Source organism: Cetorhinus maximus, chromosome 32, assembly GCF_964194155.1.
Source record: "Cetorhinus maximus chromosome 32, sCetMax3.hap1.1, whole genome shotgun sequence".
In the NCBI taxonomy this organism is placed as follows: domain Eukaryota; kingdom Metazoa; phylum Chordata; class Chondrichthyes; order Lamniformes; family Cetorhinidae; genus Cetorhinus; species Cetorhinus maximus.
In genome coordinates this window covers 13,096,484-13,240,662 of record NC_135910.1, presented here as the reverse complement: position 1 = coordinate 13,240,662, position 144,179 = coordinate 13,096,484, and the positions used below count along the sequence as shown (strand labels likewise).

Sequence of the window (144,179 nt, the reverse complement as noted above, 5' to 3'; positions counted from 1 at the left end):
CTCTAGATTTGGCAGTACCACCTTTTTGTTTTTAATGGGGACTGTGCCCGCAGAATCTCGCTTTTGAATGCCTCCCACTGATTTGACCCCGTTTTTCCTTCTAATGGCTGTGTCCAGTCCACTCTCACCAGCTCACCTCTGACAGTAAAATTGGTCTTCCCCCAGTTTAGAACTTTCACTCCTGTTCTACCTTTGTCCTTTTCCGTAATGATGCTAAATCTAACTGTAATATGGTCGCTGTCTCCAAAAAGGTCCCCACTGCTACTTCATCCACATGCCCAGATTCATTTCCTAGGACTAAATCTAGAATTGCAGCCCCCTCTCATTGGGGTTGTGATGTGCTGGATGCCTGCTCTGTGCCACCCACAATTCCACCATCTCTCTCTAAAAACTCTGTCCAACCCTCTCCCTAGCACCCTCAAAAAAATCTCAAGATCCACCTCTTTGACTGCTAGCTCGGTCACCTCCCACCCTTAACACCACCCTCATTTCTAACTTGGAGATCACCACCACCACTCTTCTGCTCTTTGGGGCACAGACAGACAATGCAAAGCAGTCAAAATCCAGCCCTGACTGAACTAGGAATGATTGGGTTAATAAGTCTTGCTGGCGGCACCAGCAAGACAGGTGAGTTCGTGCTGGTACTCGCAGAGAGAGAGAGAGACCTGGGACATCAGCCAAGTCTCACTACAAGCATTTGCTTTTCCATAGCTAACATGATATAAGCTCAGCTGGTGACACGCCCTCCAGGGTCAGAAGGTCGTGGGCTCAATTCCCACTCCGGAGACCCGAGCGCATAATCAAGGCGGACATGTCCGGTGCCGTACTGAGGGAGTACTGCACTCAGAGGCCTTAAATGGAGACCCTATCTGCCCTTTCAGGTACGCATAATTAATCCTCCATTTCCAAGACGGACAGGGAGTTCTCGTAGGTGTCCTGGCCGATATTTATCCCTGAGCCACTAACATCACTTAAAAGAAAACAGATTAGTCTGCAGACAGACTGTGAACGCATTTCCTTTCCACGAATACAAATCGCTTTCACGCCAGGGGAAATTAAACTGACAGACAAGCATTAGTAAGGACCGCAAGCGGGGGCTGAATAGGCAGTCGCGAAACCACAGATTTAGTCCAAGTGGGAAACCACCGTTATTGGCAGGGAAACTAAACCGGAAGCCAGAAAAATGGGGGTGGCTTTACACCAAGACCCATGCGTGGCTGCACTCGACAGGGCTCAACACAATTGCCTACCCTCCTCTCCTGTACTTACACGAGTGTCGCTAACACGGACGCCAGGTTCCCAAATACACCCGGGTCAACCTAATGGTGCCCTCACCTAAGTGAGGTGGCTCAGAGGCGCTCTCGCCTCAGTCGCGTGGTTGTGGGTCTGAGTCCTACCCCAGAGACTTGAACGTCTAATCCAGGCTGATACTCCATGTGCAATTACTGCCGGAGTACTGCACTGGCGGAGGTGCCATTTTTCAGGTGAGACATTCAACTGAGACCTCGTCCGCCTTCACAGTAGGGTTGCCAACTGTGTTTAAAATGTATTCCTGGAGATTTCATCACATGACTTGCCCCCACACTCCAGCCATGAGCTGGCCAACACGTCCATCCTTGTGACGTACGGCCTTCCTACACCAATTAGAAAGCAAAAAGACTCATTACCCAATTGGATGGTGCTTGACTGTCAGCCAAACGCCCTTCCCACCACCCCCCACCCAATTTTCAATGTTTATATATCCGATAAAGAGAAATGTTCAAAGAAAATGACCAAAAAACAATCATTTTAATGTCCCAGTGATTTTTCCTCCAGAATTGTACACAGCACTTTCCTGGAGTTTGATCTTCAATTCCTGAAGACTCCACACCAATCCTGGAGGATTGGCAACCCTATCTCACAGGCGGATGTAGAAGATCCCATGGCCATTACAGGAGCAGGGAAGTTCTCGGTGTGCTGGCCACCATCAGGAAAAGCAGGTTTAGTACATTCTCATTTATGGGTGCTTGCCATGCACAAAATGGCTGCCACATTTCCTACAACAGTGACTACACTTCAGAAAGTGCTTCACTTTGAGAGGTCCTGAACTTCTACATCCAACGGAGGGGACAGGCATGACCTATGACCCAGGCAGGACCAAGCCTGGCACCTCTGACAGTGCAGCACCCTCTCAGTGGGGAGTGTGAGCTAGAATCTGTGCCCAAGTCTCTGGAGGGACTTGAGCCCACAACATTCTGACACAGAGCGAGTGCACCACTACCCATGGAGCTAGCACGCAAATCAGTCAGATTCCTTGATCTCGAACACAATCCAATGTTGCACAGCATAGGTGGATGTGTAGTCAAAAAGAAAGAACTCTCAACTGCCCTGTTAACCCAAAATCCACAAGATCTGTGCAAGAAAAGACTTGAGTGAGGAACGGATGATAGAATCATAGAATAGTCACAACACAGGCCCATCGCTTCTGCGCCAGCTCTCTGTAAGAGCAATTCAACAAGTGCTCTCTACCAAATTTTCCTCACAACCTTCTCTTAGGAGAACAGCCCCAGCTTCTCCAAACTGTCCAGGTTATCTGAAGCTCCTCATCCCTAGAACCATTCTCGTGAGCCTTTTCTATATTGTTTCTAAAGCCTTCATATCCTTCCTGAAACGTGGTGCCCAGAACTGGATGAAATACTTCAGCTGAGGCCAAATCAGTGTTTAACATAATGGATGGTGCCCATGGGCCCATATCAGGCAAGGCAGAATGCAAAATCTGGAGCATTGGGTACCCCACACCCAGTATTTCTTCCCCGAGTACAACTGGTGTACAAGCAGTCTCTACCCACACAAGGACATGGCTGATTCAGTTCGTGAAACTGTCCATCCCCCTCATTCTGACCTCACACTAGGTTCCTGCTGCAAGTAGCCGCGCACACACACACCTTCCTCCTCACAAAAGGTTGAGGGGCAGGGACATGGTCTGGAATTGCCATGGTCCCAGTGTTGCATAAGAACTAGGAGCAGGAGTGGGCAATTCAGCCCCTCGAGCCTGCCCAGCCATTCATTACGATTGTGGCTGATCTCATTTCGGCCTCAACTCCAATTTCCCGCCCTCTCCCCATAACCTTTCAACCCCTTACTAATTAAAAATCTGTCTATCTCCTCCTCAAATTTATTCAGCGTCCCGGCATCCACTGCACTCTGAGGTAGTGAGTTCCACAGATTCACGACCCTTTGAGAAAAGTAATTCCTCCTCATCTCTGATTTAAATCTACCACCCCTTAGCCTAAAACTATGCCCTCTCGTTCTAGAATGCCCCACAAGGGGAAACATCCGCTCCACGTCTACTTTGTCTTTGTTACACATCAAGTGAGCAAAGCCAAAGACAAGGCAGGAGAGCAAGGTAGAAATAAGGGAAATGATGATGCTCAGAGCACAGCAGGAAGGGACAGTCTACAAAGCTAAGAGTGCATCAGCAGATAAGGCTAGAGGTTACAAAAATAGTAAAAAGACAGAACTAAAGGCTCACTATCTGAATGCATGTAGTAGTTATAACAAAACAGATGAATTGACAGCACAAATGGAAATAACTATGTATGAATAGTTGTTTGGTAGCACAGAAGTTGAGTATCTCTGAAAAAAAGACACGTCTTTTTTCCAGACAAGACCAAAAGCTTCAACCTGTGTTTTTTTTTCATCAATACTCATATGTCACAGACAAAAGGACAAAGGGGTATTGATGGTGATGATATTATCTAAAGGATGTGCTAATGGGGGCATTAAGGGAAGCAAGCTAGTGGCAGGTGGCCCTAGTGCGGGTGGGGTTGGGGGAAGGGATCGAAATGAGCTAAAAGGTGGAGATGAAACAATAGATCAAAATAAATTTAAAAATAGGAGGGAAAAGGGGGGATCGGAAAGGGGGTGGGGATGGAGGAGAGAGTTCATGATCTGAAATTGTTGAACTCAATATTAAGTCCGGAAAACTGCAAAGTGCCTAGTCGGAAGATGAGGTGCTGTTCCTCCAGTTTACGTTGAGCTTCGCTGGAGAACCTCATAGTGAAGGTGCTCCTAGGTAGTCGTGATCATAACATGATTGAATTTCATGTTCAGATCCACTTCTCTCTCCCTCAACTAAGACTGGTGTTTTAAACTTTAATAAGGGCAATTATGAGGGCATGAAGACAGAGCTGGCTAAAGTGAACTGGGAAATTAGTTTAAGGGATAGGTCAGTAGAGGTGCAGGGACAGTCGTTCAAGAAGATATTTAGAATATTCAGAAAGGATACATTCCAGTGAGAAACAAAGACTCTAAGGGAAGGGCAAACCATCCGTGGCTAACTAAGGAAGGTGAAGATGGTATCAAATTGAAAGTAACCAATCCACTATCCATGCTAGTATGCTACCCCCTACACAATGAGCTCTTATTTTGCGTAGTAATTTTTGACTGGCAACTTGTCTAATTTATTGGAGTTCTTTGAGGAAGTAAAAAGCAACATGGATAAAGGGGAACTTGTATATATGCTGTACTTAGATTTCTACAAGGCATTTGACAAGATGGCACAAAGATTACTATGTAAAATAAGAGCCCATGGCGTAGGGGGCAACATATTAACATGGATAGAGGATTGGTTAGCTAACAGGAAACTGAGAGTAGGCATAAATAGGTTATTTTCAGGTTGTAAAGATGTGATGAGTGGAGTGCCACATGGATCAGTGATGGGATCTCAACTATTTACAATTTATGTCAATGACTTGGGTGAAGGGACCGAATGCACAGCTGCTAAATTTGCTGATGTCATTAAGATAGGGTAGGAAAGTAAGTTGCCAAGAGGAGGTAGCGAGACCACCAAGGGATAAAGACAGGTTAAGTGAGTGGGCAAAAATTTGGCAGATGGAGTATAATGTGAACTGGTCCACTTTGGCAGGAAGAATAGAAAAGCAGAATATTGTTTAAATGGAGAGAGATTGCAGAACTCTGAGGTACAGAGGGGTGTCCTGGTACATGAATCACAAAAAGTTCGTATACAGATACAGCAAGTGATTAGGAAGGCATTGGAATGTTGCTGTTTATTGCAAGGGGATTGGAATATAAAAGTAGGGATGTTTTGCTACAGTTATTAGTTGGTAAGACCACATCTGGAGTACTGTGTACAGATTTTGTTTCCGTATTTAAGAGAAGATGCAAATGCGTCAGAAGCAGTTCAGAGAAGGTTCACTCGGCTGATAAACCCGCCCCCCGCCACCATCCCATCCAAGGTATCTTACAAGGAAAGGTTGGACAGGCTGGGCCTGTATCCATATGGAGTTTAGAAGAATGAGAGGTGATCTTATTGAAACATACAAGATCCTGAGGGGACTGGACCAGATGGATGCCGAAACGATGTTTCTCCTTTTGGGAGACACCAGAACTAAGGGGCACAGTTTAAAAAAAAAGGGGTCTCCCATTGAAGGCGGAGATAAGAAGAATGTTTTTCTCTCAGGGGTTCCTGAATCTTTGGAATTCTCTTCCCCGGAGAGCATTGGAGGCAGCGCCTTTGGATATTTTTAAGGCAGAGGTAGATAGATTCTTTACCAACAAGGGAGTCAAAGGCTATCAGGGGTAGGCAGGAATGTGGAGTTGAGGCCACAATCAGATCAGCCATGACCTCATTTGAATGGCGGAGCAGGCTCAAGGGGCCGAATGGCTTTCTCCTGCTCCTAATTCATATGTTCATATGAAGCATGTGCGACTCTCAACAAGAAACAGTGCTGAAAAGCCAGAACCAGAGGCGGCAGGTTCAATTCCCGGTCAGTACTGTTAAAAGCTCTCAATGGTGAGCAATGCTGCGTATGGATTAAGTGTTGGACAGGTCAGCAAGGATTTTTCCCCCTTCATTGTTATTCAGAGAATTCAGTGACCTCCCCGCTTGTAGGAAAGTGCCATGTGTCAATGTGGGTGAAGTAAGATAGATTTGCATTTATGTAGCACCTTTTGCAAGCTCAGGATGTCCCAGGATGCTTTATCGTCAATGACAGACTTTCTTAAGTGTAGTGGCTGCTACATTGTTGGAAACAGGACTGCTAATTGCGCACAGCAAGCTCCCACAATCAGCAAGGAGATAGTGACCAGATCCACTGTTGGCGATGTTGGTTGTGGGATAATTATTTGCCAGGACACAAGGGAGAATGCTCCCCCATTCTTCTTCAACGGAAATATAGTGCCAAAGGGTCTTTTATGTCCACCTGAGGTGGCAAATGGAGTCTCAAATTTGTGTGTCACCTGAAAGACGGCACCACTGACCGTGCAGTACGCCCAGAGTACTGCACTGCAAGCGTCAGCCTGGATTATGTGCTCAAGTCCTGAGTGTGCTCCCTACTGAGCCATGGCTGGCACTCCCCTCATGCCTCTCCCCAGGCCAGAGTCAAATGAGTAGCAAACCAAGAGCAGCTGCAGAAGAGCAGATGAACTGGAGGCCAAGGAGGAGCTGTGGTGAGATGGTCCGTGTCTCATGCAAGGTACGTAGTCTCCCTTTGACGAGTCCTCAACGCTGGTGGTCTGTGAATGTTTGCTATTTCAGCATTCGAACAGTTTGATTAACTTTTTTGGAAATTGAATGAAACAGAAAATTTGCAGCAAAGGGAACGACAGCAAGATATTGCTCAGTTATCATCGAGAACCAAAACGCTCCAAGGGGCTTTTAAAGGGCATCCTAAAGGGGCGAGAGCAAGGAGCATTTAGGGAGGGAATTCCAGCACTTAGGGGCAAAAGGCAGCTGAAGGAATCAATGCTAGGCTGAAGTTAGCGGGTAATGTACTCCCAGGTGAAAGAAAAGCACAGTTAGATGCAGAGTAACAGAGGGAGCTTCTCTCTTGGCTGTTCCAGCAAGACCTGTTTCACAGACTCAAGCTCCCTCAATCGTAGTCGAGTCCCCTTCCACTCAGGGTCAGAGTTATTATAGCACAGAAAAGGAGGCCATTCAGCTCATCGAGTCAGTGTGAAGCTTTGCTTAAATCCTTCCCCAATTCCCATTCTGGTTGCCTTTCAAGCAAATGCAGTTGATTTGGTAATGAGGGGGGAGCAGTGACCTAGAAATCAGGGAGAACTCTCCAGATACAATCCTGCGCTGTTTCTACAATGCTGCTCATGGTGAGCTTCATACCAAGGGTCCCAGAAAAGCAGAACCTGCCAGATTTATATTCCCTGGGAGACCATAAGAACTTGAAGCAGGAGTAGGCTGTTCAGCCCCTAGAGCCTGCTCTGCCATTCAATGAGATTATGGCTGATCTGATCTTGGCCTCAACTCCACTTTCCTGCCCTGCCCCCCATAACCATTGACTGCCTTGTAGATCAAAAAAAATCTGTCTAACGGCCTTGAATATATTCCATGACCCAGCCTCCACTGCTTGCTGCGTTACAGAATTCCAAAGGTTAATAACCCTCAAAGGAATTCCTCTTCATCAGTCTTAAAATGGGTGACCCTCTGGGTGACCTGGTTCCAGAAATAATAACAGAAAATGCCAGAAAAACTCAGCAGGTCTGACAGCATCTGTGGAGAGAGAAAGAGTTGACATCGAGTCCAACATGACTCTTCTTCAGAATTGTGCCCCCTGGTTCTAGATTCCCCCACAAGGGCACACATCCCCTCAGCAGCCACCTTGTCAAGACCACTCAGAATCCTGTACGCTTCCCTAAGATCACCTCTCATTCTTCTAAAATCCAATGAGTATAGGCCCCACCTCCTCAACCTTTCCTCATAAGACAGCCCCTTCGTCCCAGAAACCAACCTAGTGAATCTTCTCTGAACTGCCTCCCCCAATTTAGTGAAACCAGTGGGATTATAGTGAGGTCACAGTCAACAGTCCACAAGCCACACATTCCTGGAACCAATGCAGTGAATGATCATTACCAACATAAATTAACACTTCAATACCCAGCTGTCGGCTGCGCATGAGTGGGTAGTGCTCTAGTCTCTGAATCAGGTGGTTGTGGGTTCAAATTCCATTTAAGACTGGAGCACATAATTTAGGCTGACGCTCCCAGTGCAGTACTGAGGGGGGCGGGGGCTACACTGTCAGAGGTGTCATCTTTCAGGTGAAACATCAAATTGAGGCCCCATCTGCCCGCTCAGGTGACTGTAAAAGATCCCATAGCCCCCATCAAACTAAGAATAGTGGTGTCCTCCTCAGCATCGCACCTAACATTTATCCCTCAACCAACGTCGCTTGATAAACCGATCATCAGATATCACAATGGTTAATGAGCTCTTTCTGTGCTTTCAGAGTCCTAATGAAAGGTCATCTCAAACTGAAACGTTAACTCTGTTTTTCTCCACGGGTGCTGCCTGACCTGCTGAACATTCCCAGCAATTTTGGTTTTTACTTCAGATTTCCATCATCCGCTTTTGTATTAGTGTTTAATTCACAACCACTTCTCTTCCAGGAATGACTACCTTGAAGAAATTCTGCCCTTTTCTCAGACAGGATTTCCGTTTGTCTCTTCTACCTTTGTTCACCTTTTTACCTTATTGGGTTTGATCAGGTATCTGAATAAAAACTTGCTTCCACAGCCACATTTCACACCTTCAAGGGCAATTAGGGATGGGCAATAAATGCTAGCCAGCGAAGCCCACATCCCTTGAATGAAAAAAAACGATTCGTTCCTCAGCAACTATCTCCAGCTTTGACTTATTCCGTACGAATTCCAACTTAAATTTCACTCTTTAATGTTATGATTGCAGATATCTTCAAGACATCCAGAACTGCTCAAACTGCTGTTCTTGCTGCATCCTAGGATACAATGCCATGTGCTGCCAAATCCACACTCTCCATCTCTCTCTTAAGCACCCTATCTCAAAGTAGTCCTAGTCCACAGCTTCATTCCATCCTTCGTCTCATTTGGCATTTTAACACAATTCTTTTCATCTTCCTTTCAGGTGGGAAGGATCACAAGCTTCGCCAACTCATGGGTACCAACAGGTCTCCGGATCACTCCGCCTCTTCCCTCCGACACCCTCTCTTCCTCGAGTTTCATCCCTTGCCCGGTATTCACATAATCTTCTGACCTTCCCCTCTCTGTCTCTGAACCACTCTGACCTCACCAAAAGCCTCAGCTGTGTCCCCTTACATTCCCTGTTGTTCTATGCCGGGAGGTTCAGATAGGATACATGGGAGGTCTCGTGGTGCAGTGGGTAGCATCCCTGCCTCTGAGCCAGAAGATCCAGGTTCAAGTCCCACTCCAGGACTGGATGGCCAAGGAAGGTGCGTTCATAATGCAGCCAAACAGTTTGAGTGTCAACCTGCAAATCCTCCAAAGACACACCAATGGCAGGCAGTAAGAGCAGGAGAGATTCCTGGTCAGCCATGTGATGGAATGAATGTTGGAGCCTCTACCAATCACTATCCATAGCTCCAGACCATAACACGTGTTAAAAGTGCATGTTGCCGCAGCAACTCAAACTCCGAGTGAACTGTGCCATACCTCAACAGGGTATGGAAAACAAAAACTTCCTGTAGGCAAGACCAGAACAAAAGGCCTTAAATACAAGACAGCCACTAGCGGACTTGTGAGCACATAGAACGCTACCACATGTCAGAAATAGATAGCACTGAAGCACTATGTTCAAACCCCTCCGGGGCCTCACCCACCCCGAGCTCTCACACATCCTCCAACCCAGCGACCCTCAGACCTCGGAGATCCTCCGATCCTAGCCTCTTGCACATCCCCGATTTCCGTTACCCCACATTGGCGACCGTGCCTTCAGCTGCCAAGGCTCCAAGCTCTGGAATCCCCTCTTTAGAACTCACCGCTCGCACCTCAAAGCTTTGCCCAAACATTTGGTTGCCTACCCTAATGTTTTCTTATGCGGCGAGGGTGTCAGATTTTGTCTGATCACACTCTCTCGAAGCAGCGCGGTCCATTTTACTCTGTTAAAGGCGCCATATGAATGCAATCTGATGTTGTTAAGGGGAGCCTTGATGCATAGGAAAGGGGGAAGGGAATAAGGGGATATTGTGACAGGGTGGGGGGAAAAAGGCAACTATAATTGGAGAGTCGCATGTGGAGCATAACCACAGTAAATCAGCTGGACTGAGCGGGCTGCTTCTATGGTCTGGATTCAGTGAAATTGTGAGTAATAGTTGATGGTCTCTCCAGGCGGCTTGCACTGCTTTCCCTACACATCCGTTCACTGCTTAAACCTCTGGGAGCCATCTGTTCAACATTCAAGCTGCTCAAAAGGTCAGAAAGGGATTCAGAGGTCAGTCGTCCCCATGGGGGCCTTCAGCCGCCCCACACACAGTTACTGGGAGAGCTGCCCTATTCCCATTAAGGTCAGACAATGCCCCCTTTGCCCAAGCAAAGCTCGATGCATCTGTGGGAGAGATTACTCGGACCTTCTGGTAGGGAGGGGGGGTGGCGGGAGGGTGGAGAGAGTTAAAAAATTTAAACGTCTCTCCCAAATGCTAAACGCAATAAAAAAGAAACATATACAAAATGTCTCTATAGCTGAACTGTCCAATGGTTCACTAAGTCCCAATGAGTAGAAAATGACCCCAGGGTTGTGCCAAGGTGAGCTTAAAACCGGCCAAATTTTAGGAGTTCCAATATTTGATGTCATCCAGTACATTTGGGCAAAGGAAAGAGTGCAGGGGTTGGGTGGGGGGGTGGGGGTGGGCACAAATAAGTGAATCAGCAGGGTCCCTGGTCCATTGATCACTGCCCAACACAAGCGGGAAAGTTCAGGTCGTTTTCATTGTCGTAGCTAAAATCTAGTGAAAAAAAATTTAAAACACTGGCCATAATCATGCCACAACAATGAAGCAAACATTTTCTGCTGGAGGTAAGCAGCGGGTGGGGAAGGGAAAAACAATGGCAGGACTAACCTGGGTTGCGATGCCACCCTTCCACGGTCGAATAGCAATTCCCACCAAGCACCATCGAGACTGACACACTGAACGACGGCCACTTGGGAAAGGTCAGAAAGGTTCCCATTGAAACCACATCCAAGCCAGGAGTGCAGCCAAGGATAAAACAAACAAAAAAAAAAACACCCCCCAAGGGCCAAATGTAAAAAAACGAGACAAAATTACACTCGAGTAACAGTCTGACGTAGGAGGGACTGCAGGCAGTGTGAATATAAAAGGCTCTTTTACCTTTCACTGCACTGCCTCAAGACACACACTAATAAAACCCTACTGAGCTCCACAATAGAAGTGCACATTACATTAATATACTCTGTCGTTCATATTTCCCAGGGGTCTCCATTCTGCTACCATATAAGCATAGTACACTATTCAGATGTCAACCACTACGCATCCCATATCCTATTGCTTCCTCCTTCTCCCATCCACACTTAAGTAGCCAGTCACAAGCCTCAACTGCAAGGAACTCCTATTCAACTACAAAGGGCGTCACAACGAGCCTGATCAAGTCTCTCACTTTCTCCCAGCACTCTCAAAAACCCGTTCCCTTCCAGCAACAAATCATTTGTCAGGCATTCAGAAGCAGGCAACGCAGGGCGAATCCGATGACAGAGGCCATCGTGGCACCCCAACTGACAGCTCTGGCCGATGTCGGTTAACTCCGCACAGGCCAGCACCCGAGCCTAGAGTCTTCCTGGCTCGATGGGACAGCGTTAACAGCACCTTGTTCACTTGGCATTTTCCACATCGTTGGAAAACTGTGCTCACCAGGAGCAGACTGCAGAGTTTGAATGAAAGAAAATCTCAAACCATGATAAAACATTTGTATTTGGAACAGAAGTCCACTCCCTTCCGTTGTTATATACAGACCCCCTCAGTCATTCCTTATAAAAACTCGCTTTTGTTTACAGTGAAAATTCCCAGTTTACTTTCCTGAGTTAACAGTCTCCAGCCTGGAATGCAGAATAGTGTAAACACAGCCTCCATAAACAATTCCACAACTTCCCCCTCACAGGAATGCAACAGTGAAAGTTAAAACCAAGACATGATACACTTTCTCAGCATTGGCCACTGGTCAGAGTTCAACCAAAACACTCCGATCGGTGTCAAATGAGCAACTTACATTTATATAGCACCTTTACAACAATGAAACAGGCCAAGGCACTTCACTGGGTTATAGAACACAATACTACAATGGCGGCAACGACGATGACAACATCAGGTCAGACGACCAAAAGTTTATAGTCAAAGAAGTGGGTTTTAAGGAGCATTTTAAAAGGAGAGTGAGTTTGGAGGGGCGGGGAGGTGGTAGGGAGGGTTTTCCAGAACTTGGGGCCGAGGCAACTAAACCATGGCCGCCAACGGTGGGGCAATTAAAATCAGGGACGCACAAGAGGCCAGAATTAGAGGAGGGCAGATATCTTGGGGAGTTGCAGAGCTGGAGGAGATTACAGAGATGGGAGGGGGCGAGGTCATGGAGAGATTTGAAAAAGCAAGTAAACACAAGAATTTTAAAATCAAGACATTGCTCAACTCAATGGTACTGAGCCTTACACTCTTGCTAGGCCATTAACAGGGGTAGTTGAAAGTAAACCACACTGATGCGGATCTGGAAATACACTGGGGTTAGACCAGAAAGGACAGCAGGTTTTATTTCCAAAAGGACAACGATGAACCAGTTAAGTTTTGTTTTTTTACAACAGTCCAATAGCTTCATGATCACGCTTATTTTTGATGTTAGATTTATTTAATTAACCGAATGCACCTGCAGTGGGATTTGAACCCACTTCACTGAGTTAGTTGTCCAGTAACATGGCCACTATGCTACCGCAACCTATGTGGTTAACATGTATAATGTGGGAGCCATTCAACTTCTCTAGTGCCAAGAGGAAGAAAGGCTGAACCTGCATTGAGCCACAAGCTTGCACAGTGCAGGTACACGCCTAGGATTTCACAAGTAGCTCCCTTCCTGATTCCCACTCTGTGTGTACAGAGTCTCGAAATGTCCCCACTAAAGAGGGGTACACAGGAGCACCAGGGTCTCAGGTTCAAATTCTGATCGGCACCAAGCTAGCCAACCTTGGGAGGCAGTTGCCACGATCAGTCACAAATCCCGGTCCACAGAGTGGAAACAGAAATCAGCTCAGGGGGCACTGTCTGCTGACCACTACCTGGAGACCCTGCCCTGACTGCATTGTGCGAGGACAGGATGGGGTACAGCCGCAATGCCTGTTGTAGTCGAATAGCCCAGGCTCGCACCCAGTAACAGCCATCCAGATTAGATACCAGCTGAACATCTGAATCCTGCAATTTACCAAGAAACCAATGCCTTCAGGAGAGGACCAAACAAGCTAGGAAAATAGACCATCTAACTGGAGCAGCGAGTGTAACCAACAATGTTTGCCGGGGAGGGGGTTGGTGGGAAGGGGGGGAGAAAATGCATTTTGCTTTCAATCCCATGGGTTAAATATTAAGCAAAGTGCTTTAGCTTCAGTGATGAAGTAATAAGTACCTCCTGTACATGAAGATAATGTGCACTCATAAAATTTACTGCCCATGAACTTAAAGGGACTATACGCCAAATTTGTCATGCAGTAGTGCCCTTTAAAGGAAAAAAGAGCCTCAACAGTTGTCAAGGCAAGATTCAAAGTTACATTTTCAACAAAGGGAGACTTTGACAATCGCCTACAGTTGAAGGTGCTTTTCGACCATTGTAATTGTCAGCTAGTTTGTCAAGCCAAAGTTGTAGGTTCAAGCCCCCCACCCCCCCACCCCGTCTCCAGGCCTGGAGTGGGAAAATCTGAGCTGCACTCCAATCTGAGTACCGAGGGGGTGCTGCACTATCAGAGGTGCCATCTTTCTGAAGGAACGCTGCACAGTCTTCAATATGGAGATGCTAAACCTGCAGTCACAGGCGAACACCAAAAGATCCCACAGCATTAATTCTGAAGAGCAGGGTGGATCTCCCCAGTGTCCTGGCCAATAACTATCCCTCAATTAACATCGCTAAAAACAAACTGACTGCATTTGCTGACAATGCCGTGCACGCTGACGACAGGCCTGGGTTAACGGCTACCCTATTTATAAAGGGACAACGTGCAGCAGGGCGCGTGCACAGATGGGTACTGGCGGCCATCTTGTGTGACCAGATTGCATTGGCAGGAGACACAGCGAAACAAATTACCTGGTCACTATCGCATCATTATGGGAGCTTGCTGTGCATAAATTGGCCGCCACATTTCCTACGCTTCAGGTTTTGACTGGAAAGGACCCTTGGACACCCGAGGCGGTGAAAGCTGCTTTATAAAAATTGCAAGTCTTTCTTCCACACTAGGTATTTATCCAATTATTTTTCTAAAGTTCCGGCTGAATCTGCTTCCCCCGCCCTTTTAGACGGTGCATTCCAGATCACAACTCACGTGTGTAAAATAAATACGACATCTCCCCACCTCTGGTTCTTTTGCCAATAAGCTTAAATCCGTATCATCTGGTTAACCACCCACCTGCCACTAGAAACTGTTTCACCTTATCTACTCTTATCAATTGGGCTGTGCCTCCCTTCTAAATGTTGTCCTGCTCAGGTTGTTTCTGAAACAGAGAGAGGTGCTCAAACATGAAGCTGCAAAAACAGGAAGGGGAATTTAAAAAGCACAATAAATTCAGAACATTTACTCCGAAATGGATACAAGGGCAAGTTCTGGGTCATGTTATTCCACTATTATACACCAAAGGACAAACAAAAAGGTATGTGCCAGAAAAACACACGTGGTGACCATGGTAACGGCCTTTCATTGTACAACTACCTCCCGGCACTCATCTCACCCATAGCTTCGCAGCCAAGGGTTGCCAAACCTCCAGGTTTGGCCTGGAGTCTCCAGGAATTGAAGATTAACCTCAAGGACAATGCCAGGGAGAAAAATCATAGCAGCATTGCAAAGAAATTTGCCCTCATTTTCTTGGAAGGCTTCTGTTTATAAAAACACTGAAGATGGGGAGAGGAAAGGCCAATTAGCAAGTCAAGAATTGACCAATTGGGCAAGGAAGGGTGTTGTTTGCTTACTGATTGATTGGGCAACTGTGAGGTTGGGGGGTGAACAATGGCAGGACCATGGTGGGGGGGAGAAAATCTTTAAAAAAAAAACGTGTGTCGGAGCGGCACCTAATTGAACAAATAGGATTGAAGGGGGGGCAGGATGGATGGAGGTAAAGGTTATGGGGTGAACCTCTAGGAATGTGCTCAATGAGGTTTGGCAACTGCCTGTCAATGCGGTGCATCAGACCACAGCCTCTCAGCAGCACACGGTGTCTCAATAATTACGTCAACTTTAAGCTTTAACTTTATTGCTGCATCACAGGTACATTATTTCCACAGCATTCTTTTCAGGGTAAAAACAGAATTACCTGGAAAAACTCAGCAGGTCTAAAGACCTAAGACCTGCTGAGTTTTTCCAGGTAATTCTGTTTTTGTTTTGGATTTCCAGCATCCGCAGTAGCTTTTAGCTTTTTGTTTTTATTCCTTTCAGGGTCCCTCTCTGACGTTTTGACAAAAAGAGTTGATGGTTGCAGAACTATCTTGCCTGCGCAAACACAGGTTTGAAACACCAATGGTCTAGATCACCGTCCACCCAACCGTTAATTTTCTTTGTATCTGTCTGTGCGAAAGAACATTCCATTTATGTAGCACCTTTAAAAACCTTGGGGGCATTCTAATGCATTTTGCAGCCAATGAAACACTTTTGAAGTGTAGTCACTTGTTATGGCACAGCTGATGGTAAATGCTGAGTTGTTCAAATCCCAAAGGGAAACTTGAAACAACTGCCTTAACTTGTTTTGCAATTTGTATAAATTTCGAGATGTCTACAAATTACTATTACAATACTTCTAAATCCCCTACTTAATCTTACTCCCAGTTACACTTTCATTAAGGCAACAGTAAGACACAGATTTTAAAAGATTCAGGCAAGGGGACACACAATGCCCTGAACCAGTTGAATTCAAAGGGAGTTTTCCTCACTTCAACTCTTTGAAAACAGCAGCTTGAGGCATAGATGCTGAAGGCTTTTCACACTATGTTAGATCTTAAAAAAATTGCCAACCCTTACACACAGCCTTCACTCCTTTATACATATTTTCCCCTTTGAATGCAAATTCCCATTGTTCCACTATGTCTTTGGACTTTACCCGTGTGATAATAAAAATCTCTCATAGTACTAAATTTTACCAGTGATCTTTGCGAAAAATAAACACTGTTTCTAAACTTCACCTGGCTAGGAGTAATATTTCACTAACTCTTTTGAAAACAATCTAATCTGATTTAAAAATGCAAATGTCCTTTTATGCCTTACATTCTAAACTCCCCCCATGTTTACATTAAAGCCTTCAGACCAGCTGCCTTTAATCCAATTAAGTCTCTTTCACACACACACATATATAGACACAAATACCATTATTTACAACAAATTCCAATAACATTGAGAATCATTATAACCTCCTGACATCACTGTTGTAATGTAGAAATCGCAGCAGCCAGTTTGTGCACAGCAAGCTCCCACCAAACAGCAATGAGATAATGTCCAGATAGCTTAATTTTTTTTTAAAAAGTGCTGTTGGTGGAGGGATAAATGTTGGTAGGATTCTGGGGAGAACTTCCCTGCCCCACTTCAAATTGCTTGGTGGGATCTTTTACATCCACCCAAGAGGGAAGACCGGGTCTTCGTTTAAACATCTCATCAGGGACACAGCACCTCTGACAGTGCAGCATTCCTTCAGTACTGCCCCTGGGACTGTCGGCTAAGACTTTGAAAAGCAGCCAAGTTCCTCTTCCCTGTGCCTCCACCCACTGTGTCCTGACTAACATTTTCCCCTAAAAGCAGTTTTAACTGGTTACTTATCTCGTTGCAATTTGAGAGACAAATAGAAATCTTCTTGCTGCCAAGTGTCATCGCGATTGGGATCGGCCAACTCGACACCGACCCAGGATCTCTACTGGCCCTAATGATTCAGTCTCACACCATAAATACCAAAGCTCTCATAATCAACAAGAAATTGCATGTGGTAGCTAAACTACTCAGCCAAGATGTAGGATTTCTCTCCTTATTTGGGCAACATGGATGCCTAAACTTAAACAGCTGTTTCTCCTTCACCCAAACACACGCCGTAACTCCAACATTGATGAAGTGCTCTCCTAGCAACAGGAGACAACAGAGATAAAAGCAAAAAAAAAACCTGCGGATGCTGGAAACCCAAAACAAAAACAGAAACAGAAATACCTGGGAAAACAGAAACAGAAATACCTGGGAAAACAGAAACAGAAATACCTGGGAAAACTCAGCAGGTCTGGCAGCATCGGCGGAGAGGAACACAGTTCTGTTGAAGAGTCATACGGACTCGAAACGTCAACTGTGCTCTTCTCCGCCGATGCTGCCAGACCTGCTGAGTTTTTCCAGGTATTTCTCTTTCTGTTTTTCTCCAGGTATTTCTCTTTCTGTTTTTCCAGGTATTTCTCTTTCTGTTTTTCCAGGTATTTCTCTTTCTGTTTTTCCAGGTATTTCTCTTTCTGTTTTTCCAGGTATTTCTCTTTCTGTTTTTCCAGGTATTTCTCTTTCTGTTTTTCCAGGTATTTCTCTTTCTGTTTTTCCAGGTATTTCTCTTTCTGTTTTTCCAGGTATTTCTCTTTCTGTTTTTCCAGGTATTTCTCTTTCTGTTTTTCCAGGTATTTCTCTTTCTGTTTTTGTTTTAAACTTAACAACACGTCAGTAAAACACAATGGTGGGTTTTGAAACTGTCATTGTGAAAAGCCCACCTTAACCAATAATGGGGTTATCATTTCTTGGATTTACAGGCCAGGCATGCATCTGGAAAGGATATTTTGAATGGTTTTTCGCCGGGAACGGTTTCCATCAAAAAAGGACAGAACTGTGGATTCAATCCCAAAACCATCGGTAAAGAAAAAAAGGAATCTCATGTAACAAAACAAACTCAGAACAGTCTCAGCTGTTGTCCTTGTCGGTAGCGCTCTCTGTTGAGTCAGAAGATCCTGGGTTCAAGCCCAACTCCCAGGACACAAGCACAAAAACCGAGGCCGACACTCCAGTGCAGTACTGAGGGAGTGCGGCAGTGGTCAGAGATATTGGTCCTTCAGATCAAACCGCAGCCCCGTCCGGCCCAAGGTGAAAGAATTCCTCAACCAACATCACACACACACAAAAGGTTGGATAATATTTTCTACATGCAAATTGGCTGATGCATTTCCTACATTGTAACAATGACTACACTTGGAAAGTGCTTCGTTGGTTGGATATCCTCATGATGCAGAAAGGACACAAGTGCAAGTCTCTCTTTCCTTCAGTTCAGTCCCTGTGAATCAAATGGTCCAAGCTATAAACACCTGGGTGGTGACTAGCTGCAGGTGACACCACTTTAGCCACATGCACTAATTTTAATCTGGAACAGCTTACGTACACTCTCACAGTACAGGTAAAAGTACTTCATACATGTATATTTACTTTGCAAACATCTACCGCCAATCACTATTCAAAACAGTAAAAGTACTCACTAATGATCACTCACACACTGCTTTTTGTTTTACCATTTTACCAAACAACGCCCAAGGAGGTTAAAGTGCACATGCATCCACTGTGCAAATACCAATCATAGAAACTTACAGAGAAGGTCATTCGATCCTTCGTGTCTATGCTAGCTCTAGGAAAGAGAATATTGGAGAATCTTTACAGATCCCAGACTGTGTTTTTTTATTCAATTGCTAATCAGGAATGCATTGAGCCACCAGGAATGTAATTAACTACATCTGGACTTCCCCATTAACCACATGCCTAGAGGGTACCATCTTGGCCAAGTGGTGAAGCATTGCTGCTTCTAGATCCAGGATTAGCAGAGGCAACTGGTGGTGGTGATATAGTTCAGCAAGAGTTGCTGTGGCAACATGTATTTTTATATGCATGTTGCAGTCTGGAGCTATGGTTAGCGATGGTAGAATGTTCTTTCCATCATATGGCTGACCAGGCATCTTACCACCTGCCATTGGTATGCATTGGAAGGATTTCAACCTGTTTGGCTGCGTTAAGAATACACCTTCCTTGGCCATCAGGTCTTGGGGTGGAACTCGAACCTGGAACTTCTAGCTCAGAGGCAGGAACAGGATCCACTGCACCACAAGACTTCTCAACAGAGGCAGCAGGAACAACTTCAGCTTAAACACCTCAAATAGAATCTCTTTCCTGGAATCCAGTGTCACTGCAAGCATCAATTCTGTTTTCACACCTTATTGCTCGTTTGTGGCCACAGAATTTTTTAATGGGCACTATCAGTCAAACTCCAGCCTTGATATTACTCAATGACTGAGCATCCACCACCCTCAGGGATAGAAAATTTCAAAGATTTCTTTGAATGAAGAAACTTATCATCTCAGTCCTAAATGGTCGACACCTTTTTCTGAGTGTGTGGTCTCCTAGTTCTTGGCTCTCCAGAGAGGAGAAAACACACCTCTCAGCATCAGAATTACTCAAGAATTGCAGCCACTGTTGTGAAGGAAAATGCAGTAGCCAGTTTCCGCACAGCAAGATCCCAGACCGACAATGAGTTGATCCTGCCTCGGCGGTGTTGGCTGTTGGGGGTGACACTGGCGGGACTTCCCTTTGTCGGAATCTTCCGTGTCCACCTCAACAGGCCAACGGTCAGTTTAATGTCCTGACCATCACTGCTAATATGTCAACCTAGATTATGAACTCAAGTTTATTGGTTAGGCTTGAACCAAAGCCTTGACTCAGGGGATGAGAGTACAAGCTAATAGTGATACAGTGCTAATTAACAAGGTCTTTCAACTTTCCGTTGCATGCTGAGCATCCCCTTCACGACTTTTGCTGGCAAGCTAACAATGGCAAGAGAAAGACATCAAACCCCATCTTAAATCATGTGAACATACAGATTAGGAGCAGGAGGAGGCCACCCTTGCGGGGGGGGGAGACAGTGGCATAGTGGTAATGTCACTGGACTAATAGTCCAGAGACCCAGGCGAATGCTCTGGGGATGTGGGTTCAAATCCCACCATGGGTGGAATTTGAATTCAGTTAATAAAACTGGAGTTGAAAGCTAACCTCAGAAATGGTGACCACGAAACCATCATTGATTATTATAAAAGCCTATCTAGTTCACTAATGTCCTTTTAGGGAAGGAAATCTGCTGGTCTGGCCTACATGTGACTCTAGACCCACAGCAATGTGGTTGACTCCCAGCTGCCCCTCTGACATGGCCGAGCAAACCACTCAGTTCAAGGGCAATTACAGATGGGCAACAAACGCTGGCCTTGTCAGTGATGTCCGCATCCCATGAAAGAATAAAGAAAAGATGATACTTTATTTTTATTTTAATGATTTCTTTTTTTTAAAAATTCGTTCATGGGGTGTGGGCATCGCTGGCTAGGCCAGCCTTTATCACCCACCCCTAATTGCCCTTGTTCAGAGGGCATTTAAGAGTCAACCACATTTTTGTGGGTCTGGAGTCACATGTCGGGCAGACTGGGTAAGGACGGCAGATTTCCTTCCCCAAGGGACATTAGTGAAGCAGATGGGTTTTTACGACAATTGAAGATAGTTTCATGGTCACCATTACTGAGGCTGGCTTTCGGTTCCAGTTTTATTAATTGAATTTAAATTCCACCAGGAATGATCGTGGTATATGGCCTGTTGAAACTGCGCGGACCATTGCTATGTAGCCACGGAACCACCTGGCCTAGAGAGAATGTTGGTTCACTGGAGCGTTATCAAACAAATCTGACAATGAGCTCTATAAGAAGGGACAGGCAGGGAGGCAGGCAGGGAAGCTTATCTGGTAACAGGTACCAAATTATGATGAATACAAATACAAATGAAACCAGTAATCATAACTCATAAGTTAAAGACAATTAGAAATTAAAAATCTGGAATTAAAATCATGATGACGTGACTCCAGACCCACAGCAATGTGGTCGACTCTTAATTGCCCTCTGAAATGACCTAGCAAGGTCAGTTCAAGGGCAATTAGGGATGGGCAACAAACGCTGGCCTTGCCAGTGATGCCCACATCCCATGAATGAATTAAAAAAAAACATTACTGGGTTTTCGTTTCTGTCTTTATTCATTTTAATGCAGGCAGCTGCCTGGGACATCGCTGTCAGTACCGTCAGACTCCAACACTGCATGTGAGCATTTGCAGGAAGTGCTTCCGAGTGTTGTGGCTTAAACGTAGCCATTCTGTTTTAGTGATGTTGGTTGATGCATGATTAGCCACCACAACGCCAAGCAGCACTTCCTTGCTCATCTACGAGATAGTATTGTGGAAGTTTTTTTTTTCTAAAAACGCCGTCTGAGGGGGAAGACAGGGCCTCACTTTGACCTCTCATCTGACAGTGAGCGCCCCTGACAGCGTAGCACTCCTTCAATTATCCACGAGTAGCGCCAGCCTAGATTGTGCGCCCAAGTCTTTGGAGTGGGACTTGAACCCAAACCAACTCTGACTCAGAGGTGAGAGTGCTACCCACTGAGTCATGGCTGACATCAAGCAGAAGCTGAGAGCCAGAGGTTGGAAAGTGACTGTGATTACTACAGCATATTGCAACTAATACATTAAATAAGGCAAACGATCGGACAGCTACAGTTACAGACAGATTAGTCACAGAATTAAGCTTTTTCTTCCCATTTTAACTCAATGACACAGACACAACCCAAGTTGGAAATGGAAAAACATTAGTAAACTAATAAATCCAACATTGACCCAATGGGTAGACCAGACATTGAGGTGGACATATGATTCAGTTGGGTTCACTCACAGAATCAATATGATGCGTCCAAGCAGTTTCTTTTTGCCTGGGATTAAAACCATTCAACTGGTCACCTGGGATCTTTTACACCTATCCAAAAGGGCAGACAAGGTCTTAGTTTAATATCTCCGGCAATACAACACTAAAGCGTCAGCCGAGATTGTGTACTAAAGTCGTTGGACAGAACTTGATGCCACAACCTTCCGACTCAGATGACAGTGCTTCTGACTGAGCCATAGCTGTGACCAGGCAGGTTAGATTTGTGCTCAGTTAGTTTCATCCTTCTGTGGGAAAGTCTGGCAGATAATTCCTACGTTGCAAGAGTAACAACACTTTGGAGCACTCTGCAGCCAATTAAATATTTTTAAGAGGTCCTGAAAGGCACTCCATATGTGCAAATCTTTCTTTGCGAGGGTTATACACTGTATGTAACTCAAGAGAAGACGCCCACATTTCCAGAACACCATAGCGAGGTGTGGAAATTTCTCCAGGACTTGATGATCCTCCCCTCAAACCCCCCACCCCACCCCAGGAAAAGTGCCCAGTAATCATAATTTATTTGATGGTGCATTTGGGGTGGAGGAAAAAAATCAGCTTAAATTTCAATTCAAGATGAATCTCCTGCACTCCAGCTGACTTAGACCAGCTGGCCGGTGGCAGACAGGAACTTTGGATCTCGCCCATCTCATCTTTCTGCTCCTTGCCCTTTCTCTCCCTTCCGCCGAATTTAAACCACACGTGTGGAAAATGGAACAGAATGGTTAACAGCTGAGACAGAGACAGAGTGTGTGAAAGCAGGGTGCCACAGTTACCTGCAGCACCAAGATCCAAGATGCAGCTTTAATGATCGTACTTTACACTTGATAAATAAAGCCTCCACCACCCTCCCCAACTGGCAAGGCACAGAGCTTAAACAGACCAAGAGTCCCAGATCAGATCTCTGACAGGTTCAGAGTTCATTCACCTCGAGACAGGGAGCCACTGAAGCACCATGAAGAGCCTTGGCGTCCTTGAGCTGGGTCCCTGATCATATTCCAGTGATAACACTGACAGAAACCATATACGTTGAGGTCAGATGAGAACCGGGTGCAGGCTTGCCTGTGATGGGCCTTGTGTGTCAGCTGGGCTTCAGTGTCTCAACGACAGAAGTTCATGGGTTCAAGTCCCACTCGAGAGGCCTTAAGCCTAATCTAAACAAAGGCTCCCAGTGCAATACCAAACGACGCTGCACAGTCAGAGATGTCGGCTTTCAGGTGAGATGCTAAACAGAGGCCGTCTCAGATGGACACAAAACATCCTGTGTGACTATTCTGTAAGAACAAGCTCTCCCCAACGTCCTGGCTAACGTTTACTCCTTAACCAACATCAACAAAAACAGACGACCTGGCCTTCAAAAGTATTTGTTTGGCTGTAAAGTAAAGCCCTCTGGGGAGGCCCAAGGTTGTGAAAGGCACTATAAAATTGCAAGTCTTTCTTCTTATTGGAGGCCTCAGCTTCCAGAGGAGACATTAAACAGCAGCTAGGTCCACAACACCAAAAAAGAGAGCAAAAATTCTCTCAGTGTCCTGGCCAACATTCTTCCCTCAACCAACGGGCACCACAAAAAAATCACACATTAACTGGTCATCTGCCTTGCAGCTGTTTCCGGGATCTTGCTGTGTGCCAACCAGCAGTCCCCCCCCTTCCCTGCCCGGTGCCCCAAAATAACTCCTTGGCTGGGAAGCCCCGAGGAAGGATGGCCAGGTGCCATCTAAACGTAATAATTGAATAACTTGCCAACATTCGCTGTCCAGACTCAAATAATAGGAAAAAGGTTTGCGGGGAGGAGAGAGAGTCAGAAACTGCAGCATTGTAAGGGTCTGCACCTTAAAGGGAAAAGTAGCAACAAAAAAAAAGGGGGGTGGATTTTGAAAAAAAATTAAATTGATTTAGGCTAAAAGCAGCTTTTTAAAAGTAGAATCATACAACAGAAAGCGGCCGTTCGACCCATCATGTCTGTGCCAGCTCTTTCAAAGAGCTATCCAATTAGTCACAGACTTCTCCACCCCCTTTCCTGCATGTTCCCCAATGTTTTTTTCCCCCCCTTCAGGCATTTATCCAATTCCCCTTTGAACATGACTCTCCAATCTGCTTCAGGCAGAGCATTGTACCTCGCTGCGTAAAAATAAACCCATTTCCTTTCTGCTTCTTTTGTTAATTATATATATATATATATTTTTCAAAACAAAGTTATCTTGGAGCCAGGGTGCATTCTAAATCTGCAGCTCCAGACAAGGCTGTGTCCGGTGCCCACATAAGATGGGCGTGAACGATAAATATCGCCTCATGCAACCCACGTTTCAAGGACTTCGGTTGAATGCAAGAGATTCATCATCAACCTCCAGTCCACCCCCACCCTACAACTCAGGATTCACCTCGACACCAGCAGAGCGAGAGAGCAGCCATTCAACTGGAAACTCTTCTCAAAACCCACTCTCAAAACGTAGCATGCCATTCTGAGAAGGGGCGGGTGGTGGAAGGGAAACTTAATAATGAACTTCTAAGGCAGGGATCGGGAGGAAAGACGCTTCCCCACCCGAGTTACATTGCTTAAAGAAAAAAAGTTAGAGCAAACTTTTCATCTCCAATCCTTGACTCTGTTACGTTCAGAGATGTTAATTCCACTGGGCTTGTGGAGTTCAATCAAATACCATCACAGCACATCGGAGGTAGGGGAATGACCTGCTTTATAAATGTTTGGAACTATTGTGTGGGGAAAACCACACACACACACACTCACAAACATCAACAGAGAGACATTGCCTTTCCAGAACACAAACGAGACAGGAAATGATTGAAAATTGCCAACAGACTAAATCAGATCCTTGCTTAAACACTGCGGGCAAGGGAGAGGTGAAACGGCTTTCAGACAAACCCTCTTCGAAAGCCACAGCAAGATCCCAAGTCACCAACATACAAATCTAAACCAGGTTGTCAGTAAGTGACGCGCAACTAAACTTTGTAACACGAAGAAAACTTTTTTTTTTGTCAGTTTCCAAGTGAAATCAACGCGCCCGCCCCTTTTCCAAAGCTGTTATCCTTTAAGGTGTATTCAATACAGTGAGTTTATTTTTTCCAAGTTATGCATCTGGAATTTATGGCTGGTTTCATACCTTCTGGTCCACGATGGAGCAGGCAAGTTCCTTGACTCTCGCTAAGGAGTTGTCCCCAAAGGTTGGAAGCAGCACAGATTCCCTGGTCAGCCCTATCTGGATGATGAACGAGGTCCCCACGAAGCCTGGGGGGTAGGGGCTATTGCCCCCTTGTCCCAGGCAAGAAGCAGGGCTGGTGGGACAGGCAAGAGGTACAGAACTCATCACCCGCAGCCCCTCCAGTGCAAGGTAGCCCAGAGACTGTCAGCAGAGGGGGAGTCACAAAGGCACGGGACAAAATCGCCTTAAAATCTCCAGCCACGGCCCCAAACTACACCAAAACAAACTTTCCTTTGCAAACAATCTCCCCCACTGCACACTCTGAGCAAATTCACTCTGTTTTGATAGTTTAAAGTAACAAAATGGCGTCAAATACAAAAACAGGAAACACCCCGTCAATCACCCTACCCTTTCTGACTCCTTCAATAACTTATTAGTTTATTATGCAAAGAGAGGTGGGGCTCTGGTTTGACAGACAGGGCTGCAGCCAATAGGAAACTCTATTCCTGTCCTAATGTTGAGCGGGCCCCACAGTCTGTAGCAACCAATGAGGGCTGGCACTTGGTTCTCACTCAGTTGGGACTTTGTGTCTTGTAGATTTATTGCCCTGACTTCTTCCTAATCTGGTTAAAAGCACTGACTCCTTTCCCCGTCCTGATATTATTGCAACCGGTTTATATTATGGCAAACCCTTTTCAGGGTGTTGATCCTCTGAGCAGATGAGCTAAACAGACCAGTTTTTTTTTTATCATCAGTTTGGGCAGAAACTCTGGGCGTCACCCTCATTGTTTTTCTGCTTATCCAAAACAATAGTCCCTTGCGGGTAAATGGGAAGCCTAAAGGTGTCTGATTGTACTTTTCATTAATAAATAAAAAAAAGTAATAGAGGCGGTGCACATGGTCATGCCATACCAGCATTAATGCGAGCATTAAGTCCCTTCCCTAGCCAACTTGCCCAGCATCGAGGCGCTAATCACTCAAATCCAGCTCCACTGGGCTCTGAGGAAAAGTCATACGGACTCGAAACGTTAACTCTGTTTCTCTCTCCACAGATGCTGCTGAGATTTTCCAGCATTTTCTGTTTTTATTCCACTGGGCAGGACATGTCGTTCATATGCCTGACAAGAAACTCCCGAACTGTATAATTTGGCAAATTTGTTTTTTCCAATAATTTATATAGATTTTTCTTTTCCCACCTATTTCCATTATTTTTAAATGTATTTCCATCCATTGTTTTATCTCTACCTTTTAGCCTATTTCGATTCCTTCACCCCACCCCACCCCCACTAGGGCTATCTGTACCTTGCTTGTCCTGCTTTCTACCCTTAATTAGCACATTCCTTTAGATAATATCACCACCTTCAACACCTCTTTGTCCTTTTGTCTGTGACATCTTTTGGCTATCTTCACCTATCATTGGCCCTCTATCCAGCTCTCTTGTCCCAACCCCCCACCCCTTAAACCAGCTTATATTTCACCCCTTTTCTATTTTTCCTTAGTTCTGTTGAAGAGTCATGCGGACTCGAAACGTTAACTGTATCTCTGACCACAGATGCTGCCAGACCTGCTGAGTTTTTCCAGGTATTTTTGTTTTTGTATCATTTGGAACTCAATCATGGTGGGAGGCTCCCAGGAGGACAGCAGGAAAAGCTCTAGGGATGTCCTCAAAGCATCCTGAAAGAGCTCAAACATCCCTGCCGACTCATGGGGGAACCCTGGCTTGTGACCAGCCAAAATGGAGAAGGCTCATTCGGGAAGGCACTGGACGCATCGAGAGATTTTGTTGGAAATGTGCCGGAAGTGAAGTTGAGGTGTCGGAGGGAGAGCACAAACTTCCAAAAACAACCCATCGACCCAACCCTTAAAGCAGCACCTTCCCCGCATGTGGGCAGAGTCTGCAGATCGCACTTTGGACTTATCAGTCATCTCAGAACCCATCGAACCGGAGCTGTAGAAAGTCATCCTCAATCCTGAGGAACTGCCTAAGAAGAAGAAGTATAAAGTATTTTTTAAAACTTACATTTATATAGCACCTTTCATAGCCTCAGGATGCCCTAAAGGACTTCATAGCCAATCAAATGCTTTTGAAGCGTAGTTACTGTTTTAATGTAGGGAACGAGGCAGACAATTTGTGCACAGCATGATCCCACAAGCAGCAATGTGGTAAGGATCAGATAATCTGTTTCAATACTAGTTGAGGGAGATAGAATTGGCCAGGTGACCGGGGAGAACTCCCCTGCTCTTTTTCAAAGTAATGCCACGGGATCTTTAATGTCCACCCGAAAAGGCAAAGGGGGGCCTTGGTTTCACATCTTATCCTGAAGCTGGCACCGGCGTTCCCTCAGTACTGCACCGGAATTTCAGCCTAGATTTCGTCCCCAAGTCCCTGGAGTGGGGCTTGAACAAACAACCTCCTGGCTCAAAGGTGCAAGCCACGTTTGAGAACGCATTGAGACTACTGCATGCGGGTTTGATCCCCTATTTCAAAAAGGACTTTGAGTTATTAAAGACAATATACAGAAGAGCTATATGCATGCTGTCAGAATGTAAAAGGATGATGTATGAGGATAGATTGAAAGAAGACTAAGCGGGGATAAGACAGAGGCATTTAAAATTACGAAATGTTTGTAGAAATTGAATCCAGATAAACTTCATACAACATGAACATACAAATTAGGAGCAAATGTTAGGACATTTGGCCCCTCGAGCCTGTTCCGGCATTCACTAAGGTCATGGCTGATCTGATTGTGGCCTCAACTCCCTATTCCGCCTATCCCTGTTAACCTTTGACTCCCTTGTTAATGCGAACCTACAAATTGGGAGCAGGAGTAGGCCATTCGGCCCCTCAGGCCTGTTACTGCTGTACAGAGAATTTAAGCAAACAGGGCATACTGTATTTACAAATCAAGGACAAAGAAGGAAAATAAAGTGGTGGAAGCAGATTGAGTCGTAACAGTCAAAAGAGAATTGGATAAATACTTGAAAGGAAAAAGGGTTTACAGGGAAAGAGTAGGGGACTAATTGGGCAGCTCCACTGAAGAGCTGGTGCAAGCATGATGGGCTGAATGGCCTCCTGTGCTGCATCATTCTAAGATTCTGTGAAATGCAGGAGGAGTTTTTTTTTTCTCTTCCAAAGGAATGCTAAATGTGCAGCACAATTAGTGGAACAAGAAATCTTAGTGGGTGTCAAAAAGAAACCAGAAAGGGTCTTGACAACAAATGGGGTTCAGCGTGGTTAGAAATGCATCAGGGGAATACTGTGGACAGGTGGTCTCGACAGGACCAGTGTCTGCTCCTGCCTGGCACATAGGCTGGGCAAGTTGCTAGAAGGCATGGAGGGCAGAGGTTTACGCATCTACAGGAACTACACATGCGTTGGTCAGCACTGCACCTTTCAATTTCCAATTTTACTTTCTCTCCCAAGGCCCTGGAAAATATGTTATTTCCAGGTTACAGGTCCATTTTTACTATCAACAGGCATTTATAAAGCAAGCTTTCTGCAGCTTGATGCATGGAGAAGATGCACTCAAAGGTGGTACGTTCCATGGTATTTGTATTAATAGAACAAATTAAATGAGAACAAGTTGGGCTAATGTCCATCTTGAAACCTTTCATTAACATTCCACACCCTGCTATCTCCAGGAACAGGCATAAATAGAGCTAATTAAGTAAATAGCCTATAGAAGTTTTAAAAAATATTTATTCATGGGAGGTGGGCGTCGCTGGCTTGGCCAGCATTTATTGCCCATCCCTAATTGCCCTTGTTCAGAAGGCATTTAAGAGTCAGCCAGACTGCTGTGGGTCTGGAGTCACATGTAGGCCAGGCCAGGTAAGGGCAGCAGATTTCCTTCCCTATACAACATTAGTGAGCCAGATGGGTTTTTATGACAATCGGCAATGGTTTCGTGGTCATCATCAGACTTTTAATTCCAGATTTTTATTGAATTCAAATTTCACCATCTGCCGTTGTCCCCAGAGAATTAGCCTGGGTCTTCTGGAATACCAGCCCAGTGACAATGCCACTGTGCCACCACCTCCCTCATTCAGGAAATCCTGGCAAAGCAATGAGCTGGAGGCATGGCAGAACTTATGGCAGGATTTAAACTAAGTATTTATTCAGCAAACAGATTCTATTATTACATATACGTTGCATCAAACAGCCTACAGAGTCTATTTAATAGGAACAGCTATGAACAACAGCAAACAGAACGCATCACTGAACTACAGCAACATCTCCTAATTAAACTGAGGGATTTCTTCAGAAAAACACAGTCAGTGGGGAATAATAGCATTTTACAAGTTATGTGAATAAGGCCAATCTCTATCACTTATAGCAATGTGGTCTCCAGAAGTAATGAATGGGGGGGGAAATAATCGAATCATGTCTATTCTGGCTGGGAATAATGGTGTCAATATATGCAACCTCTTTTTTTGCCATATGCCAGTCTGAATCTTGTTTGTAAAATTTTTGCTTTCGGACAGAGCTGTTCATTATTCTGCCATTAACACTCACTCTGGACAAATGTGTTGTTTCTTAGCTACAGCCACTCTCTTTGCCTTTTGTTCCATGATATTGTTGTCCAGCCCTCTACCCTATCCCAGACCTTCCCTTTAGTTCTTCCTCCTCCTCCCCCATTTCAAAGGCATGAAGCCCATCACTTTTCTACCTTCCTTCAGCTCTGAAGAAGAGTCATATTCGACTTGAAACGTTACCTCTGTTTCTCTCTCCACAGATGCTGCCAGACCAGCTGAGTATTTCCAGCACTTTCTGTTTTTATTACAGATTTCCAAAATCCACGGTATTTTGCTTTTACGTCAAGGATAACTTCCCTGCTCATCTTCAAAATAGCAGCTGTGGGATATTGTACATCCATTGGTGAGGGTAGACAGGGCCTCAGTTTCACACCTCACCTGAAAGATGGCACCTCTGACAATGCAGAACTCCCTCAGCCTTGATTTTATGCTTAAGGCTCTGGAATGTTACTTGAACCTACAACCTTCTGACTCAGACAAAAGTGCTACCGCTGAGCCATGGTTAACACCTGTTGGAAGGGTTGTCATTTTTTAAGTTCATTCATGGGTAGTGAGCATCACTGGCTCTGCTTATCCTCCAGTTGTCCTTGAGAAGTTGGTGGTGAGCCATCATCTTAAACCAGTCCAGTGTAGGTACACTCGCAGTGCTGTTAGGAAGAGAGTTCAAGTTTTGATCCAGCGACACAGAAAGAACGATGATAAAGTTCCAAGTCAGGATGGGTGAGTGGCTTGAAGGGGACCTTGCAGGTGGTGGTGTTCCCATGTATCTGCTGCCTTTGTCCCTCCAGGTGGTAGAGGTCGCGGGTTTGGAAGGTGCTGTCGAAGGAGCCTTGGTAAGTTGCTGCAGTGCATCTTGTAGATGGTACACACTGCTGCCAATGTGCGTCGGAGGTGGAAGGAGTGAATGTTTAAGGTGATGGATGGGCTGCTTTGTCCTGGATGGTGTCCAGCTTCTTGAGTGTTGTTGGAGCTGCGCTTGTCCAGGCAAGTGGAAAATATTCCATCACACTCCTGACTTGTGTTTATAGATGGTGGACAGGCTTTGGGGAGTCTGTAGGTGAGTTACCTTCTGCAGAATTTCCCAGTGTCTGACCTGCTCTTGTAGCCGTGGTATTTATATGGCTGGTCCAGTTACGTTTTTTATGAATGAAATATTAAATTGGGACTCCATCTGCCCTTTAAGGTGGATGTAAACGATCAAATGGCACTACTCAAAGAAAAGGGGGAATTCTCTCTGGTCCTGGTCAATATTTATCTCTCAACCATCAAAAAAAAATGCAGTAATTGTTCCATTGCTCTTTTTTGGAGCTTACTGTGTTCAAATTGTCTATTGCCTTTGTTACATTACAATCAATTACAGCCAATGCAGGACAGCGAGCAAGGGGATAATGTGTGAATGGGACTTGATGCGAGTTAGGACACAGGCAGCAGAGTTGTGAATGACCTCAAGTTTGCACAGGGTAGAACCAGACAGACCAGTCAAGATTGCAATGAAATAATCAAGTCTCGGTGTGACAAAGGCAAACATAAATAAATAAAGGTAAGAGTTCTCCAATATTTTTATAATCAATAAACAATAGGCTTCAAAGAAAACGGGAAAATAAAATTCCATTTTTTGTTAAATGCCCCTATGAATTTGTTCACTGGATTTTGCTCGCAATAGTATAATCTTTAATCACTGGAAACTCCAGGCCAATCCTGAAGTGTTGGTAACCACAAACAGAGTTACGTTTTATCAGCATCTGTGACAAGTATTAAAAGGGATGACTCGATTTTTCTGTCTGAGGGATGTTCCTCATTTCTGGATCAGTCGGACAAACTGTACAAGGAGTTTTTGACAGCAGGAAAGTCCCAAAAGAGTGACGTGACTTCCTCAAGTTGTATCCCTAAGCTTTTCGAGAAAAGGCAATGGGATGGACGGGGGCCTCATTGCTCACACTATCAGTGTTGCAATAATCATGCAATCACTTGGACAGAGAGCTGCATTAAAGTTAAAAATAAAATCACACAACTTCCTTTTTGGGTGCATATTGCGAGGAGGAAACTCTCCGCTAAAACACCTCTCCAATTCTGATTACTCAGATAACCTCTCTGTTATGGCACAGCCGATGGTAAATGCTGAGCTGCTCAAATCCCGAAGGGAAACTTGAAACGACTACCACAACTGTTTTGCAGTTTGTATATTTATTTTGAGATGCATGCCTTGAATTCAGTAAAAAGAAGGCCACTGAGGCTTAGAGGTTTTTTACAAAACTAAATTAAACATTTATTAATAAAATAAGTAATTTTAAGTACATACATCAGTCTACAAATTACTACTATGATAACTGCTAGCTCCCCTGATTAATCTAACTCCCAGTTACACCTCCGTTAAGGCAACAGTAAAACGTACATTTTAAAAGACCCAGGCAAAGTAATTTGATATCCTGAACAGTCGAATTCAAAGTGAGGTTTCTTAACTTCAGTTCTTTGTAGACAGCAGCTTGAGGCTTAGACCCTGGAGGCTTTTCACACTTGTGTTAGATCTTAAAATGCCAGCCCTTATACACAGCCTTCTCTCTTTTATACATATTTTTCTCTTTGAATTCAAATTCCCATTGTTTCACTATGTCTTTGGACTTTACCTCTCTAATAATAAAAATCTATCATAACGCCAATTTTACCAGTAATCTTTGGGAAAAATAAACACGCATGTTTCTTAACTTCTTCAAAATAGTGCCAAGTCTGAGGCACCAGTGACATGTTTATGTCTGCTTGAGAAGGCAGACAGCGCCTCGGTTTAAACACTTCATCTGAAATGTGGCACCTCTGACAGTGCAGCACCCCCTTCAGTCGCTGAAGCGTCAGCCTAGATTTTTGTTTTCAAGTTTCTGGGAGTGGGTCTCAAAACCCCAACCTTCTAACTGAGAGGTAAGAGTGCGACCCAGCTGAGGTATGGCTAACATTGGAAAGATCAGAGGCTGGGGTTGGGGGTGGGGGTGAGGGTGCAGGGGAGCAGAGGTCAGAGGTTGGAAGGGGAAATCATGGGTTGAAGCAACGGAAAGTCTTTATTGAATGTGGGGTTTGGAGAAGCAATCCTCCTCCTCTGGCCTTCACATTCAGGTATGTAAATGTGAATATTTTGCAGGCAGCCCCAAGGTTCTGTTTGACTGAGTGCAGCTGGTGCTGATGATTTTTGCCTCAAGGGAAAACAAGCAGAAGGCTGAACAAGGTGTTACGCCTCTTATCTGCAAGTGCAAAGGGAAATAAATACAAATTTATATAACGCCAATCATAAACTCAGGGCATCCCAATGTGTTTTACAGCCAATGAAGTACTTTTGAGGTGCAGTCAAATGTGACGTGGAACAGTCGCACCCAACTTGTGCACAGCAATGTCCCACAAACAGCAAAGTGTTGATGACTAGACCATAAAGTTTTTTTTCAGTAATGTTAGTTGAACAATAAATGTTGGCTAGGATACATAGGAAGTTAACAAGATCAGGAACCACAACATCAAGGGGTCACTGAAGATTGTGGGAGCATCAAAGAAAGAAGCTGAGAAGAGATTGAAATAGTGTGGTCATCTGATGTGGGGTAAGAGAGGGCACGAGAGATGCAGTGGTTTCTGTCGAGGTTCATCCCGAGCAGTTCTGTGACACAGGACTCTGTGCTCTACGGGCTGTTCCCAGGGACACACACCGAGACAAACATCAACTGCAGCTGGAGGATCATCAACTCGGTGAAAGACGCTCTTTGGTCTGCCCAAAACTTGTTGGTCTTCTAGCGCAAAGAGTTGTCCCCGACCGAGTGTTGCAGACTGGCACATTCCAAAGTCCAGGACTACGTGCTGAGGGACGCACTAAAGCTTGGGGCAGCCGCCGCAAAGGCGGAATGGGGAAAGGTCGCTGTCTAAGACCTTTCTGCCACAGAGCACCGAGGGACTGGGAACTGTTGAGAGCCCCTCGGGCTGTACAGCCCAAAATGAATGTCTGAAAATGATTGTAATATTCATTGTTTGTACTGATGCACCTTGTGATACATGTTGTAAAAGTTGAACCTGATTGTACCTTTGTAACGGTGATTTTGAAATGGTTTGGAATGTGGTTGAAGATATTTTATGAATAAAGTATACTTTTGCAAAAAATAAAGAGAGGGCACGTGGTGAGGGGAGTGATGGAGAAGGGACTGCCATGAAGAAGGAGAAGAGGTTAAGACCAGATGGAAAGATGCTGTGGCGAGGGACTTAAACGCAATGGGATTAGAGGAGGAATGTGTGACTGACAGGAGGAGATTTTGAAGGGTGATTAGTTAACATTGTGGTGTCGGCAAGTAAAATGGGAAAAGCTGAAAGAAGAATAAGAAGAATATATGTAGGAAAACTCTTGTGCCTTCTTCAAAATAGAGAAATAATAACTTGGCAAGGGGAGGGGGATCGGGACGTAGCAACAGAGAAGAGAGGCAAGATGCACAGAAAACTAGGACAGACAAACAACAACAGGAAAAATAATAGTGTAGGAAAAGTAGGAATTAGATGGTGGTTTTAAGCAAAGCCAACTAGCATGGTGTTGGAATGCATGTGAGTTAACACAAGCTGTGTTCCAGATAAGGTTGATGACTTACAGGCACAGCATGGAGTTGCGATATAGTGACTGTAATGGAGAAATGGCTTAAAAGCCGGCAGGAATGGAAACTAATTGTTGCTGCCTACAATGTATACAGGAGGAAAAGGGCAGAAACATAACAGGAAAAGGGGTAGCAGTATTAATTGAGGTTAGTATTACAGTTCTACACAGGGACAGTTTTGATCTCTTTATTTAAGAAAGGATATAATAGCAGTTCATAGAAGGTTCATATGACTGATTCCTGGGATGAAGGGGTTATCTTATGAGGAAAGGTTGGACTGGCTGGGCCTGTATCCACTGGAGTTTAGAAGAGATCTTATTGAATCACATAAAATCCTGAGGGGACTTGACAGGGTGGATGCCTAGAGAATGTTTCCCCTTATGAGAGAGACTAGAACTAGAGGATGAGCATAGAATCAAGGGGTCTCTCATTTAAGATGGAGTTGAGGAGAATTTTTTTTCTCAGTGGGTTGTTAGTCTATGGAATTCTCTTCCCCAAAGAGCAGTGGAGGCAGGGTCATTGAATATTTTTAAGGCTGAGTGAGATAGACTCTTGATTAACAAGGGAGTCAACAGGGGGTAGACAGGAAAGTAGAGTTGAGGCCACAATCAGATCAGCCATGATCTTATCAAATGGCAGAGCAGGCCTGTGTCCAGACGGGGTTTTGGGGATTGTCTATTCCCACAAAGTATGCTGCTCAAGTCTGTAGCTTCTCAAAACCATTATTCTTTATTTCCAGCAAGTATTTACGCATTTGGACCTCTATCTGAGATTGGAATTTCTCCTCCTTCCAGATTTCTCTTACTTCTTTGTCATGTGATCTAACATTATTATACATCAGCATTATGCGTGCATCAGATGTTAACCCTCTACATCTCCCCCCAAGTCTTTATCCCTATCATATTTACATCCTCCTACACCTCCCCTCAAAGTCTCAGATTTCACAGGGTTATTCTCTGAGGTGCCCTGACCAATCGCCCTGATCTCATTCTGATCTCCTTTTCAGGTCCAGGATATTCCATACTCTCCCGTCTATTGGTGTGAGTGTTCTTCTCCTGGGTGGCTATAAAGGTTTGTAATAAGTCTTTCTTCTTCTTCATCAGGGTCTGAGTAGTAAGCCCAAGTTTCTATTGGCTTTCTCTTGTCAAGAAGATATAATAATTCTCATAATGTTATTGGAATTGATTGTAAAATAGAGTAATAGTGGAATGTGTCTATACATGTGTGTGTATGTGTGTGTGTGTGTGTGCGTGTGATTGTGTGTAAGACTTAATTGAATTAGTCTGGGTGCTTTGATCTAAGAGAGGTTAGGTTTGAAATGTTAATTAGATAAACATGGGGAAGTTGAGAAACATAGGTGTCAAAGGAACATTTGCACTTTGAAATAAACCGGACTAGATTGTTTTCAAAGGAGGGGTGAAATGTGTCGCCTAGCCAGGTGAAGTTTAGAAACAGTGTGTTTATTTTTCCCAAAGATTACTGGTAAAACATGCTATGAGAAAGATTTATTATCAGAAAGATAAAGTCCAAAGACATAGTGAAACAATAATGGGCATTTGCATTCAAAGAGGAAGATGTGTGCGGGGAAGCTTCAAAAAGTAGCGTCAGCACAAAGGTGAGAGCTGATAGGTGAGTAGTGGGTAAGTGTTTTTCTCCAGTTTTTTTTCTCCAGTTTAAAATAGATTAAGCTAAAGAAAGGTAAGGCTTCTAGATTTTATTTAAAGTACATAAATAATTTAAAGCTTTTTACTGTATTTAACTTAAAGTAAGGTTCTTTTTTCAACTAGAGGCATGGCAGGGCAGCTCAGTCCCGTGTTATGTACCGCCTGCAACATGTGGGAAGTCCTAGACGCTCCTTGCGCTCTGACCGACCACGTGTGCAGGAAGTGCCACCAGCTGCAGCTACATGAGCTCCAAGTTTCGGAGCTTGAGCTGGAGGCACTGAGGTGCATCCGCGAGGCTGAGAGTTTTCGTGGATAGCATGTTTTTAGATGTAGTCACCCCACAGCTTACTGAAGTGCAGACAGAGAGGGAATGGGTGACCATCAGTCAAAAGAAAGGTGTCAGGCAGGCAGTCAGGAAATCCCCAGGGTGCATCTCGCTCGAGAACCATTTTTCTGTGCCGGTCCTTCTGGGGAGTGCAGCCATGCTCACGGCACTGTGAGTGGCTCAGCTGTACAGGATGGGAGGAAAAAGAGGGGAAGAGCAATAGTGGTAGGAGACTCGATAGTAAGGGGAACAGAGAAGCGTTTCTGCGGCTGTAGACGTGACTCCAGGATGGTATGTTACCTCCCTGGTGCCAGGGTCAAGGATGTCACTGAATGGCTGCAGGACATTCTAAAGGAGGAGGGCAAACAGACAGAGATCGTGGCAAAATTTTGGTACCAACGACATAGGTAGAAAGAGGGATGAGGCCCTGCAAGCAGAATTTAGGGAGCTAGGAAACAGATTAAAAAACAAGACCCCAAAGGTAGTAATCTCTGGATTACTTCCGGTGCCACGTAATAGTGAGTATAGAAATAGGAGGTTAGCCCAGATGAATGCGTGGCTGGAGAGATGGTGCAGGAGGGAGGGCTTTAGATCTCTGGGACATTGGGACCATTTCTGGGGGCGGTGGGACCTATACAAGGCGGACGGGTTGCACCTGAACCGGAATGGGACCAACATCCTTGTGGGGAGGTTTGCTAGTGCTGTTGGGGAGGGTTTAAACTAACTTGGCAGGGGGTGGAATCCTGAGAGGAGGATCAGCAGGGGGAGACGCACAGCCAAAATTAGAAGAGAGAGCAAGTAGGTCTGGAAGGCATAGAAATTATAGGCCAGTTAAGGCACAAGGGAGCTTGGCAAGGTTGAATGGTATTTATTTTAATGCAAGAAGTCTGACGAATAAGGCAGATGAGTTGAGGGCACAAATTAACACATGGAAGTATGATGTCATTGCTGTCACGGAGACATGGTTGAGAGAGGGGCAGGATTGGCAGCTCAATATTTCAAGATATAGGGTCTTCAGGGGAGACAGGGAAGGAGGTAAAAGAGGAGGGGGTATCGCAATATTGACCAAGGAATCAATTACAGCAGTAAGGAGGGATGACATCTTCGAAGGCTCCTTAAATGAAGTCACATGGGTAGAACTTAAAAACAAAAAAGGAGCAATCACATTGCTGGGAGTGTACTATAGGCCCCCAAACAGTCAGAGAGAAATAGAAGAGCAGATATGTAGGCAAATTTCAGAGAAGTGTAAAAATAATAGGGTAGTAATAGTGGGGAATTTCAACTTATCCAACATTAAATGGGTTTGTCATAGTGTGATAGGTTTAGAGGGAGCGGAATTCTTAAAATGCATCCAGGAAAGCTTTTTAAGCCAGTACGTAGAAAGTCCTACAAGAGATGGGGCAGTCCTGGATTTAATTTTAAGGAATGAAGCCAGGCAAGTGATAGAGGTATCAGTGGGGGAGCATTTTGCAGATAGTGATCATAGCTCCATTAGATTCAAGGTTGTTATGGAAAAGGACAAGGATGGGCCAGAAATCAGAGTTCTAAATTGGGGGAAGGCCGATTTTAAGAAGATCAGATATGATTTGGCCAGAGTGGACTGGGAGCAGATACTTTTAGGTAAAACTGCGTCAGAGCAGTGGGACTCATTCAAGAAGGAAATAGGGAGAGTACAGGACCAACATATTCCAGTAAAGACAAAGGGCTGGACCAACAAATCCAGGGAACCCTGGATGTTGAGAGATATACAGGATTGGATAAAGAGAGAAAGGGAGGTTTATGGCAGATACCGAGGGCTCAAAACAGCAGAAGCCCGAGAGGAATATAGAATGTGTAGGGGGGAACTTAAAAAGGAAATTAGGAGAGCAAAAAGGGGACATGAAAATACATTGGCAGGTAAAATAAAGGAAAATCCAAAGTTATTTTACAAGTACATTAAGAGTAAGAGGATAACTAGGGAAAGAGTAGGGTCCATTAAGGACCATAGTGGTAATTTGTGTGTGAAGCCAGAAGACGTAGGGAGGGTTCTAAATGAATACTTTGTGTCGGTGTTCACAAGTGAGAGGGATGACGTGGGTATGGAAATTAGGCAGAAGGATTGTGATATAATTAAAGAAATTAGCATAGAAAGGGAGGAAGTTCTAAGTGGTCTGGCAGGCTTGAAAGTAGATAAATCTCCAGGCCTGGATGAAATGTATCCCAGGCTGTTGAGTGAGGCAAGGGAGGAGGTAGCAGGAGTGCTGGCAATAATTTTCAATACCTCTCTGACCACAGGAGAGGTGCCAGGGGACTGGAGGACAGCCAATTATTCAAGAAGGGAGGAAGGGATAAACCAAGGAACTACAGGCCAGTCAGTCTAACCTCAGTGGTGGAGAAACTATTGGAAGCAATTCTGAGGGACAGAATTAATCTACACTTGGAGAGGCAGGGATTAATCAAGGACAGTCAGCATGGTTTTGTTAAGGGGAGGTCATGTATCACCAATTTGATTGAATTTTTCGAAGAGGTGACCAGGTGTGTAGATGAGGGCAATGCATTTGACGCAGTCTACTTGGACTTCAGCAAGGCTTTTGATAAGGTCCCGCATGGGAGACTGATAACGAAGGTAAGAGCCCATGGGATCCAAGGCAATTTGGCAAATTGGATCCAGAATTGGCTGAGTGGCAGGAAGCAGAGGGTGATGGTAGAGGAGTGTTTTTTGTGACTGGATGCCTGCTCCAGTGGGGTTCCACAGGGATCAGTGTTGGGTCCCTTGCTGTTTGTGGTATTTATAAATGATTTAGACTTGAATGTAGGAGGGTTGATCAGTAAGTTCGCAGATGACACGAAAATTGGTGGGTTGGTAAATAGTGAGGAGGATAGCCTTAGATTCCAGGAGGATATAGACGGGCTGGTCAGATGGGCTGATCAGTGGCAAATGGAATTTAATCCGGATAAGTGTGAGGTGATGCACTTGGATAGGACAAACAAGGCATGGGAATACACGATGAATGGTAGAACCCTGGGAAGTACCGAGGATCAGAGTATGTCCACCAGTCCCTTAAGGTAGCGGGACAGGTAGATGAGGCGGTTAAGAAGGCATATGGGATACTTGCCTTTATTAGCCGAGGCTTAGAATATAAGAGCAGGGAGGTTATGCTGGAACTGTATAAAACGCTGGTTAGGCCACAGCTAGAGTACTGCGTGCAGTTCTGGAATCCGCATTATCGGAAGTATGTGATTGCACTAGAGAGAGTGCAGAGGAGATTTACCGGGATGTTGCCTGGGCTGGAGAGTTTTAGTTATGAGGAGAGATTGGATAGACTGGGGTTATTTTCCCCGGAGCAGAGGAGATTGAGAGGGGACATGATTGAGGCGTATAAAATTATGAGGGGCATAGATAGGGTAGACAGGGAGGAACTTTTCCCCTTGATGGAGGGATCAATAACCAGGGGGCATAGATTTAAGGTAAGGGACAGGAGGTTTGGAGGGGATGTGAGGAAGAATTTTTTCACCCAGAGGGTGGTGGGAATCTGGAACTCACTGCCTGAAAGGGTGGTAGAAGCAGATACCCTCATAACATTTAAGAAGTATTTGGATGTGCACTTGCGATGCCATGGTATAAAAGGCTATGGGCCTAGTGCTGGGAAGTGGGATAGTTCAGTACTTGTTTGACAGGCACAGACTCGATGGGCTGAAGGGCCTTTTTCTGTGCTGTAGACCTCTATGACTCTATGGGAAAAATTTCCCTCCATTAGGGGGGAAGTGCAGGTGCATGCGCGGGCAGGCATGCTTCCGATCGGCACCCCCTAAGCGCTCCCTGTGTGGGCGGGAGGGGATTCCCTCAGCCAGGAGAGTGCCCTTTCACGCATACGCACTAAAGAGTTCACAGATCTCCCTGAGGCTAAGCGTTGCCTCAGGGAGATTGGCTCGGAATTAAAATTTTTAATAGAAATGATGAAGAGGTTTCCCTGACATGTCCCCTCATGTCACACTGTCACATGAGTTGGGACATGTCCTTTACTTTTATTGAAAGATTTGATAAAAATTTAAATACCCTCATGAAATCTCATCCCGCTTTTTCCGAAGCCCACCAGGGCTCCCAGCCTGCCCGCCAACCTTAAGGTTGGACGGGCAGGTCCATTAATTTCCTTAATTAGTTTTTCAATGGCCTCAATAGGCTGTTGACAGGTCGGCGGGCGCACAGCTGACACAACTGCGCCCCCGCTGACCTGAAAATGGAAATTACGCGGGGTGACATCGGGAGTTCCATCCAACGTCATCCCACGTTATTTTACGCATCGGCGAGCGGGCCCCGCCCCTGCGCGCTGACCGGAAGATCCTGCCCTATGACTCTATGACAGAATGATTGCTGTGCTCTCGCACAACACTTTGCTATTCCTAGATGACCTTGAAGTCTTTGAAGACTATCAAGCCAAAGTGTTCTTGGTGTGACTAGCCTCTCATTGAAGACTAGGAAGACGTCAATGATAGCGAGCTGCTTGCACTGTTCAAAGTACTGCGTTAGTATCAGATCAGTGGCGATATAGCCTGGCCATCCTTCCAGACAATATTCCTGGACTTGGAGACATTCTTCAACTCATTGCCGGGCTTCCTTTATTTCCTGTAACTTTTTTGCAGTAGCTGGTAAGTACTGAGTGATTAAGGATGTGTTATGATCCCAGCTGATGTTACCACCGGACAAGCCTGATCCTAGGGTGGAACCCAGCTTGATAGATCTTAACTTTTCATTTTTGTTTAGGTACGTGGAGTGTGGCTGCTGAACGGAGTCACCGGAGTCAGCTAATGAACTTATAACAAAATAATATAACATTTATTTAACAAGAAAAGATTAACTATATTACAATATTCCTTCACCAACAATTATCTTTACAGATAAATACAGATTTGTAAAGGTAACACAAGTTGCAAAAGCTATCTTATAGTCTAGTGTTCACAGTAAGTACACAATCCATGTAAACCAATAGGTGACCTGTGGTCAGACACACCACACTCTGACACCAAGGGCAGGAATTTCCGCTTGGTGTGCAGGCACATGCCCGACCCGCCTGAGTGTGAAATAGCACGCAAGGTGAGCGTGCCGACGTCATCACGCACTCAAGCGATATTTTGGTGGACGAGCGCGCGCGAGAGTTGGTAGCGCGCCCACCGACAATTAAGGGGCCTATTAAGGCCATTAATCAAATAATTAACATGTATTTTTCGCTGCCTGTCCGACATTATGGTTGGTGGGCAGGCAAATCGACCAGGCAGCCTTTGTATTTTTTAGCAAACCTCATTCACGGGCGGGATGAGGTTTCCATTATCAAATAAAAGAAAGAAAAAGTTTTGGGCAGAATTTTTATTGCGTTTCTGTTCATGTGAATGAGTCCCATGTGGGGACATTTTTTTCAGATTTTCAAAGTCTTTATTTTTTGTTTTAAGTCTGTCAACTCCCTGAGGCAGCTCTGTGCCTTCAGGGAGCTTTCAATGCGCGCTCCCCCGTTCACGCGCAGGCTTTTGCGCTCGCCCTCCTCCCACCCCCACACCAGCAGCCATTAATTGGGCAGCCAGTGTGAAATCGTGGTCGGGGGCTGATCGCGGGTGGTGGGTCATTTCCTGGCCGCTCCTGGGCCCGCCTGCTGCACCTACCTGATGACCCGAAAAGATGCCACCCCAAACAGATACTATGGATCTCTCATCAACTCTCCCCCAGACGCTTATTACACTGTGAGCCAACCAGTCTCACTGAACTCCGTCTTTCACACACAGGTTTCCAATCTTCCACTTTCCAAGGACTTTGCTTGAGAATCTTCTCCCAAACTGATGCTTACTCTCAGATGCCTTCTGCAAGGGTTCACCTCCAGGGTTTCGAACTCTCCTTCCAATGTTCCTCTTCCCTGGGTCGCCACATACATTCATGCTTTCTTCCACGCACTCCCTCTCACCGACTCAGCCGTCAACAGTACACCACTGCTTCACATGCCCATAGCAAAGAGTTACAGGCCTTCAGCTGTCTCTTTGGACCTTCTGACATCTCACAAGCCGTTCTCACTTTAAATCTGCTTCCTGCAGCTTTCTCCCTTTAAGCTTGAAGTTTTCCTCTGCTCCTCACTCTTAACTTCACTTAACAGGACCTTTTCCAGGGTCCTGTCCTTCCTTTGACTAGAAGGTCTGCTTGGGATCTTTCCTGTTCCACTCCCCTGGATTTGGGGACCTTTCTTCATTAGCTTGGGCCTTGCTATCTGTCCCTTTGCTCCAGTCTCTCTCTGACAGCTACTTTCAACCAAATGAACTCAAACTGCTTTCTCTTTAATATATGTCTGTGGGTGGGTCTTCCTCTCTTGACCCCTGTTGCTAGGCAACAGCAGTTTTTTCTACTCTAGTGTTTGCTTTAACTTCTCTTCCAGCCATAAAACTCATTAGAAATACAGGTATACAAACAGAGCTTTAGACCTCCTGTCTCCCTCAAAAATAAAATTAGATCCCAGGTTTCACATTTTAAGGTGAAACTAAAACTCAATTTGACCTTTTCTTGACGCACAAATTCAGAAATACAAATCAAACTTAAACATTAAAGCTAAAACTCATTCCTAACACCCACAAATAGCAAATATAACTTACCTAAACTGTCTCTATTTCCTAACAGATGTATATGCTTCAACCTCCTCAGTGTGGTGTAAATCTTCTTGTTTGGTTCCTTCTGATGGTATTCATGACAGTATGTCTGCCATTGCTTGATACTTCCCTTGCACATACTCTGTAATGGAGTCATATCTCATCAACCTTAATCTGAGCTGTTGGATTCTGGGTGGCATCTTAGCAATTTCTTTCAGAAGGGTGACTTATGGCTTATGGCCTGTTGCAATTTGAAACCAATCCCATAACATAGTCGGAAAAATTTTTGCACGCCCATGTTGCTGCCAGTGCTTTTTCCATTACGGTATGTCGTTGTTCTATTTCTGTCAGTGGCCTAGAGGCAGAGTAGACTGGTCTAAGCTTGCCATCTCTCAGCACTTGAAATAAAACTGCCCCCAGACCTGTAAATGATGAATCTGCTGCTACTATGGTCAATATTTCTGGGTCATAATATGCCAAGATTTCAGAAGAGATTAAAAGTTGTTTAATCCTTTGGAAAGCATTTTGCCAGTCCACACTCCAGCATCACTGTTGACCCTGTCTTAACAGCTGCCTCAAAGGCTTGTTGACATCTGCTAAATTTAGTAGGAATTTCCCTACTTGGTTGACCATCCCAGGGAATCTTTGAAGCTCAAGTCATGTTCCTGGGTTAGGGAAATTCTCTGATTACCTTTGTACTTTGTGGATCAACTGTGATTCCAGCGGCTTGTACTTTGTGACTCAGAAGCTTGATCATAGATTTGGCAAACTCACATTTTTCATTCAATGTTTCCTGAGTTGCGTTTGCCTCGTATTTCTGTACAGCGTTTCACTAATGTTAAATCCTCTCTTGACTGTGAAAAATCTGATAATGCTTCATCTAGGACCCCGACTACGATTCTGTCGCGAATCAGCTAAGATTTCGTACTCGCAATTCCCTGCCAGCCTACAGAAATTGTTGATGATCGAATCCATGCTTTTGCCTGGTCTTTGCTTTCTTTTGTTAACTTTAGCCCTCTTTATTATTAAATTCTGATGGACACTGAAATAAGAATTGAAAGCTTGCAGAACTTCTTCCTAAGAAGTTGAAGTCTCATCAACCCCTTGCCTTGCTATTACGTCGTCAGTGATAGATCCTACTGCATAAATTAATGTACTGACCTGGGTCTTTTTGATCTTTTTAATGTAATTCTGAAGCAGTTCTGGACCTTGTGAACCTTGTTCTCCAGTTGCCTCAGTTCTGGGCCTGTTGCGAGCCTTCTGCACTCTGAAATGGTTCTGGGAGTTGTAGTGTGTATTCTATGCTTCTGTTGAGCCCTGGAGTTGTTCCTGCTTCTGTGCTGCTGCTTGCTGCTTTGGGCCTGTGCTTGCTGCTGTATAGTCTCCGGGCCTGGGTCTCAGCTTGTGTCTGCTGCTCCCGTGATGTTCCGATGCCTTGGTGAGTGTTAATTTTCTTTTCCTTTTGTCCTTCCTTTGAGGATCTCTTTTTCTTGCCAGACTCGTATCTTCTTTTTAAGATCTTCTGGGTCTTTTACATACAGCCACCAAGTTTCATTGTGTAGTTGGTGTCCAAATAGGGGTTTTGGGGATTGAATATTCTCCAAAAATATTCTGCTCAAATCTGTAGTTTCTCAAAACTATTACTCTTTATTTAGAGCAAGTATTTATGCATTTGGACCTCTACATGAAGTTGGAGCTCCTCCTCCTTCTAGATCGCTCTTACTTCTTAGTCATGTGATCTGACATCATTGCATCAGCATCATGTATGCTTCTGATGTTAGCCCTTTACTCTACAGTTCAAGGGGTCAAATGGCCTACTCCTCCTTATTCGTATGATATACCAGAGGGTTCAAAGACTGAATCTGCTTGGTTAGAGTTAAGCAACGGAAAAGGAGCTGTTAAATTTGCCAGAGCCCCATATAGTGAGGAGGAGGTAAAGGAAAAAATCAGCCAGAAAATGTGAGAGGAATGTTAAAATAACAGAGCAATAACAGTAGGAGGCCTCAATTACCCTAATATAGACAGGGAATAAAGAGTGAAGGGCAAGGGGTTTGAAGAATTCCTAAAATATGTATTGGAGAACTTCCTTAATCAGTATGATTCTAGCCCAACAAGCAAGGAAGCAGTGCTGTATCTAGTTCTGGGAAATGAAGTAAGGCATGTGGAATGCATTGCAGTGGAAAAAGATCTGGTAATAATAACACATTGGCTCCCAGTCAAGCAACACCTCGATTTGAAAATTCTCAGCCTTGTTTTCAAATCCCTTCATGGCTTTGTCCCTCCCTATCTATGTAATCTTCTCCAACCCATTAACCCTCCGAGATCTCTGTGCTCCTCTAGTTCTGGCCTCTTGGGCATCCCCAATTTTAATTGCTCCACCATTGGGGGCTGTACCTTCAGCTGCCTGGGTACTAATTTCTGGAATTCTCTTCCTAAACCTCTCCGCCTTTAAGACACTCCTTAAAACCTTTGATTGACCAGGTATTTGGTCACCCATCTCAACATCTCCTTAAGTGTTTCAGTGTCAATTTTTTTCTGATTACACTGCTGTAAAGTGCCTTGGGGAGGTTTTACTACTGATGATTCTCTGGCTGGAAAGAACACATATGCAGTGGGGTCCCCCAGGGGTTGGTATTAGGCGTATTGCTTTTCTTGTTATACAGAAATTACCTCGGGGAGATGGTGGCTTGGTGGTAATTTAGTGATCCAGCAGTCCAGACTAATGCTCTGGGGACACTGGTTCAAATCCCATCATGGCAGCTAGTGGAATCTAAGTTCAATTAATAAATATAGAATATAAAGCTAGTCTCAGTGATGGTGGCTATGATAAATACCATTAATTGTTGTAAAAAACCCATCTGGCTCATTAATGTCCTTTAGGGAAAGAAATCTGCTGTCTTTACCCGGTCTGGCCTGTGTGTGACTCTGGACACACAGCAATGTGGTTGACTCTTAATTGCCCTCTGAAATAGCCTAGCAAGCCACTCAGCTCAAGGACAATTCGGGATGGGCAACAAATACTGGCCTTACCAGTGATGTCCACATCCCGTGAAAGAATAAAGGAAAAAACACGGGTCTAGGGAGTACAATTTTGAGGTTTGGCAACATAGTAAATAATGAACAACAGGATAGCCGCAGACTTCAGGAAGACATAAATCGTCAGTGAAATAGGCAGGCATATGGCTAGTGCAATTCAATATGAGGGAAGTGATGCACTTGGGGAGGAACAACATGGAGAGACAATATAATTCTAAATGGTACTATTTTGGGGGGCTGCAAAAGCAGAGAGAACAAGTAGGTACATATTCCCAAATCCTTGACTGACAAGGTAGTTGAGAAAGCATATGGGATACTTGGCTTGTAAATAGAGACATTAAATATAAAAGCAAGGAAGTCATGCTAAACCTTTACAAATCACTGGTTAAACCTCAGCCTGGAGTATTGTGTGCAATTCTGGGCACCACACTTTAGGAAGGATGTCAAGGTTCCTTGGGAAAGGGTACAGAGCAGGTTTAACCAGGATTATATCTGGTGTGAGGGGCTTCAGTTATGTAGAGAGATCGGAGAAGCTGGGATTGTTCTCCTTAAAGCAGAGAAGGTTAAAGGTAGACCACAAAATTATGAGAGGATAGCATAAATAGGAAGAAACTGTTTTCACTGGTAAGTGGGTCAGAGATTTAAAATAATTTGCAAAAGGACTAGGTGGAAAATGAGGGGGATCAATTTCACATGCAGAATTGTTATAATCTGGAATGCACTACCTAAAAGGGTGGTGGAATCAAATTCTGCAGGAGCTTTCAAAGGTAATTTGTTATTTAGTTGAAGAGAACTAATTGCAGAATTGTGAGGAGAAAGCTGGAGCGTGGGATTAAATTGGACAGCTCTTTTAAAGTGCTGGTACTGGCATAAGGTGCTTTATGGACTGTAAGGTTCTATGATTCTAGTGCCAGAGATCTTTAATGCCCACCTGAGATGGTAAATGGAGTATCTGTTTAACTTCTCAGCCAAAAGACAGCATCCCTGACTGTGCAGCACTCCCCTAATATTTGCAGTCGGTGTGTCAGATGCTGCAAGTATCTGCAGTTGGACTAAGAACCCACAACCTTCTCACCTCAGCGGCGAGAGCGCTACCCGACTGAGCCACAGTCGACACGTCGATGATCAAAACAAAATCAACTGGTTGGGACATCTGTGGACTCGATAAGATGCTTTACAAATGCAAAATCCTTCTTTAATTCATATACAGAAATTTAACAAGGAGCGACTGAGCACAAGATCCAACGTTTGATAGGTAAATCGTACTTTCTCTTGAGGTTTGGGTGCACTTGACAGTGGTCAGATAAGACAGACTGTGTAGGCGATTCATTACTGGCATTTCCTCTCTGCCGTGAACGCCTCCTGAAATAACAATTTCCTTGCCAGAGTAACATATTGTTATGTGGACTGTCCAGGAGGACATACGCCACACAGAAAATGAGTAGATAACAAGAGAATTTTTTTTTAAACGTTGTGCTGGGGAAGGGAGGTGTGCTGGAGGAAAACTCCCTGCTCTCCACTGAATAATGCCATAGGATCTTCCACCTCCACCTCGGCAGGCAAATGGGATTTAACACGTCAGTTTGACAATTCATCCGTTTTCAACATGCAGGTGCTTGGGCACACAGGGCCGGATGTCCCACAAAGTAGCGGGATGTGGAGTGCAGGATTGCTTTTCTTCCCTCCTCTGCAATCGCATGACGCAGCTCGATGGACAAGTTGTTACCATTTTGAACGACTGGTAGCAAGCCCCTCCCAGTCATTGAGGTCAATGCTGCTGAGCTTTGATGGGAGCTTCAGAGTGTCTTGAAGTGTTTTCTTTGCCTTCCCATGGAAAGTTGGCACTTTTAGAGTTAAATGCAATTGCAAGTGAAGCTCTGGTTACAACTAGATTGATAAGAACCAGGTGAATGTGGTTGCATCCAGCTGGACAAGAGTGGAAAGGCATTGGAGGACGTTGATATGGTCAACTGTGTCAAAGGCTGAAGACAGGTCGAGAAGGACGAGGAGGGAGAGTTTACCTTTGTCACAGTCAGATATTTGTCACTTTGATAAGGGCTGTTTTAGTACCACGGCAGAGGGGGAAAGCCAAATGGAGCGATTCCAACAGAGTCATGGGAAAGTTGGTCCCAGATTTGGGAGGTGACAGCACATTCAAGGGCTTTGGAGAGGAACAGGATGCGACAAAGAGGTCCATGAGCTCCTTGCACTTGTCGGAGATGTGGGTGGCGGAGTCGGGTTTAAGAAAGTGGTTTGTAGTGGAGGAGATAAGCTAGGTGTTACTTTGCATTCCTGGATGATCCTGGAATAAGCTATTCAGCTACTCGAGCCTTTCCTGAGATTCAATATTAAGTCCATTTACCTGCCTTGGTCCCATAGCCCGTAATACCCATACCTAAGGAAAATCAGTCGATTTCGGTTTTCAAATTTTCAACTGACTCTGCTTTTGCAGAGAGAGTTCCAGATTTCCACTACCCTTTTTGTGAAGAAATGCTTCCTGACATCACCTCTGAAAGGCCTGCCTCTAATTTTAAGGATATGCCCCTTTGTTCTGGACTTCACCAGAGGGAACAGTTTCCTCTTTTCTGCCCTACCCTTCTCCATCACCTCCTGCCAGCATTCCTTTTTCAATCCCGCTGTGTTTAAGTCTCTCGCCCCACATCTTTCCATCTTTTCTCCTTCTTTCTGGCAGTCCCATCTATAAAGCTATCTTATCTCAGCAAGGAAGTCAGCAGGATCAATGGAACTCAACTTAATGTCTCTTTGGGAAGAGAGGGTGGGAAGAAAACCAACATTGGTTGCCACTCCTGAGCACTCTCACCAGTAGCAATTACTGGAAGTGTGTGTAGATAGATATTGAATATGGACAGGATCGAGCATGATGCTAAGCAACAATGTCCTGCCAATACTCACAATGAAGGCTCACACACAAAATCCAGCCCTTTGTTTGAGAGCTGCCTGAGTCCATCTGTAGTAAGGACCAGCAACAGCTATTGAGAGAGCAGGAGAAGCCAGAGGAATAGATTGAGATGAAAAATTATTCACAGTGTAGGATTGGAATCCCCTCCAACTGGGAAATTTATGGAATATAATTTCAAGCCCACAGACATGGCTTGACCTCATGATTGGAACTATAAATTGCAAAAGTTGAGCTGCAGTCAGCAGTACAGGGCTAGGCAGCAAGGGGTTAATTCGGACATTTAGTAAAAAAGCAGTGACTCATCAAAAGGGTTTGGACATTGTGACATGACTCACTGAGGATAGTGTGCTGTAATATCAAACCCCAACTGCACTGCAACAAATGTGAATAACTGTTTATTCAACAAACTGTCATTATCCAGTGGCAAAAGAAAGAAATATGAATTGCTAACTTCTAACACTATAACTTAAACTCTACCTCCTTTTTGAATCCCTACACACACACACACACACACAACATGGATTTTAAGGATAGGGCAAAAAAATTCAAAAGCACCAATTCCGGAGCACAGGGTTCGATGGGTTGATTTTGATCTGCGTCTTCCAAATTCCTTTCAGTTCTTGTTGATGACATGAGGTGGTCTTCCAGCACTTTCAGTATTTAGTTCACTGGTTGAGAACTTGCTTTTCAATGTCTGTAACAGTGGTTTTCCCCTTTTCCTTTTTACAGGGGTTTCCTCAGAGAGAGAACAGGTTATAGAGATATGAGGAAAAGAGATTTTAGATGTTTTTTTCCTTTGCAGACCAGGAACTTTCTGCTGCCCTGCTTTTCACACAAAATCTTGGTCAACTGGTCAGGAGCCAACTTAAAATGCTGTTGTCAGGCAGCTCCCATGGTCCAGGACTCCTTTCCGGCACCATCCTGTTTTCACGGCACACTCTGTTCCAGGACTGCGACATTGTATATATCTCTCATCCTGTTCCAGTGGATGTGTCTTTCAACCTGCAGCCATTGTAATTGTAATCCACAGTCCAACTGAAAATAAAAAGATATGTTCTTTACAACTGACTGACTGCTATCAGGGAACAATAGTACTAGGGGAATGCCATTACCTGCCATTGACTAATTCAATCAAGAAGTCTGATTACCCAGTACAATGGCACAAAGGACATATCATCAATACAACACACTCAAGGAATTGTGCAACTAAGGACTGCACCACAGACAACAGTACTGGAAATAGGGTCATTCAGGCTCTCATTAACTTTGGAGCCAGGGTGATGTTACTGAGTCACATCAAACAGCAGGAGAAATGCTCATACAATGAGAATGGATAACATTCGTCTGGATACACCTTCTGTGGGAAAACCCCGTATTGTCTCAACCAGCAGGAGCTGATGACATTTGTCTGGACTTTGCATGGAATCAGCTAAATGGACATTGGAACAACAGGAAATAAGTTTTCACACACCTGAGTTAAGTTATTATAAGAGAAGAGCATGTCTGAGGTTTTGGGGCTGCAGTCAGAAGGAGGGTCAGGGCTAATCACCATGACTCAGGCCTACATTCTACACCGGACAAACTAGCCACATTGGAGATTATAAGTGTTTCAGCTATATCGTGGTGATATTAGCCTGAAGGTGAAGGTTTTGGACTGCAGTTGGAAGGAAGGTCGAGTTTGGTCACCTTGACTCAGGCCTACAGTTGACACTGGACAGACTAGCTGCGTTGGGATTGCAAGTTTCAGCCAAATCACAGTGAGATTGGTCTGAGGGTTTTATCTTCATGTTTGAGGACAAGGCGTGTTTTTTTTTTGCCTGTGTTTTTGTAAGTTTAAATCGAATCCTGGGGATTTTGTAGGGAGTTAGCATTTTTGTAAGTTTAAGCCCAAGTTGTGGTGACTTGGTGTCAGGTACTGGGAATAGGTTGTTTTGAATTTTGGGGTTTCGTACTGTGGGATTGTGGGTGACTCAATAAGAGCGATTGTGAATTATCAGCAGAAACTTGTCTCGCTGGCACTCTGTTCAAGTGTGAATCTGGTGTCACAAACTTGAGTGTGGGGAGGGTCTCTGAGGGAAAAGGGGAACCCCTACAGAACCCAGCGCTTTAAGGTACAGTCAGAGATGGAGTAACAAGTCTTTGACCAGAATTTGACATCCCCGCAGGTTGGCGCGTGCCCAACCCAAACAGATGTGAAATAGCGCGAGGTGACGCCAGGCAAGTGTCCCGACGTCAACGCACACTCGCATGGTATTTCGTTCGGTGGGCATGTGCAACAACTGGAAACGCGCCCGCCGACAATTAAGTGGGCAATTAAGCCCATTAATGATGCAATTAACAGTGATTTTACGTGGCCCGTCCACATTTACAGTTGGCGGACGGACCATTCATACTTTAGCTCAAACCATGATCCAGCGTGGGATGAAATATCCATGGGGGGGGGAATAAGATAAAAAGAGATATCTGGGTACTGGTTTTCTATGAAGTTATGCTTTCAGATACTAGATTGTGCTGTATGGATACATTCTGCCGCATTTTTGTCATTTCCTTCATGCGGTGGGGGTCCGCAGCTCCCTGGGGCAGCTGTCTGCCTTCAGGGAGCACTCTCGAAGTGCTCACCCAGCACCCTCAGTTACGCTGGAGCCCGTCCCCCCACCACCCAGGCAGTGCTGAGCGTTTCAGCACACGTTTCACGCTGGCTGGCTGTTAATTGGCCGGCCAGCGTGAAATCGCAGTCAGGGGCCAATTGCAGCTGGTGGCCCATTTTTTTCCCGTCCACTCCCGGGTCCTGCTGATCCCGCGTGTCCAACAACCGAGAAACTCGGGGCTTGGATTTTACAGAAGCATTTCTTTCCATGTCCCATCACTTCAGTAAAATGTAATAAGGCTGTCTCCTCCACATTTCACAAAAAACAAGGTTACTGGTTGAAATTATACCCTCAGTTCTTTCATACCTCAAACAAAGTTCCCCTTTCTCTGTCTCTCTCAAGCTGGTTAAGTTACATTCCAGTTAAATGTCAACCAGACTCTATCAGCAGATAGATATTCTAATTTATAGACAACAGTATAGTTACTAAGAAGATAATATTTTCTGACATTGCATAAAGAAAGGGCTGTATTTATATAACGCCTTTCACAACCTCAGGTGTCTCATGATACTTCAAAAGGAAAGACTTACATATATATAGCGCTTTTCACGACTACCAGATGTTTCAAAGCGCTACAGCCAATGATGCACATTTTGAAGTGTAGTGAATGCTGTAAAGTTGGAAACATGGCACCTAATTTACACAAAGCAAGCTCCCAAAACATCAATGGCCAGTTAATCTTCTCTTATGTTTTGACACTGACAGAGCAAAACAGAGCCAAACAGAGCAAAACATAGCCTAACAGAGCCAAGCAGAGCTAAACAGAGCAAAACAGAGCCAAACAGAGTCAAACAGAGCCAAACAGAGCCAAACAGAGCAAAACAGAGCCAAACAGAGCCAAGCAGAGCCAAACAGAGCCAAGCAGAGCCAAACAGAGCCAAACAGAGCGACATTGGTTGAAAAAAAGACTAGAATTTATAGTGCTTTTCACAACCACTGGATGTTTCAAAGTGCTTTACAGTCAATTAAGTACTTTTTTTTGAAGTGTAGTCACTATTGCAATGTACACAGCTGGCTGGCCAATTAACATTGCACACAGCAAGCTACCACAGACAATGCACTCATGATCAGGTCACCTGTTTTTTCTGACATCAGTTGAGGATTAATTATTGGCCAGGACACTGGGAAGAACTCCTCTGCTCTTTTCTTTGAAATAGCGTCCTGGGATCTTTTACATCCACCTGACAGGGCAGATGGGGGGTCTCAGTTTAACGCCACGTCCGAAAGACGGCACCTCCGACAGTGCAGCACTCCCTCATTACCGGGCTGGAGCATCAGCCTTGATTTTTGGAGTGGGACTTGAACCTAGAACCTTAAGACATAGAGGCAAGAGTGCCGCTCACTGAGCCACAGCTGACAAAACCAAAGTAACATTTGAAACATTACAACCCATGCATCAACAAGATGTTATCGGACAGATGAGAGGTCATTTTGATTTTTAGAAACTCAGCAGCTATGTTACGGGAAGAAAAGTGGAACACAACTGTGCAGTGGGGGGGGAGGGGGAAAGCATCACAATATGGCCTTGGCCTCTCCTATATGTTTAAAGAGTGGAATATACAGTAGAAAGAGTGGAGTAAAGCACCATACGGCTGCTATTCGTAGCATGTCATTCCCATAGAAAGCTATCATGCAAGCTTTATGTAGAGCGTCTATTGACACCATTGTCAGCCAGTGGATTGGAGGCGGGGCAGTACTTATGGCAGGATTCACAGCAACCAGTCCATCTCAAAGCAAACAACAGTCTATGGATGGAATTTTATGCCCCGGTTATGGCAGTGGCGGGGCCATAAAATGTGGCGAGCCATTCAAAGGTCCATTGACTTTGGTGGGACCGGAAAATCCCACTGAAGGGAGTGGCCGTAAAATTCCGTCTCCCATGTACCCTGTAAAGAGAGTCTATCTAAAAAGAGCCTCTTTGAACTACAGCAAACAGAATTCATGACTGAAATAGTAACTTCTCCCATTAAAGGACTATTCCATCCAGCAAAATACAGTGATTGGAGGGTAGAAAGGGGTGTAGGGAATCATGCCCAGATCACTAACCAGACACCCATACTGGCAAATGGGCACAATGTTGTTGTAGATGGCCCCAAAGGCTCACGCAGGCCAAGATTCACTGGGTGGAATTTACATGTGAAGAATTGACCAGTCATTTGCAGGAGAATGGTGGACTGGCATGACTGATGGGAGAATTGTCCATTGTTCGGTGAGGGGCCAGAAGCTGATTGTGCCGATGGATGTTGTACCCCAATAAAGTGTCAAAACGTTCAGGGATGGGAGGAAACAGAAAAACAAAGGCTACACTGGCCATCTAATATTACATTTAAACTCATCGTCAGATCTCACCACCCCCCAGCCTTGCCCACTCAGTATTTGCAACCTCTTTGAGCCTTATAACCCCCCACTCTTTCATACCCACTATCCAGTCCTCTGACTCTGTTATTTTGTGCATCTGCTCCCTTTACACACCATTGGCAGCTTTCAGCTGCTTTCTTCCACTCTCAAACTCCTTCCTCGAGCCCCTTTGACTTTCCATTTCTCTGTCCTCTTTAAAAGCCTTCTCACAAACCCATATTTTCTACTAGGCATTTGGCCACCCACCTAATTGTTTCCACCTTGGCTTGGCAACTGCTCCCCTGTCTAGCTCATCTGTGAAGTGTTATTAAAGTAATATTAAAGACACTATTATGGACCCTTCATTATCACACTCTAATTTACAGAGCCTCTGATATAGTACATAGAGTTTACAACTCCCTCATGGAAGGAATAGTAAACTGCACCCCTTTCTGCCATGTTCCACTCTTTACACATCCTTTATGAATTTGTAACACTCCCACTATGACATGCTTTTTCAATACCTTCCAAGAAGCAGGAAAGACCAAACAGGTAAGAGATACAAAGGAACAGTGTTGACGAGTGAGCTCAGAGGTGACAGGAGAACAGCACATGGTGTGGGATTGAATCACCGGATACTAGATCTGAAAAATAAGATGTTCTTGGCCAGGAACACAAAACATCAGTGTGCTCTATCTTGCAATATCATTGGCTGATTTGTCACAGCTATAACTCCTCATAACTCTTAGTTGCGGGAAGGATGTCACTGAGAGTTATTTTAACTTTTGGTGTAAAACAGGCAATGCTGGATCAGCCACCCATTCTACACCCCACTTGAATTTCCTTACCATGACGTCAATGAATCACAACTTCAAAGAAAGTTTTGAAGATATATATCTTACAATGCAGTGCTTTAGAACAGGGCATTGAACCTGCAAATGTGCCCTCAAAACCCAGGTAGCTTGGTCCTGTTTGAGTTTACATTTTTTAACTCATTTGTTTGTCCTGTCGCATGGTTTCCTGGATTAGTTTTGATGAGGCTGGCACCTCAAGGCATTGGATAAAATAACCACCGACACTGTCTCTTTAAAATCCTTTAAATTTGTTTGCAGGCTAGGTGGTCTGATGTTAGCGTCCTCTCCCAAGCCAACATTCCCAGCATTGAGGCACTAATCACCCAAAACCAGCTTTGTTGGGTGGGTCACATTGCTCGCATGAAGCCTGACACCAGGCTTCTGAAACAACTGCTCTACTCCAAACTTCATCGCGGCAAGAGACTCCCAGGAGGACAGAGGAAAACTTTAGGGATGTTCTTAAAGCATCCCTGAAGGGGTCCAACATCCCCATCGATTCATGGGAATTCCTGGCCCTGTTGTATTGAGATTACATGGTAATGGCTGGATGGTGAGTAGGGAATGTATAGTCATTACGCTTTTCCTACCTGTCACCTGCATTTGTAATGTTGTGGGCCTCAAGATTTGGAAACGGCTTATTCTCTGCACTGTTGCCTCTTTGGTGGATCAATCCTAAATCAGAGCACAAAGTTTTTTAATTTCAACAACTTGTGATGTAAACTAATCAATAGGAACATGAATCCAAACTTTAGATGTTAATTGTAATTAAGGTTAAGTGTGGGGTACACTCATTGGCTACTTAGAAGGAGACACTTATTGACACTGGTTGTTAGGTTGTAAAGTTGGGAGCTATATCTTTGTAATGTCTTACTTTGTGAATAAATCTAAAATGGAGTAAAGATTGAATTCTGGTCTCCTCCTTTACCAACTGACTGTCAGTGAGGGTTAACATTAGGTTTGGCTGCATTCCTCCAAGGTACGCACTTATATTGAACAGAGCGAGCACCTCACAGGAACAAAGGAGCAGGAGTAGGACATTTGGCCCATCGAGCCCGCTCCACCATTCAATTAGATCATGGCTGATCATCTACCTCAACGTCACTTTCCCACGCTATCCCCTGATGTCATTAGTATCCAGAAATACATATATCCAATCTACGTCTATCCTGCCACGCTTAGAATTTTGTAAGTTTCAGATGAACATACGAATTAGGAGCAGGAGCAGGTCATTCGGCCCCTTGAGCCTGCTCCGCCATTCAATAAGATCATGGCTGATCTGAATGTGGTCTTAACTGCACATTCCACCTACCTCCCTCATCAGTCAAGAATCTATCTACCTCTGCCTTAAAAATATACATTGACCTTGCCTCCACTGCTCTCTGGGAAAAAGCATTCCAAAGATTCACGACTCTCTGAGAGAAAAAATTTCTTCTCATCTCTGTCTTAAATGGGAGACCCCTTATTTTTAAGCTGTGTCCCCTGGTTCTAGTTTCTCCCACAAGGGGAAACATCCTTTCAGCACCCACCCTGTCAAGTCCCCTCGGGATCTTATATGTTTCAATGAGATCACTTCTCATTCTTCGAAACTCTAGAGAATACAGGCCCAGTTTCCTCAATCGCTCCTCATAAGACAATCCCGCCATCCCAGGAATTAGTCTGTTGAACATCCATGGCATTTCCTCTATAGCAAGAATGTGCTTCCTTGGATAAGGAGACCAAAACAATACACAATGCTCCAGGTGCAGTCTCAACAAGGCTCTGTACAATTGCAGCAAGTCATTTTTAGTCCTGTACTATGATGAAGGCCAACATACCATTTGCCTTCCTAATTGCTTGCTGCACCTGCAAACTAACTTTTAGTGACTCATGAACAAGGGCATCTAGCCTCTTTAGACATCAATATTTCTCAACCTCTCACCATTTAAGAAATACTCTGCCTATATTCTGCAATTCATTTCACCTGTGGGTTGCATTCCCACCTGAGCCAGAAGGTGTTGGACGTGAACCTTGCTTCAGATAGTGGAGGACAAAGCGCTGGTTCTGAATCCTGGGATGATATCCTGCAGGTTACTTGTGTCCGGTGGGGGGGTATGAATGGCACATAGGTTGTGGGAGCCCATAAAACTCTCCTACCATATAGGACTAGCCTCAATATTGGCTGGTATAAACATCGCTACGGGCATTGAAGGAGTTTTCACCATTGTGGCCCATCAGACTGCAGATCCTTCCACTGCTTCAAGAGAGTGAAGATAGAAAACCAACAACCTATCTTGAAGAGAAAAAGCTTGGAACTGGGATTCACAAAGAACATTCATGTGTCAGATGACGAGCATTTTCTCACAGGGGACCATTTGGGCTGTAAAAGATTGGCATGTTTAATTGATCACTATTTCGATTTAGCCACGCGTGCTTTAAATTTTCTCCCGTTGATGCTGGTTGTTTCATATCAGCAGACTGTGGTAATTTCTGCAGGTTTGTTTTATAATTCAACGCCCACAATTTCAATGAAGATTGTGAAAGGACACATCTTCCTAAGCAACATAACCGAAAGCACTCAGTGCTCAGTGCCTTGGTATCACATGTTAAGAGAGATAAGATGCAAATTCATTTAACTTATGAGGAGGAGGACAGTTGCTGGCAAAGCAGGAAACGCAACTTATGCTACAGTGCTTCCCCCAGGTATACTAAATGAGCTGGTACTTGTTTCAGGTTCAGGTCCCTAGGCTGCGCCAAGTTAGCTGATCGCAGCTGCAGCAGCAGTCAAGGGGCTACAATTGACACTGATGTTCCAGGGTGAGGAAGGAGGGGGCAGACTGGGTGGGGGAAGAAACCAGCCAGTGCATCTGATCACCATCTGGAGACCCCCTGCTGAAAGCAAGTTGCAAGCGTGTGTGAATGAACGTTGGGTGAGAGCAGGATAGAGGCCAGCTGCAGCACTAACAGCCATTTTAGAAAAGTTTGCCGACACTCAGCCTATGCTTAGATATGAAGAATGGTGCAGTTGGATGATCGATGCCCTTCAAAAATCATTGCTTTTAAGAGGAGAAAGCAAGAGGGAGAGTGATAAAGACAGGAAGAGACACAGAGAGAGAGAAAAAAAATGCCCAAGGGAGATGTACGCTTTTAGTTCATATGAGGGAGTTCAATCGGATAGACTTAGAGACGTTTTCACTTCTGGCGAGTCCAATTTCTCCCCAATTTCTGACAAAAACTGAAACATTCTCTTTTTCTCTCCACAGATGCTACCCAGCCTGTTGAGTTTTCCAGCATTATCTGTTTTTATTTCAGATCTCCAGCATCTGCAATATTTATTTTTGCTCTGGGAACAAATGGAGTTGAAGTAAAAATAGCCATGATCTAACCAAATGGTGGGAAAAGCTCAAGGGGATGAATAAGCTACTCCTGTTCCCATGACTGTGTCTCTGTAGTGTAAAAATGCCATTAGAGGATCTCAGTGTGAACCCACTCTCAGGGTTTAACTTTAACTCACTCAGAAAAACTATTCACTAGCACAGAGTTAAATTGGGCTCACATGTTTGTGTCTGCTTCAGTAGCCCAGGATAAAAATTGAAAATTGGTCATTAGAATTAGTAAAAGATGCCTTTCTGTAGATGTTAGGAGTTCAGAGTTGCAGAGAGAAGGCAGATGTGTTGATCTGTTTGAAAATGCAAGGCAGACCAGTGACCCTACTCAATAGGACCAATAGGCTGCCTTCCCTATATTCTAAGCAGTTCGGAAGAGCTACAGGAAATAGAGAGGCGGGGAGAGGGGTGCGGGGTGGGTGCAATGGATATTAAATTGAAATTTTCAAAGTTTGAAATGGAAAGATTTTTATTACGTAAAGGTATCCAGGATTCAAGGCAGATAAAAGGATTTGCGGCACAGAACAGCCATGATCTAATTGAATAATTAAACAGGCTTGATGGGGTTGAATGACTTACTCATGCTTCCTATTACGTTGTTTGAGCGGGCGCATGACCGACCCAACAGCGCATGAAATTGCACGAGAGGATGTCAGGCGCGCGTTCCAGTGTCATCGTGCAATCGCACGATATTTCACTCAGCGGGTGCGCAAAGCAGTCGGAAGCGTGCGCGTCAACAATTAAGCAGGCAATTAATCCCATCAATGAGTCAATTGAAAGTGATTTGACGTGGCCCGTCCACTTTTACAGTTGGCGGTTGGGACAATCGGCCAGGCGGCCTTAATGCTTTTGCTACAACCTCAATCCAGGGCAGGATGAAACGTCCGGGGTGAAATATAATAAAGAAAGGTGTCTGGGGACTGAGGTTCTTTGAATTCTGCTGTCGGGTGCTTGAATGTGCTGCACAGACACAGTTTGCTGCATTTTTTTGCTTCTCATTTAATCTGTCCAGGTCTGCAGCTCCCTGAGGTAGCTCCACAGCAGTTGTCTGCCTTCAGGGGGCCCGCTAGAAGCACCTTCCCACACTCTCACTTTCCTCAGCCCCCAGCCTCTTCCTGTCCCCAACCCTCCCCCCACCAACAGCCCTCCACCGCCCACCACACCTCCACAACGCTGAACCTTTCTCAGCGCACCTTTCATACTAGCTGCCCATTAAATGGCCAACCAGCGTAAAATCGCATTCAGGGACTGATCGTTGCCGGAAGTGCATTTTGCGTTCGCTTCCGGGCCCGTCGATTGCGTGTGCCTGATGAGCACAAGATTAAGGCCAATGTCTTAAACACAGGGATCAGAATTTAAGACTTAAGGTGTTTGGGGGGTGGGTGGCGGTGGAGTTGCGGGGGGCGGTGAAGAAGAAAGCAATTTAAGTTAACAAGGTTGGTAATGACGGTCAGGTGGTGACAGATGTGTGATTAAAAAATGGGCAGCAGAGTTTTGGATAATACTTTGAAGATAACAAGATGCCCTGGAAAACATTGGAATAGTTGAGTCCGGAGAGATAGAAATTTCATACAGATGTGACTTATTGTCCCACAGTGCAATATTAGGATTTACTTCTTAAGAATTATGTTGAATATGCTTTCTTTAGACGGTATGAAGTTCAATGCTTTCTCACACAAGTGGCACCTACTCCTCCACTGGAGCCAAGTGACTTTCATCCCAAACTGGCTAGGATTCAGAACCAGTTCCCAGAGACGAATAACCAGTGTTCCAACACGAGGCACCACCCAGTTACTCATAATGAGTTCCAGTCCAGTTAAGGACAATAACCAAGGTTTATTATCAAATTGAATCAACAGCGTGTGTTTCTGCAATGCTTTGCTGAGTAAGTTCATGACAGTGAAGCAACCATTCCCAAAAGACCAGTATGGTCACTTTCAAATCCAAGCCACAGTCACAACGCTCCATAGAAAAACCAGAACAACAGAAAGGCACAGCAGGTCTGTCAGCATCCATTCCGAGTTAGATGCTTTGTCAATCGTGAGCTGATCCACGGACCCGTGCAGTGTCACTTCATAAGAAATTCTGTATTTTAAATTTTCATATGTAATTTTGCCTGGCCTCATCCCCTGGTATCAGCCAGTAATTCTCTATGGCAAGGTATGGTCTCTGATGCTTGAAAGGTGAATATAGGTCATCTAGTTTGAAGTTCCCATTGGTTAACCACTGTTGATCAAATTGTAGATTCTCAACAGGCACTTTGGTATCAAGAACAGGCAGTTCATGCTCTATCTGATAGTAGGGTTGTGTGATAATGGCAAATGTTAATCATCTTTAATTGCTACATCCTTAATGATTTAAAACCCAACTTACAATAAACTTGATCAGCAGTTTAGCTTGAATTACACTCAACCACCATGGTATTTTTCTGCCTGGTTCAGAAATTCCAAGGGCATACAGCTATATCGCGTGCTATTTCAAGTGCATATCTCAATGGAATAAGGGTTCAGTGAGTGGCATACTAGCTCAGATATTTTACACATAAGGTCAAGGTTTGGTTCCAAGCCACTACAGAAGTGGCCACATAGGTGGCTCACTAGATAATGCTCTTGCCTCTGGTTGTGGGTTCAAGTCCCACTCCAGAGACCTGAGCACAAAATCTCGGCTGACTCTGCCAGCGAAGTACAGAGGGAGTGCTGCACTATTGGAAATGCTGCCTTGTGGATGAAATGTTAAACGAAGGCTCTGTATGCTGTAGTTTAAAATCATGCCATGGGAACTTATACAAGAAGAGCTAGAGAATTATTCCCAGTACCCTCGTCAGCATTCATCCCTCAACTGACACCACTAAAATTGATTAACTGGTCATTAACACATTTCTATCTGGGAGAGCCTGCTGCATGCAAATTGGCTGTCGCGTTTCCTACAGCGATTATATTTCAAAAACAAAGTATTTAATGATCTGTAAAAGTGCTTGGGATGTTGTGAAAGTGTGAATGCAAGTCTTTCTTTGTATTAGGGAGCTGAGCCCAATTTGGAAGCTGTAAGTTGATGTAATCAGAAGTGTGCAAAGACAGCTCAGCTAAAACTTGTCCACAAAACTTGTGTCCCTGATTGCTTAGTGAACAGCAGAGCAGGAAAGTCCAAGGTTGAATGGTAAAAAATTGCACTGTTAGCCAAGCTCAGTCAAGGTAGCATTTGGAGGTGCAGAAATTGGGCTTTACATACCTGAATTAAGGTCTAAGTGAGGTGAAGTGGGGAAATCAACCAGGATTACAACTCTTTTCCCAAAGTGTAGAACAATTTGGGAGGTGCAACCATGGAGAATTGATAAATTGCTACAGGGGTGAGAACTAACCCAACAGATTGAAGTCAAAAATTTTTGAGGGAATTCCAAAGTTTCGGGCCAAGGCAGCTGAAGACATGGATGTGATGGGAGGAAAAAACGTTTTCACTCACAGGGCGGTTGGAGTCTGGAACAAACTTCCTGAAAGGGTGGCGGAGGCAGGTTCGATCGAGATATTCAAAAGGGAGTTGGAGTGCTATCTGAAAAGAGAGAATGTGCAAGGTTACGGGGATAAGGCAGGGGAGTGGGACTAGGTGGAATGCTCCTCTGGAGAGCCAGTGCAGACTCGATAGGCCGAATGGCCTCCTTCTGCACTGTAAAGATACCGTGACACTGTGGACACCATTAATGGAATGATAGAAATCAGGGATGCACAGGATACCATGACTGAAAGAGTGCAGAAACGTTAAAGAACGATAGAGCTGGAGGAGAGATTTGGGGTGGATTTCCCTCATACATAGGACAACAGACTGAGAGGCGGGTGGGACGGTAAAATGGCATTGAGAAGCCCAACACATTTCTGTCACCGTTGAAGTTTCCAGGAGGCGGCCAGGCTACTGGGAGGAGACCACGGTTAATCGATGGAACGCAGACAATGGAGCCTTTTAAGGAGCCAATTAACGGGTATTTTCCAGAGGTTTTCAGAATTTTCAAAGGGTTTATGTGAGGAACGGAACTTCAAAGTCCTGCCAGCTACAAGGAGGCAGGTGCTCAGCGGCAGATCAGCGTTGTCTGCAGTTGGAAGCCATTGCAGTGCAGGGAGGGCAAGAGTGAATAAAGCGGGTGAGTGACAAGCTGGGGGCCGGTCAAACTTGGCCCCCCGAGTTGGAGGCATATAAAGGTTGGCGGGTGTCTCCGAGGTGTATCTTATGTATGCAGAGTAAGGGGACTGAGAGAACTTAAGAGGTGAGCGGGTTACAACGGGTCTCATGTTCTTTCGAAGCTGCCATTAAGCTACTGCCAGCCTTGTCTGGCCTCAGTCTCCTCTCCCCGTGCTGCCTTACAACAGAACGCTGTCTCCCCTTCAAATATGCTCCTCGGGTGCCGGAACCTCCGCCCCACCTCCCTTCCCCGTTCCTGGTTGTTGGATGGCTCCCACACCTGCCGGTTGTTAATTGGACCGTCCGGATAAAATTCCTTTTCACCTTCCACCGCATGGCCACACCACTTGCTTTGCGTCCTGACGTCAGGACTTCCTCACTGGTGACAAAATTCCACTTATGAACTCAAGAACAAGTATTTTTTTTCCAAACAAATTGTGGCCCTACCAGGAGCCAATGGAGGTCCGCAAGCACAAGGGTGAGGGGGTCAACGGGACTTGGAGCGGAGTTAGGATATGGGCAGCACAGTTTAGGAGTAGCTCGAGTTTAAGGAGGCCAGCCAGGGGAGCATTGGGATAGCCCTAGGATGAGAACATTAAGCTGGTCAGATGGTCTCAACACACACACAAGGCATTACAAAGCTGTACTGTATTGAGCCAGCACCTGCAGGAAAGAAGAAACATGAGCAATAAAAGTACTTCTGTCAAGCATGAGTCTTTTCTACTCTACAACAGAACACAGCACCCTCTCCTGGCCAGAGATTTTTCTAGTAAAGTTTACAACACAGAGGTCGTGTCCAAATTACTATGAGATACTGCTGATGCCCGAGCCTCAGTTGTGCTTATACGTTTAAAAAAATTCTTTCATGCGATTAGGCACCGCTGGCTAGGCCAATGTTCGTTGCCCATCCCTAACTGCCCTCGAGAAGGTGGTGGTGAGCCGCCTTCTTGAGCCGCTGCAGGTACACCCAGAGTGCTGCTGGGAAGGGACTTCCTGGATTTTGGTCCCATGGCAGTGAAATAATGGCCGTATAGTTCCAAGTCAGGATGGTGTGCGGCTTGGAGGGGTGGTGTTCCCATGCATCTGCTGCCCTTGTCCGCAGTCTTACTCGCTAGTTTGTCCCGTTTGAATTTAATTAGCCGGAAGTTTGGAAAGAGTGATTCATAGCACTGTCTCGTGGGTGCATAAATCTCAAGTCCAAAATTAAGGGCTATAAGTATCAGGGTCACCAATTAAATCCAATAGGAAATTCAGGAGAAACTTCTTTGCCCAGAGAGAGGCATGAATGTGGAACTTGATACCACATGGAGTGGTTATGTTTAAGCTAAATAGTCTCCTGTGCTGTAAATTCTATGTAATTTAATTCTATATTCAAGTCACGTGAATATATAGAGAGGACGCAGATGGACCCAGTGCTGACGCTTGGGACATCAGTTACTATATGTGGTTTGAGAAATATGGAATTTTATGCAAGCATTCAGTTAAACTTCATACTTATTCCTTGGGGTGCATCAGTACACAGTACTGTTAAGTGTCAACACAAAAATGCTGGAACACGCCTGTGCTAGGAACAGGAGTACTCTCAGTGGGCCATTTAACCAGTCAAGCCTGTTTTGCCATTTAATGAGATAATGGCTGATCGTCAACCTAACTCCACATTCCTGCTTCCACCCCATATCCCTTAATACTCTTATATAACAAAAATATTTCAGTCTCAGATTTTAAAAGCGAACATTTGAGTCAGCGTCAATTGCCGTTTGTGGAAGAGAGTTCCAAACTCCTACCAACCTTTGTGAGTAGGAACGTTTCCTAATTTCACTCCTGAAAGATCTGGCTCTAGTTATTAGGCAATGGCCCTAGTCCTAGACTGTCCGAGCAGCTAGTTCCATGTGACCTCGTGGAGTAAATAGTAATAAATAGAAGTGAATCTAGGTTTTGTCTGTACTGTTTAACATATGATTGACCAAGCGACGAATGTGTTACATGAGGTCATAGCCACAAAATGTAAATATCAAGTTGCACCTGTAATCTTGTGGAGTAGAGAAATGTTATCAGTTTCATAACAGAAAGAGAGCCTTAAGATTTAATGCAGTGTATTCAGGCTCTTTTAATTCACAGGCTTCTCAGAATTACTAAGGAGTCTCAAGGACCACATATGAGAGTGCACAACAATGTAATTGGTTATGTTACTCACTAGCTACTCAAGAGGTTATAAGCTCAATTCCCACTGTGGCAAGTTGAGGGATCAAATTTAATAAACCTGCATTTTATGAGCTGACATCAGAATCACCTTCATCAAATCAACTGATTCACTAACGTCATTTAGGTCAGGAAACTTGACTCCCACGTGCAGCCTGATTACCATCTGACTCCAGTTTCACATTACCTGGTTGACTCAGTATAAATTACATTTTTATTTCGTAAATTGTAAATTATAAATCCTAAAATGTAGAAGAATGAGAGGTAATCTAAATGAAACGTAAAATTCTTAAGGAGCTTGACAGGGTACACACTGGCAGGATGTTTCCCTGGCAGGTGAGTCTAGAACTCCAGGGCCACTCAGCTCCTGACATGGACAGAAGAGCTGAACCCCCGAGGTGTGGTGAGAGTGGCTGCCCTTGACATCAAGGCAGCATTTGACCAAGTGTGGCATCAAGGTGCCCCAGCAAAACTGGAGTCAATGGGAACCGGGGTTAAACTCTCTGCTGGTTGGAGTCATACCTACCACAAAGGAAGGTGGTTGTGGTTGTTGGAGGTCAGGCATCTCAGCTGTAGAGCATCACTGCAGGTTTTCCTCAGGGTAGTGTCCTAGGCCCAACCATCTTCAGCTGCTTCATCAATGACCTTCCTTCCATCATAAGGTCAGAAGTGGGGATGTTCACTGATGATTGCACAATGTTCAGCACCATTCGCGAATCCTCAGATACTGAAGCAGTCCGCGTCCAAATGCAGCAAGACCTGGACAATATCCAGGCTTGGGCTGACAAGTGGCAAATAACATTTGTGCCATACAAGTGCCAGGCAATGACTAACTCAGACAAGAGAGAATCTAATCTTCGCCCCATGACATTCAATGACATTACCATCACTGAATCCCCCACTATCAACAGCCTGGGGGTTACCATTGACCAGGAACTGAACTGAACTTGCCATGTAAATACTGTGGCAAAGAGGAGGTCAGAGGCTAGGAAACCTGCAGCCAGTAACTCACCTCCTGATTCCCCAAAGCCTGTCTGCCATCAACAAGGCACAAGTTAGGAGTGTGATAGAATACACCCCACTTGCCTGGATGAGTGCTACTCCAACAACACTCAAGAAGCTTGACAACCTCCAGGACAAAGCAGCCCACTTGATTGGCACCCCATCCACAAACATTCACTCCCTTCACCACCAACACACAGCAGCAATGTGTACCATCTACAAGGTGCACTGCAGAAACTCACCAAGCCTCCTTAGAAAGCACCTTCCAAACCCGCGACCGCTACCATCTAGGAGGACAAGGGAGTAGACACAAGGGAACACCACCACCTGGAAGTTCCCCTCCAAGCCCACTCACCATCCTGACTTCGAAATATATTGCCGTTCCTTCACTGTCACTGGGTCAAAATCCTGGAACCCCCTCCCTAACACCACTGTGAGTGTACCTACACCACATGGACTGCAGTGGTTCAAGAAGGCAGCTCATCACCACCTTCTCAATGGCATGGGAGTTACAGGTGGGCAATATAATCTGGCCTAGCCAGCTACACCCACATCCCATGAATGAATTTTAAACTAGGGGATAACAGTCTCAGAATAAAAGGTCAGCTATTTTGGACTGAGATGAGGAGAAATTTCTTCAAAGAATTGTGAATCTTTAGAATTCTCCACCTAGGGGGCTGCAGATGCTCAATCTTCAAGTGCTTTTTAAAACAGGGACAGATAAGATTTTTGGATACTAAAGGTTTTGAATAGTATGGAAATTAAAGGATATGGGATAGTGCAGGAAGGCAAAGTTGAGACAGATCAGCCATGATCTTACTGAATGGCAGAGCAGGCTCCAAGTACCAAATGTCCTCTTTCTGCTCCTATTTCTTGTTAAAAAGGTAGCAGCATACTATTATCTCAGCACACCCAAGAATGCGCAATAAATTAGTCTCACCTGCATTTCAATGAGCAAAAACAGGTATAATTTGCATCGACCTCAGGTTGCTGATACTAGCTTTCAACTTAAAAGGTGTGGGGACTGCAGGGGGAGAGGGTGGTGATGAAAAAATAAAAGTATATACACTACACAGAGTCTATGTATAGAATAAGACTACCAAGAGAGGCATTGGGACCTGATTCTATCAGCAGGTTCAAGAGAAAGTTAAACATGTAATTCAAAAAAATTTGACCGAGGACTAGAAGAGGCATCTTATGTACCTCAAGTTATTATTGTTCACGACTGCAAGCTATTAAATTGCGTGGGATACAAATCGAGCCTGATCCTGCTCTCACCCGATAGCAACATATGTGCAAATTCCAGCAGTGTTCGTTCTTCAGTGATCATGAACAGGAACTGTGGCAGCTTTTTCTCTTCCTAGCCTTGGTCACCCCAACTGGTAGCCCAGTTCAGATGGAGTCACTTACCTAGCTATGCTTCACGTGCACGTTGATACGCTATTGAACAGTGCAGAAAGATCATCATGCTGGTGCCTACTCTTGCCTTCATCCGAGATGCAGGAGCTTTTGAGGTGGTGATCAGAAGCAGGAAATCTGGATATTTTCCTCCCTAACCCAGTGGTCAAAATTCTTACAGCTGCTGTATTTGACTCAGTACTCTATAAGGACATCCGCTGTAATTTGGTGGGGAAGGAAAAATCTCATTTAGTTCACCAAGGCAAACCTTGTCTGATGTGTCACTATAAACATACATACAGGAAACAGTGTTAAGATCATTTTATACAAGTGCACAGTTTGTTTTGTTACTCATGGCAGCTTTGATCATGAGCCACTGAAATGGGATGCAGTTTGTCTCACTAATTCTAAATAGTTGTCTGTCCTCTGAACACTTGGACTCATTGAGGGAAAAATTCAAGAGTTACAAGGCACTGCATAAAACATATTAACAACAACTTGCATTTATATAGCATCTTTAATGTGGCAAAATGCCCCAAGGCACTTCACAGGAGGGTTATCAAACAAAATTTGATTGAGTCACAAAAGAGGATACTAGAACATGTGATCAAAAGCTCAGGTAGAGGTGTTTTAAGGAGCATCTTAAAAGGAGGAGAGGCAGAAGGGTTTAGGGATGAATTCCAAATCTTAGGGCCCAGATAGCTGAAATCACAGCTGCCAGTGCGGGGCAGCAATGGAAATCGGGAAATGCATGAGATCAGAATTGGAGGAGCACAGAGATCAGGAAGGATTATAGAACTGAGAGAGGCTAGAGAAAGGGTCGGTTACATCGTGGGGGAATTTGAAAGCAAGGATTGCAATTTTAAAATTGAGGCATTGCCAGGTTGGGAGCCAATGGATAAAAACAAAAAGCTAAAAGCTACTGCGGATGCTGGAAATCCAAAACAAAAACAGAATTACCTGGAAAAACTCAGCAGGTCTGGCAGCATCGGCGGAGAAGAAATCAGTTAACGTTTCGAGCCTTCATGGCCCTTCGGCAGAACTGAAGCATAGTTAGAAGAAGGGAGAAATATAAACTGGTTTAAGGTGGGTGGGGGGGGGGGGGCGGTGGAGAGAGAGAGAGAGACATCGATGGTGTGGTGATTGTGGAGATGAGCAGATAATCAAAAGATGTCACAGACAAAAGGGTCAAAGAGGTGTTTTGTCTGAGAAAAGTGCTAATTAAGAATGGAAGACAGGATATTCAAAGTACAGCTCTAGTGGGGGTGGGGTGGAAAGGCTAACAAGGTTTTAGTTTTAGATTTAAAAATAATGGAAATAGGTGGGGAAAGAAGAATCTATATAAATTATTGAAAAAAAAAGCGGGGGGGGGGGAAGAAACGGGGTGGGGATGGGGGTAGGGGGAGTTTAAGATCTAAAGTTGTTGAATTCAATATTCAGCCCGGAAGGCTGTAAAGTGCCTAGTCGGAAGATGAGGTGCTGTTCCTCCAGTTTGCATTGGGCTTCACTGGAACAATGGAGTTCAGTGGGAACAAGCCGCAGGGTGAACAGGACATGGTGCGAGCTAGGAAACAGGCAACAGAGATGCGAATTAGCTCATGATTCCAGAGGGTGCAAAGTGGAAGACTGCCAGGAAAGCATTGGAATAGTTTAGACCACAGGTAACAAAGGCATGGATGAGGGTTTCAGTGGCAGATGTGCTTTAAAAACACTTCTCAACCAATAAATTTATTTGAAGTCCAGCCACTGTTATAATGTAGGCAAGTGTGGCAGTCATTCTGTGCATAGCAAAGTCCACTGAACGGCAATGAGAAGAACCACCAGTTAATTTTTGTTTTTCTGATGTCTGAGGGAGTAATGTTGATCAGGGCAAAGGTCAGCCCTCCCTGCTTTTCTGCAAGTAATGTCATGGGATCTTTTACAACCATCTGAAGTGGATCAGGCAGCTGGGTCCTCGTTTCATGTCTCATCTGAAAGATGGCAAAGCTGCCCTCCCTCATTACAGCACTCGAGTGTCAGGGTAGACTAGGCTTAAACCAGCTTATATTTCACCCCTCTCCTAACTATACTCAGTTCTGCTGAAGAGTCATGAGGACTCGAAACGTCAACTCTTTTCTTCTCCACCGATGCTGCCAGACCTGCTGAGTTTTTCCAGGTAATTCTGTTTTTGTTTTGACTCAAATACAAGTGTTGCACTGTACCATTGTTAAAAGAATCCTGTTTCAGGATACCCTGTCAATCCTCTTGTTGCGCTAAAGGCATATCTACATATTAAAATATTGTGCATGCATGCCCTGTTATGATTTTTAGTCACACTTCTATGGTAACATTTAACAATGAGCCTATGTAAATATTTATAATGAAAAATCTGTACCTGTAACTATGTAGTTGCAGGGTCAGACCAGTAAAGGGTTGTGGAGCCCCATCGCCAACTCACTCACAATCTTGTTTATAAAAAAAGTTATATTCATCAACTAACAGAGAGTAACATCAAAACTACTTTTGAGTGTTCTGATTAAATAGGAATGCAGCTCGTTACTATGACAGACTCTGTAGAAAACAAACACTTTATTTTCAGACCTTTTCACATACAGAACATCACTGATTAATCAAGACAGAAGTAAAATAAATAGACATGAAAACAAGTGCCATAAAAAAGAGTTACAGTAGTCTTTGATAAATACACAACTATTTGAGATACAGTGAGATGTACAAAATATCACATATTTAAAATTTTACACAATATACAGTTCCTTTGCAATAAATTCATAGAGGAAGAAAAAGTTATTCTTTTTAAAAAGGGATTGTGAGTTTAACCCTGTCCCACTGAGAACCTGCAAACAAGACCCCAGTCACGCACTTTCCAAAGTCTTGCACTGATTTCTTTTTAAGAACTGCATATGTAGCATTTTTTTCAAACCGGACATTTTTCAGAATTAGTTTGCTTATTGTTGGCAGTGATATAGGGCTCGGGCACTATTGTGTTTTCTGAGGAGAAGTGGGGAGGGAGACAGAATCATTTGGTGGGAGACGGTTAAGAAGCCAACTGGCTACCAAAATGAGACCCAGAAAGCAACAACAATTCCTGCAAAACTAAAAAAAAATGTGTGGAACAACCAACCTGCAACTATTACAGGAAAGGAATTCTCCAAAAATTAAACTTCCCTCACAATTTTAATGATGTTGGGAGTGGGAATCTCATACTTTTTTTTTTGAAAGGGGGGGAAAGGAAGGCTTTAATAGCCCCATCTACCTAAATAATGAAATCCTATCTTGGTCAAAGCAAGACATTATTCTAAGGCCAGGACATCAAAGTGGGGGGGAAAAAAAAATAACAGGTGGATTAATATAATAGCTATCCCATCGTATGATTTCCTACTGGACAGTTAAAACATTGGCAAAGAATTGGACTGATCTCCCAACCACTTCCTTCAACCCCGGTCTATTGGAAGTCAGGATAAAAATGATTCCAAGTAACCCAAGTTATTTGCGTCAACAAGATTTTGGCATCAACAAATTGGACAGCACACAACCAGCATCAAGCTCTGGGCAAAAGTCCTTTCACCCACATTCATGCTGGCCACCATTTACTTCAAAAAAGAACATTTAGCAGAACACAATTTATTTATTTTTTTAATTAGAACACATTTGAAGTAAATGGTGGCCAGCATGAATGTGGTGGAAGGAATCTTGTCCAGAGGTTGATGCTGGTTGTGGGCTCATTCGATGTACCAGGATCCTTAGTACCAGCTTATCACCAAAACTACAGCAGGAAAGCCCTTTTGAGATTTGTTTATGCTGCAAACAACTGACGGCAGACAAGTGCTCCACTGTTGAACGCACATCTGACTGTAAGAAAACAGGACATGAAGTAAACTGACCATGCAATAATGACCCACAAAAAATGCGGTCAGTGACTAGCTGGCTGGTTGAGGCTGCCTGTTTCACAAAGGGAAATTTAGGGAGGGGACAGAGTAGGGCCGGTCCTGCAGGTTTTTGCGTGTTCAGGCTGACCTTGTTAAAAAGTGTTTAAAGGTGTTTGGGGTGCGGTTGTGGGTGGGGGGAAATGGGAAGGTGGAAGAGAATGGCACATTCAACAACAGAAAAAGGCAAAAGGCAAGATAAAAGAACTTTTCGAAAACAAGGGCACTCCAGGATATGAACATTTAGATTCATACACGCTAGCGCTGTGTCCAGGGTCTCCTTTTTCCAAAATATAAAGTAAAATGACCAGTCTGAATTTTGAGAACTCATCTCCCATCAAGGTACATCCTGAAGAATGTTAATGATTTCTGTTTTTATGTTAGGGGGAAGAAATTCTGAAAAAGCCTCCAAGATAGTTACCTATTGATTCCCTTTGTTTCTTTTTCAAACAATTATTTATGGTTTTCGTTGACCACACTCTGTTTCATTATCACACTGGGGTCCACCTAAACTATCAAGAAGGAAACTGGTGACGAGACCTCAAAGAAGAAAACATAAACAATCAGGATTAAAAATATGAACTGAAACCTTAAACCTGGATTTAAGTGACCAACATTTCATTCCCTCTACAAAATCCCAATGTTGTCTTGAATTTCCTACTTGCAACCAAAAAATTCCTGTCACCAAAGATTCTGGAATCAAATGATCCTGGCTGCTTACAAAGTTAACCTAATTCTGCAACACCCAACTGATAGTGCCAAATTCCTAAGTGATTTAGTTTTTAAAATTAAAAATAACCCTCTGCAGTGTAATGCTTAGAAATACACATTTGTATAAACACCCCAATCTCAAGATTGCTCCAAGTAGCATTTTGTCCTCTTATAGACTGAGCTGGCCTGCCAGCTTGCTTGCTATTATTAAACAACCTCATTTGCAAAAAAACTGCCAGGGAGTGTACATTCAGGAATCTCGTCGACAGGAATTTAATAACAGGTGTAAGATTCGCACAGCAAAGGGACTTATGCCAGAAGACCTCTGACTGGGAAATGCACCTATACAGCAGGGGTGTCCAAAGCATGGTCCACGAGGCCTAGACAATTCAATCTTATCTGTACCCACATTTCTCCTTTGCTAATTTGCCTTGTTTGGGTTTTGTGGGTCCGGCGGTTTGGAAAAGGTTGGTTCTTGGGAGTTGTTGGCTCATTGACGGATGGATCTGAAATCAGAGCATCATGCTTGCCAGTAGTAGCAGCAGCTTCAGGCAGATGGGAAGAAGGATTTAAACTTTCTATGTGGCCCCCTAAGATTTCAACAGATGCACCTATTCAGCTCATGGAGACAAAAACTTTGGACAGTCCCACTGAACAGAATGTAGTTTTGAATTCCATAGAACAGTTATGATACCTTTTACAATATAAATGAACTGAAAATATATATATATATATATATATAAATTGTCAATGCCTTTGTTTGAACTGTATTTGTTTTGTAAGTTTTGCTTTCTAGATTGCTACACAGCTTGGTTATACTTGTTAAATTCCACATGAAAAAAATGTTAGTCCTGAAATAAACAAAGGTCAATATCACCTCGAGGCATTTTGTTCACATTTGTGTAAGAACTTATACATTTTGCTTAGCTCGCAATATAATAAAATTATTCTAATTCTTCACAGCTCACAATATTCCCTTTCCACTCCTCTCTTCTTGAAGGTTGTACGTGACTGTAGGAAGCCATTCCATATCTCTGACATTGAGTGCTGCCAAGCTATTTGAGTGTGATCTGTAGGTAAGGGGAAGGGTGCACATCACAGCAAGACTGATACTAAGTTCACGTGGAGACCACACAAGTGCTCTTTCCAGCACAAGTCAATGGTTAGCAAACAGGAAAGCTGTCTGATTTGCCCCATCTCTCTCACATGTAGAAACCCTGAGAGGATAGAACTCAAGGACATTCCTGATCTATATGACTCACCACATCAAGAAAGTGTATTTTCCCGCTGAAACACGAGGGTGAAAATATCCTTCAATTTTACAAGCTATTGCGGAGCTAGAAGAAAAAGTGTTAAGAAATAAAATGTGTTTTGACCGAGAAAAAAGATTGTGGTTGCCAATTTAGCGGGCGGAGGAGTAAGCACTGGTGAGCTAAATAAACGTGGAAGGCATTACAGTCAAGTCTGACCTGCCTTCATCCACTTCCCACATACTTTTGAAGTACCCCTATCCCTCTCAGACCTGCATTGATCCAGTGCCCGTAATTTCCTAGTGATCCCCATCCTCCGCAACTTGATAGCCATCAGTAGCAGGAATTTTGTCCAATTTATTTTACCCTGCCTAGCGCCGAGACCATCTGCAGCATGCCAACTCCTGCCCTAACTGAGAACTGCCTAACTCTCTAACTTACTGGGGATTAAACTGAAGATATGCCTGGTCTGTACAGCACATCTACTCACTGAAATGTTGAAGGAGCCCAAAGAATTATTTAAAAAAAAATAATCCTTACTGGATGCAAACCTATCTATAACCAACAATGCTGTAGAAAGCAAGCAGTGTTTAAAATATCTATGAGAGGATGCCTCTTGGTGCTATTGTCCCCTGTGTATTTACATTCTGTACTGTATTCACTTTTAAACATTATTGGCTATAGTTTCATTTAGAAAACACTTTGTACTGACTAATTAAATGGATCACCATTCCGTAATTTGAATTTATGGTGCAGAATTAACAGTTTATTGTAGCGTTGGTCTCCTGGTAAATAATCTGTGTGTGATTAATAAGAAATGAGGATGGGAGGTTGCCATTGTTTACCCAGTGCAGTTCAAAGAAAAGATATATTAACTTCCATTTTTCCTCTTCTTCTGAAGGCAACATTCTGACGTTGAGGTACGAATTCCACTCGCAGCTGTCAAGCACTTCACCCAGGGGCAAGTGTGGATAGTGAGTGTTAACAGGTTGTTTCACTACGGAAAAACATTAGAATTAACACCAATCCTGACTTCACCCAAGCTCCCTCAAGCCCAAGTTCCAGCAAGGGCCACCCGATAGTGATCAGCAGCATATCATGCTGGTATATCCCTTTCTTAGCTCAGGGGCACAGTGGCCAGTTGCATTGCCTCAGCACAGAACACAACCTGAATCTGAGATCCTTCGCACACCACAACAGGGTGGACACAAGGAACGGACTCGTAGAGAAGGTGGTTGATTTGGGGGTCCATTAACATCTTTAAAGGGAGCAAAAATGATTCTTTGTTGGGCAGGGGCAGATCAGCGACATGGAGATATTAACACACGGCTTCAATTCCTTGCACCCACCCAATGGAATTGAACTTACTGCTCTTTCTCTAGGGAATCAGTGGGTGATGGATAAGATTTGGGGGACTGGTTGGGGTGCAGGCAGGTGATTCCCATGATGAAATAATCATGTGTGACTCCTAAATAGAGCAAGTTTGATAGTCCAAATGTTTTTTTTCTCTTGCTCTGCAAGTTGTTTCATGTGGCTTAGCACCATAACACACATTCAACTTACCAACCAAATTAGCCAAGATGACATTTGTCCCTGGTATAATTTGAAATACTTCACTTTAAACTAGCATATTTAGCAAAAGTGGCAAACTAAACCGATCACCCCGTGGGGAAAGCAAAGATATACTGACAGGTATAACTACTCACTGCATTTCATCTATATTATGGGAGAATGGTCAGAAATAGGTTTGGATTTCTCTCATGTTAACACTCATGACACCATTGCAGTAGCCCACCCCCCCCAACCACCTCACTCAATGTATTACTGAATATCAGGATGGGAACACTGCCATAGTTAGCTGAACTCTCAAGGCATGGCACAGGATTAGCTCCTCAGGTTCTGCAACCACAGTGCAGATTTCTCCCCAAATACTGTTCCCTTCAATAACTGTTTTAGTTCTGGCAGTACTTTTACCATAGAATGAAAAGCATGAGGGGGGAGAATTTCTGCAGGATGCTCCCGATCACCCACCATAATTTTGGGAAGACCTCCAGGGAAGTGACATTTATAACCTTAGTCTAGAGGTTCCGTCAATCACCACAGTTAAGACAGGATATTTGGAGAACCACTAAAAATTCCAGGCGATTTGGATTTTGATAAAGCTATTCTTTGGACACTGTTGCGGAATGTTCTGGAATCCTGCACTAATGCTCTAATTTTAATTTATAGATATACAGCATTTAAAATGATATGATGGGAAAGGAAAGGGCTTTTTGTCTTTCTGAAAAGGTTTTTGCCAGTGCTCACAGGTTCCAGAGTGCCACATCTTTGCCTGTCCAATCTTCTCTCCACTTTGCTTGAGGAAGCTGTGAGGGGGCTCAACACAGGGCACAATCCTAATCTTGTCCAGCGTCCATATTTAAACATCTTCCAAAGAGGGGTCAGTGGACAAGAGAAGCTTAAGCTCCGGTTGATAGTTCCTGCCCTCTAAACCTTGAGGCTAACAGTGTGAGCTAATTCAGCACAGGCTGAACCTGGGATCTTTGTGCTCCATTTGTCTCAGATGGAGACATGATCTTGAGCCAATCAGAAAGGCTACTGCATTCATACAGCATGAATTGTACTTTAGTCTCCTACATGATAAAACATGCATTTTATACCCCTGGTGCCAAGCTTTATCCACAGGCATGACAAATCAGGAATTTGAACATGAATGTAAGTCTATCCTGTGGTATTAAGTTTAAGGGTAGAATCGCCTCCAGCAACCTCTGCAGCAAGTCCCAATATAGATTCCAAATAAAAAATCACAAATCTGCCCCTTTAGTAGCTTAAAAAAACAAGGTAGAATAACTCCATATTGCCCTTTCCATATTCTCCCTCGATAAGGATCATTTAATCCCTGAAGGGCTATTTTGTATAAACAAAACTCCTAAACTGGTTATCGCTGTTGTGGTACCAGCATAATTTTGATAAAGGCAAATATGTGACACTTTCGTTCCCAGTTCCCCACAGTGATTACCCTAATGGCCTAAAGTATTCCACCCTGGGCCATATAGACCAGGAAGGTCCCAGGTTTGATTCCTGTCTGTGCTGAGTTACCAGATCTCGAAACATCTAACCACTGGAAAACAGTAATCAACAAGCCAATGAAATGGTGAACTATACAAAAATCAGGGGACGTCACAATCAAACTGTATAGCGCTCTTGTCAGATCAAGGCAAACATTCAAGTGAGAAGCAATGAGACTATTCCTCATATCAACACTCTGAGTACTGAGGAAACATTGGAGAAGCGTGGGCTTCTCAGTCTTGAAAGGAAGCATGAGATAGATAACCATCTGGAGATAACGAACAGTATGGGAAATGGTTAATCAGAAAAACTACTTTAAATTAAATTGTCCAGAGTAGGACAGACAGGATTTATAAAATCTACCCCATTGTATTAATAGAGTACATTCAACACCGTCGGGCTAAGTGATCCTCAGATTATGAGGGGAAAGGCAGCTGCAAGCCACCCCTAACTGTACATTACTACATTCGTATTCTTTCGAGCCCAAGTTGGGGAACCTTGGTCCACTTCCACGTGTGCCCCCTCATGATTCTCCCCAATGTTGTATTTCTTGGGGGGGGGGGGGAAGAGAGAGAAGAGGAGTTATGTACTCTTATCCCTGTCATATGTGCCTGCTGCTGTATTCTATTGTCAATGCTAAACTGGGACAAGATGGATAACTGGCCAGGGAAAGAAAACATAACCACACCGGTAGCAGGCTGTATTAAAAAAGTAGTCCAATCATTAAAAATAATTTACACCAGCACAAAACACGCTCTTGCACCTTTATAAGGTTTGACCTACGCCTCTGCTACTTCTTTTACTTATTTCACACAGCCCACAATCGGGTAACTATACAAAATTTACCAAATCATTTTTTTTGAAAGTTTAAAACATATACACATCGTCTAGAAAGTTCAGTGAACACAAGCCCTGAAAAGGTTTAAACGCAAACCCTGAGCTTTGTTATGAAAGGTGTGGAGGGGGCACAACCCGGGACTGCAAACCCAGGATTCTGAACTTCATGGCTGGAGGGCAAGTTATCTTCATTCACTGATTCAAAGGCAACCGTTCTGGGAGGAATGTGGGATCAACCCTTATAGATGAGCAGATACCAGTCTGCGAAAAGAAGAGAAAAAGGAATGAAATACAAATTAAGGGGCAAGATTAACCAGACAAATACTTTTTACGTCTTTAAATGCAAATAGTATTTTTGCGTATATTATACATATACAGATAAGAATACACTTGTTTTTGCATTCAGCCACCAGGTGGCAGAAGTGAGCTTTTCTCACACAACTTTTGTTTGCAAGGTCTTTAAAAAAAATTAATTTCCCTGCTTCTTGTGGCAGTGTTTGTATGTGCTTGGACGTGGTCCCTACAGTGTTGTAACTCTTCATTATTTTACGTCAATGGCCGTTCCACACATACCAACCTGGAAGGTGAGTATCAAAAGGCTGATTATCACAGTCAATTCTAATCTTGCCCTCTCCCCCATTAACTATGTACAAGCACTTTTGTGACAAAGGACGAGTGAAGAGAACTCAGTAGGAGGAACCTTGGATGAGTTCCCTCTATCTCCTGTGTCAACTGTACCAGCCTAGCCCTTGCCCCAGGTGGGAACAGGTACAGATCAGGCATCATCTCTAGACCTTCCCAGATGCTTTGCTAGTTAGGCCATTTAATTAAGTATGTTACACACACATCCCATTTTTGTCTTTTGAACAACCTAAAGTCACTGTATTAATTCCCAAATGAAAAAGGTCAGGCTCCTTGTACTCAAATAGTGAAGGCTAAAATATAGTGTAATGCTGAAAAGGGAGTTAACATATTAGAGATGAACTTGTTTCTCAAACATGATTTTTATAGCATTAATACTAGCAATGCAACTATACTCAAGTGCAGACATTTTCAAGCTTGTATCCTGTTGTATCTATAAAGGGAACATTATGGAGCCTTACAGTGTAAATCTATCTCCCCATTAACTCCCACGTAATTGAAGCTACCTCCAACAACAGATCCTGTTGCTTCAAATAGGATTTTCCCACCAGTAAAATATGGAGATGTAGCAAGATTTTGGGGATGGAATTTTGCCACCAGTAAAACATGGGGATAGGGTGAGAAAGTGGAGCTGAGATGAAACTCAGCCCTATTCTTACTTAATGGCGGAGCAGGCTTGAGGAGGCATATGGCTTACACCTGCTCCTATTTCTTGTGTTCTTATTTATGCAAGGTAGCTGAGCTAAAATCAGACCATCCAAGTCTCCAGGCCCACAAAATCTAAACAGGAATAACCAATGGAGAACAAATATAAGGGCAAACAGGGCTAAGCAGCCTGTTTTGAGAGTTGGATGGACAGAAATTGCAGAGAACTATGTCCCTAGGGAACATATCAGAGTCTGCGTAGGCTGAAAAGCACTAAAACATAACTCTTCTTCCTCAAAGGCAGCTGAAGTTTGAAGCTTACTGTGTAGGAAAACACAAAGTTTCCACCATTTTGTGATTCAGTGCATCTCATATAACAACTTTCCCTCCTCCCCCCAAACAAATGGTTTGATTCTTGCAAATGAAAGTTGCTAAGGCTACTGCCAACCCTCTAATGCCCTGCTCAAGGGCCATTCCTCATGAGTGAGTCCAGTCAGTATTGGCAGGCTATTTGACTGGACAGCACTGCGGTCAACCCCAATCCTGTCCTCACCCAGGTATGTATTCACCTTACAATGAGGGGCACTAGGTAGTGATGAAGAGCAGGAACTTCAACTAAGATCTGGAATCTTTGCCATTGACTAACTGCAGACCTCTTAATGCCCTTCATGGTGTAATGGGTTATTTAAACATTAATAATGTACAGACTGACCAAGCTTTTGCCACTGTTACACAAAGACTCTATACCATTGGACCCAACCAATAATCCCTCTAAATTTTCTTTGTTGCACACAACCTGTTTATTTCAATGTGCGATACATTTAAATTTTTTTGTGCGTTAACCGAAAATTTGTGTGTGTTGTGAGAGCGGCCTGCACAGTACCTTCATGATTGCTGCACGGCCACATCAGTCCACAGCTTAAGAGGGATCACCGCTCCCAACCTCTCTCCTCCACCATCGTAAATAGAACTTTAAAAATTGCTTCCGCATTAAAAAGCAGGCTTTGCACTGCTGAAGCTCACCTGCTCAGAGGAATGAGACCAGGGAGGTGATACTGTGTCATACGAACACTTTGGCGAGGGCGTCTGCTCCTGCACTGGCAATGTACGCTTTGCTCGGGTGAAAGGTGACGTCATGGATTGCCTCGTCATACTTCTTCCGGTGTGCTGTAATTTCTTGAACACAGGTCTTGTTGTCCAGGTTCCAGAGTCGGATTGAGCAGTCATGACCTGTTCAATAAGGTACACCTCAGGAATTTAAATTCTGCACAATTTGCAAGGAAACCAAAAGAAAAATCATGCATTTTTAATCGCACCATCATTCCCTCAGGACACCCCAAATTGCTTCATAGCCAATAAGATGCAATCACTGTTGCTACGTGGGAAATTATAAAAGTCAATTTTCACATGACACGCCCCTGCAAACAGCAAGGAGGTAAATGGCCAGTTAATCTGTCTTCCGGTGGTCAGTCACGAACATAAGAAATCGGAGGAGTAATCCATTCAGTAAGATCGTGGCTGATTTTCTACTCTTAACTCCACTTTCCCATCCTATCCCCAAATCCCTTGATCTGTTGATCTCAGTCTTGAATCTACTCAACGACTGAGCATCCACAACATGCCGGAGTAGAGAATTCCAAAGATTCACAATCCTTTCAGTGAAGAAATTTCTCCTCCTCTCAGTCCTAAATGACTGACTCCTTATCCTGAGACAATGACCATGACTTTCTGACTCTAAAGCAGGTGCGCTAAGCCAAGTGAGCCAAGCCGATAGGGAGTCTTCACTCTTGAACTGAATACTGCTAAGGCTCCGTTGTGCCCTTTACAAGCCCATTCTTAAAAAGTTTTCCCACCCTTCCAGATAGATCATGTAACAGAAAACACAGGCAGGTAGCTAGTCCACTAAGTGAGCAAAATGGGGTGGGCATTGAAGCTCCTTCTCCCATATGTTTCTAAAGGAGTTGGGATGCTTCAGCTTTGGACCACTCCTTGATTCCTCTTTCACTTCCATTCGCCAAAAATGAAATTGGTGAGGATTCAGCCGTAAAAATCTATAAAAGGTGCCAGCCTGTGTCGCAGTAATTTGAAGTGCCAATACACCAAGGCCAGAATTTTACAGTTGGCATGCGGGTTCAGCGGGAGCGGGTGGTCAGGAAGCCACCCGCAATCGGCTCCGCGCCGCCATTTTACACGGGTGAGCCAATTAAGGCCCGCCCTGTGTGGATCGTAAGCAGTAGCGCTGAGTGCTACCTGTGTGGGAGGGGGGGGAAGAGGGAAGAGGGAGAGTCGGGTCTAGCACGCATGCGCGTGAAAGAGCGCTTCAATCTCCAAGGCGTGGAGCTGCCTCAGGGACACTGAAGTGCTTTTCGAAAAAATTAATACACACAGTAAAAATTGAATGAAACGTGCCCCCTCATATGGCTGTGTCACACGAGATGGGACCCGCTCGTGGATGAGGTTTCCTAAAAAATGTAAAGGCCGCTTGGCCTTTTCGCCTGCCCGCCAACCGTTAGGTTGGACGGGCAGCATAAATTTCAAGTCAATTAGGTCCTTAATGGTCTTAATAGACCTTTCAATTAGTGGCGGACGCGCAGCCGACTCCGGCGCACGCCTGCCGAACGAAATATCGTGCAAGTGCGCGGTGATGTTGGGACGCGTGCCCGGTGTCATCGTGCATCATATTACGTTCCGGTGTGTCGGGCGCATGCCCGCATGCCAAAGGTAAAATTCTGGCCCAAGTTTCTTCAATTCTATCCTCCTTTATGTTCTCTTAAAGGCTCACTCTTGCTGAGGCACAGCCCAACAACTCTAAGTGACCATTCTTCATGGCTAGGAATCTGAGCAATGAATGCCCGCAGACTATTCTTGTAGGGCAGTGGGGATCATAAGAGAGCTGGATCCTGTCCTTGTGCAGCAGCCGTGTATTTTCCAACACAGTCATCAGATAGGGATGAGGCGAAGGAACACTGGCTTCTCCCCTCTAAACCAGAGAGATGAATCCAACTGTAGTTCCATTGCTGCAGCTGCGGCTGAGGTTAGTCAATTCAATATGGATTGGGGACAGAGCCTAGGATCTCTCTCTGGGCTCACCACCGGGGGGAGCTGTGGCTGAAAATGCTCTCTCCCTCTGAGGGGGCTGCTGTTCTCTATTTGGTGTCTCCTCCCGCTTCACCGAGATGGGATCAGTAGAGATTCTGGGAACATCACCATTCTGTGCTACATCACCAGTGACTTTCTTCCATCGATTTCCAATGTAACCAGGTTGTCAGTACAGGTAAAAAGCCACCACTAATGAAGCAATCACTAGTGGTGCATCTGACTGTCTCACAGATAGCTTAATAACCTACCAAAACTGCCACCTACAGGCATAATAGGATGGTGATGCCCAAAATAGTGTATGAATACAAAGCAAATTTAACTTACAGACACTATCAATTCTCTGTAGCCTGCCTTTAGGCACCAGGCATTATTTACAGTCCCTCTCTCCCTAACCAATGTCTCTAATTCAGCACCTCCCTGCTTAATGTGACACAATGAATAACTCAAACCAATGTCAGTCTCCACTTTTCCTGTACACCAAAAACAAGTTATCTGGTCATTTGTCTCACTGTTGTTCGTTGGACCTTGCTGTATGTAAACTAGATGTTGATATTTCCTTACATGACAACAGCAAACATACTTCAAAAGAAAGATAGTTCATTGGCTGCGAAATACTTTAGGATGTTCTGAAAGAAGTCATGAAAAATTGATAAATTCTGTTTTTTTTTCCTTTTTAAGGCTGCAGAATACAACACAACTAAAAATTGTCAGGCGATGACAGTGGGTCAAGTTTAAAAAAACAAGTAGAGGAAGGGGTGGAGGACCTCAACTTCTCTCTCCCCCACCGCCCCCCACCTTAGACCAGCTTATATTTCACCTCTCTCCTAACTATACTTCAGTTCTGCCGAAGGGTCATGAGGACTCGAAACGTCAACTGATTTCTTCTCCACCGATGCTGCCAGACCTGCTGAGTTTTTCCAGGTAATTCTGTTTCTGTTTTAAAAAAACAAGTACTGCTTTGAGTGGTACTTACTTCCTGACATCAGGAAAATACCATTTGGGTCTACAGCAAGAGAGGTGACTGCATCCAAGTGAGCAACCATCGAATGGATCATTTTTCCTAAAAGAAGTAGATCAAAGAGCATCACAGAAAAATATACTCAGTTCATCCAGCTGATTACTATTTATGTTCTTCACCCTCTGTCCACCCCTCTATTCTCCGTGTCCACTTTGTTCATATGATTTTTCTTCTTCCTTCCCCAACTCTCGAGGGCATCAACCTGTATAGTTGAATGGCCGTCTGGTTTCACAGGCACCATTTGATACCTCTCCCAATGTTTAAAAATTGGGCCAAAGCATACTTGACGCTCAGGAAGTGAACCTGGCAAGATGCAAGTAACACAATTCCCATCAAAATCATGCTAGGGCAAGTGTTGGGTATCCAGAAGGAGAGTAAACTCATTCAAGGGACAGTCGAATGCTGAGGGGGGGGGGGGGTGCTGTAGATTTGTAATGAAGGATGAGCTAAAAGTTCCATTGGTTGCTTTCCTTTGTATGTTAAAGGTATATATTATTCAGCTTACCCTGCTAAATTTGGCCCTTTACTAGACCCATTCATAGTAAATAGGAATGTCACAGTCCATGCTCAAGTATATGGTTTATGCACTTTTCATTACACCATTTCCCGCAGACAGCTGCTGCTAAATCACCCCACTCTGAATTCCTTCCTAACTCAATCGCCTTATCTGATCACAGGCTACAAACTGCATTGTTCAGAACAATTTAATAAGCTCTGGTCTCAGTTGCCACATCTATAACCTCCTAAGAAACCAACGGATAGGTTTTCTTTTTACCTGTTTTGTTGTCAAAGAACCGAATACACCTGTCGTCATGTGCGGTGATGGTGACTGGCAGCTTGGGATGGCTGACAACCCGATTAATCTGATTGGCAGCTGAGAGAGAAAGAGAGAGAGAGAGAGAGAGAGAAAATTCAATGAATCCAACCAGGTTTTCAAAGTTATTTTTTCACTAAGTTAACTGGGGTCAAGCAGTGACAGCGGTAAAACCTGATTTTGTAAATGCAAGTTTAATATAGATTGGGAGGGTGGTACAGTAGGGGTATCCAACAACACTTGAAACTGGCTTTGATGTAAAATGACAGAATGGTGGCTGTCTGCATCACAATTCTGGGAAATGTCCACTTTCTTTCATAGTATTTACAGTACACAATTCAGCCCAACTGATCCATGCCGATGTTTATGTTCCACGCAAGTGTCCTCCTTCCCTTTCTCGTCTGAACCGCATCAACATGTCTTTCTACTTCTTTCTCCATCAGGTGCTTATTTTGCTTCCACTTAAATACATCAATGTTATTCACTTCAACCACACCCTGTGGGTGCAAGTTCCACATTCTAAGCATTCTTAGGGTAATTCTCCTGAATTTCCTATTGGTCTCTTGGTGACTTTCTGATACTATGGCCTCTAGTTCTCGTCTTCAACACCAAGTGGAGACAGCTTTCCTATGTCTAGCCTATCAAGCCCTTTCGTAATCTTGAAGGTCTATCAGGTCACTCCTCAGTCTTCTCATTTCCAGAGAAATGAGCCCCAAGCTGATCAATATTTCCTAACAGGTATAACAACATCTCAGTTTGGTTTCTTGCTAGTAAATCCTTTTCGCACTTTCTCTAATGCCTCTATATTTGTTTTACACCAAGGTCCTCAAATTACTTCAAAACATCTGACATTTCCTCTGTCATTAAATCACAGCAATACGGGACCCCAAAGGATTCAATTTCTGGAAAGCGACTTTTTTTTTAGTGCATGGTTAGTTTACAAACTTTGTATATGTTTTTGGTGTGGGGTACGGAGTCATATTCAATTGAGAGACAAAGAGGTCAAAAGAAGACCACCCTTCCTATATATAGTCTTATCCCCTCGTTAATGTGACACCAGTACATCCGATTCATAAACATTCCGGCAAAATGGAGGCAGTGTGCTGTAAATTTTGGAAAAAAAAAACACATGCAAAAACGAGCAAATAACATGCAAGTAAGAGATGGAGCTCTATAGACAAACAGGACTCACTTTCAGGTTTGCAGCCCCTCAACATTAGCCCCGTCTGTCAGCTTACCAGTGTCAGATGTTTTAGAATCCAGGGTAATCACTGGCTGCAACGTCTGCAGATCATATATGACCACATCGCCACTGGTGAAGGAAGCTACAGCATGAGCAGGATCACTCACGAAGGCAACAGAGGTGGGAATTCCATTTTCTGGAGAAGTGAATACAATCTAAATTTAGAAACCAACGAAAGTTGACTTCAAAAAGTAAACAGTCAGTTACAAATGTTGCTGTACTGTACTGTACTTCCATCTTTCAGACTTGAAGGCATTACGACAGATTATTAATATCCATTTTGATACATGGCAATATATTGGGCTGAATTTTACAGAAGCAAAATCAGGGAGAGGGGCTGTGATATACTTGGACAAATTAGCATTGAAAGAGAGGAGATATTGGCGGTTTTAGCGGGCATAAAAGTGGCTAAATCCCCAGGCCCAGATGAAATGTATCCCAGGCTGCTATGTGAGGCAAGGGAGGAGATTGCAGGGGCTCTGACACTAATTTTCAAATCCTCTCTGGCCACAGGAGAGGTGCCAGGGGACTGGAGTACAGCTAATGTGGTACCATTATTCAAGAAGGGTAGTAGGGATAAACCAGGCAATTACAGGCCAGTGAGTGTAACATCAGTGGTAGGGAAACTGTTGGAAAAAATTTTGAGGGACAGGATTAATCTCCACTTGGAGAGGCCGGGATTAATCAGGGTTAGTCAACATGGCTTTGTCAGGGAGAGATCGTGTCTAACAAATTTGATTGAATTTTTCGAGGAGGTGACTAGTTGTGTAGATGAGGGTAGTGCAGTTGATGTAGTCCACATGGACTTCAGTAAGGCTTTTGACAAGGTCCCACATGGGAGAATAGTCAAGAAGGTAAGAGCCCATGGGATCCAGGGTAATTCGGCAAATTGAATCCAAAATTGGCTTAGTGGCAGGAGGCAGAGGGTGATGGTCGAAGATTGTTTCTGCGACTGAAAGACTGCGATGAGTGGTGTACGACAGGGAGCGGTGCTGGGACCCTTGCTGTTTGTCGTGTACATTAATGATTTAGATGTGAATGTAGGAGGTATGATCAGTAAGTTCGCAGATGACATGAAAATTGACGGTGTCGTAAATAGTGAGGAGGAAAGCCTTAGATTACAGGACGATATAGATGGGCTGGTAAGATGGGCAGAGCAGTAGCAAATGGAATTTAATCCTGAGAAGTGTGAGGTGATGTATTTTGGGAGGACTAACACAGCAAGGGAATACATGATCAACGGTAGGACCTTAGGAAGTGCAGAGGATCAGAGGGACCTTGGTGTATATATCCATAGATCCCTGAAGGCAGCAGCACAGGTAGATATGGTAGTCAAGAAGGCATATGGGATACTTATATTCTTTGCCTTGACTAATAAAGACAAGAGCAGGGAGGTTATATTGGAGTTGTATAAAACGCTAGTTAGGCCACAGCTGGAGTACTGTGTGCGGTTCTGGTCGGCACACTATAGGAAGCATGTGATTGCACTGGAGAGGGTGCAGAGGAGATTCACCAGGATGTTGCCTGGGCTGGAACATTTCAGCTATGAAGAGAGACTGGATAGGCTAAGGTTGTTTTCCTTAGAGCAGAGAAGGCTGAGGGGGGACCTGATAGAGGTATATAAAATTATGAGGGGCATAGATGGGGTAGATAGGAAGAAACTTTTCCTCTTAGTGGAGATGTCAATAACCAGGGAGCATAGATTTAAGTTAAGGGGCAGGTGGTTTAGAGGGGATTTGAGGTAAAAATATTTCGCCCAGAGGGTGGTTGGAATCTGGACACACTGCCTGAGGGGTGGTAGAGGAAGGAACTCTCACAACATTTAAGAAGTATTTAGATGAGCACTTGAAATGCCATAGCATACAGGGCTATGGGCCAAGTGCTGGAAAATGGGATTAGAATAGATAGGTGCTTGATGGCCAGCATTGACACCAATGGCCTGAAGGGCCTGTTTCTGTGCTGTAAAACTCTAAATCGGAAGGCACCTCAGCCTAAGCCCACTTACGGAAAATATGGCGTGATGCCAATCCAACGTCATCCAACTAGTCCCCAAAATCAGAAACCATCTTCACAAAAGTCAATAAACAAGCTAGAGCTTGTTAAAAAGCCAAAAGACTGCAATTTTTCGTGGCCCACTCCATTTTAAGGGAGGTACACGGGAAAAACATCAGGACTGAGTTGAGTCATGCCAGGTATGCAGGGATAGCACAAGGGCACATGAAAAGGCCTGCAAACAGGATCCATGGCTGCATGTAGCAACAGAGTCTGCAGCTAAAGGTGACAGTATCTGGCTGTTAGTGAACTTGATTTGTTAAGTTTCACCAGCTGAAAGAACAACTGGGGAGAGTGTGAGAGGACAGCGTGTCTCTTTAAATTGGGGGCCGGGACTGACATGCTCATGGCCTAAACCTACCTTCCTGCTGACATCCTACTTTAGATGCTCGATTTGATGCTAGAACCCCTTCGCCACGCTAATAGCCGGCATTCCCACCAGCCGGCTGCTAACTGGCTGGCTGCGCTTGATTGACGACATGATGTAACCGCGGGGGCTGGATTGAGCAAACCATGCCCTTCCCTTTGTCTCCTTAATCCTGCTGTTAAGCATAAAATCCTGCCCATTATGTTTAATGTTATCTAAATAGAAGTGCCCCTGATAGTTCAGCTGGCTGATGCATAGCTAATCCAAGCCAAACTGGAGAATTGCCTCAACTGGCCCATGGATTAAGAGTGGAAAAGTGGCTGCTCTTGAATACTAACCAGTGGCTGCAAAGTATATGTGTGCAAGTGGCAACCTTTGATATTCTCTGGTGTTAAAAAGCCTGTCATTCTTTGTTTAATACTCACATGTGAACAAAATGGCAACTCTGGCAAAGTACCAAGGTCCTAGAAATGGCTTGGATGAAGGCACAAAGGTCCTGGTAAAGAGTGGGGCACCTTCAGGGATGGGGGAGTAAAAGACTGGAAAAAGAACTACTAATTTTTTAATATTCTTTTCATGGGATGGGGGCATCATTGGCTATGCCAGCATTTATTGCCCATCCCCAATTGCCTTGAGTCAATGCTGCAGTCCATGTGGTGTAGGTACACCATGAGTGCTGTTCTGGAGGGAGTTCCAGGATTTTGACCGAGCTGACAGCGAAGAAACAGCGATATAGTTCCAAGTCAGGATGATGTGTGGTTTGGGGGATGGGGGTGGAACTTACAGGTGGTGGTGTTCTCATGCACCTGCTGCCCTGTCCTTCCAGGTGATAGAGGTCACAGGTTTGGAAGGTGCTGTTGAAGGAGCCTTTGTGAGTTGCTGCAGTGCATTTTGTATATGGTACACACTGCTGCCACTGTGCATCAGTGGTGGAGGGTGTGAATGTTTAAGGTGGACATTAAACATTATCTTGACATTTTATTTCCTCCCTGCTTGCTTTGGATCTTCTAATACACTACATCTTTCTCTGGCTCCAGGACAAGGGCCACAAATTTAATTGTGGGGCGGGGCAGCAGGTGGTGGTGGAGAGGAGCATATGGCACATGGGAGCCCTGAAGCAGCTGGCACCCCCCACACTCCAATAGATGGCTGTCCTGTCTCTCTTCCTTTCCAGCAGATGGTCCATGACTTCCCTTCTAGAAGATAGCTCCCTACTTCTATCTCCCACACCCCCAAAAGAACAGGCTCACAACTCTAACCCTCTTCCTAATCATCCCTGGAGCACCATATGTTTTCCTGCAAAGCCTTTACTCACCCTTATCTTTGTTGTATGTACCAACACAGGCTGGATTTGCAGTTGCATCCCACAATCTAACAGTTCCATCTGCTGAACATGAAATGAGGCGGTTCTTCGGGATACTAAATGCTAGCCCCCAAACTGTATCCGTGTGACCATTTAGTGTTCTGGACAGAATACTCTCATCTGTAAAAAGCAGATTCATAGCACTGAATGATAAATTGTATGAGTGAAAGAATGGAATCTTAGCCACAGAAATAGCCCACGGTCACAGCTAGATCACATATCAGGCTTGACCCTTATGATGTCTCATTTCACTGGGTTACCCAGGCTGTGCTTCCCTGCCCCCAACCCACCCTTTCTTAAAATTGTTTTAAGTAATTATTAGCAGGAGAGCAGAATAAATGGCTGATCTCGTAAGTTATAGTTTGGTCAGGACAACAAATGCAGATTTAGCTGTAATAAAAAGCGAGAGGAGGTCTTGTGGCACAGAGATAACGTCCCTGTCTCTCAGCCAGAAGTTCCGCTTCAAGTCCCACTCCAGGACTTGATGGCTAAGGAAGGTGCGTTCATAGCATGGCCAAACAGGTTGAGTATCAATTTGTAAATCCTTCCAACACACACCAATGGCAGGTGGCAAGAGTGGGAGAGACTCTGGATCAGCTTTGTGATGAAAGAAATTGCAGTCTCTCCATCATTATCCATAGTTCCAGTCTACAACATGCATGTAAAAGTGTAAATTGCCACAGCAACTCAGACCCCTTTGAGGGCTGGTTGGCTCAGTTGGCTGGACGATCAGTGTGGATCAGATTGGTGCTAACAGCACGGAGTTTGATCCCTGTTCTGGCAGGGGTGGATTTGGGACCTTTCTCCTTTCCCTACTCATGGTGGAGATCCCGGTGCTATGGGTCGTCCTGCCTTTGGGCAGAGAAATCAAGGAGGAAGGAAGGGAAAAGTGAGAGGAATCAAATACATTAATGATCAGGAGAACTAAAACCCATGGAGGCACAGTATTGGTTATGCAAGGACTTAGATCCGAAGAACAAAAATTAACACATTTAGGAGAGAAGGGTAAAAAATGGAAAACAGACAGAGGAAAATAACTAAATAAATAACTGAAAACCTTAATACAATATTGACATTCATAAATTATTCAAACATCACTCCAGCTTATGACCATTACTGTATATAATCTGGAACCCGAGTGATCTTGCATTTGCAGGCCCATCAGTATATTATTTTATTAAACCCGACTTAGCACATACCGTAAGTGTCGTATGGGTCAGTGTTCAAACTTGGAATATTCCAGCAGCAAATTGTGCCATCAAGCCCTCCACTGAAGCACTGGTCCCCTTTAGAACTAACTGCTAACGATAACACTGGGTCTCTGTAACACCAGGAGAGGCAGAGATTTTTTAAAAAAGAGCCATGTACAGTAAAAATGATTCGACAATCAAGTATTAACAGAACTGTTATACCATTAGCAATGCAGTAAAGTTCAGTAATTGCCCTCTGCCCTGAAAGTGCTGACCCATGGTGGAGTACAGCTACATGGGCACAAGCAGCTCTCTAATACAGGGGCTCCACTTCAACATCTAGAAGCAGTGGCCAACTTCTGCACCATTTCAGCTGTCCCGGTGAGATCAACTTAGCGGAGAAGTTGGATCAAATCTGGAGCCTACTCTGCAAATAGAGTAACCCCATGACATCTAAACACCGCTCCTGGTGAAGTGAAGCTGTTGGTTTCCACTAAAAATATTGAATTATCCAATAATTTCAATTAATGTTAATAACAGCATCTAAATTAAGGAACTAAATTAAGGAATTAACATCTCCTTAAGGTATATGGGATAATTGACTTATCATATACTCACACATGTCCCCTGAACGTATAAATTGGTTCCACATCCAACGCAGTACTCCTAGAACGAAATAAAATAAAACGCTTGTAATGGACATTTTTCCCTCCAATAACACCCTACCTGGATTTTTTTTCTAAAACTAAGTTTTCAACCAATTAACATTTCTGGCTACTTTTTATGCAATGTGAGTGCTTCGGTTTCTGGTCTCCAAAAGGCAACTTAAAACTTCAAGTAAACCAGGTCTCTATAAGACAGCCGGCCAGGAGAACCATTTTCTATTTGAATCCCAGAAGGTTTACTTACCGGCTGCAATGAGCTGTTTCAGATCCGTGCGTCAGTATCTGGTGCTACTAGTGCCAGCCTCACATAGTACAATTGCAGCTTCAAAAATTGATAGTTAAAGATGAACAAACAAAATGGAACTAGCTCTCAGCCCATGTGACCCATTCCATGATGGCAACATATGACCTCTCACCAGTATTTAACTGCCCCTTGAATAACTCCAGAATTTCATTGGTGAGGAATTTTAGTACTGGGAAATGGAGAACTTTCCAACTGGTCCACCCAGTACCAGTGATGTGCACTCTCAGATTAGATGCAGTGGCAAAGCTCCTTCTGCTCTGCCCCAATAATGACCCTCACCCTCAAACTCAGAAAGGTATCTCTCCTGCAATAGTTAAGAATTATTTTACATTCCGCACCAGCTACCCTCTCTGAATGAAATCAGAAGTTTAATACAAATGAGGGACATTTTGTGCAGTAGACCAAGGGTTGGTGTTGAAACTGGTCACACTCTAATAGAGCCACTGCAGTGAGCGAGACTTTGTCCCATCTGGTTGGGTTTGCAACTTGGCCCCCCAAGGTGCAAGACCAGTGTGTAATCCACTACAATATCCAGACCCTCAAAAAGGCCATCCCAACAGGATTGTATACAGATCAGCAATATCATGATATAGTTCATCCATAAGATTCACACGGTTTTGCTCTCTGCCCTAACGCGAAACAAATATTGCTTCGAAATAAAATGTCTCACTACACAGAAAAAAATTACTTTTTGGCAGGAACTGTTTTCTGCAGGTTCCACAGCTTCAGAGTACGATCCTCCGAAGCAGTCATGAGCACAGGCTCCACCGGGTGAAATGCCAATGCACGGATCCCATCAAAATGACTCCGCAACGTATACTTGGGATTCCAGGTCTTCCTGAAGGCATCTTTACCATCAGAAATCTGCAACAAGTAAGGCAAGTTCTGATGAAGGGTCGTCGACCTGAAACATTAACTCTGTTTTTCTCTCCACAGATGCTGCCTGACCTGCTGAGTATTCCAGAATTTTCTGTTTTCATTTAAGACAAATTTCTGGCTAGATTTGTATCCAAATCCCTCTTATCAATAGTTGCAGCATTTCTGACTGGGAGCTAGGAGAAGCTGTGTAAAGCAGATAGCATTTAGCTTTCATTGCAACGCAGCATTAGATTCTTAAGGTTGCAAATATTTTAGAAAATATGAGTCAGGTTCTAGGGCTGTATTTGGGGCATTGTAATTGAGCCTGTTGACCCTGGACTTTGGGAGATGGAGCGAAAAAGCCATTGTTCACAGTTCCAATCACTGTCCACCAAGTATGGCTGAAAGGTATGTGACAAGGTCATGGGTCAGCTGAGATGCCCTCCATGGTTGAGCAGTCTGCTGACATTCTCTGTAGAATAGTCACTTAGTTGAGGAGGGCTGGTGGCACCTGTGGAACTGCACACACCTTCAGGAGAAGAGGGAATAAAAATAATATATTTTTAAAAAATAGTACAAAAAAGTGCTTTGCCTCTGGTTTAATGCAGCTAATGCTTCAAAGTTCAAGAGTCCTACAAGGTGCAAACTTAAGAATGTCATCCTTTTTCATGAAATGGAAATTCAGATGCAACAGTGCTTGCCAAATTAGGTTAAGAGCTTGAGTTTTTGAAAAGTACTTACATCATTGTCATTAGTGACAGTCAGGTCTGCCAGCTCACCCAGGCTCATTTCTCCATCTCCAACGCTATCTGTCCCTAGTATAAATGGCTTGTTAGCATGCGGGGGAAACGCAAGGGGAACAGCTGCAATGGAAACATACAGTAGCAGGACATTAAAAAGAATTCAGCCATCAGTGCTCCACAAAGAGGTTACCTAGGACACACACTTATTGCTACTCTCCCCATAACCCATAATATGCCGTCAGGGGCACATAATTCCTCACAGAGAGGAATCAGTAGCCGAGTCCAACGGCGTGAGGTAGTTTGAAACAGCGTCACTGGAGACAGCCATCACCACTACAGTGTTAATATAATGTGTGAATTGAGTTATGTGACAATACAGCTCCTTTGAGCACTTCTGCTGCACAGGTGGGGGTAGTAGGGTTGCTCCTGTCCTCCCTGAGATTGCCTTAGGATGCCTGTGGACCAGGCAGTAACATAAACATGTACTGGCTAATCTTATCCTCCATAATCAGCTGCATTTATATCACATTTTCAGAAGTTAATGAGCAATCCAGCTGAGATCTGTTAACTCAGCGCAGCGTACGTATTAAATTAGGAATTTGCTGTCTGGATGGTTCACAACCGAATGTGTGTACTACAGATCTTTATAGCTCTTTGAATATGAATTGATTAAGTAGCAATAACAGATACTTCAGTGAGAGTGTCAGCATGCATCAACTACATGGAGGATCCTGGCCATGACACTAGAGGCTGGGAAAAATACAGAGGATTTCATTCCAATAGAAAAAAAATCTTAAACCACAAAGTTCACAATATTAAAGAAAAAGAAAAAACTGCAAGAAACACGGGAATGATCACAAGATTTCATCTCATGATCTGGCTGACAGCTATGAACCACTGTGACACCATCTGATGTTCTTCAGTTACTTCTGGAGATTCTGTAATGCATTTTTTGATGATGAAGAGAAGATGGTACCTTCGCTTGACTTAGGTTGACCAATCATCCCAGAGGGAATGGAAGGCAAGCCGTCGATGTCTGTAAAATTAGTCAACACATCTTGAAGCTTAGAGCGGTGGTTTCCTATGAATGCAATCATGGATAAAACGTAATACAGTCAGTAGAAAGTGTTACACACGTTATTTTAGACAACTATACAATCTCAATGATCACAGCAAGTCAAACTTGGCCTTTTGGGTCACAGTGGTTGAGATCAACTAATGCAGCGCAGACATATGCGTCTGAACCCAAAACCTTCTAGCTTGCGTGGTTTAGTTCCACAAAGTGAATTTACTGACTGAGCTACCAATAGAACCTCTTTAGCTTTTAACTATGCTAAGACAAATGGAAATTCCAGAGACAAATCTCTCTTTTACTTTGTTCAACTTCATTGCTTTCCGTTTCCCTTTTGTTCTTCCTCCCCCTTTCACTTCCTCAAAGCTTATTAAATTTCTACGCTCCTTCAGTTCCGAAGAAAGGTCCTTGACTTGAAATGCTAACTGTGTTTCTCTCTCCACAGATGTTGCCAGACCTACTGAGTATTTCCAGCATTTTCTGTTTTTATTTCAGATTTCTAACATTTGCTTTTGTTTTAATGGTAGAACACTCACGTAGCAAATTTCAATACACTTCATTATTGGCCTTATTTTTACCTAGTTCTTTGCCATCCCCCAAGCTTCTGGAATCTTCAGCCCTTTCCTCTTCCTCTCCAGTCTCCAGGAAGTGAAATTCACTCAAAGCATCCACTGTCTCACAGTCCATGGCAGGATCAGCAGCTGTCATCTCGGTGCCTATCTATAGTAACACACATTTCACAAATAAGGTCAATTTGTAAATCCCATTGGACATCAAACAAACACATTGACCTGACAGGCCACCAGCTAATTGCCAAAATGATCATCGTGGTCAGTGTGCCAACAAAACAGACTTTTAATAGACTGGTTTGTGATGTTGACCACCAAAATCTAAATTTTGGTTGCCAGTTAGGTCGGAACATAGGAGATACTGGTTACACGACTGGAAAACACTTTGCAATGCATCCAGTTCCAAAAACTAATACACCATCACTCATACCCTCATATCTATCCAATTCACCCATAATCTTTTTGCCTACCTGCCTGCACTGTCTCCCCGCACCTTCATATTTTCTCATCTTTTTCATTCTTTCTCATTACACATCACACCACCAGTTTCCAGTCAAAAATATGCCTTGGCTTCTGATTTTCCTTTCCAGGGATGAGAAGTATCACTCTCAGTCTCTGCTCCAGTGAGCCCTCAGCTAATTATAAACATGGCCAGCATTTGGAAGCCAATGAGCAGAGTTGAGTGTATAACTCCGGAACCTTTAAATAAAAAGTGTCACTACCTACAAGGCTGCTTGCAGCTTGAAAGAAAACGCGTAACACATGGGTATCTGTCAGGATAACTTCTTCAACTTCAGCATTTAGTAGTCTGAAAAACCTTAGTATGGTGCCAATTTTTACACACCTCACATCCAGAGTACCTTCTCTTTGCTCTGGGGAGGCTCGCAAGGTCCAACTTGAGAATTCAATTCAAAAACTGAGCATGTGTGGAACCCCCAGAATTTCTATAGACAGGCAGTCCTGGAGAACTCTATTAAGTAAGAAGGCTAAAAGCTTCAATGGTTACCCTTTGTTTCTTGCTTAGTCTCTGTGTGACAGAGAGTTCTGAAGGAACATTATCCAATTCGTCATCATCCTCGTCGCTATCGTCATCCACATTCTGGAGGAAAGGCATCTTCTCCAGTACTGATTTTCGTAGTCCATCTCGAGTTTCGCTGCCTGCATTTCTGTAAAGGAAGAACGCCACATAAAACCAGGCTGACACAAAAATGTAATTACAGTAGGAATCATGGCTTTCTAGCCTAGAGATACAGGCTAATTCTAGTATAAGAACATACTAAGAACATAAGAAACAGAAGCAGGAATAGGCCATTTGGCACCTTGAACCTGCTCTGCCATTCAATAAGATAATGGCTGATCTGATAGTGGCCTTAACTACACTTTCCTGCCTGCCCCCCATAACCTGCAACTCCCTTGTCAATCAAAAATCTGACTAACTCAGCCTTGAATATATTCAAATAACCAGGCCTCCACTGCTCTCTGTGAAAGAGAACTCCAAAGACTTCCAACTCTCTGAGGGAAGAAATTTCTCCTCATCTCAATCTTAAATAGGAGACCCTTATTTTAAAACTGCGCCCCTTGTTCTAGATACCCCAGAGGGGAAACATCCTCACAGCATCTATCCTGTCAAGCCCCCTCAGAATCTTATATGTTTCAATAAGATCACCGTTCATTCTTCTAAACTCGAATGAGTATAGGCCCAAACTGCTCAACCTTTCAGGTTGGGATGGGATCTACTCCAGAGTACTGAGGGAGGCAAAGGAGGAGATTGCTGGGGCCTTGACAGAAATCTTTGTATCCTCACTGGCTACGGGTGAGGTCCCAGAGGACTGGAGAATGGCCAATGTTGTTCCATTGTTTAAGAAGGGTAGCAGGGGTAATCCAGGAAATTACAGGTCGGTGAGCCTTACGTCAGTGGTAGGGAAATTATTGGAGAAGATTCTTCGTGACAGGATTTACTACCATTTGGAAGCAAATGGGCGTATTAGTGACAGGCAGCATGGTTTTGTGAAGCAGAGGTCGTGTCTTACTAACTTGATCGAGTTTTTCGAGGAAGTGACAAAGATGATCAAAGATGGAAGGGCAGTGGATGTTATCTACATTGATTTCATTAAGGCCTTTGACAAGGTCCCTCATGGCAGACTGGTACAGAAGGTAAAGTCGCACGGGATCAGAGGTGAGCTGGCAAGATGGATACAGAATTGGCTTGGTCTTGGAAGACAGAGGGTAGCAGTGCTTATCTAAATGGAGAGCTGTGACTAGTGGTGTTCCGCAGGGATCAGTGCTGGGACTGTTGCTGTTTGTAGTATACGTAAATGATTTGGAGGAAAATGTAACTGGGCTAATTAGTAAGTTTGCAGACGACACTAAGGTTAGAGGAGTTGCAGATAGTGAAGAGGATTGTCAAAGGATACAACAGGATATAGATCGGCTGGAGACTTGGGCGGAGAAATGGCAGATGGAGTTTAATCTGGACAAATGCGAGGTAATGCATTTTGGAAGGTCTAATACAGGCAAGAATTATACAGTAAATGGCAGGACCCTTAAGTGCATCGACGGGCAGAGGGATCTGGGTGTACAGGTCCACAGGTCACTGAAAGTGGCAACGCAGGTGGATAAGGTAGTCAGGAAGGCATGTGGCATGCTTGCCTTCATCGGCAGGGGTATTGAGTATAAAAGCTGCAGCTGTATAGAACCTTGGTTAGGCCACACTTGGAATATTGCATGCAATTCTGGTCGCCACATTACCAGAAGGATATGGAGGCGTTGGAGAGGGTGCAGAGGAGGTTTACCAGGATGCTGCCTGGTCTGGAGGTTATTAGCTATGAGGAGAGGTTGGAGAAACTCGGATTGTTCTCACTAGAGCGACGGAGATTGAGGGGCGACTTGATAGAAGTTTACAAAATTATGAGTGGCATGGACAGGGTAGATAGTCAGAAGCTTTTTCCCAGGGTGGAAGAGTCAATTACTAGGGGACATAGATTTAAGGTGAGAGGAGAAAACTTTAGAGGAGATGTGCAGGGCAAGTTTTTTTACGCAGAGGGTAGTGAGTGTCTGGGATTCACTGCCAGAGGAGGTGGTGGAAGCAGGTACAATAGTGGTGTTTAAGAGGCAGCTTGACAAATACATGAATAGGATGGGAATAGAGGGATATGGACCCCGGAAGTGCAAAATGTTTTAGTTTGACAGGCAATATGATCGGCGCAGGCTTGGAGGGCTGAAGGGCCTGTTCCTGTGCTGTACTTTTCTTTATTCTTTCCTCATAAGACAACTCCTTTATCCCAAGAATCAGCCTAGTCAATTTGTCTGAACTGTCTCTGCTGTAAGTATACTACTCCTTAGGTAACAAGACCAAAACTGCACATAATACTCTAAGCGTGGTCTCATCAATGCTCTGTACAATTGTAGCAAGGCTTCCGCATCCCCCTTGACCTGTGTGAGATCAGCCATCTCAACAGAGTAGCGTATCAAACTGGGACTTCCCTGCTCTGTTTCTCAATAGGTAAATTCACTGAAAGAAAAGTATTCTCTATTACTCCAGCCTCCACAGTCTTCCTACACTTTTCCCCCATCCTTTATTTTTCTTTAAGTTGTTCAGTAAAAGGAGAGAATACTTACAAAAGTGAGAATGCCAGTCTGGAGGGGACATGAATGAGCAATACTGTGCCCCATTCCCACATACATCAAATCACTGAGATATTGAAACCAAGTAAGCCTGTTACTGACACCACCAAGAAGGGAAGGTAATGTCAACAACGGGAGGCAACAAAATGGTTGGATTTAGATCAGATTTGTAATTTGGCAGGACAACAGAAAATAAAATTTGACTAATAAATATAAATGCTTCCACATTCCTCAAGAAAATCATGCATTATGTATAACAGGTTATATAAATAATTTAGGAGGAATGTCTTTACAGAGACTGGTGAGAATGTGGAACTCGTTAGCTGGAGTGGTTGAAGCAGGTAGCAATTATATTTTACGGTGATGTTGAATACATACATGAGGGAAATTGGCACAGGGTCAGTACGTGAAGCAGGGTTGTGTGGAGTATTAATACTGGCATGGGCCAGTTGGGTCAAATGACATCCTTTTGCACTGTAGATTCAATATAACACAATGAATGGGAATTGGCAGGCAGACCTACAAAGGTATCTGGGAGAGATGGTAGACTCCATTTTTTGTGTCTAGACAACAGCCATTTTAATACAGCTGTATGCAAAATGTGAAATTTTTATGCTAAAGGATATGTTTTAATCATCTTCCCTCATCTTAAGACTCTTCTTGCGGTCTGTTTTCCTCTCTGCAAATAGCCAGGTTAAGGGGTGTTCCTTAGCCTTGTCGAATGAAGCTCAGGGGAATCAGAGAATAACCAGGATTTCATTCCATCTGTACAGGATGTCTGGGATCATCACATGCCAGCAAAATATAGGAGGTAGGATCGATGAGAGTCAAGCCTGCGGCTTTCCACTGTGCTCCATTGCATCTTCGAGTCTTCACCATTCTAAAACTGGTCTACAATTGAAATAGGTATACCTGACATCCCCAAGCTTAAAATAACTTCACATAAAATTAAATTGAAAGGGAAATTTAATGTAGGGCATCACTCTAGGCTCCAGTTAGTCTCTGAAGCTCAGCGGCCACCTGATTTACAAACACAGCAATACTCCAGGAGTTGTTTATTTTGGATTCTCATTTTCAGCCCTGTTCATTTACAGTTCCATCCCCCGGTATCTCATTCAAATGGCCATTCTTTATACAAGCGAGTGGTTGCAGGCAGTTTGATCCTGACTTGATCAGCTGCCTATGCACACACTTTCATCAGGGGTCACCATATAATGATCAGGAGCAAGAGTAGTATCTGGTTGTCATCCTCCTGAGCCCATGAGCTCCGAGACAAATTCTAGCATCCCCTCCTGCTTGCATGGTTGATTGTCAGCACAACCAGGACCTTCTGATTTGTGTAGCACACCAGACTGCACTTTGGCTGCTCAGGCACTGGAACAGCTTTTATACTTGGCTGTACTGACTTTTTTTCCAGACAGTCATGTTGAAAATAACAGTAGCTGTTAAAAAAAGAAATAATCTGCTTTTGGCACGGCAACTAACACCTTACAGAGCAGACATGCAAGCCATCTGTTTCAAAGCGCAAGAATCCTTCCTTCTGTACTGCATTTCTCCCACTAAATCACAATGAAACCTTCTCTGTCTCCCAACATGACTCCTGGTAATGTGTATTAATTTTAACCTTCCCCAAAAAGACTGCTAAATAATTGTCAGTGCCCAGTAATTAATGATAACAAAATTAGAGGGTTAGTCAACTGCTGAGCGATCAGTGCCAAAGGTTAACAGACGAGGAGCCACTTATCTTAAAAGGCCCAAGTCCCGGTATTTGTGTTCCTCAAGCCTAATTCATAATAAAATTGACTTTTCTTCCCTGGTTTTAATTACCCTTTCCCATTTCCTCTTTCCAACTCCTTCCTGTGCAAAACACGTTCGATGAAGGTAGTTTGTCTCAAGTTCCTAACAGTGCCTGTTTGTGCACCCCCCGGCGTCTGGTCACAAAAGAAGCCTGAGGTGATGGCCAAAAAGTTTGCTTTCCCCTCAATGCAGCTTCACGAACTATCATGATCGAGGATAGAAATGGCATTAATAAGCTAGTGTCCTGCCATAGGTGTATCCAGCTTTTTGTCTTCGTTAGATGAAACCCATAGATGTTCACAGGACATGAGAAGGTCTGTAGCTAGGAACTGCAGTACTTGCAAGAAAGTGAATCTGATTCAGGTACTTGCCTCTTAATCTGTTCTTCTATCTGTTTAACTAATGGAGAGTCTCCTCCATTTAGGATCTGTCCCAAGCTGTTGGACTCTGCTGCTCCATTGTGCTCTGGGCTGGAACGGCCCAACATGGATCGGACCCGCTTTGTCCGCATGTCCAAGATAGTGTCTGTATAACCCACCTCCTGCAAATATCTTAAAGCATAGCACACAGAAGAATTAGACATTAGAATTACAAGCAACAGTGCAGAAACTTCATGGAGGGTTTCATGTATTTTGATCCATCTTTTACACGGAGTAATAAAATTCTTGTGCTTATGTAGTATCGTTAACATAGTAAACATTACAAGGTGCTTCATGGATGAGAAATGGTAACCAAGTATTAAAACAGTCAGGAGCTGACTAAAAGCATGGTTGAAGAGTCAAATTGTGCGACTTCCGAAAGTGAAGGATTTAGGAACGTTTTGATTTAAATCTCAAAGGGAGGCAGCAAGGAAGGGAGGGGAGCTCCAGAGGAGTGTCAATATAGTTACTTCTGTGAGGCCAGAATCAGACCAAATGGAATGGGTTGAGTTTTTGAAGTTATCAGTGCTCTGGCAGTGACTGCCAAAATTAGAAAAGTTAACATTTGGAGCACTGGGTAAAGTCACAGCAGTATCTTGTATCCTAAACAGTCACTAAAACAACTTCACTCTGCAGCTCATAATAAACAGTACATCAAATTTCACCAGAGAAATTACCTCTTGCAATTCCAAAATGAATGTTGTCTTGAAAATGAAACTTTTGACCAGAATATGCACAAACCTGATGAGATTTTTTGTAGTTAACATCATTAACTCTAGTTAATATCTGTCTGTGATATGCTTGGATTTGATGTGATGTATTTCATTTCATCGTTCTTGAAAACTACCACCCATTTCGAACCTTCCTTTCCTCTCCAAAGTCATTGAACATGTCGCCTTCGAATAGGGTGCCCACCTTTCCAGAATTCTATGTTTGAACCCCTCCAATAAGGTTTCCACCCCTGCCATAGCACTGAAATGGCCCTACTCAAAGTCACAAATGGCATCTTATGTAATCATGGTTAGCTATCCTTCCTCATCTTTCTCAACCAGTTTGCAGCCTTTGACATGGCTGACCAATACTTCCCCTCCATTAACCAGCTGGGTGAAACTCCCCTCAAATGGTTCCACCATTACCTGTTCACTTGTAGCCACAGAATCACCCACAATCACTTCTCTACCACTTCTGCACCATTACTTCTGGAGTCCCCAAAGGATCTATCATTGGTCCACTCCTCTTTATCATCTACATGCTGCCCCTCAGCGACATCAGCTGAAAACTCAACATCAGGTTTCACATGAATGCCCAAGACACCCAGCTCTACCTTGGCACCACTTCCCTTGACTTTCTCTCTTATTGCCTGATTTATCAGCCTGCTTGTCTGACATCCAGTGTTGGATGAACAGAGTGTCCTCCAACTAGATTTTGGGAAAAACCATTGTCTTTGGTCCGTGTCACAAACTCTGTTCCCCAGCCACCAACTCTATCCTTCTCTACCAGCACTGTCTGATTTGGAACCAGACTGTAAAGATATGCTTACATGTAAAGATATGCTTGTCCAAGATAAAATAGCAGACGATTGCAGACACGCTTTAATATTATTCTCTTAAGGTTGTGCAATTCTTTACAATGTAAATAGGCTCCATTGCAGATACATGAATGATATCTATCATGTAGGGATTGGTAGAGAGACTCTCACGCAAATATTCAAAACCAGGAGTTTGCAAGCCTTTTTGTCTTTCCGGATCACTTAAGTGCATAGCATGGAGACTTGTAGGCCACAAACAGTTTAAATTCAGGTTCCCATTAAATTGCACATATCTCAAACGACTGATACAAACAGATCTTGATGATCCGGTTTAGAATATATCCACCACTGAGGCAACAACACTAAGAACAGCCCTTTCCAAACTTCGAGGTCACAGAATTCATTCAGGACTAACCAACAAGTGTCAAGAAAACAGAGCCACTTGGTCTTTATGGGCTGGGTTGGCAGAGTGAGCAGGCCACTTTTAGCCCACAGGCCTCAAGTTGGGTCCCTTTGTGTTGTATTGCATCCTGTCAGTGGGATTTTCTAGCTCCATACATCAGGAACTGCAGATAATAGTGATGCGTACTTACTGTCTCAGCAGCTGCCGCCCCTCTTTCCACGATAATGGACTATTCTGTTCTATGGTTGATGTATCAGGGCCATTGTTTATAACTGAAAAGATGAAATATAGAGTTGATTTATAGCTGTACCATCATAACATCCTAAAGTAGTCTTAGATTACGAATAATGAGATATCAGATTAAACTCTTGTTTAAACCTGTTAAATAAATTCTTGGCAAATTAGATTGCTAAACATATCATTCTATGTTTTTTGGATTATATTAATCACATTGCATTTTCCACAACTCAAATAGCTTTAGGACAGAAAGGGGTGTCATGCAAACTGAATGCAATGGAGCACTGCAAGAGAAAGGACATATTAAAATGGAGAAGAGCTGCACATTTTTCTTTTTCAGGTTCCACAGTATCCCAGCACAAGACTGAAAATAGCTGTGTACCCAGATGGCATTGTTGGGGAATGCCCTATCTTGTGTGGAACAGACCATGTATAGCAGGAAGGTTTGGTTTGTGCTGAATTGGTTGATGAGGCCAGGATAATTAAATACAAAAACAGAATTACCTGGAAAAACTCAGCAGGTCTGGCAGCATCGGCGGAGAAGAATAAAGTTGACATTTCGAGTCGTCATGACCCTTCAACAGAACTGAGTAAAATTAGGAGAGGGGTGAAATATAAGCTGGTTTAAGGTCGGGGGGGGTGGGGGGAGAGGCGGTGGTTGTAGGGACAAGCAAGCAGTGATAGGAGCAGATAATCCATAGATGTCACAGACAAAAGAACAAAGAGGTGTTGAAGGTGGTGATATTATCTAAGAGAATGTGCTAATTAAGATTGGATGGCAGGACACACAAGGTACAGCTCTAGTGGGGGGTGGGGTGAAAGAAGACTAACAGGGCATAAAAGGTATAAATTTAAAAATAATGGAAATAGGTGGGAAAAGAAAAATCTATATAAATTATTGGAAAAAACTAAAGGGAGGGGGAAAAAACGGAAAGGGGGTGGGGATGGAGGAGGGAGTTCAAGATCTAAAGTTGTTGAATTCAATATTCAGTCCAGAAGGCTGTAAAGTGCCTAGTCGGAAGATGAAGTGCTGTTCCTCCAGTTTGCGTTGAGCTTCACTGGAACAATGCAGCAAGCCAAGGACAGACATGTGGGCAAGAGAGCAGGGTGGAGTGTTAAAATCGCAAGCGACAGGGAGGTCTGGGTCATTCTTGTGGATAGACTGCAGGTGTTCTGCAAAGCAGTCGCCCAGTTTGCGTTTGGTCTCTCCAATGTAGAGGAGACCGCATTGGGAGCAACAAATGCAGTAGACTAAGTTAGGGGAAATGCAAGTGAAATGCTGCTTCACTTGAAAGGAGTGTTTGGGCCCTTGGACAGTGAGGAGAGAGGGAGTGAAGGGGCAAAAGATGCAATACCTGCCCCTTCACTTCCTCTCTCCTCACTGTCCAAGGGCCCAAACACTCCTTTCAAGTGAAGCAGTATTTCACTTGCATTTCCCCTAACTTAGTCTACTGCATTCGTTGCTCCCAATGCGGTCTCCTCTACATTGGAGAGACCAAACGCAAACTGGGCGACTGCTTTGCAGAACACCTGCGGTCTGTCCGCAAGAAAGACCCAAACCTCTCTGTCGCTTGCCAATTTAACACTCCATCCTGCTCTCTTGCCCACATGTCTGTCCTTGGCTTGCTGCATTGTTCCAGTGAAGCTCAACACAAACTGGAGGAACAGCACCTCATCTTCCAACTAGGCACTTTACAGCCTTCCGGACTGAATATTGAATTCAACAACTTTAGATCTTGAACTCCCTCCTCCATCCCCACCCGTTTTCCGTTTCTTCCCCCTCCCTTTAGTTTTTTCCAATAATTTATATAGATTTTTCTTTTCCCACCTATTTCCATTATTTTAAAATTTATACCTTTTATGCCGTTAGTCTTCTTTCACCCCACCCCCACTAGAGCTGTACCTTGTGTGTCCTGCCATCCATTCTTAATTAGCACATTCTCTTAGATAATATCACCACCTTCAACACCTCTTTGTTCTTTTGTCTGTGACATCTTTTGATTATCTGCTCCTATCACTGCTTGCTTGTCCCTACAACCACCCCCCCCACCCACTTCTCTCCCCCCCACCTTAAACCAGCTTATATTTCATCCCTCTCCTAATTTTACTCAGTTCTGTTGAAGGGTCATGACGACTCGAAATGTCAACTTTATTCTTCTCCGCCGATGCTGCCAGACCTGCTGAGTTTTTCCAGGTAATTCTGTTTGTGTTTTGGATTTCCAGCATCCGCAGTTTTTTGTTTTTATCAGGATAATTAAATGCCTGGTGTAATTGGCACCCTGTGCTAGGGACCAGGAGGAGATGTTTTCCCATCTAATATCTCTTCCAAACATTGGTTAAGGGAAATATCAGGTTTATCAGTGATGGTTTACATTGTGAAATAGCCACCCACCATCCAAGCAATTTAAGAATGGCCACTTGAATGCAGTGCTGGGGGGCAGCTGGGATCTGTGGAACCATATCCCAGCATGAGTCAGCGCAATGTCTTTTAACTGCAACCCAGCACGAGTCAGTGCAATCCGGGAAGGAAGTCAGAGGAAATCAAGAATGAAAGAATTTAGAAAGAGGTAGAGTAACCTACATTAACAGGCTCAACAACAGTCAACATGCAGGAGGATGTCACAGATTGCCTTACAAAAAAAATTAAAAGGATAGGTTGGCCAATATGTGTGAGGAAAGGGAAGAATCATGAAAAGGCTATATTAGGGAAGTGAAAGTATAATTAAAGTGTGTTTTTTTTTGAAAGAAGAAAGGAATGACAAATAGAGAGTACTAGGCAAGAAGATACTTGTTCAGTCATTCTGGTTGCAAGTCCTGGGACAATATTTAAACCTACAAGAAACCAGGAGTGCAGCAGCATAAGCTTACAATATTCAATGGAAATTAAAGGATTGTGTCACTCCACCATACTAGGATGTGACTTTTACACCACACTGCAGCCAACCAGCCTTATTCTAGGCGTTAATAGACAACATTTTAAAGGATTTACCCAAAGGATCTAAGTGATACTTATTCTGTGACAACAGCTAATGTTTCTTATATTGTGAAAGCAACTATTTTTATTTCTTCCTGAGATATGGATATAGCTAGTCATTTACTGTCCACCCCATGTTTTCGTCTTGGACGCCCACCTTCTTGAACCAGTTATTGTGCTGATGGTGCTCCCACACTGATGTTAAGTAAGGAATTCCAGGATACTGACACAGTGAACACAAAACGATATTGATACATGTCCAAGTCAGGGTGTTTGGGAACTCAGAGCTGATGGCGATTTCACACAGTGCTACTTTTGCCCTTCTCATTGGTAGCAGTCAAGGTGGAGAAGGTGAAATAATCTTGGTCAGTTGGTGGGGTTGAGCTTCTCCAGTGCTGTGATTGCAGGGGAATAGCAAGCATTCTATCATTTTTGTCTTGAAAGTGGTGACAAGGCTTTGAGGGGTCAGGAGGGAGGCACTTAACTAAGAGTAGCCAGCCTCTGCCTTGTTGATAGGGCAACTCCAGTGAGTATCTGGCCAATGGTGAATCCTGAGATATTAGTGGTGGGGTCTCTGCAGTGGTGGTACTGTGAAAGGTTAAAGGCCAGTGACTGGGATTTCTCTTGCTCCAGATAGTCATTACCTGACACTAACGCTGTGTGAATATTGGCTGCCACTCCAGGTCATGCTGTAGGATGGCATGGGCAGATTAATTATCAGAAGAGTTGTGACCGGAGCTGAACACTATGAACATGACATTGGTGGTGGTGGCAGGGGTGTGGGGTGGGTCATGCAGTGAAGGCCATTGACTGAGGATGCTTCTCTAAGAAACTCCTGCAGCAATGTCCTGGGATTGTATTGACTGAGAACCATGATCTTTGTACCTGGTATGACTCTAGCCACTGAAACGTGTTCCTTTTGACTCCCATCACCCAATAAGCTCAGTTTTGCTTGGGTTCCTGGGTGCCATGCTCAGCTAACTGCTGCCTTGATGTCGAGGGCAGCCACTCTGGCATTTGAATCTTCCGTCCATGTCTGAATCAAGACTCTGGAGCTCAGTGATTCTGGTAGAATCCAAACTGACAATGTTATTGGTGAGTAGTTGTCACTTGAACAATACTTGATTCACTTTACTAATGACTAGGAGGTGGCCAATACAGTAATATAGATACAAGCCTGGGTTGGGGTTATATCTTTGCTATTTTTTGTGGAAATAATATAATTGCAATTTTCCAGCATTATAATTGTGCTGGATCCCTCATATATCCTATTAAAGTGTTAAATAGCAATTGGACATATCTCTTTGAAAATCTGCAATTCCTCTAGTAGGCAAGCTTAGGACTGCGCAAAGACCAGTTTCAAATTCCAATGTGTTTACTCTATGGTCTAGAAATCGAAGTGGTTACTCCACCTAATTCTGCTTCACACTAAATCATGTTTGAATTTCACATCAATTATGCTTACAAGAGAATTCAACCTGTACAGGTCCAGACTTATCATTATTCTTTCAGCTGCTTCGTTTGAGTGTAACAACAACACTCTTACTATAATATGCCACATAATGCAGATGGTCTCACATTCAATTCCCAGTCTGATTGAGGTTAACTGATCCCTATCCAGCAAGGTAAATGGGGTTGCTACAATGGGCTCAGGTTAAGGAGGCCTGGGGAAAAAAGTCAAGACAAAAATCAGCCAGTCAAGCTGGAAAGTGACGTATGCGTGCAATATGTAGCGATGGGTTTGCAGGTAGCTACGGTACCCTTCACAGCCAAATAATCTACCAACAATCTACAGTTACTGCCAGGAGGTACACAGATTTGGAGACAAATATAGACAAATGGGAACAATCATTGTGATTCCTGCTATCAGTGTAGATATAACTCAAGTACGACGTGCTTAATAGTGGTACAAATTTAGATCTGATATCTGTTCCTTCCCTATTACAACCCATGATCACTCAGGTTTTAGAATGAAATTTTGACATGGTAGGTGCTTAAAGGTAAGGGCATGAAATCTTTGTATAATGTACATCTGAATGGATAAAAGCATTGAACTATGGACATCCTTCTAGACTTGGATTGTGCCTGAAGAGGGCATTTTAAGCAATATGAGTTATAGGTCTATTGCTGGTGGTCGTGGGATCTATTTGAGCTAAATAATTAAGAACATTATAGAGATTATTGATTTACTATACAAATGTAGTTATAATTTGGACAATGATTTATCACGGGGTGACAATTCATGGCAAATAGTGATCAATACATGCAGCAGACCTGGGTAAAGTAATAAACCTATAATCACTTAGGAACAACTAGATAATGCAATGAAGAGATGATTGGTTTTCTCTGGATAGCCAAACTAGTTGAGCAGAATGATCTTCCTCATCTTTAGTGGCTTATAAATACCACCAATTTCTGCATTTACCACAGCTGGTCCAATTTTACAGAAAATGTAAAGGGAGTACTCCTTCAAAGGGAGTAAAACTGTTGGTTTCTGTCAATTGCCCCCCCGTTCCCTCAGGGGCCACTCTGAACGCCAACTTAAGAGAGTGGATTTTAAAAGGGGCAGTAAAGGCACACAGCTTAGGAGTGCAAGTGACAATGATGTCATCACAATAAGTAGGAAGAGGAAGTGCAGCAGCAGTATTGAGTATCTGTGGACATTTTTCGATATTAAAGGTGCTATATAAATGGTCCTCATTGGAACAGAGTTGAACAGGCAGATCTGGGGGAAACAGATTGGCATAGAGAGCTCAGCAGGAGGGGAAGAGGAATACCGACATGAGAAAGCACCATGTCCAAAACCTCAGGCCACTTGATCTACCTATACTGTACACCTGCAACAGTGACTTTTAATTGAAGGTATGAATTAGTCCCAGGCAAAAATTAGTATAATTTCTCAACGTACCCGAATCAGACGCATCCGTCTTTGAGTCACCTTGAACTGGTTCTGTTCCATACTTCAGCTTGTGGTATTTTGTCCTAGAAAAAAATGTGAAACGAAGACATGCTAATGTAATATTAACAAGTGATAGTTATATGAATAGAGCATTTGATTTGGGAAAAAAGGAAATTCAAAATAAGTATAATTGAATTTTGGACACATTCATCTTCCTGACATAACCTGGGGATTTATTTCCATGAATCCCAATGCTTCCAACAATTAAGCCCATGCTAAATTTTAAGGGCATTTTTAAATTTCCTTCCTTTTTTCAGCAGTTGCTTTTAACACATCTTGAGCAAGCAGGTTTTGCTCGGATAAAGAGGCACTTTCACCAGCATCAGCAGCGTTTAAGTACCTCTGATTCTTTCCGTGAGTGGTAGCAGGCTTATTACTATGAGAATCAGCACAGCAGAAGCCAATCTCATGGCAACTTAAAATCAGCAAATATTTTCCTGTAGGGGAAGGGGATTCCGATTAATCAGAAGCAGGAACTCAGTTTTCTTAAAATAAACAACTAAAGAAACCTAGGTGAAAGGTCAAGATCCTTAATACAGGAAAGAACACAGTTAATAGCACAAGGGGTTTTCCATCAGTTATTCAAACGCCCTTAACCTATCTATATGCACATTCATTGTATTGTATACAGATCCTACCTTGGTGAGCAGAACCCATTAGGATTGAGCTTTCAACATTTTATTTCATAGCCAGTTTATATTTTGTAACTCTTGTTACCCCAACTTAGTTTTTGATGCAAATTTCAATGTAAGGCAAACTATAGTTACTCATCTCAGGTAGCTACACAATATTCTTGGGGAGGATTCAGAGTTCGGTTTGCAAGGCTTACCTTTCTTGCTTTAAGGCATATTCCAGCATCTTAATTCTCCGGACCAGGTCCTTCTTGAGATTCTCCTGACCTTTCCTCTCTCCTTGTAGAAAGGCTACACGTGCCTTTAAAAAACGTAAAAGCGGATACCAATCAATAAAATAGTTGAAGAGCTTGTTGCAATTAAACTTCTGATGTGGAGCAGGTGAATGTATTGCCTTTTTTTGTGAAGAGCAGGGGAGTTAAAAGCAAAATACTGCGGATGCTGGAAATCTGAAACAAAAACAAAAATTGCTGGAAAAACTCAGCAGGTCCGACAGCATTTGTGGAGAGAAAGACAGGGTTAAAGTTTCGAGTCCAGATGACTCTCCTTCAGAATTTTGTTTTTAACTCTGTTTCTCTCTCCACAGATGCTGTCAGACCTGCTGAGTTTTTCCAGCAGTTTTTGTTTCAGTTATCCTCGGTGTCCTGTCCAACATTTACCCCGCAATTAACATCACAAAGAAAATTATTTTTTGGTCATTGCTGTTTGTGGGAGCTTGCTGTGAACAAATCAGCTCCCTCATTTCCTACATTACAACAGTGACTTCAAAAGTACTTCATTCAATTCAAAGTGAAGTGCTTTGGGGTGTCCTGAGGTTGTGAAAGTTGCTACATAAATGCAAGACAATTTTTTATCAAGACCAACTGATTCTCTGTACACTATGTTGTCAATCCTGGTTGTGGACAAACTAAAGGAAAAGCAGTGGACGAGTAATTGAAAAAAAAGGGAAAAACAACGAATGCTGGAAATCTGAAATTAAAAAGAGAAAGTGCTGAAATTACACAGCAAGTTAGTCAAAACATGTAAAGCAGAAAGACAGAGGAGGCGCTTCCTTATAAACAACTAAAGAATGGGTGCTAGAATGAGACTTGCGTTAGGCTGCCCACTTATAAGAAATAGTGCGTGCCAAGAGGAGGTCTAGTGAAGGACAACAAAGTATACAAAAACAAAACCCTGCAGATGCTGGAAAACGGAAATAAAAACAGAAAATGCTGGAAATACTCAGCAAGTCCATCAGAATCTGTGGGAAGAGAAACAGAGTTAACGGGCAGGATTGAGAGTTTGGCACGCGGGAGCAGTCAGCAGGCCCAGGAGCAATGGGGAAATGGGCTGCTGCCCACAACTGGCCCCCGCCTACGATCGGCCCTCAATCGCAATTTCACACTGGCGAGCCAGTTAAGGTCACCGAGCGTGAATGGCAGCTCCCCAATGGTCAGGAAGGGGCGGGCGGGAGCTTGTCAGCCGCCAGGTCCAATGGTCTCTGTTATGGAGGAGTTTATGTGGAGCATCAGCACTGAGTTGACTCTCATGGCCAAATGCACTGCCTCCTCCATTGAGGGAGTGGCGACTCTCATGGAGAGGCAGCTCCAGGAACAGAATCAGGTTCCTGGGGTTGCGCTCAGATCTGCAAGCCCTCACACAGGCACTGACCTCAGGTGGTCAGTGTGGGAGATGGATAAGGCACCCAGTACCCCAGCTAGGTGCCCGTCCATCAACAGTGAGCAGGGAGGTCCAAAGCAACCTCACGTTGGCGCATGAGCCGCTTGTCGTCTCTGCGAATTCCTCTCAAGGCATTCTGGATGACGGCAGCTGCTCCTCTGCCAGTGACCGTGGCATCTTACGAGGCTGCGGCGACTGGGGAGAGGCCAGTCGTGGATCTGGCTGCTCCCTCCTAGGCAGGGCCAGCACAGGCTCCACTGGGCAGAGGATGACCATCAAGGCCAACAAGACAGCAGAGTCAGCAGGCTGTCTCTAATGCTGGTGCCAGCGAGGGGGGAGTAACAAGACGTAAGACGCTTTGCAAACATAAGTTTATGGCACCATGAGCACAAGAGGGACTGATCACGGGTGATATTTTGTTGTACAATGTTTTGTTTATTTTAACTGGTCTGGGGTTGAAGACCAGTGAAGGTTCTGTTAATTTGTTTTGACTGTTAACATGAGATAAATTTTCTTTTGTCGTAATGGCCTGAGTATGCTTCATCTTTTTTATTTAATGGTATGCCAGTATGTAAGGCTGGACATAGGTGGCTCGAAACTTTATTGTACAGGCACTGAGTGGACTTTGGGGTCAAAGGAAAGGGTCATATCAGACATCCGGGATGGAGGCAGAAATCCTGGCATGAGTTGGTAGTGCTAATTTGGCAGCCTTGCTGAAGCAGCATTGGATCAAGGCATCCCTGGTGTCCCTGCTTCCCTGGAGGTTACAGAGCTCTACCTTCACGCCCTCAGTGTTCTCTTCACTGTGCTCCTCTTCTGACTCCCTACAGGAATCATCACCTGTAGCCTGTGAGACTGTGTCAACATCCTTTTCCTCCAGTGGGTCCCCCCTTGCCAGTACCACATTGTGGTCTGCTCTTGGCGGGGTATTGTAGTGCTCCTCCTGAACAGTCCAGGCATCGGAAGCGAATCTTCAGAAGACCTATGGTTCTCTCTATCACCGCCCTTGTGGAGGCATGGCTCCTATGATACCACTGCTCTGCCTCTGCTCTTGGGTGGCGGAGAGGTATCATAAGCCACCTTTTCAAGGGATAGCCCTCGTCACCAAGCAGCCACCCATCCAGTCGGGCTGGAGCACTGAAGAGCCTCGGCACCTGGGAGTGTCTCAGGACGTATGTGTCATGGGAGCTGCCAGGGTACCTTGCAGGGACTTGCAGAATATGCATCTTGCAGTCACACACTATCTGCATGTTCATGGAGCAGAATCCCTTCCTGTTAATGAAGGCACCCAGCTGACCCGCTGGCGCCTTGATGGCCACATGAATCCTGGATGCGGGGTAAGCCTGCAATCGCTGCAAATCCTCTGGCTTGCTCAGCCTGGCTGGCCTTATCCATATGGAAATGAATAATGTCAATACCCGCCTGAACTGAGCTTCTGTCACCAGCTTGATGCAACTATGGACAGCTGATTGGGAGACTCCACACAGATCCCCCACCGACCCCTGGAAAGAGCTGGATGCACAGAAGTTGAGGGCCACTGTAGCTTCACAGTCACTGGCATCGGGTGTCCACCCACACAGTCAGAGCTGATCTCCGGCCCAATCATCTGACAGATCGAGGTCACTGTCTCCCTTGACAGGTGGAACCTCCTTTAGCATTGCGCCTCGGACATATTGAGGTAGCTGCATCACCGCCTGTAAACCCTGGCAGCAGGATAGTGGCGTCTTCTGCAGCCTCTAACGCCTTGGACTGCCAGCTGGCCTTGCATCCACTGTGCCTGCGCCTCTGCTCCCACAGGTTGCTCCCCTGGAAGCTGCATAGGGTAACCTGGCCTCCTCTCCCTTCTGCCCTCTCTTTCTCCTCAGAGGAGGTGCCACCAGCGGAAACCACAATCTCCAGGGTAACAGAAGGATGTCTGATACCTGGAAGGGTCCACACATTCTGAATTCTCCAGGGTCCTTGGAGACACCAAGGAGTCCGGAAATGAAGCCTGGAAATGCTAACAATAAAGCCCCGAACAGAGATCGAGCTGCCATATACCAATAAGTCACCAGCAGCAAACTATCTACCAAACTCCTCACTACTCACACTGGCAATGCTGCTGACCCTTTTTATCCCACCCGTGGATGAGGTTTTTGAAATTGTCAGCTGGCCGCCTGCCCATTTTGCCCGTGTGACAAGCGCAAAATCACACTTGCAACTAAAAATAAAAATCGGCGTCAATTGACTTTTTAATGGCCTTAAATGACCTCTTAATTAATGGCGGGCGCTACTCCAGCAGCCGTGCGGGCCCGCTGACCGAAATATCGCACGAGTGCGCGATGACATCGGGACGCTCGCCTGACATCATTACAAGCTATTTCATGCTCGAGCGTATCGGGCGTGCATACCGCGTGCCGAGCGAAAAATTCTGCCCAGCATTTCAGGTCTGTGACCTTTCATCAAAACTGGAAAAAGTTAGAAATGTAATAGGTTTTGAGCAAATGAAAGGGCCAGAGGGCAGGGGAGAAGACCAAAAGGAAAGGTCAGTGATCGGGTGGAGAGAAATATAACTTTGGTTTGTTGAAATCAAAAGTAGTGATGGAGCTAAATATCTCAAATGATAATTAGAGGGAGAAAGTGTGCATGGTAGATCTGCACAAGGTGCTGAATCAGCAGTGCTATGTTCCAGGGACTGGCGAGAGGGCCACAGCTCTGAACACGTGGAGTTTTCCACCTCGGTTATACTTCTTCCTGTAGTAAAAGGAAGAATGATCTTGCACTTATATAGTGCCTTTCATGACCACCGATGTCCCAAAGCAATTCACAGACAATGAAATGCTTTTAAGTGCAGTCCCTGTTGTAATGCAGCAAATGTGACAGCCAAGTTGCGCACAGCAACCTCCCACACACAGCAATGTGATGATGACTTTACAATCTGTTTTGGTGGTGTTGATTGAGGGATAAATATCGGCCAGGGCAACGGGGAGCGCTCCCTCATTCTACTTCGAAACAACACCAAAGGATTTTTACGTTCACCTGAAAGGGAAGACATGACCTCGGTTTAATGTCTCATCTGAAAGATGATACCTATGACATTGCAATATTCCCTCAGTACTACACTGGAGTACTAATTCACGAAGCAGTGAAACAAGGCATTGCTGGCAACTGGGAAAACTCTGGCAGCAAGGATCATAACCTTGGAACAACAGTCTTGCTTCAGGGCCATGAAATGTTTCCTGCAATGCAAAAGAAGGCACCACACAACGTGAGGCCTAAGTTGTGAAACCTACGCCTTTGTAAAATTTTATCTTAGAAGAAATTTGCCATCCCAAGTTACCCCCGGAGTAAAAAATAAAAATAATTTTTTGTAGCTATGTCGCTAAACATGGCAGCCATTCTGCACCAGCGCCACACCACAAACAGCAAGATGAACGATTAGTTGATTTGTATTTGTTTTAGTGGCGTGTCTGAGAGGACGTTGACCTGGGCATCGGGTGAACTCCCAGCTCTTCTTTATATATTACCACCTGAACAGGCAGGTTCAACAGCTCATCTGAAGAATGAGTTTGTCAAGCCATGCAGCATACCCTCATCACTTCAGAGATTATGAACTCAAGTCTTGGAGTAAGGGTCCACCAGACACAAAAGTGTACTACTTAAGGGACATAAAAATAACCGGGATCGAATAGTAACAGAATTATTTGAAATTATAGCCACATAACAGTCCATCAGCAACTTGAAAGCATTTTTCAACAAATAAAGGTACATCACCCCTTTATTCATACCAGAGTTTCTTCAATGACAAGAGATTTTATTGTAATTTAAATCGCTGGTATTATTGTTATTGATGGATGCTTACTGTTATTTAGACCCTCAGGTAAAGGCCTGAGCAGCTCCTGCTGTCAGTCACTGACTGCCTCTTTGATCTATGGCTAGTCTATCTCAAATGCTGACATTAGAATTTCAGTGAACTGAAACAATGATGTGCAAAATTATTTCCACTTGAGCTGTGAAGAGTACTGACATTATAACTAACTGCAAAGATCCTGACCTCCCAAATTTGGCTGCTGTGCAGAACAAGCATTTTGAGTTTCACAACAACACTAGAGTAAAGTGCTGGGATATTGCACAGAGTATTTTTACACAATATTAATGCACATTAGCTTAAGAGTATTTTTGCCTAAAATGCATTAAATAAAGCAATGATAACATGGTCCAACAGTGGTTAAAAATGTATTATGCAAATAACATGTACTTTATGCACATCTAAAGCACTAGAGGGTTTGATATAATGGTGCCTTGCCACTGGTGCGATATATTGCAGCCAATTTCCAACAAACACAAATCACTGTTCAGTTTACAGTTATGTTTTTTCTCCCTCCTCTCCTGAAAACATTAACTCTTTCAAGAATACGATTTCATACATCAGCAGATCTCCAATACCTTTTCTATCGTCCTATATTTCACATGGAAACTTAAGCTTTGGCTCAATGGTTACACTCTCACAGAAGTGAGTTCCAACCCCAGTCTAAAGATTTAAGCACGTAATTTAGGTCAGCACTCCAATATAGTATTGAGAGTATCATTTTTTAGTTTACTGTTAAATTGAGGTCCCCATGTGGCCCCTCAGGTGGCCATTAAAAATCCTATGGCATTAGAGAAAAAGAGCAGGGGAATCTTTCCTGGGTTCCTGACCAACATTTATTCCTCTACATCAGAAACAGATTATCTCAAGACTTTTCTCATTGTTGTTTGTGGGACCTTGCTGCATGCAAATTGGCTGCACTTCATTGAACAATGTGCTGTAGGACATCCTGAAGTAGCGAAAGGTGATATCTAAATGCAATTTCTTTTTTTAAAAAGAGTTTATGCAGCAGGGTACTTGATTGTGCAGAGCACCATGACAGAGCGCAATAAACCCTTATCATGTGTTCAAACTCACAGAGTTTCCAATGGACAGAAAGCAGGACTTTTTTTTCTGCTCTGAGTTTATAGGCATTGAAGCCAACTGTTGCAACCAGGCATTCCAGCACATAACCTTCTAGGCTAACTGGCTTAGCTGCATGCTGTCTTTATCAACTGAGTCAATGGGACAGCTTCTAAAAGGGTTTATTTTACACTTACTTTTCTCTTGGCACAAAGCTGGCATAAAAGAAGCTCACTTGCAAAATGGTATCTTCACAGTGAATTCCCCTCAGTAACTGCAACTCTAATACAATGGTACTATTAACAACCATCTGCCATGTAAAAGGTGTAAAATTCTGTAGCATATGCCAGGTCCCTTCTCGTTTGCAAGATGGACCATTGGCATCCATTGTTGTTGGCTACAATCCACAATGTCTGGGAACATTAGCTTAAACTAGTCCAGACCTTTGAACAGGAACGATGGCAGACTGTGGGAGCAAAATGTGCAAATAACCAACAAGGCTGTTTATTTCAGAGTGACGTTATTTCATATGGTGCTTGAGTGTCCAACAAAGCTGAAGCTTTTATATACAGCACAGAGATTAATACTGGCAAAAGCTTTAGAAGATGTTACTTGGCTGCTTCTTCAGCCAGGGAATAGGAAGGTCTGAATAAGGAGAAAAATATATAAAGTATGGTTTTAAAAAAACTAACTCCTCTAGGAGCTTACTGGATAAATGAACTGCCTTCACTCCAGCATTGGTAGCAGCTGTCAGACCCTTCATCCTGTTCTCTAGAACTCCTTCTGCCTATTCATCTCCTTGGCTGCTTTCAAAAGCCTCCTCACACCCTTCTCCTCAAAACTGGCCATTTTCACTACTCTTATCATTATCCATTATCATTTCATTATCCCCACCCTGGCTCTATTTTTTCCCCCTCTCCTTCTTGCTCTGCCTCCACTGTAAATCACTTTGTGACATCTTGCTTCAGGTGAGGAATGTTGTAGAAATGCAGATAATTGGGGAAATGAAATGCAAGTTCCACTATAAAAATGAAAACAAAAAACGCTGGATGTTCTCTAATGTTTGGAACTCAACATGGGTGGTGCAGTCTATCAGGCACTGGCTGTTCCCCTTCAGAACCCAAGTCTGGATCCAGCCCAGGTTGATAGGATGAAGCAGCCATAAGGTCACTACCATAAGGAGTTCTAATCTAGTTCCTGGTGAACATGGATCCACAGCCAAAAATATCCTCTTGTGGCAATCTTAACCAGGCCACAGGATGGTTAGTGTTGGAAATGTGCATCTAACTGGTCTTCTTCCCAGCAGTGAGTGTCTGAAGTTGTTGGAGTTTTACTGAGAAGTTTTCTAATGTTCTATTCCCCAGAACGAATGCTCTGACCTTGGTGTGAATAAAACACACCCACGTAAGAGGTAAAAGTTCACAAAGCAATAAACAATTCTACATTTACAAGAATACAGTTTCCTTTGCAGAATTCAATATTTAATCAGAAAAACACTGCTGTTCAGAGTTCCCACCAAATACTGCAGACCATAAATCTCAGACTGTGTTAAACAGAAATGGAGCCATTTACAGGAGCCAATTATTTTGAGATTTCTCTTCCTTGCTAAAGCGAGGGGTGCTTTTTCTAATCAGCTCTTCACACCTCACATAAGTATTTTGCTGAGCACGGTAGCAGGAAAACAAATGAGGAATCACAGCAAAGCCAATGATTAGCTGTCTGAGTGCTCTGGGGCAACATTACTATTTGACCGTTTGTTTTGCTACACAAATAGATGGGCTGTGTGCCTATATACAATGATGCCACTAATCACAACACATATTGATTTGCATGAGACTGAATCAGCCATATGCCCAACACTATTCAGTTGTATTTTGAGCAGGGGACAATAGAGGTGAAGGTGTCATCCAGGGATTCCACTGCTAATCCCTATCTACTGCCTCCTATTGGAAAATGTGAATTTTGGGCATGGACAGGATTGGGATCTATTTCCCCACAGACGACGTGGATAGTCATTTGAGTGAGTCACTACAGAATTACATAGACCGAGAGGGTCAACCCTTTAGGGGAGAGATGAGGAGCACACTGAGGGCGTTGGGGGGGAAGAAACAGAGTTAGCGTGTGGGATTCCATTTAATTAAAATAGTCAACACTCAACTGCAAGGGAAAATGGAAAATTAATGATCAAATATGTTTAATACAGTCGTTATACCCATTTGATTTCGCCCATTCTATCCTTTCCCACCAATCTTCCTCTCCCCATTCTTCCTTTCTCTTTATGAAGAAACTAATTCTTCATGTGTAAGCCTAGACAGGATGTTGGCAGGATATGCACTGATGAGATGGCTCATATTTGTGCCTCAGCATGTCTTCACCCAATATACTCCCAATATACCCCCAATACAAGGGAGGCAATGGCATGGTGGTATTGTCACTAGACTAATATTCCAGAGACCCAGGGTAATGCTCTGGGGACCCAGGTTCGAATCCCACCATGGCAAATGGTGGAATTTGAATTCAATAAAAAAAATCTCGAATTAAAAATCTAACGATGACCATGAAACCATTGTCGATTGTTGTAAAAACCCATCTGGCTCACTCGGGGAGGAAATCTGCCATCCTTACCTGGTCTGGCCTACATGTGACTCCAGACTCTTAAACACCCTCTGAACAAGGGCACCTAGGGATAGGCAATAAATGCTGGCCTAGCCAGCAATGCCCACATCCCATGAATGAATTAAAAAAAAATATACTCACACAGGTGCTAGGAGACAGAATAGCCATCAGGAACAGGAAATCTCACCAACCTTCTCGTCTGTGACCCAGAGGTATTGAATTCAATCTCAACCTTGGCTGAGATCATCTGACTGTGCAGGCCAAGGCCTGAACCTGGCAGCTTCCTGGTTTTGCATGCCTGAACATTGGAAGGCAACTCGCCCATTCTTTTCCCACAAATACAAATTAAGTATTCTTCATTAGTCAATGAAAACCTCTAAGTAGCAGAGAAAACACAACTTAAATCACGTTTGTCTTTAGCTGCCTGAGTGTTCAGCCTGTTTAGCTTACCTTTTGGTTTAACCATGGTCATGATGAATTAAAAGTTAAATCTTTGATCACCCACTTTATTAATTTGAATTACACAGGGAATTCCACTAAATTCAGTTTAATTAATTTCATGAGACAGATGGGTATAGTTGACAAAGGAAAATGTTGTTAAAATAATATTTAGTAGCTTTCTCTCCGTCCTCGAGTTGGTTATTGTCACAACTGGTAAAGACCAGGCCCTTACAAAGGCCATTTTGAATCTCCCTGCCCCACCCCCTGCTCCACCCAAAGTTCAGCAATATAGACCAGGACGTGGTCAGATTCAAACCACGGTTTGTGCCGTGTTAGACACTATAGGATTCAACATCAAAGCGACATTGCTTGCCATCCTCGCCAAATGGCACAGTTGTAATGAAAAAACTATGAAAAAAACACTGCATAAACTTTACAGATGGAATTGAATTTAAAAAAAAACTTATACATCTGAAAGCTGCTCAGGTGATTCCATTGGTTCTCATAGCATTTGACGGAGCCATATAAACTAGAAGACTCCTGATTGCTGATCGGTGCCGAATTACTTGCAGCAGAGATATTAAAAGTGACTTCAATGCTCCTGCCCTCTTCCCCATTCCTACTGTACAACAAAGACTGCACTTCCAAAAAATTGTTGCCGCCTACAAGTGCTTCGGGATATCATGAGGTTATGAAAGGCCATATATAAATACAAGCCATTATTTGAATTATCGACCAGCATACATTGCCTAGACTTTCAGATGTAGAACGGCCATTGATCATTGTACTGAGGAGTAAGCAATGTCCAAGCAACTATTTCCAAGCAGGACTTAGTACTTCCATGTGAAGGGGAGAGAATAATTGGCAAAAGATACAAAAGGGAATTATCTAAACTTCTGGGACCATTTTTCTTAGTGGTAGTGACAAAGTTGTACTTTTTATTAAAATGCTACTTGAGAGAAAGAAATAAACCCGAGTGACACATATTCCAGAATCTGAACTCTTGAGCTCATAGCTGGAAGCCAAGTCAGATACTTAAACTATCATGCTAAGCTCTCTTTAGAAGGTCAAACTAGTGGCTTTTCCATGTGTCTTTACATCAATGATGTGGTATAGCAAATTATTCAAGCATCCGTCACCAATTCCCTGACGATCAACATTCCAAGGGTCCACTGATCAGAAACTGAACTGTACCAGCCAGACAAATGATTTGACTACTACAGGGCAGGGTTGGTAAATATGCTGAGAAGTGGCTCATCTCCCAACTTTCAAAAGCACCTCTACCAACTGCAAGTCAAGACTGAGATGGAATACTCTCTAATTGTTAGGATGGGTGCTGCTCCAACAACACTGAAGAAACTCCAGGACAGTGCACCCACTTGATCAGCACTTTATCCACTAGCTTAAATACCCTCTCCATCCACCATTGGCATAGATTGTAGTATATACTGTCCACAGGATGTGCTGTCAAAGCAATCTGCCAAAGATTCTCAGCAGTATCTATGAAACTAGGGAACCTACGAGGGCACAGGTGGCAGATACATAAAACACCCTCACCTCCAAGTTCCCCTCAAAGTCACACACCATTGTGGCTTGGGCATATAATCATCATCCCTTTGTTATCATTAGGTCAAAGTCCAGGATCTCCCTACCTAACAGCATCATGAGAACACGTTTACCACACAGACACAGTAGTTTGGGAACCATCATGACCATCCTTCAGGGAAACCAGGGTAGGAAATAAAAGCCACCCTTGTGAACAATGTCAATACGCTAATAATAAAAAAAAATGCACGGATGCTGATCCTATGCCCCAAGTCCAAATTTTGCCCCAAGTCCAAAAAAATGGGGGCTCAGAAAATATGCATCTCTTTCCACTGATCCATTCTTAAGATGGGTCTTTATTTGAGCTGTTCTTAGAGTTCTGACAACCACACTGAACTGTTTTCAGATGCAGCATACTGGAGGCATTAATGCGGAGGGGGATGAGGGGAAAATAATCAAGGACAAAACACCCTAGGATAATATAATACAATTTCAACTCAATAGTTAGAAATCATTCCCTCTTCCCCGCCTCTAATATTTATGAAATAATGGGCCATAGTGACATAAATAATCCAAACACATAACCAATTCTTAATTCTTCAGTCAATACATGACCATTTAATAAATATGCTGATGCCTTACTTCATGCATGCCGTTCAGAGAAATCTACTTACTGCTATGCCTTGGCTACATCAGGTCAGCTACTTTTTCCACACTGACCCCAATTTGATACAATATTGTCGCGTACATAATTTTTAGTTCTAAACTGAACTGATCTAAAATTCCTAACATACTTTATAAATTTGATTTATATGAAGGTGACCCCAATTGTTTAAAAAAATTGTAATTGATTGTCCCAAATTTAGGAGTCTGTGTCCTAGTTTAGGACTGGCTCTGGGGTCTCTAAGAACAAGCGTCACCATACAGACTAGAGGACAATTAAAGAATGGCTGCAGATCATATTTCAACAGCTACAATGCAGCAGGGAACAGACAAAGGACAACCTTAAGTATAAATTCCAAGTCAGGTTTTTGTGAAAAAAAGCAATCCATCAAGAAAAATCTCAGTCACAACAGGACTAGACTTATATTTGCACATGTCCTGGTCTGACCTTTCATCTGTACGTTCGAGGCCATATTTTCTTAAATCAGGTAACAGTAAATTCAAAGGTGCATTACCCATAAAGAAACGCCAAAATGGTTTGAAGCTGAAAGCAATTTAGCAAATGCAAAATGCTAAGTGATTTTAGCAGCTGACATCAATTTTTTTCCCCCCCTCTTGTTTTTGTACAGTGCAAGCGCTGGAATTCCATCCACCTTTCCTGGTGAGCTCAGTGAAATTTGGTTTGAGGGACTCTGGCAGCTCTCCAATACATACAGATCAATGCAAACCAAGTCCTCATGACAGTACTGCAACTCAGAATCATACAGCCTGCTGATTTCAAGCAGGACCAGGCATCTATGGGGAGTGACAGAAGAACAGCACTTAGCAACTTCCTAAATTACTGTACATCCTATTAAACGAGAGCAAGAAGACACATTCTTAGGCGATAGCATTTGTAGGAGGGATCTTTGACATTTGGAGAGGCAATTCCAACAAGCTGGACGTTTTTTGGCTTGTAAATTTTAAAAAAACAATGTCAGACTCCATGCTGATGCATTGTATGAATCGCACCGATTGCAAATTATGATAAAAAGTGTTAATAATGCCAATATCTTGAGTAGGATTTTTTGGCTAATGACATAACCACAATCCGCCATCTTTAAATCCAAGATGGCGGCGCACCACCGACCCTCCGCAACAATAGAAGGTAAAATTTAAAAAGCCTCTTTCTCTCACGAAGCACATTTTCGCGCTCGTTTTTCCTCAGCTATGGGTGGTTTTCGACGTAAAGAACCGACAAGGGTAGGGAAAACGGAATTTGGTCCTCGTTTCCACACACCACCCCCCCCCCCCTTCCCTTCCCCTCCCCTCCCGCACCACCGTCTGTCTCTCACTTACTTGCAGTTCGGCTTTTTCCGCTTCCCATCGCGCCTTTTCCATCTCGAACCGCGTCCATTCGTGCTGGATGAAGTGTAAAATCCCCGGCACCGTGTAAGAATCCGGCTCGGGCGAGTTTTCTGAGGTGATTTTCTCCAAGGTCGGCGAGGCCGCCGGGCTCGGACAGCCCGCGCCGCCGAGCGCTGAAGCCATGGCGGCTGGCTGCCCTTCCATCTCTTGGCCGCCTCGTCCTTGTCTCCCTGCCAGATAGTGCGCTCCCCGTCCGCCTGAATGGGCGGCGCATGCGCCCTACCGCCGGCGGAGGGCAGACTTCCTGCCAAATAATGCCCACCACAACATCCTACACTCCAGTCAAAAGTCATTCATTGAGAAGAAAGGATCTGGGTGTGTGTGTGTGTGTGTGTGTCTCTGTCTGAGGGAAGCACAGGGTACCATCTGTATAGGCACATGATGCTATAATCTCCCTGTTAATTAACTATTTTTTATTTTAAAAACCACTGTCTTTAGTGTCAGCTATGGCTCAGTGGGTGGCACTCTGAGTCAGAAGGTTGTGGGTTGGAGTTGCGCTCTGCAGAAAGAAATGACTTGCATTTATATAGTGCTTTTCATGACCACTGCACATTTCAAACCATCTTAAGGCGGTCTCAAACCACCTCATGAAGTACTTTTTGAAGGGCAGTCACTGTTGTGATGTAGGAAACACGGCGGGTAATTTGAGCTCAGCACACTGCCACAAGCAGCAATGCGATTTTAAAATTCTTATTCCTGGGGAAGAGGTTATAGTTCGATGTGGAGATTAACGATCAGTTCACCCACTTTAGCTGATGCAGTATAACTGGTTGTGGTGCAACCACGAGTGGCTGTCTCAGGGCAAAAGTTCAGTACGTGGGCAATGATCTGATTTGTATGGCTACAGTCACAATTTAAGCTGTTCCTTGCATTCTACTTGTGGAGCAAGTGGCCCCCATCTTCGCTGGCCCGCCCTCAAGCGGCTGAGGGTTGTCCAGATTTTCTGTGGAAGGTTGAAACCTGGGACTTGAAACTTGAAACCCACTCCTGCTCCTAAGCCCTGTGTGCCTATGTTTCCTATGAGTTCACCGCTTGGGTCAGTTACCAAGTTGTGGTTGGTAATGTTTGCAGTCAATCTGGAGGTGTGCCATCGAGAGGTGGGGCTGTCGTCAATTTGTAAGATGTTCCAGTAGCGGCTAAGGAATTTCAAAGGAGTGTGTTTCTTTTTGAGGTCATGTGTCAATGGGAGTTTGCTGTCAGTCGCTGGTGTTCTTTGAGGAGGATGGTTTGTTTTCCTGCAGACATCAGGAGATTCAATTTGAGCTAGCACAGGAACCCACTCGAGTTGTGTTGGTCTTAGTGTCCTAGACATAATCCTCATGGCTTCCTGGAGTTGGATATCTTGTGTGATGGCTGCTGAGCCAGGTTGAACAGAAGTACTCTGTTGTTGAGTAGACCAGGGTGAGTGAAGCAGTGCGTAGTGTGTTGGCTTCACTGCCCCAGGTAGTACCTGCTAGTTTCATATGAGATTCACTCTTGTCTTGACCTTGGCGCCAGTGGCTGGAGATGTTGCCAGTAGGTCAATGTACAGTTAAGAGTGATGCCAAGATATTTTGGATTGGGTCTGGGTTAGTGGTCAGCCACAGAACTGGACATGAATTGCTTCCCTGGCCTTCAAGTGGAAGGATGAAACGACAGTCTTGGCACTGTTTGGTCAAAAAGTCTCCATTTTCTGAAGTAGGCTCCCAGAGAACATTGATCTTCAGTGAGTATTTTCTCAATGTCCTGAAGTTCTTTAGCCTGGAAAACTAGGGCAATGTGATAATGACCACATAATCTTTTTTGTGATGTTGCTTGAGGGATAAATATTGGCCAGGACACCAGGGACAACTCCCCTGCTCTTCATCAAAATAGTGCCATGGGATCTTTTGTATCCACCCAAGAAGGCAGATGGGGCTTCGATTTAATATCTCATCCAAAAGTCGGCACCTCCGCTGGTGCGGTTCCTCCTCAGTGCTGCACTAGTGTCAGCCTTGATATTTGTGCTGAGGTTCTGGTGTGGGACTTGAACCTAGAGATTCAGAGGCCAAGAGTGCCACCAATTGAGTCACAGCTGACACAAAAAAATCTAGGCTGACATTCCCAGTGCAATACTGCAATGTCAGGCCTTAAAACAAGGTCACGTTTGTCCTCTCAGGTGGATGGAAATGTTCCCATGGCACTATTTCGAAGACGATTAGGGGAGTCATCTCCAGTGTCCCAACCAACATTTATCCCTCCACCAACATTAGTGAAACAGGTCATCTAGTCATTATCGTGTATGCTGTTTGTGGGAGTTTGCTGTGTGTAAATTGGCTGCCGCCTTTCCTACATCACAACAGCACTTCAAAAAGAATATGTAATTGGCTGTAAAGGGTTTTGGGATGTCCTGAAGTTGTGTATATAAATTATTCTTTCTTTACAATCATCATTCCTTCAATGTGCACGAGCAACTGTCCAGAGTGCAGGTATCGGTCTCTCCCGTAACCAGGGTTGCCAACTCTTCCCACTTGCCTGGGAATCACACAGAATTGGGAACTGACTTTCTGGGCAATGCTGTGAGCAGCCTGGGAGCAAGGTAGAGCTTTGTGCCTGTGCACTATTTTTTGTCTCCTCCGGGAAAGGCTTTCTGGTTCTGAGCACAAAGCCAACAGGAACATTAATAAACTACAAAGGATCTGACCTTTATGAAATAACTACAATAGCATTTACAACCTGTCAGCAAGCGTCTTGTGATCAGGCGCTTTGCAATCAGACATCACACGATCAGACCTCCCAGAAGACTTGCGTAACAACCTATGGCCAACAAACAATCAGAAGTGTCTCACAACATATGTTTACCATATAGACAACGGATTGATTCAGATTAACTGAATGCAAGTCCACCGTGCTTTGGTACTCACTTAACTTCTTTTCTAGTGTGTCTTCACCATACTCACATAACATTTCAGTACAGAAATAGGCCAAAAAGTCTTATCAAGATCGCTTCAGTGTTTTTCTCCACCTAACCTAATCCCCTTCTCTTTCCTCTGCCCCAATATCCTTCAATATTAATCATGGTACTTATATAATATTGCTTGTAAATGTTCAACTATAATATGATTTGCCATTCAATAATATATAAGAAAATAGGAGATACAATTGATTTTCATTGAGTTCACAATGTCATGAATCTTGTAATCATTCCCAGATGTGGCCATCGCCGACAAGGCCAGCATTTATTGCCCATCCCTAATTGCCCTTGAGAAGGTGGTGAACTCCCTTCTTGAATACAATTTAGTGGCATTCTAGGCCCTATCAGAGGGCAGTTAAAAACGACTCACACTTATATAGTGTCATTCACGAACACAGACATCTCAAAATGCTATTTGGCCAATTATACTTTTGTATTGTAGTCACAGTTACAGGAAAAGCAGCAGCCAATTTGAGCACAGCAAGCTCCCACAAACAGCGATGTGACAATGACCAGATAGTCCATTTTAGTGAAATAAAAACAGAAAATGCTGGAATAACTCAGCAGGTCTGGCAGCATCTGTGGAAAGAGAAACAGAGTTAACATTTCAAGTCCAATTAACTCTGTTTCTCAAACAAAAACAAAAATTGCTGGAAAAACTCAGCAGGCCTGTGGAGAGAAAGACAGAGTTAACGTTTTGAGTCCGTATGACTCTTCTTCAGAGTTTTGTTTTTAACTCTGTTTCTCGCTCCACAGATGCTGTCAGACCTGCTGAGTTTTTCCAGCACTTTTTGTTTTTATTTCAGATCTCCGTCATCCGCAGTATTTTGCTTTTATATCTGTTTTAGTGATGTTGACGAGGGATGAATATTGACCAGGACACCAGGGATAACTGATCTGCTCTTTTACGAAATAGTGCCATGGGATTTTTACACATCCGCTCAAGAGAGCATACAGAGCCTCGGTTTATTGGCTCACCTGAAACTTGGCACCTCCAACTACGCAGCACTGCCTCTGTAGTTCACTGGAGTGTCAGCACTGAAGTCTTGGAGTCAACTTTATTGCTGTAAGTCTGGTGTCATATTTTGGCCAGAACAGGGCTGTTGCCTTTCCTAAAGGCCCATTAATGAACTGGCTGGGTTTTTATGGCAATTTGATAAGTTCGTGGTCACCATTACTGATATTAGCTGTTTTCTTCCATATTTATATTTAATTAACTGAATTTAAATGCCCCATGGTGGAATTTGAACTCGGGCTGCCAGAATCATTAGTCCAAACCTCTGGATTACCATTACAGTAGCTTAAACACTATGCTGCCATTCTCCTGTAAATATTGACCAGGAAGGACTCCCTTGCTGTTCGCCGAATAGTGCCGAGGCCTTGGTTTAAAGTCTCATATGAAAACTGGAACCTTAAATTCTGTAGCCCTCCCTCAGGTCTTCATTGGCAGTTTCAGCCTAGATTACGTCAAGCCCCTGGAGTGGGATTTGAACCCACAACCTTCTGACTCAGAGGCAAGAGTGCTATTCACTGAACCACACCTTTTATTAGCAGTAATGGGAACAATTTTATATCCAAAGCCATGATCATTAGGAACTGGTTGATGCAAAAAAGGCCCCCAGACAGAAGTCGTTGCAAAGTGGACATGTCAAAGTTGTACTCTACTTTTTATTTTTTGCTCGGACAGGGATGAATGTGGTCAAGGATGGGTTAATTCCAAATTGCCTTGTTGGTACATCGGTCCATCACAAAAGCATAGCTATGAACAGGAATTCTTTGTAAAAGGAAATCAGCTATGAAGATCAGTATTGATGTACCAAAGATTCTGTAATGATACCTGAATAGGGTTAAATGTATTCCTGGAGGTTTCATCAGATGATCCTGTCTCCATTGATATACCCCGATGCTCCTGCCATTGGCAACCAGCCTCACAGTACCATGTCCTCCCATCGCCAATTGGAAAGCGAAAAGACTCTTCATTACTTAATTGGATGATTCTTGATTACAGAGAATATACAGCACAGAAACAGGCCATTCATACAAACATACGAATTAAGAGCAGGAATAGGCCACTCGGCCCCTCGAGCCTGCTCCGCCATTCAATAAGATCATGGCTGATCTGATTGTGGCCTCAACTCCACATTCCTAACCTCAACTCCACATTCCCAACTACCCCCGATAACCTTTCACCCTTTTTGCTTATCAAGAATCTATCTATTTCTGCCTTAAAAATATTCAAAGGGAAGAATTTTCTCCCTTTCGTGAGGGCTGGTCGCCATGCGCGATCAGCTGTGCACCGCCATTTTACGTGGCCTCCCAATTAAGGCCTGCCCAGCTTGACGCACGTCCAGTAGCGCTGCACTACCTGTGCGGGCGGGGGGAGGAGGGAGAGTCAGGGCCTGCGCTCTTTCGCGCGAATCTCCCTGAGGCACGGAGCTGCCTCGAAGATTGAGATCAAAATGAAATATTGAAAAAAGAAAATTATTCAGACATGTCCCCTCATTGTGACAGTGTCACATGAACTGGGACACGTTTATGAATTTTCATGAAAATTTTTATTGAGTTAATAAACCCTTCACGAAACCTCATCCCACCCGGGAATGAGGTTTCATGAAAAATGCGAAGGCCACCTGGGCTCTTTGCCTGCGCGCCAACCTTAAGGTCGGATGGGCAGCCCTGTTCAATTGGATAATTAGATTACTAATGTCCATAACAGGCCTTTGACAGTTCGGCAGGCCCGCAGCTGACTCCGGTGTGTGCCTGCCGAACGAAAGATTGGAATGACGTGTGGTGACGTCAGGACGCACGCCTGACGTCACCGCACGTCATTTTACGCGTCGGCATGTGGGGCTTGCCCCTGCATGCCAAACAGAAGATTCTGCCCAAAGACTCTGCTTCCGCTACCATTTGAGGAAGAGAGTTCCAAATATTCACTGCCCTTTGAGAGAAAAAAATTCTCCTCATCTCTGCCTTAAATGGGCATCCCCTTATTTTTAAACAGTGACCCCTAGTTCTAGATTCTCCCACAAGAGGAAACATCCTCTTCACATCTACCCTGTTAAGACCCCTCAGGATCTTATATGTTTCAATCAAATTGCCTCTTACTCTTCTAAACTCCAATGGATTCAAGCCTAGCTTGTCTAACCTTTCCTCATAAGACAATGCTCCCACTCCACGTATTAGCATAGTAAACCTTCTTTGAACTGCTTCCAATGCATTTATATCCTTCCTTAAATAAAGAGACCAATACTGTACACAGTACTCCAGATATGGTCTCACCAACGCTCTGTATAGCTGAAGCATAACCTCTCTACTTTTGTAGTCAATTCCCCTTGCAATAAACAATAACATTCTATTAGCTTTCCTAATTACTTGCTGTACCTGCATACTAACCTTTTGCAATTCATGCACTAACACATCCAGATCCCTCTGCATTCCAGAGCTCTTCAATCTCTCACCATTTAGATAATATGCTTCTTTTTTATTCTTCCTGCCAAGATGGACAATTTCATACTTTCCCACATTATACTCCATTTGCTAGCTGTTTGCAAACTCACTAATTTATATCCCTTTGTGGCCTCCTTATGTTCTCTCCACAACTTACTTTCTTACATATCGGTGTATCATCAGCAAATTTAGCAACCATACTTTCAGCCCCTTCATCCATGTCATTTATATGAATCGTAAAAAGTTCAGGCCCCAGCAGTGATATCTGTGGCACACCATTCGTTACATCCCACCAACCAGAAAATGACCCATTTATGCCTACTCACAGTTTCCTGTCAGCTTGCCAATCTTCTGTTCATGTTGTATGTTACCCCCTACATCATGAGCTTTTATTTTCCACAATAACCTTATTCGATGCCTTTTGGAAATCTAAGTACAGTACATCCACCAGTTCCCTTTTATCCACAGCACATTACTTCTTCAAAGAACTCCAATAAATCGGTTAAACATGATTTCCCTCTCACAAAACCATGTTGATTCTGCCTGATTACCTTAAATTCATCTAAATGCCCTGCTATAACATCTTTAATAATAGCTTCTAACATTTTCCCTATAATAGATGTTAAGCTAACTGGCCTGTAGTTTCCTGCTTTCTGTCTCTCTCCCTTATTGAATAATGGAGTTACATTCGCTATTTTCTAATGGAACCTTTCCCAAATCTAGGAAATTTTGAAAAATTTAAACCAATGCATCAACTATCTCTAGCCTCTTCTTTTAAGACCCTAGGATGAAGTCCGTCAGGACCTAGGAAATTGTCAGCCCACAGCTCCAACAATTTGCGCAGTACCACTTCCCTGATTGTAATTTTCTTGAGTTCTTGTTCTTCCTTCCCTTCCATTTCCTGATTTGCTGCTATTTCTGGGATGTTACTTGTATCCTCAGAGTTGAAAACCGATGCAAAATACCTGTTCAATTCATCTGCCATCTCCTTATTTTCCATTATTAATTCCCCAGACTCATTATCTATAGGACTAACGCTCACTTTGTTAACTCTTTTCTTTTTAAAATATCTATAGAAACTCTTACCATCTGTTTTTATATTTCTAGCTAGTTTTCTTTCATACTCTAATTTTTCCCTGTTTTTTATATATTGTCCAATCTTCTGATCTGCCACCATCCTTGCACAATTATATGCCTTTTCTTTACGTTTGATACTGTCTTTAACTTTTTTAGTTAATCATGAATGATGGGTCCTCCCCTTGGAATTTTTCTTTCTCATTGGAATGTATCTGTTTGGCCCAAGTAGATGTTTATCCCCACGCAAGTCTCCTCCCATTCCTTCTACCTCATCTCAGCCAACATATCTTTCTTTTCCCTTTTCTTTCATATACTCTTCTAATTTCATATTGAAAGCACCTAAAAGCTATTTGCCTCGACTTCCTGAGATATTGAGTTCCACATTCAATCCACTCTAAGTGAAGAAATTTCTCCTTAGTTTACTAATAAATCCAATAGGAAAATATCTTGGATTTAAGCACCTCCCACCCCACCTTCCGCGTGAGTTTTGGATTCTGCCACAAGTACTAAGGAAAAGGCCCCAACCTGTTAAATCTTTTGTGATAGCTGTAACCTGTCAGTTCTGGTGCCATCCTTAACAGTCAGATAGGTTTTTTCCCAACTCCAATGCTTTTATAACTGTACAAATAAACAGGAGTGTTGACAGAACATTTTAAAAAATACTGTAATGTTTTTCTCCAGTGTTTTCTCGCAACAGTGTCTGGGAGATTAACCTTCAACTCCTGGAGCCTCCAGGCCAATCCTAAAGGCTTGGCAACCCTGCTCCTGCATGGAACACTCCAACTTGCATCCGCAGACAGACCCCACACCAGGGAGCACACGTATGAGAGGACGCACTAACTTGAACCCAGTCTATTCGTTAGCAGCCAACTATTGTGAAACAAGGTATTATTAAAATTATAAATTTAAGAAGTCTCTAATACTAATCCCTTTGACCACAGATGTATGCAAGTGACATTGAAATTGTAAATATGGTTTCCGTAAACGACACCAAATGCCTTGTTCTGGATACAGTGTACAGAGCCCAGTCAAGAATAAAATTATATAATAATATTTAATAGCACAATTTCTAGAAGCTATCAGGTGGCCTTGAGTGCCTCTGCTTTCAGCTTTTGAGGAGATGGTTCTTCAGCTGGACCTGAAGTGTCTCATCGCTCGGTCGTATTGTGGTCTCTCCCCTTGACTGACTGACGCAGGACTCAGCAGCTGCTGCATACAGGCTTGTTAAAACATAAAGAGCAAGAGGAGACCCTGGCTGATGTATTGTGACCTACAGACAATGTGGAGACTGGAGTCGTGGGAAGAAAGTTGGCAACCCAGGCTCAGCTGAGAGTAGGAGTGGAAAGCCGTGTCTTCTGGGCCTCAGAGTGAAGATACTGAGAGCTGGGCCACAGCCAGTTGGATGCATCTTACTTGTGCAACACGGCCTGGAGGGCTAGTCCTTCGGGACATGGAACCAGGCAATGTCAGGAGCTGAAACAAAAACAAAAATAGCTGGAAAAACTCAGCAGGTCTGACAGCATCTGCGGAGAGGAACACAGTTAGCGTTTCGAGACCGTATGACGAGCCCCCCTCAACCAGTTTATATTTCATCTCATTTCTATTTTTCCTTAGTTCTGTTGAAGAGTCATACGGACTCGAAACGTTAACTGTATTCCTCTCTGCAGATGCTGTCAGACCTGCTGAGTTTTTCCAGCTATTTTTGTTTTTGTTTCAGATTTCCAGCATCCGCAGTATTTTGCTTTTATCTTAGTGTCAGGAGCTGGCCAGACCCCATATATGCAGGGGTGGCCTAGTGTTCTACCTGTCGCTCTGTCTGAGCTCTGTCAACCGTTGTTCTCTCTCTCACTTCGCAACTCAATAGATCAGATGCTAAAATATAAAAGCATTTGTACGTGTTCCTCATTTTTGAAAATAAGCAGAAGTTGAAAATTTGCTGCTGTGTTTCTTACATTACAACACTTCAGAAATACTTCATGAGCCTGTAAAGTGCTTTAGGACTTCCTGAGGTCATCAAGGCACTGTATAAAAATAAAAGGGCTCACATTTATATTGCCCCTTTCATGACCTCAAGACTTCCCAAAGAACTCCACAGCCAATGAAGTACTTCAGTAGTGTAGTTGTTGTTATATTGTAGGACATGCAGCAGCCAATTTGCACGCAGCAGGCTCACACAAACAGCAACAGGTGAAAATGACCAGATCATCTGTTTCAGTGATGTTATTGAGAGATAAATATTGGCCAGTGCACCAGGAAGTTGTCCCCTGCTCTTCTTCAAAATAAGGTCATGGGATCTTTTACGCCCACCTGAGAGAGCAGTCAGGGCCTTGGTTTAATGTTGCTTCCGGCAGTGCAGCACTCCCTCAATACTGCACTCTGAATGCCAGCCTAGATTTATGTGCCCCAGCCTGTGAAGTGGGACTTGAACCCACAACCTTCTGACTCAGAGATGAGAACACTACTAACTAGGCCACAGCTAACACATTCAAAATATAAATGCAAGTTTTTATTTTCATGATGCCAAAGTATCTCAGTTGTTTTATCTGCCCCTTCAGTTTTCTTATCATCTCATCAAAAATAAATGTTGATGTCCCTCTCCTGAAGTTGCTGACTGTTATTGGGATAAAGCTCTGTTGGTGCCAGTACATTGATCAAGTGGTTGGAATAGATAGAGATATTTCACTGGGCCTTATCCTTTCCTCACTCCAGCAGGTGGACGTAAAAGATCCCGTGGCCCTATTTTGAAGAAGAGCAGGGGACAACTTCCTGGTGCACTGGCCAATATTTATCTCTCAATAACATCACTGAAACAGATGATCTGGTCATTTTCACCTGTTGCTGTTTGTGAGAGCCTGCTGTGTGCAAATAGCCTGAAGAGGGAACTCTGGCTGGTTTTAATTTTTCTCTCTGTAACTCAAGGACCACCGACTAGTTTATAGCACTCCCTTACATCTGCCTTAGCAGCACTCCCGTTACACTATAATATGACCTGTTTCCATTTCGTAATTAATTTGGTTTATTTTCAATCAATCCAGGTTTTGTGGCCATTTGGAATTGTCATATAATGCATAGAAAGTCACCGACAAAACCTCAATTCTGGAACTGGGAGTGTGAGGGAAGCATCTAGACTAAAGGTGGAAGAAACTGTTTCCTAATTTCAGGTAAATCTCTGTCTACGTTGTTTCTTTAAAAAAAAAGTGGACTCCCAGTTTTGATCCTCCATCTGATGAACCAGCAAGGCAAAAATCCAAATGCTACAGTTGCATCCCTGAACTAGGGTGGAGAGAATCAGCCATAGTTACTGTGCCTGAACGCTTTCTAGAAAGTGCATGTGTCTGGACATAAGATGAACTGCACCATAAATGCTCCTTTCATGCTCAACAAGTCCAAGAGGATTTGAACCTGGAGCTTCTGGCTCAGAGGTAGGAGCACCACCTACTAAACCATAAGAACTCCTTGTGGATATGAAGAGGCTCAGTGAAATGTCTCTAACCATCCTAAAGCCTAACCACTTGATTAAGGTACTGGCATCAACAGGACTGTACCAGTTGCATTGGGCAATGCCCTTCTTAGTTGAATGCCCTGCCGTTACTGCTTGAAATATAAATGCAAGTTTTTATTTTTATGATACCAAGGTATCTCAATTTTTTTATCTGCCCCTTCAGTTTTTTTATCCTCTCATCAAAAAAAGCATTAATGTCTCTCTCCTGAAGTTGCTGACTCTTATTGGGGTATAGTCCTGTTGGTGCCAGTACCTTGATCAAGTGGTTAGGCTTTGGAATAGATAGAGATATTTCACTGAGCCCCATCCTTTTCTCACTCCAGCAGGGGTAACTTGATAATGGCTTGGAGACGGAATTCTGGTTGTTTTACTCTTTCTCTCTTTAACTCAAGGACCGCTGACTAGTTTATAGCACTCCCCATTTAGTAATTCATTTGGTTTATTTTCAATCAATCCAAGCTTTGTGGCCATTTGGTCATATCCTATAATGCACAGAAGTCACCACCAAAACCTCACTTCTGGCACAGATACTGTGAGAGAAACATCTAGACTAAAGATGGAAGAAACTGTTTCTTTGCGTTTACGAATGAAAAATCAGGTCTTGGGTAGGGTACCAGAGAACACCTGCTCCCGAGTTAGCATCTTCAGGAGATGGGAAGGAGAAAACTGCCACAATAAAGGTTCTGGGTCCTTCTGGCCTATATGGTTTTGTACAAGTTGGCCAGCAAGTGTACTAATCTGCTGCTCTCCTTGCACACATCTTAATTGAAGGCAGGAAGCTAAGGATTGTCCGCTCGCACTCTTAGGCAGTGGAATATGGGACTGGAAAGACAACATGATATACAAGATGGTTAAAAAAAAAAACTTGGATAGCAGCAAGTTCCTTTAGACTCTTCTCTCCCAGACAATGTTCCCCTCCCATCTACTCATCATACTTATGTTCTTATTGCAGCTATAAGCAGCATCTCAGGGCCATCACCTTAAGAGAAGTGTCCTGAAGGGCTTTGTTCCCTCAGTTTGTAGAACTCAGGGTAGCGTCCTAGGCCCAACCATCTTCAGCAGCTTCATCAATGACCTTCCCTCCGTCAGTAAGGTCAGAAGTGGGATGTTCGCTGCTGATTGCACAATGTTTAGCACCATTCACAACTCCTCAGTTACTGAAGCAGTCCTTGCCGATAGGCAGCAAGACCTGGACAACATTCAGGAGCAATGAAAATTGAGGATGCTCAAAAGGCCAGAATTTGATGAGCACAGAGATCTCAGCGGGTGTACAGCCAGAGGAGGGTCCAGAGATAGAGAGACAGAGATTTCTCTGTAACCTCCTCCAGCTGTACAACCCACCGACATCTCTGCACCCCTCCAATTCTGGCCTCTTGAGCATCGCTGATGCACATTGGCGATTTGTTCAAAATAAAGAGGTCATTGAATAAAGAGGTCATTTTTAAAAATGGACGGGGCGGGTGGGAGGCTGGTCATAGTCTTAGCATCTGAGTCAGGAGGCTGTTCAAGTCCCACAGCAGGGTCATGTACACTGACGCTTTACGTTAAGAAAGATTACAACAGCAAAATGCCAATAATCTGACATAAAAACAGAACGTGCTGGAAATACTTAGCAAGTGAGGCAGCATCTGTGGAGAGAGAATATGGAGAATTTTTTAATTAAAATATATCGTCCAGCTATTTGCACTGCACCATCAAAAGTGCCATCTTTCAGACGAGATGTTGACCCAGGCTGTCTTCTGAGGTGGCCATAAAAGATCCAGTGGCACAATTCAAAAGCAGGGGAGCTCTCCCCGCCATGTACTGGCCAATGTTTAAAACTTCAACCAACATCACTCTTTAAAAAAAACATTGTCTCATTATGGTTTGTTGGAGCTTGCTGTGCGCAAATTGCTGCCAAATTTTCCTACATTACAACAGTGACTACACTTCAAAGTGAAGTGCTTTGGAAGGTCCTGAGATCTTAAAGACATTGTGTAACTGCAAGCTCTTGCTTTCTTCCTTTGATTGCAACCAGAAAGGTACAGTCTGTGTCTGATTCTGATGTCAAATTGGCTGCCAGGAAATTCCACTCTTTATTCAACTCATTGAAGTCTTGGAAACAGTAGGAGCCAACACCCTGTGAGTTTGAACTGACTGGCTTGAACTTATTATTTAAAGGATAAAATCCTTTCAGCGACAAGACCTTGCATGTAAAGCACCTATGTGTTTTTATATTTTTTTAACAGCCAAGTTATTCTTGATCCAGCTGGTCATGTTGGATGCTTCCACCCCAGTCTGTTTTTCCATACTTGAATTTTAATTAGGAATGAGTGTGGGAGCTTTCAGTGCTCAGTCCCAGCCTGACCTGACTGGTTGATCCTATAGGCAACTTACATTCTGCTCTACTCACCAATGTTTTATTTAGATTCTGTGAAAGAATAAAAAAAAAACGCTGGGTAAACCTCCCCTGCTGTCCTTCGAAAGTGTGGTGGTATCTTTAACGTCCACCTGAGAGAGCGGATGGGGGCATCGAATTAATATCTTATCCAGAGATGATACCTCCAACAATGCAGCCGGCACTCCATCGGTACTAGAACTGGAGTGTCAGCCTGGATTTTGGATTCAATGACATGAGACTTGAACTCAAGACCTTTTGACTCAGGGCAAAAGTGCTCTCTCAAAGATTAATCGAAGAAGTTCGCAGTCTTCAGTAACTGGAGTTTTGGTAGGGCATAGCACCACAAATTGATAGAAATGACACTACCTAAACTCAATGGCAGCACTGAAAATTATTTTTATCCAGGAAACAAATGATGGCCATCCCCCAGAGTGCTTAACCAGGTCAGTGCCATTTGCATCAGGCAATTTTGCACTGGACTCTGATATTTTTCTTAGCTACAATTTTAGGACGTTTCCATCCCCCAGTGATGCAAAATTACAGTCAATCCTTCCCCACCCAGTAATCCATGCAAATAAAACAAATACAATTGATAATATGTAATTGTTGAGAATTCCCAAGTAAAGGCCCAAGGCCCACAACATTGGGCAGCAGCAAGAAGAAAGCAGAAGCTGAGGTAAACCAGAAAGTGAGGATTAGTGGATTTCAAGTTGTATTTTTAAAGTTTTTAAAATTGTTGAAGGAAGGGCAGACTGAGGAAGGCAAGGACACCACAGTTCAGAAGTCCTGGGAAAGAAACAGAGTAAGCAGACAGTTTGATGAGTCTGGACTTCAACACAATGTGAAAGCAGTGTAGGAGGATATGGAATGATACATTTAGAAAAAGAAGAGGAAATTTCAGAAGAGCAATGCCCATAACATCAACAAAAAGAGTGAGACCAGGAAGATTACATACTGCTTGAAAATTTCTTGGACAAGAAGGAAACCAAATGTTATGGAGATATGATAAGTGGAGTTGATCTAGAAATAGTCCTCAGGTACTGCCCCTCTCTCCTTCAAATTTGAAATCAACACCCCTCTCCTCAAAACACCAACCCTTGACCATCCTTGCAAACTACCGCTACATCTCCAACCTTACTTTCCTCTCTAAAGTCTGTGATTGTCACCTAAATCCATGTCCATCTTTCCTGGAACTTCATATTTGAATCCCTCCAATCAGGTATCCACCCTAGTACTGAAATCGCTTCTATCGAAGTCACGAGTGCCGTCCTATGTGAGGGTGACAAAGATAAACTTTCCTTTCTCGTCCTTCTCAACATGTCTGCAGTCTTTAACATGATTGACCATACCATCCCCCTCCAATGCCTCTCCACCATTGTCCAGCTGAGTGGGGCTGCATTTGCCAGGTTCCATTCTTAGCTATTCAGTCGTAGCCAGAGAATTACCTGCAATGGCTTTTCTTTTTGCTCCCACACCTAGATTCCTCTGATATCCAGGAATCTAACCTTAACCCCAACACCACCCCCCCCCCAATTTCTTATTTACATGACGCCCCTCTGAAAACACAGCATCAGTTTCCACATGTATGCGAATGTCATCCATCTTTACTTCACCACAAACTCATTCGACCCCCTTCACTGTTTCCAATTTGTCACACTGCTTATCTGACATCCAGTGCTGCATGAGCACAAATTTCTTCCAACTAAATATTGGGAAGTCCAAAGCCATTGTCTTCAGTCTCCGCCAAAAACTCCATGCTTTAACCACTGTGACAACCTGTCTGAGGCCAGACTGTTTGCAATCTTGGCGTAAGTTTGACTTCAAGATGAACTTCCAACCACATATCTGCACCATCGCAAAGACCATTAATTTCCATCTCTGCAACATCATCTAACTCTGCCCCACCTCAGCTCATCAACTGCTGAAACCCTTATCCATGCGTTTGTTATCTCTATACTTGACTATTTCAATGAAATTCTAGCTAGCCCACCCCATGTTCTACCCTCTGTAGATTTAAGGTCACCCAAAACTCTGCTACCTGTGTCCAAACTCTCAGAAAGTGCCGTTCACCCATCACCTCTGTGCTAGCCGACCTACCTCCCGATTAAGCAATACCTCAATTTTAAGATCACCATCCCTGTTTTCATATCCCTCTATGGCTTTGCCCTTCCTGATCTCTGTAATCTCCTCCATACCTGCAACCCTACAAGATATCTGCACTTCTGTAATTCAGGTCTCTTGAGCACGCCTGGTTTTAATGACCCCATTTTAAGTGGCTGTGCCTTCAGCTGCTTGGACCCTAAGCTCTTGAATTCCCTCCCTAAACTTCTACCTCCTCTTTTCTCCTTTAAGATGCTCCTTCAAACAACTCTTGGCCAAGCTTTTGGTCATCTACCCCAATATCTCCAAATGTGGCTCCGTATCAGACTTTGTTTATAAGTCCCCTGTGAAGCGTTTTGAGACATTTTACTACATTAAAGGTGCTATATAAATGCAAATTGATGTTGTTCAGTCATGATCTTATTGAATGGTGCAGCGGGTTTGAGGTGCCATATACAACCTACCCCTGTTCTTATTTCTTATTTTCTTAAGTTCTCCTAGGTGGTACTCTACAAGTGCAAAGTAGTCACTGACTTGTATCTTCAGAAAGACCAGACTGGGGAGATTCTATTCTGTGGGTGTTCATCATTTGATGGGTATTTTGCTCTCTGTACTCCATAAATGTTTCTTTTTTGTTTTTAGATCCATTGAAGACCATGCATTTCTGGTGAATTAATTGCAAATATTAGTTGTCCAAGAATCAGGATCCTGGCTTGATTGTTAATTATTGTGATGAAAAAAGGCAACAAGAGATTATTCAAGAAAAGCTGCTACTTGAACTAATTAATTACTAACACTACTGAATTTTATAAAAAGCACAATGCGGGTTAGTTTTTGCCAGATGCTGCTGACCGGGGCAATAATGGTGAATCTAGTTGTACTTTACTATGTCTCCAGAACTCAACAACAAATGCTGAAGCACAAAGACCCAGGGAAGGCTGCCTCCAGGAGGTCGGCGATTTCAAGGGTCATTGGGATCACTGTGCTGATACGAGAGTTCGAAGACTTTGAGAATTGGGTGGTAGGTGTGGTGCAATCCTTCTGGAAGGAAAGGCCCGACCAGCCCATTGTGGTGGTGGCTGACAAACTGCCATACCCACCGTTGGGCCTACCCGACAAACAGAACATACAGCTAGTGCTGTTGAAGGCATCTCCCGATCAGCCATACTACATCACTAGACCCGAGTTCTACATCAACACCGAATACACCCTTCTGGTGCCTGATGGGGTGCAGTTGGACTCAGCTCAGCAGCTTGACCGTCTTCTTCGAGAATTTGAGGCCAACAAAGGAAAGGTTCGAATGGTGGCAGCTCCTATTCAGGCTGCGGAAAAATTTCAGTGTCTAAACTTGCGGGTTAGTCTTAAGGAGTGGAGCGCAGTCTACAGCCTTTCTCCAGCCCAGGTTTGCGATGCCATTGATGGAGATGCTGTGGTTCTTCTTCGAACTGAAGATTTGTTCAACCTCTCTCAGCCCATGGTAAGGCCACTCATGATGTCCCTCTTTGTTCAGTCTTCATTGCGTGGCTGGAAAGTGAAGATGACAGAGAGTGTGATGTTCTCCTCGTACCACCGCTCTTTGTTCATGTCGGCCCATAACCGCTGGAAAGCTGACATCAACGAAAAAGCGAGGTTGGCCCAACTCTTCAAAGACTTCGGCTTGAAGCACGTGGTGCAGGCCAATGGAAAGGAGCAGTGGTATGGGTGCAACAAAGACACTCCTCGCTGCTTTGGCACGGTGCATGATGACACGCCTGAGTACCTGTATCAGAACAGGTGGACTCCGCCTTGCTGCCTCAAAGCCTTACGTGAGACCACCAAGTATGTCATAAACATCTTGGAGTCCTCAGGTGTCCGCTACTGGCTAGAGGGTGGAACGCTTCTGGGAGCAGTCCGTCATCAGGACATCATCCCGTGGGACTATGATGTGGACCTTGGAATTTATCTGGATGATGTGGAGAACTGCGAGTTCCTGAGGAGCCTGGACTCTGGTTCAGTTGTTGACGAAAATGGCTACGTGTGGGAAAAGGCAGTGGAAGGAGACTTCTACCGAGTGCAGTACAGCGAAAGCAACCACTTGCACGTTGACTTGTGGCCATTCTATGCCAGAGAAGGAATCATGACCAAGAACACTTGGATGGATCACAAGCAGGACGTGGAGTTCCCAGAGCACTTTCTGAAGCCACTGGTCCCCATGCAGTTTGCTGGGATAACTGCTCTTGCACCCAACAATCACAGGCGCTTCTTGGAATTGAAATTTGGAGAGGGAGTTATCGAAAACCCAGAGTACCCAAACCCTGCCAAGAAAAAATTGGAGAAGATGAACTAAATACGGAGGATAGTAGACATCTTGGAATGAGCCAATACTCAAGCAATTCAGATGCTAGAACTTTTTGAGATATGGTGTTACCTCAAAGTGATATCCCAGATATCTGTTATTCCACATTTGTTTCCTCCTCCCCATTCTTTTCCTGCAGGCATTGGATCTTCCTGGGGTATAGTTCCATGAGTATGGGGGCATTATCTGGCCCTTCTCGATTCAGGGGACCAGACAGTGGTTGTTAGCGAGTTACTGGAAGACGGAAGCCTTGCAGACTAGCCTGATCCTAACATTGCCAGGGATCCACACTCATGTCCCTTCCAACAGAAGGTGCTGTATCTTCGTAGCAGCTGGAACCCTGGCTGATCTTATTCCCCACACAGGTCCAGCTGAACAGTGAGAGATCAAACGCAAGGCCTCTGATCCTCTGTCTCGATGCTGCACCGAGCAGTACCTTTAACCATTAAAGCCAAAGTTAGGGTGGGAGCTTTGCATCTTTAAATATGCAAATTAGAACAATGGCTTGGATGAACAAATAAGGGGTTGTAAAGAGGCAAATTTGCACAGAAGAGACAAAATTTTGAGGGGAGGGAAGGGGCATCTCAAGACTCCCACCCATAATTATGAACCCAACTGAGCTGAGAAAATAGAATGACCTGAGATTATTATGTGCATGTACAATTTGAACTGTTAAAATATGTAGACCATTAGAAGTTGTTATGTGATTGTTCAGGGCCTGGGATAAACATGACCCAAGCCATGGCTAAATCACTGATGTACTCCCTGAAGAATGTGCCGTTAACGCCATGTCAAAACTTCAATCCACTGCCCATTAAATAGAATTCCCAATCCAGGCTTCAGGTATTCCCTTGATTTCTACACTCATATAAGCCTTTTTCAGCTCAGTTTCTCCAGCTCTTTGATCAAAATCCTGGACACAAATTCCAGCTCATCCAATACTCTGCAACTCGCATCTTATCCACTCTGTCACCTTCATTAGCTCTCCATTCCTTGGTTATTAGTGTCAAACTAGTAGGCCTCATGTACAGATGCTGCCATGGCCTCACCCTATTCACCCTAGCAATCTCCTTGGCTTAATGATGTCACTATTGTCTCTGAGTTCAAAGGTTGTGAGTCACTAGTCACACTCCAGACACTGAAATACATAAGCTACGCGATACTTAGGTGCAATACTAAGGGGTTGCTGCACTGTCAGGGATGCTGTCTTTGAGATGATTAAATCCAAGCCCCGAATGCCCTCTGAAGTGAATGCAAAAGCTCCCAAGGCACTGTTCAAGAGATGAAGGGAGTTCCTTCAAGTGTTCTAACCTACATTTGGCAGATTATCTCATCATTATTTCTTTGCTATATGTAGGAGCTTGCTAGCGCAAATTGGCCACAACATTTCCTATGTTACAACTGTGACTATACTTCAAAAGTACTTTAATGAAGCACTTCAGGGCACCTTGAGGTTGTGAAAGGTGATATACAAATGTAAGTCTTTCTTTCTTGGGAGTCCTACATCAAAGTTCGCTGTTCCTAATCAGAAATGGGAGTCCTAAGACATGGAGTCCAAGGACCTCATCCTCCTGTCACACTAGCGTGATCAGTTAACTCAGCATAGAATGTGGAACCAGAGCTGGGCCCTTCCACATGAGGCAGTGCAATCATTTAACAGAGCCCCTTTGTCCGACAGACCATGAACTGCAGTCAAATTCTTGCCAAGACAGCAGCACATACTGGACATCTAATGACATCGGTGCAGCTGTAAACTGTGCCGACTGAGACAAATTACAAACAACTAAGCAGCTTGCAGCAATTTTGCCGACTGGCAGATTTTTGTTCTTATCCAAGCTGGAAAACTTCTTGGCAAACTCCTCTATGTTTGTCAGCCGTCTCCCATTGCCCAGCGCTGCGGTCCAACAATGTAACCGGCCCACACTTACAGGAAAGAATTAAAACTATCTCAACCATTTCCCCTTAAAGATTAAGTGATGGAAGTTAACTCTTTACTGTGACCAGCAAGAAAATTCCACAATTGGCTTTTCTCTGTCCCTCACCACAATTTTCCCCCCCCTCACTCAGCCTAACTCATGGCCACAGGCACAACACCCAATTTCCTGTTCTTGAAGCACTTCTAGATAAAGAAAGACTTGCCTTTATATAGTGGGCAGAAGTGGGCAGGCCCGACCCAATCTCCGGCGGGCAGGGAGCCGATCCCCGCACTGATTCGGCTGTGCCCCCGCCTTCCTGAAAATTTAAATGGGGCGGGATGACGTCAAGGGTTCCCCCTGACGTCATCCCGCGTCGGCGAGTGGGCCCTGACCCCTGCTCGCCGACGGCAAAATTCAGCCCAGTGTCTTTCACGACCTCATGACATCCCATAGCGTTTTACAGTCAATAAAGTACTTTTGAAGTGTAATCGCAAGTGTAATGTAGACAGTGGGCATCAGCATGCTATCTGTTTATAGAGGACATTGACATCTTAGCCTAACCTGCTCCTCAACCATTGACATACACACTTTCCAACGAGGAGAGTGATCGGGAGCAGTGGAAATGCTGTCTTGACTTTTCCCTCTGTCCAACCCGGGCATTAAGGCTCAGTGTAATGTCCCTATCACTTCCCCCATCAGGCCTAGCCCAGGTTGGGCCTAGGGCCTGGATTTCCAGTGCTTCACCATTAGTAGCAGTATCTTAATCACATAGACCCTAAGTTCTGGAATTCCCTCCTCTGCCTCTCCTTCTTAAAGACTATCTTTTTGATCAAGCTTTTGGCCATCTGGCCTAATATCTCCAGATGTGCCTTGTTGTCAAATTTTGTTTGATTACACTCCTGTGAAGTGGATTGGGACATTTTACTATGTTAAAGGTGCTGTAAAAATGTAAGTTGTTGTTGTCCAGTTTAGCTATTCTCTCCCCCGCCCAACTCTTACAGTCAAACTATGTTGCTCCTGCCAAGTAGCAAGCATTGTACTCTTCCACAACAAGAGGGTTAAAGATTGCCTCTGTTGGTGTTTAAAGCAGTTTATAGATGTTACAACAGTAAGCAAGACATTCAGTCTAGTGTCAGCCATAGCTCAGTGGGTAGCACTCTTGGCCCTCAATTAGAAGGTTGTGGGTTCCAGTCCTACTCCAGAGGCTTGAGTACATAATTCAAGCTGATACTGCCAGTGCAGGACTAAGAGAGTGCTGCACTGTCAGAAGTGCTCTCTTTTGGATGAGACATTAAACCAAGGCCCTGTCTACTTTCTCAGGTGTATGTTAAAGATCCCAGGTCATTATTTGAAGAGCAGGGGTGTTATCCCTAGTGCCCTGGCCAATATTTATCCCTCAACCGACATCGCTAAAACAAATTACCTGGTTATTATCACATTGCTATTTGTGGGATCTTGCTGTGCTCAATTGGCTGCATTTCCTAAAGTACTTCATTGGCTGTAAGGCACTTAGGGATGTCCTGAGCTTGTGAAAGGTGCTGTACGAATTCAAGCCTTTCTTTCCATTGCCCCAGCAGCAGCATTTACCTGATGAGCCATTGGAACAACTCATAAATGTTTTGTATGAATCTCTTTGATCAGACAGGATGTATTGAGTGGTTCCAAGCCTGGTACTTGCTTCCATTTCGATTGGATGCTGGAGCAAGTCCCACAGCTCAAGAATCAGACTTTCGCTTAGCAACCAGTTTATCACCAATGACCTGAACAGCTACCCTAACCGTTTAAAGCAGTGCTATGACAGCAGTGATATAGTAAATGGAAAGTACGTGACCAGGTTAGATATATTTAACCAGTGGTTGGACCCAATACATCGAGGTAGTGCTGTAGATTAACTTTTGGCAGACATTTGACAAAATGCCACAAGGAGGCTTATTAGGAAGATGAAATATATGGAATTCTCCCTTTTCTCCTGAAGTATAAATTGTTGTGATCATTTGAAGTTTGGCATCCTTGCATTTGTCCTGATGAGTGCAAGATGAAAAGCTTCGGCAAAAATGGCTCTCTTTTAAGCAACATAGAATATAAAGGCAAAGAGAACATGCTAGAACTTTATAAATCTCTGGTTGGGCCTCAGCTGGGGTGTGGTGGACAATTCAGGACACTGGGGTGTGGTGGACAATTCAGGGCACTGGGGTGTGGTGGACAATTCAGGGCACTGGGGTGTGGTGGACAATTCAGGGCACTGGGGTGCGGTGGACAATTCAGGGCACTGGGGTGCGGTGGACAATTCAGGGCACTGGGGTGCGGTGGACAATTCAGGACACTGGGGTGCGGTGGACAATTCAGGGCACTGGGGTGTGGTGGACAATTCAGGGCACTGGGGTGCGGTGGACAATTCAGGGCACTGGGGTGCGGTGGACAATTCAGGACACTGGGGTGCGGTGGACAATTCAGGGCACTGGGGTGCGGTGGACAATTCAGGGCACTGGGGTGCGGTGGACAATTCAGGACACTGGGGTGTGGTGGACAATTCAGGGCACCACACTTCAGGAAAAATGCAAATGGATTGGAAGGGGGACAGAGGAGATTATCAGGGCGTTACCAGAAATGATAGAGTTCAGTTGTGAGGAGAGGTTGGAAAAATTAGGTCTATTCTCCTTGAAACAGAGAAGGTGACCTAATAGACATTTCCAGAGGATAAGAGGTTTTGCTCAAGTCACAGGGGAAAATTATTCTCTTTGCTGAGTGGATTAATAACTGGAAGTCATGGATTCAAAATCAAACGAGAAAGAATTGCAGGGTGGATGAGAATTCTTTTCATTCAGGGAGTTGTCAGAAATTCTTTTTATGCTTTCATGGGTTTTGGGCATCGCTGGCAGGGCTAGCATTTGTTGCCCATCCCTAATTACCCTTGAACTGAGTGGGTTGCAGCCATTTCAGAGGGCAGTTAAGAATCAACCACATTGCTGTGGGTCTGAAGCCACATGTCGGCCAGACCAGGTAAGGACGGCAGATTTCCTTTCCTAAAGGGCATTGGTGAACCAGATAGGTTTTCTCATGATTAGCTTTCAATTCCAATTAATTGAATACAAATTCCGCTAGCTACGATTTGGACCCATGTCCCCAGACTACTAGCCTAGGTCTCTGGTGTACTAATCCAGTGACATTACTACTATGTTACCATCTCCCCATTCATCCCCCATGAAAGGCTGGTGGAAGCAGATCCCATCATTTTAACAGAGAGGTGGCCAATACTGAGGAGTGAGGAATTTTCAACTTTATGGACAACAAAACAGGGATGTGGGACTAAGCATGACTGCTCTTTCAAAGAGCAAGCACATGCACTGGTTGAATGGCTGCCTTCCGTGCTGTAAATTTCTATGAATCTATGAACCTATTGCTTTGTGTACGAACAGCACACGGGGGAATGTTGTAGTGTGTTAAGCTTTCACAAACAAAGTTTACTCTATGAGTTTCTTCTCTGCGATTATTTCTCTAGCCCTAGCGTCACCCATTGTTTTCTGTACAGTAATTGGTCACTCTTTTGCTGTTAACTATGAGCCATAAATATAAGATAGTCACCAATAAATCCAATAGGGAAGTCAGGAGATACTACTTTGCCCAGATGCTGGTGAGAACCTTGTTACCACAAAGAATAGTTGAGGCGAATTGCATAGATGCATTTAAGGGGGAAGCTCGACAAGTAAATGAGC

At 43.9% G+C, this 144,179-nt stretch overlaps 3 protein-coding genes across 4 annotated transcripts in view; 1 reads left to right on the top strand and 2 right to left on the bottom strand.

The window, feature by feature from the left end:
* LOC144671290 (serine/threonine-protein kinase D2-like) overlaps positions 1–35,121 on the bottom strand; it is an 82,902-nt gene extending 47,781 nt beyond the window's left edge. The window contains exons 1-2 of the mRNA XM_078533100.1: positions 34,993–35,121; positions 24,846–24,984 (exon numbers count right to left, since the gene is read on the bottom strand). Of these exons, the coding sequence (XP_078389226.1) occupies positions 24,846–24,984; positions 34,993–35,121 (268 nt within the window). The remainder of the gene's footprint in view (positions 1–24,845; positions 24,985–34,992) is intronic.
* Positions 35,122–69,065: 33,944 nt separating this feature from the next.
* Positions 69,066–120,960, bottom strand: LOC144671491 (striatin-3-like). Its single transcript, XM_078533440.1, has 18 exons — positions 120,709–120,960; positions 107,735–107,838; positions 106,855–106,928; positions 100,926–101,007; positions 98,757–98,936; positions 93,971–94,130; positions 92,974–93,115; positions 92,300–92,404; positions 91,322–91,443; positions 90,411–90,586; positions 89,372–89,419; positions 88,763–88,884; positions 87,516–87,683; positions 83,777–83,917; positions 82,500–82,598; positions 81,680–81,766; positions 78,631–78,837; positions 69,066–76,581 (listed from the first exon to the last, which is right to left on the bottom strand). The coding sequence occupies exons 1-17, from the start codon at positions 120,919–120,921 to the stop codon at positions 78,668–78,670; spliced, it is 2,193 nt and encodes a 730-aa protein (XP_078389566.1). The 5' UTR covers positions 120,922–120,960; the 3' UTR covers positions 69,066–76,581; positions 78,631–78,667.
* Positions 120,274–139,386, top strand: fkrp (fukutin related protein). 2 transcript variants are annotated; one of them, XM_078533444.1, is made up of 4 exons: positions 120,274–120,517; positions 128,915–129,118; positions 131,269–131,394; positions 136,858–139,386. In XM_078533444.1, the coding sequence occupies exon 4, from the start codon at positions 137,036–137,038 to the stop codon at positions 138,539–138,541; it is 1,506 nt and encodes a 501-aa protein (XP_078389570.1). In that variant the 5' UTR covers positions 120,274–120,517; positions 128,915–129,118; positions 131,269–131,394; positions 136,858–137,035; the 3' UTR covers positions 138,542–139,386. The 2 variants fall into 2 exon arrangements, with proteins under 2 accessions (XP_078389570.1, XP_078389569.1); XM_078533443.1 differs by having other exon boundaries at positions 120,274–120,612.
* The last annotated feature ends 4,793 nt before the right edge of the window (positions 139,387–144,179 follow it).

Bases quoted from the DNA above. Each gene is read 5' to 3' on its own strand.
- fkrp (XM_078533444.1), top strand. From the start codon at position 137,036: ATGCGGGTTAGTTTTTGCCAGATGCTGCTGACCGGGGCAATAATGGTG.
- LOC144671491 (XM_078533440.1), bottom strand. From the start codon at position 120,921: ATGGAAGGGCAGCCAGCCGCCATGGCTTCAGCGCTCGGCGGCGCGGGC. The intron at 92,405-92,973 runs GTAAAAATAAGG...TTGCATTCATAG, and splicing joins GGGGGATGGCAAAGAACTAG to GAAACCACCGCTCTAAGCTT. The intron at 81,767-82,499 runs GTAAAAAGAAAA...TACTTCTTTTAG, and splicing joins GTTCTTTGACAACAAAACAG to GAAAAATGATCCATTCGATG.